The sequence below is a fragment of the Miscanthus floridulus genome, chromosome 1 (assembly GCF_019320115.1).
Source record: "Miscanthus floridulus cultivar M001 chromosome 1, ASM1932011v1, whole genome shotgun sequence".
Lineage (NCBI taxonomy): Eukaryota > Viridiplantae > Streptophyta > Magnoliopsida > Poales > Poaceae > Miscanthus > Miscanthus floridulus.
The window spans coordinates 140428747-140572925 of NC_089580.1; the positions used below are offsets into that span (position 1 = coordinate 140428747).

Consider the following 144179-nt stretch of genomic DNA (forward strand, 5'->3'; position numbering starts at 1 on the left):
CCAAGGATATGCAAGGCTATCTGGCATGTGGGTTTATTGCATTTGCAAGAAGCATTACTAAGCGTGCGTCCTTATATTTGATTTTTATTAATAGCCGCATTGGTTCATTAACTAACCATTCTATGTAAGCACCTGTACTACTTTCAAGCAGGTGGTAAGCAATCAGATTTCCTTTTCTTTCCATCTTCCATCTTTCAGTTCTTACTACGGTGCTAGACATGAAACAAGCCGTACCGGATCGCCCGGCGATTCGCAAATCAATGCCCCCAGCTAGGTACCCCAAAAACACACGCCCCGCTTGTACCCAAGGCATAAGCAAGACCAACCCATCGCTCTCCTGTCCTGGGGTCCTAGGTCCCCGTCAAAACTAGGACTCCAAGCCCCCGCCCCTGAGTCCCGGACTTAGTGCGGTGCAAGGACCTCCTCCACCAAAACAAAACCCTGACAGTCGGTCCGGAAAGAGCCAGAACCCACGACAAGAGAGCAACAAGTCTTCCAAGTGCCCATACCCAAGTATGTGCTCGGGATAATAAGTCTGTGACTTGCCTCGATGACTTATGCAACGATCGGTCCTTAATCGACACAGATAGGGAAAGCAGTGTAACCAAGCCATGCCCCGCGTCCACGGTGACACAATCTCTTACACCCACCAATACCCAAACTATATCCCTGCCCGGTCACCATTTTTCCTTTCCACCATTTTATATATTTCAAGTGATAATCTTATAGTAATATTTTTCCTATCTCTCGCGAGTGACAGGCAATCACTCGACTTCTACCGGAGTCCTGTAGCATAGCATTCTACACGATCCTGTAATACTAGTAAGACTCATAGGGTAACGATATATATATATGCAAGTGGGTTTCATTCAACTCCTTAAAACTTAATGCACAAATATAATTTAAATTATAGAAAAGTAGGAGTTAAGCACCGGGGCTTGCCTGGGTAAAATATATTAAAAAGTTAGTATTAGCATCTTCAGATCATCCACCATCATCTGAATAGAAATCCCATTGCATTATCTCCTGAAGAGAATACCATTACACAACCTTCGGATTCCCAATCATCCTTGAATTGATCCGTTGCTCCATCATCATACCTATATGATATGCATTGATACAAATGCATAGATGTAAATAATCAACGATAGCCGAAATGCCTAGAAACACGATCACGCCTCACAAGCTAACGAGCTCGCTCTAACGACATCCGTACTTAGGCTACATATCCATGTTGACGAATAAGGCGTTATTTCCCGATAATTATTTTAGTTATACAAACCAAATGTGTTTCTATATTTCATTTATTTGATTTACTATATTCGAAATAGGACATCATTGTCTATCTAGCAACTAATTACTCTGGAGCTACAAAAAATACCACAAGTACCAAATGTTGCTAAGAGCCTACTGTAAAAATTTCGGATTCAACACTATCACCGATTTATCACAATAATTCCGATAAGTTTATATTTTTATAATATTAAGTATCCCAAATTAATTATATAGCTCCTAAGAATATCATCAAACTATGTGAAAAAAATATACTAACAGGTAGATCATGATTTTAGGAGCCTAACAAAATTGGTTTTACCGTTTATGGACAACTACACAGTTTTATATTGATTTTACCAGTTTATTTCCCAAAACTATTTGAGCAGTTACTTTTCAAACTAAAGGACCAGCAACCACCCACTCCACCCACCGGCCCGCTGAACCTGGTCCCGTGGTCAAGGCGGCCTAGGCGCGGCGATCGGCCCAGGTGGGGCACAGCGACCGGCCGGCCCAGCGGGCACAGACAGGTCGCAGCCCAACAGAACCGACGCGGCCCGCGGCGTGGCGGCAACAGGCCGGACCAGCGACGGCCCAAGGCCAGGAGGCCCGCGCGTGCCATCGTTTTGTAGAAACGACCTTAGATTTCAACGAAATTAACCCATAGTCCTTTCCACTATTGCTCTATTTCTCTGACGCTTTCACCCAGCCCCCAGACTTTCTCCTTATTCAAGCGCATCAGCCCCCCGGCGACTCCACGCGCGACGGCGCGGCTCCGGCTGGCACTGCCCCGCTGCGCCGGTCAGCAGAGTGAGGCGCAGACTAGAGCAGGCCGACGAGCACCGTGGAGCCAATACGAGACCCTAGGTGCCGCTTAGGGACCGAACGGTGACTTCTAATGCTCTGACCACGCCGACGGACTACAAGCTATAGCGGCGCGACTGTTCCGGCGTCCTGTGACCTTGGAGACTGAAACGAAAGGATGGTAGAGCAGTAGGACCTTACCTCGAACATGGCTACGGTATTGACTGGAGCGGAAATGGCCCGTGCTATGATGGCCACGTGCACGGTGAAGGGCGACGACGCTCTGAGCATGGCGTGGCCGTGTCAGCTCGTCGCCGGTGAAGGTCCAGACCAAGCTGAGACGAGCACCAAATAGAGGAGGTTAAGGTGAGTTAGAAATTGCATTCGATTAAACTGCTACCGCTGCGCTGGGCCTTACCCCCAAACGTGCTCTGTAACGGCGGCGGGCAGACCGACGGCGACGACGATGCTACGCGTGCGCACTCTGGTGGACGATTTCCATCACGGTTGACTGCAGTGGCCAGCTATGGACCTGGGGCACCAGCGAGTGCAAGGAATTGGAGGAAGGCGCTTCGTGCACGAGGAATTTTGGAGGAGAGGGAGGGCGGTCATGGTGACTAGCGACGACGACACGACTTAAAAGGCGCAGAGCTGAGCGAGTCGGCAAGCTAACTGGTCGGGCGATCAGGGCATGGCATAGGGACGCACATGGCACAGCGTGGCCGGCAGGGCGTGTCGGTTAGCGCGGACAGCGCCAAGAAGATGTGCATGCGCGCGGTCAAGTGCAACAGCGGCGTGGCAGGGAACACGACGACGTCGAGAACATGGCGAGTTAGGCAGGTCGAGTAGCAAGGACGAGCTCTACAGCGATCGAAGTGACAAGAGGGCAGGGGCGCAGACCTATGCCGATGCAAGTGAGCAGCACCACGGTCGGCTACCGCATGCGCACAGCACGGAGCGGTAGCGACCCTGCCGGGCCCGGCGTGCGGCCACGGCCACAAGGTTGGCCAGCGGGGCAAGGCACGGAAGGAGGGCAACCAAGCGACCGGGGATGGTAGTGCGGCGATGGGGCTAGGCACGGCCAGACGCTCAGCCGATGGCCAGGCCACGGTGCGGCCAGACACGGTACAACGTGCTGAAACGCGTGGTGACCACGGCCAAAGGCCGATTGGCTGAAACCAGTGCCGTGCACGCTTTTTAAAACGATGCCAAAGCTGCCCAACACTGCAGTTCAAGTTCGACCAACCCCACTAATCCAAAGTCCATGGCACCAGCTAGCTAGGGAAGCACTCGGCGCGACCAGAGAGCCACTAGGGAAAAGATACGAGAAGACCAAAATGAGTTCGTCGAGCAGCGCGCCGGTTCATGAACAGAACACCGAACGTGGTTCTATGCGTGTTCTAAAGAGCTTCGAGCAAATCTTGGAATAACCCCGCTACGTCAGACCATTCTACGAACCACTCCACGCCAAAGTACTCACCAGTATGCAACTAGCGATACAAGAATATCAAGTTAGTGTTTAAGAAATTTAACTAGAATTTAAATGCTAATGCGTCATTGTCTAACGTTTCCGACCTAGAAAATTATAATTTCTAGTCTTGAACTACATTAAAAAACTACTCGACTAGTTAGTTCAATATAACTCGCCACGAGTGATACTTTTAAATATAAGTCAAATTTCCAAATCCGAGAAAATCGTTTTAGAAATTTTCTTAGGCCTAAAACGCGGTGCTAAATAAGCTCGTAACACTAGGGGTGTTACAAATTGTACGATCCATCAACGCCTTAGTAGAACTTGTGTTAATAAAACCATCTGACGAGCCCAACGCACCACTTGAAGAGCTCCTTGGCGAGGTTTCAGCAACATCTTTCGAGCCTTGCGCCAGCAAGACTCATTGGGCTAGCAAAGTGTCTTTATCCAACCTGTTGCCATGCGAACTAGAGCTGGAGCTTCCGCTCCCTGAAGAGCTAGACCTAAAGTCACATATCTATGGCCAAAGACATCTATGTGTACGAAAACATCAAAAGAAAGAACGCAGCGCAATAGAAAGCAAAAGCCACAAAAATCAGGCGAGCATTTACCTTCAGGCATGACTGCAAAACTTCGGACGAGGAAAACCCAAACATCGTGATGAAGCGAATGAACCAAATAGAGCAAAAGTGCAAATGGCAAGGGGAACGGACTATGTCCACCAACCCTAGCTATGGCCATGTTTGGATGAACTAGGACGAGTGATTAGCTGACTAGTAGTTAGTTGACTAGTGATTAGTTTAGTCTTGTTTGGATATTGTGGTAGAACCACCCAAATTATATGGCCAATGTGCATCTGTCATTGTCCTAAAGACCTCTAACTGTCGCACACGAGAGCCAGATAATCCTGGTAGTCTGTCGGGTGTCCTCGGGGAACCCCGAATCATCCACATTTTACAACTCATATAGGATCAACATGGAGTTACCACAACATTACAACATTTGATACAAAAATAACTTACATCGGAGTGTGGAAGACTTATAATATTTAGATTACAAAACATGTTGAAGTAAAACTTAACTTAGTTTCAAAAAGTGAGTAGTACTACAGAAGCCACTTAAGTAAAACACCTAAGGTAGAAGAGGTAGCCAGATCATGTCGAGCCCACTGACATGATCCCAAGTAGCAGCACAAGTCAGAACCTACAACAGGGGTTAACAAACCCTGAGTACTTGAGGATACTCAACGAGTCTTACCCGACTAAAAGAAAAGACTACAAGGGAATGCAGGCTTAAAGGAAAGTTTGAAGCAAGAGTAGCTTTTGCAGAAAAAGCTTACTAAGGGTGAGTCCTTACTTTCAACATTTTAGCTTCGTATTAGGTTATGAGTAGTATCCAGTTTGCACCTGGTCAAAATCAATTACTTCATTAAACATCTCATCGCATCTCATCTCATCTTATATCATATCCATAAGTAACCATGTTCCATTGATTAACTACGATGTATGGTCAGAGGGTCGAGTCTCCATAACCGAGGAGCACGACAATTCGAATCGATTTGGCCCAGCTGGGGTTTCCATACCACATGACATATGCAGGTCCTAGACCTACATATATCGACCTTCAATCGGATACTCCAAAACATGAATGTGTCCAATGCTACTCGAGAGCATAGTACTCCACCTCCCTGCATTGTTTACCCGAGCGCAAGGGTCGAGTCTCCACTCCCAGTGCGCAGTTGTCCTTTCTCATAATGGAATAGCTGAGGTATCAGGCTTATCGGAGTATGTGGCCAGTACTTGCAAGGTCTCAACCACACATAGGCCTACAACGAACGGTCCTTAATCGACACAGACGGGACAAGCATGACCAGGCAACCCTGTCGGCTATTCCACCATTACATGGGGAATATATGGGGGTGTGACTCCAGAGATAACCAGATTAATTAGGTTATTAAGCTAAGTTGGTCAATAAGTTAATATTTTAGTTTACCTTAGTTAATCGGAGGGTATTTGTGTCAAGGATGAGAAGCTTGTAGTGCAAAACGAGTGTGAGGTCTGCACCATTGAGCTTGTCTTGATTGTCTCTCTCCGCCGTTTCTGCTACCAGTGAACGGAAGAGAAGACCTGCAAGGCATCTTTCGGCAGGCATGGGCCGTCCTTGATACAATGGCCCTCATGTGTGCCTGCAGGCATCATTGTTTAGCAGCCGCGCCGCGTGCTTTCTTCCACGGGAAATCGGTTCCATTTCTACCTTACCGTCCGCTAGCTGGCTCTCCGTCCATCCGGCCCGCTGTATGTATGCCAGGCCCTCACACCATCCGCCAGACCATCTCGCTCCCTCCCCTCCCTTCCTCTATATACAACTAAAGGAGGCATTACCTCTCACATCTCTATTTCTCTCCCTCCTTCTCCAAGTCGGCGGAATAGCTTGTTCGTCCTGTGTACAGGACAGGATCCTCGGTCTTCCTAGTGTTCCGCGCTTCCGCAACAGGTTCGATCCATCGATCACCCTGATTTATGAGATTTGATGGATCTTTTGCTTGATTTATTTGCTTGGATCGATTTTGTGGGTGTTGCATAGGCACATGTTCATGTATTTGTGCAATATTTTCTACAGCTTACGGAATGGAAGGAACCATGGACATGACCTCCAACACCAGCAACAGCTCTGCAGCAGCATCGGCTCCCCACAACCACCAGCAGGTACCTTTCGACGACCAGCTCCTTGCTTTGATCCGCCCTTTTCTACTTGCTACTTCCCTTCCATATACAGATCGATCCATGCTTGTTAACTTTTGTTGTGTGCGCTTCTTCTTCAATCGTTGATATAAGTTTGTTTCTTGCTCTTGATATGATTGCAAGTAGTAGTAGGAGTGCATACGTGTATTATTGGTATGTATGCAAGTACTCGATCTAAAATGCACGCGTATTATCCGTGAATTGCCTACCAAGCTGTGCGTTTGGATGGCTGCCGCAGTTCGCCGTACCACGCCGCACCTTGGGCATGCGTTTGCTTCGCTGACGCAGTTGCGGCATGCCGCGGTCTCGCCACCAACCTTTAGTTCATTTCGGACGCCAAGAAGCGCCGCAACTGCGGCGGCCGATTTCAGCGCCGAACTTTTGGCACGGCCGCAGCCTCTGCGCGGCATGCGCAGGCGTCGTCCAAACGCCCCCTCCTCCAGTTTTTTTTTTCTCTCCATTCCAGTTTTGGATTTTTCAGTCTAAAACGTGCATCGTTAACAAGTTATTCAAAGAAGGTTGTCACTCGATTTTGGGGATGACGGAGAAGGTGAATAAGTCGACATTGGTGGGGATGGAAGGGATTAGGTCCCTCAGTGAACGGTTACTACTACTGAGCGTGGGACGTGATGTAGGTGAAACGCATGCGCAGACATGCACATTTTAGGGATGGGGCCTAGGCATGCATGGTGGTGTGACACTCGTGACCATAGCATATATTAGGAATTGTATTTAACTTGCTAAATCAGAAATTGGACCATAATAACTTACTAGTATATCATTATTGTCTGTTTGGCTAGCTAATAATGGCTCCCACAATTAAATGTAGTAGTATGTTGCTAATTTCTGCATGGTAATTTGTTTGGTGCAGGAGGCCGTGGTGTCACCCCCGACTGAGGCCGTGGTGCCATCCCCCAGGAACACCAAGAAGCCGCGGGCGGCGCAGCAGGCGGGCGGCAGCGTGGAGCCTAAGCCGCGGCGCTCAGCTGCCCGCGCTGCTGCTCCGATAACACCAAATTCTGCTACTACAACAACTACAACCTGAATCAGCCGCTCTACTTCTGCAAGGCATGCCGCCGCTACTGGACACAAGGTGGCAGCCTTCGCCTTGTCCCCGTCGGCGGCGGCTGCCGCAGGAACAAGCGCGCCTCCGGCTCCTCCTCGTCCTCGGCCGCCTCCGGCACCGCCGCCACCAGCGCCGAGATGGATAAGACCGTCACCACGCGGCTGATGCTGACGGCTGCCACTACCAGTACCGTGTCGATGCCCTCCCCAACGACAGGCTTGTTGTTTCCCAATGACATGCTCCCGCCATTTACGCCGACAGGCAGTAGCGGCGGCCTCGACCTCGCCATGGACGAAGACCAACAGGGTTTCCTGCCCTTCGCGCCACTGTCTTTGTCCGACGACCAGGCGCCGGAGCTGTCTCCTGGAGGGAGTGACACGGGTTTCCTGCCCTTCACGCCGCTGTCTTTGTCCGACGACCAGGCACCGGAATTGGAGCTGGCTCTTGGAGGGAGTGACACGACGCCAACTCTGCTGGACATGCTGACAGGAGGGTATTTTGATGCCGGCGGCAGCAGCAGCAGCGACGACGCTGGTCTCTCCATGAACGGTGGCAGCAATGGAATGGACATGTCGTTTCTGTTGCCTGAGAACGATGTAGCAGGTGACCTCCAGTGGCAGTCATACATCAACGACGACGGTGGTTATGCAGCAGAACCAGCCGCCGGATTGGAGCAGCAGCAGCAGGTTGCTGGTGATCCGCAGGAGGAGGATAACAACAAAGCGCGCATCGTCTGATCGATGTAAGTGCAGCAAACATCCTTCGTCAATGCAATCAAATCAAAGGTGGCCACAAGGAAGGGGAATAGGGGATGCAGCAGTTCACCATTCAGCACCAGTTCAGTTTTAGTCTTTTAGAGGATAGGATGCATATTCATGTTTGGTTTATTTGCATTGTGGTCATGATGGCAAGTCATCAGAGTTTACTTGCAGCAGTCTATCGCCGGCAGAGATTAGTTAGGTATCTATGCTTTGTTTTCATCAGTTCTGGATAATGTCTTTGTATTCCTCAGTTTCTTTGTTAACTAGTCTAAAACTTTTCATGTGTGGTACTTAGTTTGGATGGATCAATGAAGCGGGCTGTGTTAACCTGCGTTCTGGTATATCATTGGTGATAATAATTTGTTGCTGCAGATGAATGTCTTATCTTTTGGATGTTCACTTACTTTGGGCATGTTCTTCGGTGCAGCAGCTTTCGCTCATCCAGCTCTAGCAACAGTGCTGCGCTAGTGTGTTGCGGCAGCTGAGATAACCAGAACTTCAGAGCGAACAGGCCTAACTTTGAACTAGACAAACCAACGACCTGTATATAGGAGTATATCACTACACTGACAATTTTTGCAATCGCTTCATTAGGCCCCTTTCGGCTTGCTGAAACTTGGCTGAAAAACACAGTTCTGGCTGAAATTTTATGAGAGAAAAACACCGCTCCGGCTAAAAAAAAAAAAGAAGCCAAACAAGCCGGATTTAAGATAAGCCGAACGGGGCCTAAACCGCCTCTACAAACTCTGTGCTGCAGTGTAGCTTCCGAACTGCTCCTAGAATTCGATTTCCAATGATGGTTGACATCAAACTACCATTCTTAGAAATCATGCCAACCATCACTAAAATAGGTTGATTTTTAGGATACTCTGTAGAAATCAATTTTCTTTTAGGGCGGTTGACTCCTGAAAATAGCAGCTAAGTAAATGAAATCATAATATTTTAGTCAGATAAAGATATACTTTAATTTATATCACTACTAGCAAACGTGCCTGTGCACTACAACGGAACCTAATACGTCTTGAAATAGGACGCTGTTTCATCGCTAGACACGAGTTGTTTAAATTCATATGAGCATGGGTCATGAAACGCAAAGGACAAGAGGGCAATTTGGGAAGTAAAAATATTATAACAGAAGAAACTCTCCGCTCTTTAATTAATATATTATATAGATACACATATAGATATAGTATATATATATAGAAATAAATATTACTACAGATACAGATATACATATAGATAGATATATCAAGATATAAATTTTCTAGAATAATCTTAAGAGCAACTTCGAGAGTCCCTTTATACCTTATCTTATTTTACTCTAATTTTAAACCAGGAAGCGTTTCTTAGTCGGTTCTTTTTCTATTAATTTATATTCTGAATAAGTCTATCATTTATCCCAATATAAATTTGGATCCTTTTCTATCTATATGTCCACATGTTTCTTTCTACGTTTTTTTTAGAGTCAAGCGTTTTTTTCGAAGCATTTTTCTTTTTTTCGTGTGTTCGAATTTTGTCGTTTTCTTTTGCCTATCTCCGTCTGAGGTACAGTCTGATGTATGTTCTGAGTTTTTTTTATAATAAATCTATATCTCTAATCTATCTATCTATATATCTATAATTTAATATATCTACTCTATATCTATCTATAATATAATATAATATAATATAATATAATATAATATAATATAATATAATATAATATAATATAATCTATAATCTACGTATTGGTATATCACACTATTTTATTGCTAGACACGAGTTGTTTAAATTCATATGAGCATGAGTCATGAGACGCAGAGGACAAGAGGGTTGGAAAGTAAAAATATGATGATAGAAGAAAACTCTCCACTCTTTAATATTATATAGATATAGATATAGATATAAATATAAATATAAATATAGTTAAATATTGATGCATATACAAATATAGATATAAATACTGATACTGATGTAGATATAGATAAATATTAATAAAGATATAAATATTCTAGACTAGAATAATCTTAAGAGCAACTCCAAGAGTCTCTTTATATCATATCTTACTAGGTAGCGTGTCCATGCATTGCTACGGGATAAGTAACAATTTATACTAAAAACATACGGATCGCACGATAAAATAATAATACTGTAAAAATTAAATACCAACGTTAAAGTGACATTTAATCCAAAAAGCAAAGTTTATGAATTTAACACAGTCACGGAGTGCGCGGCGTCGCAGGCTCACAAACTCTACTTCATAGACCTTTCCGTGATGCGGCTAAGATAATGTTTTATATTGGCAGGAAGAAATCTCCGATATCCATTTCTTTTATTTTAATCCATTTATCTGGACAATGTTTGAGGTGAGGGCACGGTTACAGTTTTTAGTAGCTTTCCGATATTGTCCAAAGCTATGAGATGATTGATGTCTTGCAATGATCCTTCTAGAGATTGGATCGAATCCAACCTAGAGCCTCGAAACCCTGCATCTTTTCCTAGACGGGCTTTACTTCGGATGCGTCGGTAGCAATATCAACGATCTCCAATCGATGGACCAAGTCGTATGGATCCCCATACAATGGCTCAGACATGTAGATTTTGTTCTCCTTGTACTTGGATACACTTATTCCACTGAAGCTTTCATTGAAATGTTTAGACACAAAAAGTGTTTGATCACCGATGTCCCTCACTCTGGACCACTCCGGCGTATGTTCGTGGAGGTTGCACTTGTAGATCGTGCTGCTGTAGGTGAAGCTCTGTGTCTGATGGAACGTGCTCATCATGGCACCCACAATATGCAGCTCACCATTTGATTCTAGGCAGCAGCGTTGCGGTTGGAGTAGCGCCGGTGGCGTTGCTGCTGCAGACGAAGATTTCTCCAGTGCAATCGATAGCCAAGAACTTGTCTTGGCAGTGGACGATGGACCCCATGGAGAACTCCAGTTTGGTGATGAGCAGCGTCCATGCGCTATCAACTCCAACCCGGTAAAACGCGACCTTCATGGAGCACCCAAGCATGGCCATGGCCATGCACTCGCGGCCGACGGCGTCAGGCGACGCCGAGAGCACGATCTCACGGAAGAACATGTCCCTCATGTCTTCTAGCTTGATGGCTCTGCTTGCGGCATCCGCGTCCCTGTAGCCGTTGGTGGGATGGAGGACCCACCGGCCGTGGACTCTAGACACGTGTTCCGATGAGGACGTCGCCGCGACGTGTTTCGCCTGCTAGCTGGAGCTCAATGCGGGGGGCACGGGCACCGACGAATGGATTCAGCAGCGTCACGGACGCCGCCTCGTCCATGAGTGCCAGCCACCCACACGAGGAGCCGCACACCACCTTGTCGCGCACGTCGGGCAGCGTCTTGGACAAGACCTTCTCCGGAACGCAGTAGAAGCCGACGCGGTCCGAGTCGGGGTCGAACGGGAGCAGCAGGAGCGGCCCGAAGGTCGCGAACGGGACGACGGCGCGCCATGGGGAGCAAGCGGATTGGAAGGACGTCGCGTCGTGGCCTGACGCGAAACGTTGCCTGATGGACTCGAGGAGATCCTCTGGCAGGCCGGATCTCTAGTCAGGGAGAGGTAGGGACCTTCTCTTGGGATTGAAAGGTTGAGCCATGGAAGACAGATGACATCAACTATGGTTCACGCAAGAAATAGTGTCTGGTATCTACTGTCGCGATGGACCATGGATTGGGGAACGGGGATATGGGGAAAGAATTCAAAATGAACAGACCCAAGGGAAATTTCAGCAAGAAACAGCAAGCGAGGACGATGGAACACGTGAGCGTGAAACCAAATGAAAGGAAAAAAAAAGTTGTCGCTTTTGCAAATGCAAAGAGGGGAAGTAATTAAATGTAGACAGATTTGACAAGGTTCTCATAAATACAAAGAGGTTCCTTTTGTCTTAATTCTCTTTCCTTGTGTGTTAATTCTCTTTTCTTTTGCTCGTTGCCATGTATGCTGGTGCATGCAAACATGCAATATGTATATAGATAGCATAATAATTTTCTACATCATATTTTGCCGTGGTTCCTCTATCACATGGTAGGCAATATTCAATCAAGCAGCATGCGGGAGATGTTATGGGATCGCAGGCATGGGCAGACAGACGAACCAAAATAAATGTCATACCAAAAAATATCCACACTTTGTTATTTTTAGTTGTAGGAGATTTTACTTCTAATATTAAACCACGAAGAGTTTCTTAGTAGTGGTTCTTTTTTCTATTAATAATTTATATTTTGAATAAGTCTATTATTTACCCCAAGTCCCCAATATAAATCGGGATCCTTTTCTATCTATATGTCCATCCGTTCACGCTGAGTTTGCCGGTGTCCGAGTGTCCAACGTTCTATTTTTCCTGGCGTTTCATATTTCTTTTTACGTTTTTTTAGAGTCAAGCGTTTTTTCGAAGCATTTTTCTTCTTTTTTCGTGTGTTCGAATTTTTCCGTTTTCTGTTGCCTATCTCCGTCTCAGGTACCGTCTGATGTCTGTTTTGAGTTTTTTTTATAATAAATCTCTATCTCTAATTAATCTATCTATAATTTAATATATCTATCTATATCTATAATACAATATATAATAAATATATTTATAATCTATACACCTAAAAAATAAGAAAACTTATCGTCTCACCGCCCCGTCACCCCGCCCTCTCCGTAAAAAAAAAGAGAGTCCTCCGTAGAAAAAAAATGCCCGCCCTCTCCTCTGTAGAAAAAAAAACACCCGCCCTCTCCGTGAAAAAAATGCCCGAGTTCTTCTCCGTATAAAAAAAAGGCTCAAGCCCTGTTTCCGTTGAGTCCGCATTGGTAAAGAGTTATTGTCGCTTGTAAATTAATCTTCTGTCCGTCGATGTCTACGGAGTCTACGTGTTGAGACGGTACGTCGCCAACTACTATCCCGTGGCTGCGACGGGTTCGAGCGTGCCGTGTACATCGCGCGGGCTACATGGTTCTTAAATGGGTGATCGTGTCGGGCGGCGGAGCCACGTCAGGAGGTGGCAGTGCGTCGGCCTGCAGCGTCATGTCGAGAGGCAGCAGGCGATCGAAGACAAAGAGAAGCAGACATGCTACAACCTTGTAGGGACGATCCTGGTGCTGGACACGGCCACAGTGAAACGGTCTATTATCATTGCTCCATTTCTCAAAGGCTAATCCTACTATGTGGCTTATATGCGGGAGACATGACAAACTATGCATTGTTTTCAGCAATGCTTGCAGGTATGGTTCTGCAACAACATAGGTTAATGGCTGCTCATAAAAAAATATCTCTTTAGCACCATACATGTAGACAAAAACACGCAAGGGCATATATCTATAATATTAAAAAGCAAGGAGAATCTTATGTTTCATTTTTTATTTTTGAAACTGTCCTCGCATCTTGTTTCTTTTTCTCCTTCCAAACTGTCTCGCGCTCTCGATATATGTATGATCCGGACTTTGCTTATATGGCTTAGACAACTACTTGCGTCTAGCGATGATACTGAGTCCAATTTCAAGACGTGACAAACGATGATACAAAGTCTAATTCGCCAATATATATCGTCATGTTCTTCAACACTACTTCAGCAATACTTTTCAGCGGATGAACAATATTTTTCTCTCACAACAAATCAACATAAGCAACAGCACTAACTAAATTTTCAGCGAAACAAACACAATGATTAGAACAAATGACACAATTAAAGTTGGCAACGGGTAGAAAATATCCACAAACCTGCGGATATGAAACCCGATGGGCACTGATATGGGTCTAAGTATGTGCCCACGGGCATGGGCGCGGACATGGCCCTAAACCCAACGGATATTTGCTCACGGGTGTGAAAAAATGATATCCGCGCCCACAAACCCGCCAGACCCGCTCTAATACCTGACATGTGGCCCCAACCCAATACCATGTATATATACTCAGAGTCTAGGGTTTCATTTCTCCCTCTCAATCTCCCTCTACCCGTCGCACACAACACTCTCGCACCGTCGCGCCGTCGCGACTCCCCCCGTGACCCCGACCCCCATCTCCCCCGTCCCACTCCTGGGGTGGCCGAGCCACTGAGTCCCGATCCAGTCCAGTGCCAACGGTGGCCGGCCGCCGCCAGCGCCGCCCCTTCTCGCTGCTGGCCATCTCCCCCCAGCGCCGCCCCCATCTTCCCCCAGTGACGCCGCCCGCCAACGCCGCCCCCATCTTCCCCCAGTGACGCCGCCCGCCAACGCCGCCCCCATCTCCCCCTAGTGCCGCCGCCCGCCAGCGCCATCCCTTCCCGCGCCAGCCGCCGCCAAAGGACCGGATCCGTCGTCCGCAAGACCGCAACTCCGCCCGTCACCCCATCCGCCCCCCTGCAGGTATTGCTCCGTTCTTGACTTCTTGTGCATTTGCTTGAAGGCTCATGGGTCATGTAGTATGGATCAATTTTTGACTTGGAGAATGAAGCATATGTATGTTCAAAATCTGTACATCTGTATGTATGAACCAAATGGTAAAAATGGTTAGCTGAAATGGCACTGTTAAAATAGTAATGAATGAAGCAAATGTTCAATTTTGGAGCATATGTATGTTCAATTAAAATCTGTACATATGTATGTTTAAAATTGTAAAAATGGTTTTCTCTCTTGCCTGATGGTTCTTTAACATGGTGAAAAACTAGAATTGAGAGTTCTATACTTGTATTTATGTGTTGTCTGTCTGTTGTATAAATGCTATGCGGGTACATGGGCATGTTTGCGGGCATGCGCTATCCGCGGATAGCGGGCGCGGGCACGGTTTTCTGCCCGAGGCGGATAGCGGGCGCGGGCGCGGGCGTGGATTTTAGCTCGCGGATATGGATACCTGAACCTCGTATCCGCGCGGATTTTATCAGTTGCCATCTATAGACACAATCATTATATAAATTTCCAAACCATAAGTCACGTTTGAGGTGGTCGTAAAACGAGGCGTCCGCTCCTACTCTTTGATCGCCACATCGAACGTGAATGTGATTGCCCTTGGGCAATTGCCCGCCGGTGTGGTAGCCTGCGACGATGAACGCCCTTCTGCAACTGGCCGCCCCGACGTGAACGTCATCCCCTTTTTTCTTATTTTTTGAACCTGAACGAGATCGCATGCTCGGAACGTACGGTTCGTTCGTGCACAAGGTGTGCAAGTTCAACTCTAATCTACTATCATTAAGCCAGTTTGGTTTGGCCGCCAGGTTCAGCGTCCACACTGCTAGAGAACAGACTTTAGAACGACGTCTCAATTTGACATTAGCCTCGGCATTTTTTGCCCCTGGACTAAAGGATCCTTTAGTCCCGGTTGGTAATACCAATCAGGACTAAAGGTTCCTGCCCAACGGTCGTCCGCGGGGCAGGGATCTTTAGTCCCGGCTGGTATTACCAACCGGGTCCCGGTTGGTAATACCAGCCTAGACTAAAGCTTTTAGTCCCAGTTTGGGTGATGCCCCGGGAATAAATATTAATCTTTAGTCCCGGTTTGGCCTCCTAACCGGGACTAATTATCCCGGCCTATAGACCAGCTCATTTCTTCCTCCCGAGCCCGAGCCATTCCATTCAAACTCACTGCCTCTGTTCTTCAGCTTGCTGTTGTTCTTGCTCTCTCCCCCTCCATTGGTGTTGCTCTTCAATTTTGCAGGTAACAAACTTAATCCTCTTATGTTTTATCAGTAGCTTATCTCATTTTGCGATGTAGATGCATGTGTAACTTTATATGTTGGACTTTATTATGATTTTATGTCATTTTTAGCTCAAAATCACATGATGATTTGCATATGTGTTTGGATAAACAAAAGTTAAATTAGTTCATCAAAATCACGCCTCGCTCGTCCTCGCTGGAGCACGCGCCATCCTCGTCCCTGGCGGCTTACGTGATCTTAGAATTAATTTTTTCATGAAATGAAAAACTTAGAAAATAGTTAGAAAATTATAGAAAATTCGTACTAGTTGAACTTGCGGACCGTGTTCAGCTCGGCGAGCATGTTCTCTGCCGAGCGGTAACGGACGTCAAGGAGGAGTTTTGATTTTACGTGGGAGAGCGGCAACGGTCGTGGAAGACCGTGTTCCCTTCCTCGTAGAATCGGAGCTCTTCCTTGACCAAGTACGGTGCCGTCCGGTGGAGAAATGCTCGCCGAGATGATAACATAAGCAAGATTAACTTGTACGGATGGTTATTTATTGAAACATGTTTTTGAGCTATAATTTGATAGATATTTGATAACTTCAGACCTACAAATGTCATCTACAAATGTTACTATCCTCGGCAACCTAAACGTCCGCGAGCTCGCCGATATCGAGCAGGTCACTTAGAATTATTTTTTCCATGAAATGAAATACTTAGAAATCATGTCTTTTATTTTTTAGAATTAAATTTTCCATGAAATGAAAAACTTAGAAAATAGTTAGAAAATTATGGAAAATCCGTACTAGTTGAACTTGCGGACCGTGTTTATCTCGGCGAGCATGTTCTCTGCCGAGCGGTAACGGACGTCAAGGAGGAGCTTTGATTCTACGAGGGAGAGCGGCAACGGTCGTGGAAGACCGTGTTCCCTTCCTCGTAGAATCGGAGCTCTTCCTTGGCCAAGTACGGTGCCGTCCGGTGGGGAAATGCTCGCCGAGATGATCACGTAAGCAAGGTCAACTAGTACGGATGGTTATTTATTGAAACATGTTTTTGAGCTATGTGATTTCTATGTTATTTTAGCTCAAAATCACATGATGATTTACAATAGTAAAATCACTTGATAGTTTGGTATTTTTCTATTATACATAGTACATATTTTATGGTTTAGTTAGATAAATAAATAATTTTAGTTTTGTTTAAATATATTATTTTAGAAAATGTGAAATTTACACTAGTTTGCAAAAATAAGTATAGAAAGTAGATGACAACTGGTACCGGATCCTCGGCCTTTTGTTCGGTTGCGAAACGACTGAGGCCAGAACTCTCTCTCATTATCTGCGGCAAGTGTAAGCAGAAGATTGTGATGGAGTACCGAGTCAAGAGACAGGGACCCAACAAGGGTCGTGTTTTCTACAAGTGCCCGGATCGCGATGTGAGTTTCTTACGCATTTGATTATTATGACTAATTGACCTGCTTTTCTTGAATATTTTTGACTAAATATTTTTTGGCTTTAATTTCAGTGGAAGGGCAATGGATGCGATGGTTGGTACTGGGAGGAAGATTATGCTACATACTTGCAGAATTCGGGTGCGCTTGAGGTAGCGGCTGCTGATGATGAGGCAGTGAGCCAGCAGGAGAAGCTTATTGATATTCAACAGAAGAATGATTTGTCTGTTTTAGTTGCGTACGGTCATGAAATAATTATGTTACTAAAGTGCATTGTAGTTTTAGTTTATTTAGTGATAGTTGGGATTGCTTACGTTATAGCCAGGCTTAGTTAATTAATCAACCGTGTGTGTGTCATCTATATTTTGTAATAAAATACTTAATTATGTTCAAGGTTTTCATAATTTGTCGTGTAATGCAGATTATGTCACGCCATTGGATGTACAATGCCGATCGCCGCTCCTAAGACTTTATTGAGGGCATGCACTATTTCTTAGGTGTGGCCGAGGCAAATAAGCGGGATGGTTTCATGTGCTGTCCATGTGCCATATGTAAGAATTTAAAGGAATATTCAAGCTCAATGAGTCTTCATTCACATTTGCTTAAGTCAGGTTTCATGTCAAACTATATATGTTGGACTAAGCATGGAGAAAGCGGGGTCATGATGGAAGAAGGTGAAGGAGAAGATTTAGACATTGATGACATTATTGCTCAGTATGGTGCCTTTGATGATACTACAATGGGGGGAGATGAAGAAGAGGTAACGGCAGAAGATGATCTCAGTGATGCTCTTGGCGATGCCATTCGTGATGCACAACAAGAATGCGAAAGTGAAAAAGAGAAAGTAAAGTTCGAGCGCATGCTTGAGGATCATAGGAAGTTGCTATACCCGACGGACGAAGAGGGGCAAAAAAAGTTGGGTACAACACTAGAATTGTTACAGTGGAAGGCAAAGAATGGTGTATCCGACGAGGCATTTGGGAATTTATTGAACCTCATAAAGAAGATGCTTCCGAAGCAAAATGAATTGCCCACCACTACGTACGAAGCAAAAAAGGTTGTCTGCCCTTTGGGATTAAAAATCCAGAAGATACATGCATGTCCTAATGACTGCATCCTCTACCATGGCAATGAATACGAGAATTTGGATGAATGCCCGGTATGTAAAGCAGCGCGGTATAAGATCAGGCGCGATGATCCTAGTGATATCGAGGGTGAACAACGTCCTAGAAAGAAAATCCCTGCCAAGGTTATGTGGTATGCTCCTATAATACCACGCTTAAAACGTTTGTTCAGAAATAAAGACCATACAAAGTTGTTGCGGTGGCATAAAGAAGACCGTAAGGTAGACAATATGCTGAGACACCCAGCTGATGGGTCCTAGTGGAGAGCGATAGATAGGGAATTTCCAGAGTTTGCAAATGAGGCTAGAAACTTAAGGTTCGCCTTAAGTACAGATGGTATGAATCCTTTTGGGGAGCAGAGCACTAGTCATAGCACTTGGCCAGTTACTCTATGTATCTACAACCTTCCTCCATGGTTATGCATGAAGCGGAAGTTCATTATGATGCCGATCCTCATCCAAGGTCCGAGGCAACCTAGCAACGACATTGATGTCTATCTAAAGCCATTAGTTGAAGAACTTCTAGTTTTATGGAACAAACCAGGTGTACGTGTCTGGGATGAGTACAAACAAGAACACTTTGACCTACGAGCAATGTTGTTCATAACAATCAATGATTGGCCTGCTTTAAGTAATCTTTCAGGTCAGACAAACAAAGGATATAATGCATGCACACATTGTTTTGATGACCTTGATAGTATATATTTGAAAAGATGTTGAAAGGTCGTGTACATTGGCCATCGTCGATTCCTTCCTTTGAATCACCAAGTAAGAAAGAAAGGTATGCATTTTAAAGATAAGCCAGACCACCGGAAGAAGCCTCATAACTGAACCAAGGAAGATGTACTCGCAATGGTCAAGGATGTGAAAGTAGTATTTGGAAAGGGACAAGGCAGCGAATCTGTTCCCAAAGATGCTAAGGGACACACACCCATGTGGAAGAAGAAGTCCATCTTTTGGGAGGTACCCTATTGGCAAGTCCTAGAGGTCCGCAACGCAATCGACGTGATGCACCTGATAAAGAATCTTTGTGTGAACCTGTTAGGATTTATGGGTGTGTACGGGAAGCCAAAGGATTCACTTGAAGCACGCCAGGACTTGCAGGGCATGAAAGAATGAGACAACCTTCATCCAGAGAAGACAGATGATGGACGTCATTACTTAAGTCCTGCTAGCTACACGCTTAGCAAAGAAGAGAGGGACAGCATGTTCGAATGTCTAAGCAGCATCAAGGTCCGATTGGGATTCTCCTCCAATATAAAGGATATAATAAATGTGCCAGAGAAGAAATTCCTAAACTTAAAGTCCCACGACTGCCACGTGCTTATGACGCAATTGCTTCTAGTTGCTTTAAGAGGAATTCTACCTCCACATGTACGTCTAGCCACCGTGAAGCTATGTGCATTCCTCAATGCAATTTCTCAGAAGGCAATCAATCTAGTGGAACTAGCTACTCTATAGAATGATGTGGTTTAATGTCTTGTCAGCTTTGAGTTGGTGTTCCCTCCATCCTTCTTTAATATCATGACACACCTCCTAGTTCATTTGGTGAAGGAGATTAGTATTCTTGGACCTGTGTTCTTACATAACATGTTCCCCTTCGAGAGGTTTATGAGAGTCTTGAAGAAATATGTGAAAGTCCGTTCTAAGCCTGAAGGAAGCATCGCCCAGGGCTATGGAACAGAGGAGGTCATTGAGTTTTGTGTTGACTTTATTCCTGACCTTGCCCCGATTGGCGTTCCCAAATTGCGACACGAGGGGAGACTCAGTGGTAAAGGAACTTTAGGGAAGAAAACATATATTGGCATAGAAGACGACTATTTCAATAAAGCACACTACACGGTTCTTCAGAACTCGTCATTGGTGCATCCATACATCGAGATACATAAGGAGTTCTTACGATCCAAGTTTCCAGGGAAGACTGAAGCTTGGATTAGGCGTCAGCACATGGAAAGTTTTAGTGGTTGGTTACGAAAAGAATGTCAAGGCGATGACAATATTGATGAGCAACTGTATTTGTTGGCTAGGCAACCATCATGGCATATCCTCACGTACCAAGGGTACGAGATGAATGGGAATACATTTTACACAGTTGCCCAAGATAAAAGGAGCACCAATCAAAATAGTGGTGTTCGCATAGATGGCACAGATCTAAATGGGAATATACAAACATATTATGGCCGCATAGAAGATATATGGGAACTAGACTACGCACCTAATTTTAAAGTCCCTTTGTTCCAGTGCCAATGGGTGAAGCTGACTGGAGGAGGGGTAACAGTCAACAAAGAGTATGGAATGACAACAGTGGACATCAACAATATTGGGTACAAAGACGAACCATTCGTCCTTGCTGTTGATGTGAGTCAGATGTTCTATGTGAAAGACATGTCTACAAAATCAAAGAGAGGAAAAAATGAAGACATCAACTCAATGGTCAATGAGCCAAAGTGCCACATAGTTCTTTCTGGGAAAATAAATACAGTGGGAATTGAAGACAAGTCAGACATGTCAGAAGATTATGAAAGAAATGTCTGAATTCCACCCTTCATAGTGAAGAAAGATCCAAGCATCATGTTAAATGATGAAGACACTCCATGGTTACGACAAGATCATAACCAAGGGTCATACGTCAAGAAGAAATTCACTATTGTGCTCGCATGATACAACGATGTACTGTTGTGACATAGTTTTAGAAAGTCTATATGAGATTCAAGAATTTATGACTAGTGTTTGATAAAACTTTCTCAAATAGAAAAATGAGCTATGTAACAATTGTAGATCTTGCTGAGATGATCAAACTTGGTATTCAGAGTTTTTTCATCTGAGGTCATTTAGTGTCTCATTTGAGCAAGTTTGACCAAGTCAAATTTGGTCAAATGAAAAAACAACACTTTGACTCTAGTATTATGAACTCTAAATGACTTCAAATTGAAAAGTTTTGAATACCAAGTTTGTTAAAATCATCAAGATCTACAATTGTTGTTTTGGTCAACGTTCCATTTGAGATAGTTTGGATGGTTCAAATTTGTGATTTTTAAATTTTAACGCCTACAAACTAGTTTTTGGAACCCTAGATTGTCATATATTGAAAAGTTTTGAATACCAAGTTTGTTCAGCTCATCAAGATCTACAATTCTTATATAGGCCATTTTTTATTTGAGAAAATTTGAACAAAATGTAGTTCAAATTTCACAAGTGTGTGATATAGTTTTAGAAAGTCTATATGAGATTCAAGAATTTATGACTAGTGTTTAATAAAAATTTCTCAAATGGGAAAATGAGCTATGTAACAATTGTAGATCTTTCTGAGATGATCAAACTTGGTATTCAGAGTTTTTTCATCTGAGGTCATTTAGTGTCTCATTCGAGCAAGTTTGACCAAGTCAAATTTGGTCAAATGAAAAAACAACACTTTGACTCTAGTATTATGAACTCTAAATGACTTCAAATTGAAACGTTTTGAATATCAAGTTTGTTAAAATCATCAAGATCTACAATTGTTGTTTTGGTCAACTTTTCATTTGAGATAGTTTGGACAGTTCAAATTTGTGATTTTTAAATTTCTACGCCTACAAACTAGTTTTCGGAACCCTAGATTGTCTCAAATTGAAAAGTTTTGAATACCAAGTTTGTTCAGCTCATCAAGATCTACAATCCTTATATAGGCTATTTTTTCATTTGAGAAAGTTTGAACAAAATGTAGTTCAAATTTCACAAGTGTGTGACATAGTTTTAGAAAGTCTATATGAGATTCAAGAATTTATGACTAGTGTTTGATAAAACTTTCTCAAGTGGGAAAATAAGCTATGTAACAATTGTAGATCTTGCTAAGATGATCAAACTTGGTATTCAGAGATTTTTCATCTGAGGTCATTTAGTGTCTCATTTGAGCAAGTTTGACCAAGTCAAATTTGGTCAAATGAAAAAACAACACTTTGACTCTAGTATTATGAATTCTAAATGACTTCCAATTGAAAAGTTTTGAATACCAAGTTTGTTAAAATCATCAAGATCTACAATTGTTGTTTTGGTCAACTTTCCATTTGAGAAAGTTTAGACGGTTCAAATTTATGATTTTTAAATTTTGATGCCTACAAACTAGTTTTCGGAACCCTAGATTGTCTCAAATTGAAAAGTTTTGAATATTAAGTTTGTTCAACTCATCAAGATCTACAATCCTTATATAGGCCATTTTTTCATTTGAAAAAGTTGTAGAACAAAAATACTACATTTTCTTTATTTTTATAGGTTCAACAAAAATTTCCTGTCATTTTGGTCAAAAAAACCGAGAAAAATTGAAACATTGACGTTACAATAATGTGATAATAAATTTCCTATCGAATAATATTAGTTTTATTAATTTTAAGTTACAAATATATTTTTGCATTAACAAAATACTTAGTATTAGTAACATTTATATTCTATATTCAAAAAAGAAATTAAAAACTTTAGGTTACAAAATTTTCCTATTTACAATAAATAATTATTTAATCAATAGTATTTTTTAAAATAAATATTGCAAAGTATTGAAGTTGCTATAGAATTAATTAGTATTAAACAAGGGGAACAAAATCAAAATCCCAGGCCTTTCCAATTACTTTGGCGGGCTGCTAAAATTTTCAGGCCTTCAGTCTCGGCCCAGGCTAGGAACCGGGACTAAAGGGTGGGCGGAATTGTCCGCCCAAAAATATCTTTAGTCCCGGCTGGTAACACCAACCGGGACTAAAGATCCTTCAGTCCCGGCTGGTAAGCTGAGCCGGGACTAAAGGGTTGGACCTTTAGTCCCGGTTCGGCTTACCAGCCGGGACTAAAGAGTCCCGGCCTATATATATCGAACGGTTCCTCTGTTCATCTTCTACTTTTCGATCTACAACGTCGATCTCGTCTCTGCCACGCCCGGCCGCGTCGAGCTCTGCCGCGCCGCCGTCGTCGTCTACCCCCGCCCGGCCTCGTCGTCGAGCCCCGCCCGACGGCCGTCGAGATCGTCTCCGCCGTACGTCGTCCTCGCGCGGCTCAGCTCGGCCCCGTGGCCGGCCAGCACGCCCGCCATGACCATCCGCACGCCCCTAGCCTGCTAGCTATAGCTCGGCCATATTTTTTAGATAGTTTTTAGATAGTTTTTAGATAGTTTTTAGGTAGTGTTTGATATATATGTTAGATTAAAATGTATTAAAATTTAATTAGTAGTTTATTCTTAGTTTTTAGATAGTTTTTGATATATGTTAATTATATTTAAATGTATTAAAATTTAATTAGTACTTTATTTAGATAGTTTTTTTAGATAGTTTTTTATTATAGTTTTTGATATATTTAGTAATTATTATTCTATCTCTCTCTATATATGTGTTAGATTTAATTTTGATTTAGTAATTCTATCTATGTATATATGTTAGGTTTAATTAGATTTAGTAATTAATTCTATCTAGAGATTCTATATGTATACATATATATACTTAATTATTCCTATGTGTATATATACATGTACTTAATTATTTCCATGTGTTGAGAGAGAGAAAAATTGTATCTAGAGAGACATTCTATGTGTTATCACATGCATATCTAGAGATATATACATATGCACTTATTCTATGTGTTGAGAGAGAGAGAAAATTATATCATTTTATGTGTATATATACATGTACTTATTTCTATGTTTTTGGATCGAAAGTGTTTTTGATTCGATTCCAAAGCCTACCTTATTATTGTTTATCCTTATGAAATATTATGTGTTATTATATTTAATTGGATTTAGTAATTCTATATGTGTTATCACATGTACTTATGTTATGTGCTATAGTAATTCTATCTATGTCTTGAAGATACAAATGGCTGTTCTGGATGATAACTTGAATGATGACATAATGGCGGATATTATCAACGCCGGCACCAATACGGATGTAGATGACACGAGTTAGTACTTTGCTGATTATGAGGATATCCTGAATATCCCAGTGGTTGAAGATCAATAAATTGTCGCGCAAGAAAATACTGGCGAGGTATATTCGATTATCTATCATCTCTTATAGATGCATGCGTACGTATATTTGTTGTCAATCGTTGTGTTTCTACTTATGTAGCCGGTCTCTAGATCTACATCAACCACCGACAAGAGTAGGAAAGTCCGAGGGCCAAAAAAGCCATTAGAGGGCCATTTCATAATATCAGAATTTGACACCGACACCGCCAAACCATTAGGACCACATGCTCAGACATATGTCAATCAATGTGGGTTCATTGTAAGGGATAGATTCCCAGTTACTGCTTGTGAATGGAAGCAGAAGATATCCGCTCCTAATGTTAGTTTTGTATCTTATCGTGACAAGAACCTAGCTTGGAGAGATATCACTCAGCATTTCACATTACAAGTAGATGATGCTTTGAAGGAGCTAGTGAGGGATTGGACAATGAAGAAGATGACAACATTGTTCTAGAGTTGGAAGAAGACATTGTATAAAAAGTTTATCTTGAAGAATGAAATGCCGGATTTCAATACTAAGGCATTTGTCAAGTTGGAGTCCCATTGGGATGACTTCATACAATACAAGACATCTCAAGAGAGTGAGGAACGTGTGATGAGGAATCAACAGAATGCCCGATAGAAGCAATACCATCATCGCATGGGATCAGGTGGTTATAGGAGTGCTATTCCCAAGTGGCAGAACCTAGAAGCAGAGATTACTGCCAAGGGAATCATACCTGAAACAATAGAGAAGAACTAGCCTCAACGCGCGAAGAATTGGTTCTACGCTCATGGGGGAAGCCTAGACCTAGACACTGGCAAGCTAATTTTCAACCAAAAAATTGAGAGAGCAACACAGAGACTAGCTCGTGCTAGGGAAGAAGCTGATAATGGTGTTTTCAAGTCCAACAGAGAAAATGATGAATTGACATATGCCCTAGAGAATCCCGAACATGGTGGTCGAACAAGAGGCTATGGGGCGGTTCCGTGGCTACAAGCATTCCTAGAAGACAAGGATACCTACAGAAGCCGCTAGAGAAAGAAGGATGAGGAGGCAGACCGAATCCGTGTATTGGAGCAATTTGTTAATGAGTCACGACAAGCATTGCTTGAATCATGTGAACGAGAAAAATCTCTTGAGGCAAGAATGCAGGAGGAGATCAAGAGGCAAGTGCAGCTAGCAATGAGTCAAATGCAATCGCAATCAACGCCGGGAGTCACCATTAGCCCCGTTGCTTAGATAAAAAGTAGTTGTGCTTCCATGGAGCTACCAGTTATTCAAGGTGACACTAGATTGCGCTTCCCTGTTGATGACATTACCGAGCCTCTAACAACATGTGAGCTGCACATTCCAGATGGTAATAATGCATCAATCATGGTGGCTGTTGGGGTTGTATCTCCAATAGACCGAACGAAGACACCAAGAATCCATGGGTCAGTTATTCAACCTGGATATGCTAGCGTCTCGGTCGATAGAGTGCTCAAAGGTTACATCAATGTTCCTCTTGACATTGAAGGCGGTGATGGGGAGAAGACACTAGGAGAAGCAGAGAAGACATTTATTCAATGGCGCAAACGCTTCATCATCATTCCTAGGGCACCACCGCTTCCCCTACCTCACCCTAGGTACGAATGAAAGTGAATGAAATATTATTTTCCATTAATTTTATATTGGCTTCAAAAATAATTGACCCACAACTTGTTTTTGTAGCAGGGTCTCCCCCCAGCCTAGCCCAATCATTCATTCCCCATCTCATCACAGCGTCGCGGGGGGCGAGACGACTTCATCCCCATGGCGATCTCCAACTCCTACACCGGCCCCATCGCCTCCACAACGATCTCCAACTCCTACACTGGCCCCACCGCCTCCACAACGATCTCCAATGCCTCCACACCGGACTCCAACACCGGCCTCATCGCCTCCACGCCGATCTCCAACACCGCCCCCACCCCCTCCATAGCGACGCACTACAAAGACGTCTAAGGTCCTGGCGGCAAAGAAGACCCTGAAAAAAAGAGTTATTTCTCAAGAAATACTTCCTAAAAAGAGTCAAAGACTGATGAGCAAATAGCAGCTGAAGAAGACAAAAAAGTGAAAGATTTTTTTTATAGATATCCAAAAGCAGAGACAAGCAAAGCTTAAGGAGAAGCCGTACTTTTACATACCACGAGATCAGCTGAGGCAGAAGGTCGAAGCTCACAAGAAAAAGATGCTTGAAGTTCGTAAGCCTCCGCCACTATCAGACTATGATCGCTCTCTCGTGAAGTCACATGATGCACATAAGAAAAGGAAAAGAGCATCAGGGAAGGATGTCCCATAGCTTGGACAACAGAAGCAATCAATGCAAAATCTTGTTGTTGCTAATGAATATGGTTCCAACATAGAAGTCTATCGACCAGATAACTCTGGAGAAGTGTCGGTTCAAGACCTTAATGCTTTTTTTGAACTAACTGGTTTAACCTTGGATCAATTGACGGACAAAGCTCCAATCCAGAACCTAGAAGACTTATAAATTTGGCAAAAGTCTATACAACCCTGCGGCTCTGAATGAATTGGGTACGCAAATGTACTTGCTCAACAAGTGGTACATGCAGGCGTGTGGCAGGGGTGAGCAGTGGATCTTTGTCAGATTTAGAGACCATCATTACTTCCGTGGCGATGACATCTTACATATTAGTTTCGAAGAATTGCATCAACTATACCACTTGGACGCTCTGGACAAATCAATCATTAGCTCCTTTTGTTTGTAAGTGATTCTTACTTTTATTTAATAAACTCACTTCCATGCGTACGTGTATATAATTATCCTCACATGTAACTTATATTTATATACAGATTCCAGATGTCAGAGCTCCAAAGAATACAAGACACCAGTGTTGGCTTCATTGATCCTTATATCATATTCAAAACCGATATTATTGTCAAGGAGCACCGGGTATCTGAAGCACAGACGAATATCATGAGGTTCTTTGTGAAGCAGCACGACAAGACAACAATACTTTTCCCGTACAACTTTAAGTAAGTGTTAATAATAATGTAGTCTACACATTTTATGTAATATCAATACAACTTATATGCGTGTACGTGTGTGTATAAACCAATGCAGGTTTCACTGGATACTCATTGTCATTGAGTTAAACTCAAGTCGGTTAGTAATCTTGGACTCATTGAGAAAAGAGCGGGCACTATACCAAGATATGATAGACATTATCCAGGGGTAATTTCGATCTCTCGCGCACAACTATTATTGAATAGACTTTGCCATAATTTGTTAACGATCGTACATTATTGGTCGCACAGGGTTTGGAAAGAGTTTATTCGGCAACACCGCAAGGATTGCAAGGCACCACTTAATGTAGTTGAAATACCAGTAAGTTGTACTATATATACTTCCCCACGTATTTAATTACTATATCGTACTTCAATTTACGTGTGAGATGATGAGAATAATCTTATTCTCGTACAGTGGTGTTTGCGGCAGGAACCAGGTAATAACTTGTGTGGATACTATGTTTGTGAATTTATCATTGCACACATAAGAAGAACTCCTAAAGATGTCATCAGAGTACGTATATATCAATTTTTTATTTATTTTTAAATGAATATATATATATGTATTAATACTTTTCCTTTTATTTTAAATGCAAGACTGAATGGTTGAAACAAAGGGTCATGCAAAAAGACCATCTGAAAGCAGTTCAAGAGTCAATAGCAGGATTTCTTCTAGAAAAAGTGCTAAATCCCAACGGCGAGTTCAACTTTGATCCTAAGGAATAAATAATGTAAATTAAATGTTTATTGATATCGTTATTTTCGAGAACAAGATTATGAAAGTATTGTATATATACATATATATCTATAATATATATAGTTTCATACTTTATTCGAATATAATAATGCTCGAGATGAGAATTAGATGTAATTATATGCGTGCGTGTATTTATATTAGCAGCGTAGAATACGTACATAAAAACATATTATATATTAAACAAATATGTGTAACTGAACTGAAAACAAATTAAACAAAAAAAGGAACCTTTAGTCCCGGTTGGGGTTACCACCCGGGACTAAAGGGTGCGGCCACATTTGCTCGGCTGGAGGGCCTTTAGTCCCGGTTGGTAACACGAACCGGGGCTAAAGGTCCCTCTTTAGTCCCGGGATCGTTGTCCCGGTGCGGTAACCGGGACTAAAGGCCGTTACCGCATGGGACAAAAAGGCCATCATGTAGTAGTGCCACGTCACCCAAATTGTTTCCAGCCATCCGATCCTCCATCGTGTGGCCCATATTGCCTGTAGCCGCTTCCTTTAGAATCTGCTTCTTTTGCCTCCTCGTCGCTCTAGGTTGATTTTGCTAGCTTCTGTGGCTTCTCGACCGAATCTGGTGGAGCAAATATATACTCCAGCTCCTGATTCTCCTTCAAGAAACTTCTCATCCCTTCCTCTCTCTCTCTCCTGTATGCTCCCTCCCTCGCTCCCGAGTCATGACGCGACTGAGGCGACGGCGCGGGGTGACCTCGCGGTGGCCGGCCCTCCACGCAGCGGTGGCCACCCTCCTCCTCCTCTTGGCCCTCCACCACGCCCCTTCCTCCTCGCGACGCAAGGTAGCGGGTCGCAGCGGCGTGAATGGCAGCCTAGGGTTTGGCCCCTCCATCGCCGATCGTTCCCATGGGTGCACACCACCGCGGCGGCGTCGCATGCCATCCCCACAGACTCTCCCCAGTGGTGGCTCCCCAGGGACGACCGATCATGGCGCGGCGGCCCTTGGCGACGGCGGCCTACCATAGGAGCCGCGCGGCATCCTCCTCGCCTCCTCGCTAGTCGCCGCCCTCCACCTGCGCCTGGCGCACCGTACACCTCCTCGTGCCCTCGTCTTCTTCGCAGTCGGGCGCCGCGGCCGGTGCTGTCACCCCATCACTCCAGTGTTCCTCATGTCATCCGATCTCCGGTTTGGTCCCCCTCTCCCCTCCGCGCGAACTCCTGCAGGCAGTCGATACAACTCTGTAATTCTGTTTGAGCCCTCCAATTTTTTGATGGTCTATGAACAAACCCTGTGTGAGTTCTGGGTTGTTATCTCAATTTAGTGTAGCAGAATTTCATTTTCGTTGATGTTGCACGGCCATTCTGAAAAAAAGCCTGAAGATTATTTTGGATAAAGCACATAAACTATTCCCCAACGTTTACAGATACCTACCTTAGTATTACCACCTCAGAAGTTACACACACACTTCTTGAACACCTGTAACTGTAGCATGGTAGAGATCTAGCTCTAGATGTACCTGCCTTGGTATTACCACCTGAGAATTTACAAATAGGTAGCCAATACAGTGAAGTGCTAACAAATATATTTTCAGCGACAAACTGTACGTATGACTGCCATATTATTAGTACTTGACATTTTCCTAACCTGGGTTAGTATATAGATTGAGATACATTTGATTCACCAGGATAGAAACACTAATCTAGTATAACATATCAGCTTAAGCATTTCTGAGCCATGATGCATTTCTATCTTGGATTAGTAGATTGTAATACATTTTGGTTCATCATGAGTTCATAATTTGGTTAAGGTCAGGCAGAATCTTAAAAAATGTTTACCAAATTCTTTTAATCTAAATCTTCAGTGTTTGCGATAAGAATAAACGTTGCTCCTTATAGATCTTCAGGTAAGAATATGAGCGTACAGACTACGGAGTTAGGAAATTTTAATAGCTTTACATAATCTTTGTCTTGACTAGGACGTATTAGAGTTAGGAAATTAGAAGTATGCAATTGATAAACAATATGTGTGGATAATTTTGGTGTCTGTTTAGCTAAATCCCTAAAGGTACACTGTATAGTGCCTGCTTGTTTCAGGATTTAGGCATCATGTTACCTATATGAAACATGGCAATGTCCAGATTCTGGATATATAATGGTTGTACAGCGAGCTTCTATGCTTTTGTTAAAGGCTTATTTAGGTCACTGACAGTGCGCAGTCATGATTATCACTCTTTCGTGATCTTTTTATTCTTATTTGGGATGAGCCATTTGCATATATTATGATGACTGCTCTGTCTTTTATGATACTTCTATTCTGCTTTTATTGAACTATTTGGCATACTGAGTGAAATGTACCCTTACATATATATGGTCTTTTTTGGTGTTCTTAGTGAACTGAGGGCAATGGAAAATCTAGCTGACAGTTCTTGCCTTCCATTTTTCACCTTCTAATTGACAGTTCGATGCTCCATCGCGTTGGTGCTTCTATTCAGATATTTTGACATTTCTTTCATATGAGTCAATTTTCAAGTTGCCTTGCAGTTGCTATTTACCTTAGAATCATGTCTCTGCTCTCTATTTGCGCATTCAGTCCATACCTGCCTATTTATGTATGCAGTCTTTGGAAGTTCATGTTGCCTTTTTTTCCTGCTTTGAACCCTGCAGGACTATATATCTCAAACAAAAAAATCGTCGGTGTCTGCCTTAAAAAGGGCAGTTCTTTTTCTTTGGATGATATCTGCCTGACCGCATATGCTGATACTGTTGATCATCATAAAGTCACTTCTGTTGATAATTTTGGTAAGTTTTAAACTAATTATTAAATATTAAACAAAGGGTACTGAAGACGATGCAACTGTGCCAGTTCATGAATGGTGAATTGGGTATATAGTGCCATTTCTGCAATTCTTGCCTTTTCATAACTTCTTGGGTGTGAAATTTCATAGAGATGGGGAACACCAGACGACGAGGCGCTCAGGGAAAGAGACACAGAGACACCAAATGGTGCTCACTCATATTCCTATCTGCAACACCGGCACTCAAGAAGGTTACAATAAAGCACTCCTTTCTATGTTCTGTTCCTTTTTCCTTCAGCAGGCATCATGTTGATTAATAGGTCCTTCAAGTAGTATCAACATATATTCTACCTTTTTCTCATTTCATTTTTAGAAAAAAAGTGACCACATATTTCCTCTATTATAGATACTTGCTTTCTTAGATCTAGCATTTGCTGCTTGGTGAGATAGAAAGAGGCATCCCTTAGTGTAATTGTATCATCCGTTGGTATTAAGAAAGGTCCATAATTAACAATTATAGTTACAGATTCCGCGGTTGTTGCCATGCTGAATATGCCTTTACCATGTGCGTTGTCCTACCTACGGACTTTTATTCAACCTTCTCAGTTCATATATGCTGTCACTAAAGAATATGTTGCTGCCATATGTACATACAACAATGAGATGGAACCTGTAATGCATTTTCCCATATTAGATTATTACAATAACATGCAATAGGAGTTATCAACTCTTTCAATAAACAGAATATTATCTATATGATTTCTCCCATTTTTCTAAGCTTCTTTCATTTCGTTAAAATATTTGATTAATTGCATGAAATAAATACCCATAGTCAGCTCTCAATGACATGTATCATATAAGATCTTCAGTTGAATTTTGTTTTCACCACACTCCTATATATGGCTCACAAATTTGTAAATTTCATATAGGATGATGGCTAATAATGTCAAAAGTTTTAAGATTATTTCAATACTATTTAAATAATATTGTCTACTGTCATGGCATGCCTCTTATTATACACAAACTATATGTTACACACTTCCCAGTTAACTAAACCAACTATTACTATCAGAAATATATAGGTAGTGCCAAATTATTTTCAGTTTGGAGATGTTAATTTTTTTGTTCTGGCTCCGTATTTTATTATGATATGTCATTTATATTTTTTTTCGCTGCCTGTGATTGATCCTTGGCCGGATCCGTCGGCTGCCTGGTTGGATTTCTCCGCTCTCCATTCAATCTATGTAGTGAATCGGGTGCCAAAAAATCATCTTTATCTTCTTTTCTACCTTGCCGGCGCGCACAAGGGCACGCCTAATGGACTAGTAAAGTAATAATAAGAGCCACACTGCGAGGCCTATGGAACCGCGAGTACCGCTGCAAGCCTACGACTGGGCCACGCTCTTCTCAGCAAAGTGCGTTCGTCCGGTCCATTCCCCACCACTGGGAGCTCATGGCCCATTGATTTGATTCCCGTACTGCCCTGTTTGTTTGGTTGTTTAGCCAAAGTACTGTTGATTGATTTATTGTGAGAAAAAAATATTATTCGTTGGCTGAAAAAATACGACTTATAAATTATATTCAAGCGAACATGACGGTAGTGTCCTGTGCCGACTGCCGAGCAGTACAGTATGCTGCTACTATTACATCGACAGTAATCCTCTCGTGATGCCGGCATTATTGCTTACAGGGCTACGGCCTACAGCGTTATTGGCTGGCAGGTCAAGGCACCTTGGTCCACAGGAAACCATAGTTTTGCTTAGAAACCGAAAGATCCTTTTAATATACGGAGTCTGCATCTAATCTAATCCACGAGCGCAGTTTGCATAGCATCATGGGCAAACACAAGACTGTGGAATCACGCATCTTGAGCCGTCTGATCGAGCTTCGATGTCAGTTTGCACCTGCACCTTGCAGCATGGCGTGGTGTGGCGATTGACAGCCCTGGGCCCTGGCATAATAGTCGGGTGTCAGACGGTCAGGTCAAATGGGCGCTGGAGGCCTTGTTTATTCCTCGTCTTAAAATTTACTCTGTATCTCATCAAATATTTAGACCCATAAAATATTAAATATAGACTAAAAAATAACTAATTGTTTGTCGTTTCTTCCTCCATTTATTTTTGTATTGTTTCGCACAGTTGTGCCATCTGCCATGCACGATGGATCGACCGATGAGAGGTGATGGATGTCATCTGCTCCCTCCCATTCTAAATTGTAATTCGTCCAAGTTTTTTTTTATAGTTAAACATAACATAGATCTACATACTTGGCAAAATCTATGTGTCTGAAAAAAAAAAAAGAGCTAAAGTTACTTATAACTTGAAACAGAGAGAGTAGCAAGAGAGATGCTTGGAGTCTTTTGGAGAGGCTTAGGAGGAGCTGCTCCCAGATGAGTTGCTCTTAGTGAGATCGGAGGACTGGAGATATGCGCCTACGCACTAATCTCGCATGTACCACCAATAAATCTCGACACTCAGTGTGCACTGAATTTTTGGTTTACTGTCATTTCATATTATCTGACCGATGTTCTGAAACAAGCATCCACCTATCGAAATACTCCTAACATTTTGCTGTTTGTCAAAACTAAGGAATGTCTGAAAACCGAGTGTTTCTAACATCATAAACCTAATCATGCCGTTTCGCTAGGTAGAGACCGGCCGTTGGCTGTGCATTGATACTATCATAGCTTGTAGAATACGTTGGCAAATTCATCTACCTCATAAATACTTACACGGACTACTACAAAGGTGCTTTTCAGAAACGGTCAAAAGAGGCGGCTATATTAACCGTGAAAGGATTTTTAAGTCTAGAGGGATGAACAGTCTATTAAAAATTATCTATAAACTCACAACACTTGAGCAAAGTGGTTAAAATAAGATACAATCCTAATGGCCACTACTTGCCTACACAAAGCTAGCCTCCTAGCAGTTCTGCTAGTAAGGATTCTAATAAACTAGATTACACAGAGGCTATTGGAACAAGCTAGCAAATAACCGAAAAACAAAGTAGAGCAACTACTCGTGCTAAGCTACTTGGCGACAAGAACTACCACTACTCTAGGCTACATAAGCAACAACTACTACACAAGCTAAGGAACGAGAATGTAAAGCACAAGCGTATAGTTGCGGGATGCAACATGAAAAGTTAGACAAATCTCAAGTGCTCAAACTAACCAAATCCTGAGTACTAACATGAGAGAAACAATGACATAACACTTGCACCTCTTATTATTAGGGCTTGTTCTTGGCTGAGTTGGATAGCCCTCTGAATATAGTATTATAACTAGAAAAACAATATCTAGGTTTAGAAGAACAATAGTATGTTCCACAAGTAGAAAGAAAAGTGAAGATGCATAGAAGAAAATAAACAAAAATATATATTTTGGATCAAAAGAACAATATCCAACTCCAAGAGAGTAGCACGAAAATTTAATGAAACAGCAAAAAATAGGAAAGTTAAAAAAGAGGAAGGAATATTGTTCTGTGTTTGGGAGAACAATAATTTAGTTTCAAAATAATAATATTAGAGGTTCAAAAAGAGTGAAAAATAAATAAGAAAGAAAACAAAAGGAAAATAAAAAATATAGTTGAGGAGAATAGTATTTTACTACCTTTGTGCACAAAAGAATGCAACTATTGTATCTGTGTCCATAAAAGTAGTTTAAGTTTGACCAAGTTTATGGTGAATAGTATTTAACATTTTTGTCTCCAAATCAGTTTATTATGAAAATATATTTCATAATTAATTTAATGGTAATTATTTTGTATGATAAATCTTAGTATTTTTTCATATAACTTTGGTCAAACTCGAAAGCATATGACTTTTTAAAAAGCGAGAATTGCATCTTTTTTGGACGGAAGCATTAACTAGGAAAATAATATCTTGGTTTAGAAGAACAATGTTATGTTCCATGTGTAGAAAGAAAGGAGGAAAAAAGGCATATATGGAAGAAAATAAAGAAAACAGACAAAAAAAGAAAAAGAAGCGGTATTAACAAGTGTTGGCCAGTTGCTTGGAGCCGGTGGGCTAGTTGGGCGGTGGGACGCACCGTAGAGGCCCTGTTTGGTACAACTTATATGAGAAGCGCTTCTCAGATAAACTGTACAAATAGAGTAAAAGCGACGGTCAAAATAAGCTAGTCTGATCCAACTTTTGCTTTTTAGTATAAATGAGAGCTGTGGGAATAAGAGTGGCTAGAATAAACTGCTGAAAAACGTGGCATTTGGTTGTTGATTTTAGCTTATTTTGGCCATAAGCAGCTTATAAGCTGTATCAAACAGACCCAGAATAGAAATAGATTGGCATGAATACGACAAACTGTTAATGGAGCTGTTGGGCCAAAACAAACACAAGAGTAGGGCGGGACAAAATACTCGCGGCTCGCCAACTCGCTCGACTCGTGGCCGGCTCAGCTCGGCTCGACTCAGCTCGTTTTAACTTTTTTTACGAGTTGAGCTAGAAGTCTAGCTCGCTATTTTAACGAGCCAGCTCGAGCCAGCTCGTGAGCTACTCATGAGCTGAAATGAGATGAGGCATATCAACCCACGACCATGAATCCAGAAGATGGTGATGCTGACCTAGAAATGTACACCTATTCTATTGGTATGTAATTCTTATTTTTAGCTGTTTCATATGAATTTTAATTTTATAATTATTGTGGTACTTAAATGTTGATGTTATGGGTTATTTTTTAGGGAGAAGATGATGATGCTGACATTAAATCTGTGGACTTTTTCTAAGTTTGTGGTGGCAATCAACTAGTTAGTATGCTGAAACTGTATGATTATGGATGGACTAGCTATGTTGCATGATTGATACTTTTGATGAACCTGATATGTATTAATCATGTATGGTTGCATAAACATTATAAACATGTGTGTCCTATTTTTTTAGTAGCTCACGAGCTAAACAAGCCAGCTCGAGCTCGGTAACGAGTTGAGCTGAGCTACCCCTCTAACTTGTAATATTAACGAGCCGAGCCGAACTAGCTCGCTAGCCCTAACAAACCAGCTCGAGCTGAACAGAGCCGAGCTGAGCTGACTTGATACCCAGCCCCACACAAGAGCATAGGCCGCGGGATGGTCGGAGGTCAGTCCGGAAGATTGGCGCGCGGGGTCATGCGTCGGCGTTCGTCGAGGCCGTGAATTCGTGATGGACAGGGGGCCAACACCAACGACTGCAGCAACAGCTGCCAATTGGCCAGGCGCCCAGGCCCAACCCAATTGGTGCCAGCAGCGTTTGCAGGTGCGCAGCTGCGTCCATAAGGGCACGTACAACGGACGTGCTGGCCGTCGTCTCGGAATGGAAGTTTTACAAAATCCCTCAAGTTGCTACAGTAAATAGAGAGAGAGAGCGAAGCTATCGCATCATGAGACGACGGCAAAGGCTCATGCTCCTAGGCGAACTCGACAGCCAGCTTTGCGTTGTATGGTGTTGTCTTCTTGAACCGACGCCGCGCGGATCCAGCTGCGCGCGCGAGGGGAAAAATCGCGCAAAAAATCCTCACATATACTCCACATGTCTTAGCCGCGGATCCTTCGAGAGCAAGACGATGGCAGCGCCACCCGCGGCGATGGCGGCGGCCAGGGCAGCTGGGAGCAGACTTCCGCGCGAAAGCGGCTCTGCCCAACATCCAACCTAGCCGTTTTCAGCAACGGCATGGCAGCACCCTTCGTCGGCCGTGGAAGCAGCTCGTCTCCAACACCTAACCCCTCGTCTGGTACGATTCATCCTTAATCCCTGGCAGATGGCGTCGATTCTTCACCAATCCATGGTAGATGAGGCTACCCAGTCGGATTGGGCTCCATCAGTCCAAGTTCTCCTCAGTTTGGGCATCAATCAAGTTGGGATCCAACATGGTAACTCTTGATTTTCTTGAATTCGTAGTCTGCATTTCTGCTTGTTGCAGTCAATTTACTGAGAATTACTGAGTATTACTGAGTAATTTGATAAGAGTAATACTAAGTACTACTGAGAATTACTACTGCGTACTGCTAAGTATTACTGAGAATTACAAGTATAGCAAGAAATTTGATAAGAGTACTACTGAGTATTACTGAGAATTATTGAGTTCATGTATAAACTTTTGCAGGGACAACAGCACATATCCCCCTGATGGATTTATGGGTTTATTCAACAACCAACCCCATTTTTCACTTAATGATAGTGCTAATTTGATTCGGTAGGAAAATTATCAATATTGTCTGATGATTTGATTCAGTTGGAAAATATATCTCGGGATAGTCACTGATAACTTAGTGTGTACAGTCACCGATCCCTGAATTTTTTGTAGCTACTGAATGCTTCAGTTCACTAGAATTGATAACTGAATGTTATCATTTAGTCCAACTCTGAATGTTTTCACTTATAGTCAACGACACTATGCTAGTTCTGATTTTTTTTCAAGCTACAGAATGTTTTCGAAGATCATTATTTTCAGTTACTGTTTACTGATCAATATCAATGTACCTATTATTTGCGCACACAAATTGGAGATGTTGACACTATTATTTTCAGTTATTGATCAGGTTTGACAACTTGTCTGAAGAATGTGTGAGACTGAGCCTCCAGATGGCTGATCATGCGTCCCCTTTTGTGGTGTTTCAGTGCTTGGCTTGGTTGGAGTTTTAGGATCTATTTTCAGAACTTAAGTTTATGGAGAAGGCAACCCATGTGCAATCCATTATGTACCGTGGATGTTCTGCTTGGTCTGGTCATGTCTGATGTGCGTGTTCTTGCAAAATGTCAAGGCTATTTGTTCATGTCTAGTATTTGTGCATAGTGTTCATGACCTGATGGCTAAAGCCTCCCAGGTTCAGTTCTGTACTTGGCAATCTTTCCACTTAAACCTGTATGGAACCTGCTGTTTTTTGAAATGTATGGAACTTATATGGTTTATCTTGTGACCTATCTTTTTGGTTTGCTTGTGAGATGTGACCTGTATGTGAACCTATCTCCTTGTGTGAATCTGTCAAACGTCTACATGTCTCTTGTGTTTTGCATCAATTAGCAACACAACGATATACAGAAATAATATTCATGATTGATCATATGGCTACATGTAAGCATTAAATGATTTGTAGACAGCCAAACAGACAGCAACTGTCTATGGGTTGTACGAGCCTTCCATATAGCTATCTGTGTTGTAAATTTCAAAAACTTATAGACAATAGTTGTCTGTGTCGTACATGCCGTAAGTCCATTTAGCTGGACTGGCCTCTGGCCACGTGAGTTTGGCCCAAGCAACCAGCCACGTGTACGTGATCATTAATAGAACTAGGTAGCGTGTTTGTGTGTTGCTACGGGATAGCTAACATTTTGTACTAAAAACATATGGATCGCACGATAAGATAACAATACTATAAAAATTAAATATCAATGTTAAAGTGACATTTCATCCAAAAAAAACAAAGTGTGTGAAATTAACACAAGTCACGGAGAGCGCGGCGTCGTAGGCTCACAAACTCTACTTTATAGATCTTTTATGTGATGTGGCTAAAATAATGTTTTATATTGGTCGGAAGAAATCTCCGATATCTATTTCTTTCGTGCGCCAATAAATACCAATGTTGAATATCCGGACTTAGATACGGATAGATCTAAACCCTCTAAACGGATTCGGTCTCGGATACGATCGAAAAATATCCGTACCGTTTTCACCCCTACTCATAACAATGCCTAAATAAATGGATTACAAATTACATCCACCAAGGTTCATATGCAATAGACAAATTACATCCGCAAGGTCCATAGCTCCAACAAGTTAGAAAATAATAATAAAAATCCAGAATTGAAAATTGAATTGTCTTAAGAACTAAAACAAACTAAAGCAGTTTTGCTAAGCCGCTAGTGGTCATGCTTGTCTGAAATTAAACTACATGCTGATCAACAGTATTGGACGAAATGGTCTATTTAAATGGCCACATGATACACCATATGTTTGAACAAACAGTATGAGTTTGATAGCTACTGCTCTAAGGCCCTGCAAATGGTAATATGTCAAAGAAAGTTAACCTTCCAAACTAACAAATATGCATTAAGGGAGAAAATACAAATTGTCTCTGTTAAAACTGGCAAAAAAATTAATTGCGGTAGGAGCCACGAGCTCCTTCTGATTCCTAAAAAAAGTTTGAGACACATGTATATACATGCTTTAGAAACAGGTTTTCTTTCACTTTGCTGGCAAACCAGTGCAGCTAATAAAAAAATAGGTTTGCAAGGTCCCTAGCTCCAACATGTTCTGCATGGAAACAATGCAGTTATGCTAACGACACCATGTGGCAACCATGACCTGCAAGCGCATACAACCATAGGCAAACAAATTATCCGGTCTAGGGATTCAGCATGTATGAGATGCAATAATTCAAGATAAAAATTATTCTTCTTTTTTTGCACTTCAGTAAGGTTCCATGTCGGCGGCTGAAAAATATGATCATAAGAGAAAAACCATAGCTACTTATGCATGACTCTGATGGCACTTGTGCACACAGGCAATCAAGATGTTTGGTTTGTTGGGCACTGCATTGAAAACTGCGGTGGTTGATTATACAGGATAAAACATTGAACAGTGCAGGTGAATCGTTAAATGGAAAGATGACTTATTAGGACACTAAACTGACTTATTAAGACACATAACTACAAGCAATCACTTTAACCATATTTGTGTTCATAGCTCAATGACTTTGCAAACAAACCAAAACAATGGATCGGAACTCATGCTATGACATAATGGCCACCTTGTAACCCAGTATACTCAGATAGGATGCAGCTTAATATTGTCATCTGGGGCTTCGAGCACAGATGGAATTTTCTTCATTTATTTTTTGAATGAATGGGCATGACATGATTCATATGTAATATAACCTCAAATTACCAGATGGAATTAACAGATGGCATTACATAAGATTCAGAGAAGCGTTGCATCATATATGATTTATGTATAAGATAACTTCGAATTTTTGACAGGCTAAATCACACGTTTAGTCTTAGACTACTGCATAAAAAATGGTCTAGGCCACTTCACTACACTAATCAGCTATATGCTTTCAAGATCGCTATCTACTACTGAACACTGATCTCATGGGCTTGCTATTGCCTCTAAACTGTGCTACTTGCCATCATCCCTACTATTGGTTGCATGGAGCTTCAGGGTCTCTCCTTCTTTTTGTTCACCAATAAAGCTTAAACTGCACTGCACATTTACAAGGCTGCATCACCACATGAGCACCACTTTCTTGTCTGCACTAAACTACTGCATTCTTCAGGAGTTTCAGTGCATCATCACTGATTTGTTATAGCACAAAGGATAAGAAAAACTCCTGGCCTGCTATAGCACACGATGGCATCTCATGAATATTATGCTGACAGCCAATGAATCTCACTACTGTTGTTGATGATTTGCATCATGTAAATCCTACAATCTGCACATTCTTCTTTCCTCCCCTCTTTTACTGAAGCCAATTATTTTCCTGACATCAATCAGTGAAAGTGCATGCTCTCTTATTAGCTGAACATGGCATGTATATTTACCAACGCCTTGTAATCATATACCTCATGGGCCTAAAATCCTCCTCAGACAGCTGTAATCTGCTACTCTCCATCATCTTCTCCCACACATCTGCATCTTGGGATCTGACTTCTCCTTCTACATCAAACTACAGTCACAACTCTGTTGTGCACCCTCCTAAGATGTAGGGCTCTACTTGCTTGCTGTATATACTGTAGTCTATCATTTCTTCTCAACTAAATCTTCTTGGCTCTCAAACTGCGACTCAAAATCTCTCTTTTTCCGAACTCTCAAATTTACTTGCTTTCACTGAACATGCCAGTCTCACAACTGATCAGACACCACTCTACCACTTCCATTGCTCTTGAAATCTTCTTTAGAATACTATTCTATAAAGGGCTTCTTTGATGAAAGCCTCTGAATATTGATCTTGTGACAACCACCATTTGCATACCATGCTGGTCTCCAATTCTATCACTCCTTCACTCACACGTCTGCACTGCAACTACTAAGGAATTAAACACAACAACACTCTTTTCTTCAGCTGGAAACTCTTTGACTTGCATCTACCGAATTGCACTACTTGAACCACCTACACTAAATCTACCCATTTCTCCTCTCTAATGCAGTATAGTGCCTCTGCCTTCTCAGGAAATTCAGACTCTACCTACTTTCTCTAAACACACAAGTCTGCTAACATATCAAGTCCACTACTCTGTCAAACTATCACTGCTTTGATCACTTGCTGCATACGGTAAAATACAAAATAAGATAATATTTGTAAAGATAAGTAATTTTGACTAATTTATTTGTAATAAGAGGATCATGAAAAAGTAGCTTAATGATACAACATACTCCTGTAGTATAATGACGACCACAATACATGGCAATCTCGCAGGACAATTCTTGTTCTAAGTGTGATAACACAAGACGGTCAGCATTTGTTTGCTAAATATATCAAGATTGCTGAACGAATTTCATTTTTTTAAAAGATGAGAACTTTATCTAGTCCCCACTAAACCAATCTAATCATATATGTACATTCTTAGAAAACTGAACTGCTGTCAAACTATCACTGCTTTGATCACTTGCTGCATACGGTAAAATACAAAACAAGATAATATTTGTAAAGACAAGTAATTTTGACTAATTTATTTGTAATAAGAGGATCATGAAAAAGTAGCTTAATGATACAACATACTCCTGTAGTATAAGGACGACCACAATACATGGCAATCTCGCAGGACAATTCTTGTTCTAAGTGTGATAACACAAGACGGTCAGCATTTGTTTGCTAAATATATCAAGATTGCTGAATGAATTTCATTTTTTTTAAAAGATGAGAACTTTATCTAGTCCCCACTAAACCAATCTAATCATATATGTACATTCTTAGAAAACTGAACTGCTGTCAAACTATCACTGCTATGATCACTTGCTGCATACGGTAAAATACAAAATAAGATAATATTTGTTAAGACAAGTAATTTTGACTAATTTATTTGCAATAAGAGGATCATGAAAAAGTAGCTTAATGATACAACATACTTGTAACACCCAAAATTTCAGCCTTTTTGAAATAAGAAAACTCGATTTAATTATGTTATTATGTGAACATTGAAATATAGGAAAGAAATATTTTTTGTGAAAATAAAATCAAATATAAGGTTAGAAACATGTTGATGCACTCATGTTGTAGCATTGTATTTAATATGTTGAGTGGTTTTTTATTTAAACTCAAAAGGATTCAAAACTTATTTGAAAATACATTTGGAAATTTGGTTTGGAAAAAGAAAAAGGAAATTACCTTTCCTTTCCCTCCCTTCCTCAGTTTCGGCCCGCAGGCCATTTCTCCCTCCTGCTGGCCCATTTCCTCCCCGCGGCCCAGCTCGCGCGAAGCACCGCACCGGCCCAGCTCGCGCCACAACTGCCTGCGCCGCAGCCGCTACCATCCTGGCCCCGCTTGTCAGCTCCTCCCCCCACCTCCTTCCGCGCATCCCACAACCGCCCGTGCGCACGCCTGGAGCAACCGCCACCCCGCGCCCGCTCTTCTCGCGTCGTGGGCGCGTCGCCCGCTCCCCGGCCTCTTTAAAACGAAGCCGAACCCCTCCGCACGCACTCCCTGTTGCCTTCCCCGCCTCTTCTTCTCATTCACCGAGCGCAGCAGAGGCTACAACCGCCGCTCCGAAGACGCAGTGGTCCGCCGTCCGCCATCCGCGTCGTCCGTCGTCCCCGAGCCGTCTCCGACCCCGTTCTTCCCCGCTGTGAGCTTTGCCTTGTTCCCCTCTCTCTCTCGGCGCTTTCAATTTGACGAACCGCGGCCTCTAGGGATCTAACCGCGTACGCCAGTGAGCTCTTGCTCACCGGCCATGGCGACCGCCGCCTCGGCCCTCTTCTCCGGCCGCCATGTCGGCCTTAGCGAGTTCCCCTTCACCCTCTCGTTCTCCCGGTGCTCTTGGATTCGCAAACCGAGGCCCATAGGCCAAATTACCCGCTCGTCGACGAGGTCCTTGCCGCCGTCCATGGCTCGGCCGCACCGGAGCTACTGTGCCGGCCGCCGGCACCCCTTTCTCTCTCCCTCCCATCTGTTCCGAGCCATCCGTTCTTGATCCAACGGCCACCGTTGGCCGATACCCCTTCGTGGGTGGATTTGCTAAAGAGCCCCCCTGTTTTCGCTTAATTGTACCCGCAGTCCATAGCGCAAATTCCCGAGTACGCTTTCTTCTTTTGAAAACGTAAACTAAACTGTTTTAGTCCAAAGTACGTTTTCAGTATTTATAGAAATGCCATTTATACTGTTTTGCTTATAAAATCGTCGTTTTAGCTCCGAATTGATCCGTTCAAATTGCGTTAGCTTCGTAATTTCATAATCTATGTGTTAGCACCACTGTTAATCAAGTTTGCAACTTTTAAATTTCATGATTAGTTTTAATTGCATAAAGTGCTATAGAAAACACCGTTTAATTCATAACTTTCGTGTTTTAGCTCTGATTTTCGTGAACTTCGCGTTGACGTGATCGTAGCGAGACGTAGATTATTTTCATAAACATTTTATCTTGTTTTCTATACTATTGGTGTATTGTTCTAACTGTAGGATTGTTTGCTTTGCATGAATGCCTGTGGAATGTTGTATGTTGCCATGTTTGTCGTGTTCAGACGGTGAGGAGAACGTTAGAGATCAAGAGTTCTTCGACGACCTACAGGACCAGCAAGAGTTTGTGAACCAAGGCAAGTATAGCATGGGCCTACCTTGATGTCCTATTCACTTTAATCATTTACTCATGTGCATGTGTCTAATTTTGATAACCATAAGGACATTCTAGTCGTTTGATGACTTGTTCCCTTAACTCCTATGGGTTAATTGCATATGGGTAGATTGCTAGTGCTCTAACTGAACATGATCTACATGATGGTGAATGGTTCTATGGAACTAAAAGTATAACATGATTTATAACAACTAATCCATAGGGCGAAGGTGCAAATGACTTTTGATCATGTTGCTCCCGGCCCTCCATAAGGACTTATCTGTCGGCAAAAGCTAAGACTGACAGTACAACCGGGAGAGTCATATGGCTCTGACTTTAGCTCAGTAATAGGACCTTTTCTAGCTTGTTAGAGGTTACCTTTATGGCGAAAAAAGGGCTTGCCACGTTGGGTATATGGCTGCCTCTATTCCTATGTGTATAGCCGCGATGGATATGTGCCATAGGAAAGGGGGTTCCTACATCTGCCTGCCAAGGAAACCTAGCGGCCCTAACTTGTTAGAGAAACCTATAAAATGGCTTCATAGTGTACCCTTACCGCTCACCTTGACAGTAACATAGGAGTAATTAACCCGGGCATATGGGAATCACGACTCGCGGTGAATGTGCACCACCTCTACAGAGGGTTACAAACTATTATAACAGCCGTGCTCACGGTCACGAGTGGCCCAGAAAACTCACATAATAATTGGATACTCATTGTTGTTCAGTTATGATGGTTTATGATGATATGATCCAAATGATACTGATATCTGATTAAGTGGGTTTAAAAGGGAGCTTAAGCATAACTTGATAATAATTGGTAATAAAATCCTGACTTACTAAAAGTGCTAACTGCAGTAAACCAGTGTCGTCTTTTTTGAGCTACATAACCCCATGTTATCTTGTTAAGTACGGGAAGTACTTACACTTGTTTATTTCTATATTTGGATAAAAATCCCAGATGGGTAACAGATGACAATGGGTATGAGAAATTTTCTGAGGATTATTAGGCTTGTGGTCAACCAGTTGACCTTCCCTGTGATGAAGTCCCACGAGAGAGTTATCTTTCTATATTCCGCTCTGTGATGTAAGACTAAGTTATATTATGGATCTTGATGTAAAAGACACCGTGATGATACTTTATGTAATTTGTCAGCTTGTGTGTGTGATTGATCCCTGGACACACATGAGTTAGTGCATTCAATTTTATCCTTAAAATTGGGTGCGACAATACTCCTATAGTATAATGACGACCACAATACATGGCAATCTCGCAGGACAATTCTTGTTCTAAGTGTGATAACACAAGATGGTCAGCATTTGTTTGCTAAATATATCAAGATTGCTGAACGAATTTCATTTTTTAAAAAGATGAGAACTTTATCTAGTCCCCACTAAACCAATCTAATCACATATGTACATTCTCATAAAACTGAACTGCTTATTGTGCTCAATGCCATCAGTGTATTAATGCCAACCATTGACTCATCCTGTAGAGTTTACAAATGTAAGCCATGGCAATAAAATTGCAACAATTCAGGGCAAGTTTAGTTCATTACCTGCAGAAAAGTTCTTGCATTCCCTGTTTTTTCAAGGTTTAACTTCAGTGAAAAATCATCATTCTTTTCCTTGCCTGCCTATACCAGATTGTTCAAAAATAAACAAAGATCAATCCACAAACATTTTGCAGTGCAGAGATAAAAAAATACACCTTTTATGTCATGCTAAAGAAATATAGTAAACAGATTGCATCTATAAATCCAGGATACCAAATATACAAGCTAAAAAAAGGCTAACCCTCGGAAATCAGCATACGCCAAAATATCAATACAGGTTTTCTACAGGAAAATCTACCTGGCAATGCACAAGGAAAATAAAATAATAATTGGACCAATGCCCAGAATCCAACAATTCAGGTGTACATATAAGAACAAAAGATATGCCTATAAAATGTTCTGAATTTACGCTATCTAAAAAATCCTTTCTTTGTAGCTTTATCATTTGTTCGCAATCCAATTAATAAAACAACAAAGTCTTATTCCTTGTGTGTAAACTCTAGCTTTGTAGATTAAGAACACACAGTGATGGGCCTATCTACTGGTAGAGGCTATTCAATCAAACCAAAATACATTATCCAGATAGAGGATGTAGCCAAGGCCTACAGATTTGAGAGGGGAGGGAGAGGAAGACGTGCATCACCGTCACTGCCCGGAGATGGAGGAGTCAGCGTGGAACTCTTGCGGACGGCGGTAGCTTGGAGGGGACCGGGCGCCAGCGGCTTGCACGGAGCAGTCGACGGCAGCCTTCCCGGCGGCGACCGTAGTCACCGACAAGTCCATGGACTCCTATGCGCTCTCTTGGTGGGCGGCCGGGTCAAGGCGGTGCCCCAAGATCCATAGAGTGGAGGGCGGGCGACCGTGACAGCTGGTTGCGACGAGTGCTGTGGGGCGAGCATGTCAAGGCTGGCGGAGCAGGAGGAAGATGATATGGAAGGGGAGAGGAGCGAGATGCACAACTTACTAGTGGTGGTGGTGACGGCTGGCAACGGGCGCTGCAAATGCGCGGCGTACAGGAGGCTGTGATGAGAGCTAGCGGCTTCTGGCGGTGGGGATGAGGCCGTCGCGAAGCGTGCCGCCTGGCGTCGATGGTGGTGTTGACGATGGAGGCGGCCTCGCCGGTGGCGTCCAGTGACGACATCGTGTCCGAGCCTGAGAAGAAGCAGGTGAACCGAGGGTGGGGAGAGGACGACGTGGTGGCGGCGGCGCAGGCGCAGGGTCCGGCGGGCAGCAGTGTGGCGTCCAGAAATCTCTCTTCCCTTCCCTCCCCTGACGCGCGATCGCAGGCTTGGGCGGACCCACCTACGTCGCTGGATCACAGATTCACAGGCTTGGGGGTGAAGAGGCAGACCAAAACAAATGTCACAGAAAAAAGTGTCCATGCTTTGTTCTTTTTTGTTGTAGGAGGATTTAAGTAAAATAAGGAATAAGGGATGGCAATTTTAATGGCTATTGGAATATCTGAGAAGTTCATAAAGTACTACAAGTAAAAAAATGCACTAAGAATTAAGGGACAAAATAGCATCTTGACATAGAGTGCAATCAACATGGCACTGGGCCAAAGAGATCATACCAGAGGTCTGAAACTATCGCATTGCATGTGCATGTGCAAAGCAAGTAGCCTGCAAAAACTGACAGAAACTTGGCAACAATTTAGGAACTAAGCTAATATATTATGAACTACGCTAATAAAAATGGAACCACACAGATCCCTAGTTGCTAAGTAGGGTACAATATGTAGTACACAATAAGCAGTCCAATATCTGCATGCCATGGAGACTTCCATCTGTGCTCGCGGGATCGCAAGGGGGAGGGGCGGACCGACGGAGCGACTATTGTTGCACGAAACGGTGGTCTTACTTTCTTTCTTTTTAGTTGTAGGAGATGGATTAGAACTCACCACAAGCGCTCATCTTACTTGAGAGTTCTAATCTACAGCCTCTGTCCTAAAAAGAACATAATCTAGTTTGTCTTCAATCGACAATTTTCAGATTTAACCAATTTACCGGAAAAAGTGTCAACATTATTTATGATACTAAGTAGGTATATTATAAAAATATATTGTATCATGAATCTAAATAATATAAGGTTATCTTAGCTAGGTGGAGCAAAGCTGTAATATAATGTTGTACCATACTTATTACTACTTTATATTTCGTGATAGGTACCAAATGCTATATTAAGCTTGAAAAGATGTTCTCCAAAACAGTGAGGGTTGCAATAGTGACATAAATATTTTGAAGCATGCATGGCTTTATATGCTTTCATAGATGTATATATATATGCAATTTCTTCAGGAAACTTCATGGATTTGAAGTTTCAGACTTTCAGCTAGTTTTTGACGTTGCCATCATCATATAAGCACAGATAGCAGTGCATAACAGTTATTAAACAGCTATTTTTTCAAGAAAGTAAACAACTATTAAATAAACTTCACTTGGTAGTGCAAAAGTATTGCTACAGATACGGACATACTTGCAGCAACATGTACAGAACAAAAATCAAACAAATGCGTGGTTAAGTACTGACCTGCTCACTTGGTAGTGCAAAAGTATTGCTGCCTGCATATATTCCTTTGTCAAAAATAAGTGTGGCTGAAATGACAATATGAAATAAGTGTGACTGGTTTATTAATAGAGATATCTGGCAGTTGGCTGCAGCTAGAAATAATTAAGGATTGCAGTGTACAGATAATTCTCTGACTGGTTTTAATGTCTCTGTTCATTATGTGTAACATAAGCCATCTAATGACATAACTAAAGACTGCAGTAACACTTGTTGGTATACTAATAGGATAGTCATACCCTTCCAGTAGTAATCGTATAAAAAGTTCGACGCTACATGACTGGTTTTAATGGAATGCATTGAACATATATTTAGGCATCAGATTGAATTATAAAATAGAGAGTAATCACATTGCAACTATGATGCTAAAATTGGTGCAGTTCGTTTGCATGACTCGGTACCTATCTATATCAATTATATATTATACTGGAACGCAGGCTATATTGTCTTTGTTTGGTTATCATAATATGACTAAAATAGAAAAGGAATGTATTCACTTACTAAAGAATGCATACAGCCCTGTAAGGTCAATTATTTATCACAAGAAGCAAAACCTAAAATCCAATATGCATGTATAGCTTATTTTGCCTTGATTAACAAAAAAATTTGTATATGAAATCCAAATTAGAACTCATATCCAAGATAGGAAGGAAAAGGGAGAGAAATGAAACAAACCTGTGGCTGCAGGGTTGCCGTAAACTTGCTGCTGATTTGTGGACTTCGCCACCCCAAGATTAAGCAAGTTACAGAAGGGGCGAAGGAGTATCAAATTTCTTTGTTCTGGCCTGTCAAATAGTCATGCAAGATTGTGTAATGGAAAAAAAATTAGAACATGCTTTTTAGGTTTGTATCCCTATATTGTGGCGATTATGAGCAGTGAGCATTGTTCTTTAGTTTTACTCATTATGAATTCAATCTAATTTACACAAGAACATAGTACTTTTTTCCTGAAAAAAACAGAGTATTTTTTTTGAAACTTCAAGAACATAATACTGTAACACCAGAATCATATTAACTTGCAAGTCATGCAGGCTAAACACTATCAGTAATTTCTGTATAAATATTTAGGTGATGCAGCACCTATTCAACTTTTTTTACAAGTATAGTACTTCAGATTGAGAACAGATGAACTCAACCTAATTTGCATACAAGAACAGAGACCTGTGATTCCTTGTTTTCAAGATCTATCTAATCTTCTATGCTGTTAAAGGCATGAAAATACCACACAAGAACAGAGCCTAAATTTGCACAAGGAAACTTGCATGTTGCTTCGTCTGGAACATGGTGTCGTAGGCTCGTAGCTGGAGAGGAAGCGCTCAAGCAGCTGCCATCGCCGGCCAGATTCGTGCTTTGGTCCTCTGCCTCTGCCCTCATCCTCCTCAGAACCTGAAGCTAAGTCGCCATCAGTAGCAGACATCGGCCCCGGCCAAGTTGCAGCAACAGCAGCCATGGTCGTCGTGCCGTCGTGGACGCTCAGATCTAGAGATGTCGGGCTCAAGTAATAAGATAAGGGAGGAATCAATCACCTGAGATGCAGATGGCGGTACCTCGAGGAAGAAGATGGCATCAGGGCCGCAGATCTTCATGCCCTCGTCTACCATGAGGAAGACGGCGGGTACGGCAACCCCGACGAGCGCGTAGCGGAGACAACCTCCACGTATTGCTGCGTCTCGCTGTCCTAGAAGATGAGCAGAAGGCGGCGCGGTGCATGAGGGCCGAGGGCAGGGAGGGAGAGGCGGCGTCGGCGAGTTGCTCCCTGCCCACGGCGATGAGCCTGGTGATGTCCTTGCCCTCCATGAGGGCGAAGAGTAGGTCGGGGTGGTCCTCCACCACGGCACCGACGGGGCCCAGGATGCGGCGCACGTCCTCCTCGGTCGGGAGCACCCCGTCGTGGCCTCACGTCACCCGGCGGTGCCCCGTCCGCCGTGGCCTCCCGACGCCTGGAGGCGGCGCGCCTGCAGTGGCCTCGCATCAACCGGCAGCGGCTAGGGTTACACAAAGGCCGAGGAGTCACATGGGGGGCGATTGCGGGCGAGGGCACCAGGAGGGGGGCGCGCGCTGGAGAGGCGTTGGGGCGAGGGTTGGGGGACTCGTGGGATCGCAAGCTTGGAGGAGGTCCCATTTGTCGGCACCGCGGGATCGCAGGTGTGGGTAGATGGACGAACCAAAATAAATATCGCATCAAAAAATGTTCACACTTTGTTCTTTTTAGTTGTAGGAGATATCATTCAATTTTGAGCTTCAAAATAGGAATGGCAGATATAGATTGTTCCGATTGTTTCCTAAACCTCTTGGTCATGGTGCACTCAAATTTTTGGTATTCAAAATCCATTGTTCCGCAAGTATCTCGTTTGAAATTTATTTCATGTCTCGTTTGCGCTTAGTAACTACAATACACCCCTGCCGTCTACACAGGCAGCCTAACTTGAACCACTTGAAGGAGTGTTGTCCTATAAAATTATTTTCTATAGTAAAATCAGATATACTTCTTTCATTTTAAATCGTAAGTTGTTCTGGCTTATCTAGATACACATATTTTTGCTTTGCACCTAGAAATCCATTATATCTAGATGCATAGTAAAAACTATAGGGGCTTAAGCGTTTATGCCCCAGTTTCGAAGCGAAATGGTGGTTTTGCTCTCATAACTTAGTGATTTTACCCCCTATGATTTCAAAACGATGGGAGACTTTACCCCTATACTGTGAAGTCCACCTAACGGTGTTAATTTTTGGACAAAATAACTAGTTTGTCCATGTGATTTTACCCCCTATTTTATTTTGCTATTTGTGTTTTACCCCTATTTTTATATCAATAGTTTGGCAATTTTGATATAGATTAGACAATTCAATTAGTGTAAAATTCAACAATATTTAGAAAAAAATCAACAACAGTTTAGCTAACAATCCATATAAACACAAAATAATATCACACATATCACATTAATGACAAATTGACAATACACCGGGTCAATTTAGTATGTCTAGATGGCATACCAACATATCAGTGTAAAATGCCATCATATGGTACTATATTACATGCAAACATATAGGTCTAAGTGATATATCAAACAAAAGTAGGAACACGCCAACATATAGGTCCAAGTCACATTAACTAGTAGAAGCTACCTAGCAAGCCTAAGAAACTAGTGTTGAGTTCACTAGGCAACTAGTAGTGAGCTACATATCAAGCATTGAAACCTAACACAATAGCAAGCCTCCCATAAGTTCCTCCTCCTCCTCTCCTTCCTGTTCCCCTACCTGAAGCACTTGCACTTACAATTTATATGAAAAGGCAGAATTATGTTAATAAAGTTAGAATTTGTGAAAGGGGATTACCAAAATATGTAGCAACACTAATATTTGCAGAAAAAATAGTAATGGACAGAATGCATGGATCACATACATTGGCTCATTGTTGTCCTCTCCTGAACCCCTTCCCCTTCCCTTTCCTCTTCCCCTTCTCCTTCCAGTTGCAGTACTACTTGTACTAGCGCTTTCACTTAATGTTTGTTGAAAAAAGTGTTAGTACAAGTATATATTAGTAATTGGGCTAAATAAATGGAATTGGGCAGCAATGCATGTATGACTCAGATTGGATCATTGATTCCTTGTCCTGATCCATCCTGTCGTGTTGACTGCCTCCTCTTTTGACTAGCTGTAGGACCTCCTTGGCAAGTCTTGGTTGTATGGCCTAGTTCACTTCATTCAGAACACACCTTTCTTTTCTTACTAGTGCCAACTTCGTCATATGGCTTGATCCTAGATTTTCTTGGCCTCCCAAGTTTCCTTCTCAATTTGGGTTTCTTGATTTTGCAGCCTAAATCAACATGAGAACATTGATTTTTGGATGCCTAGACTAAGTTTACTTGCATATGCCTTTATGAACCTATTAACAGAGAAGTATCCATCTGTACCTCACTAGTGATCTTTGCAATGAAAGCTAAAGCATGGCTACAAGGTTTTCTAGTCACTTGCCAAGCCAGACAGCTACAAGTCTTTTCCTCCAAGTTGACTGACCCACGTATTAAAACCCCCATGGTCTTTGATACTCTTTGTTTTAGCATGCAAATCATTGGTAATAGCTAGGATTATAATGCCTGGCATATTACTACTAATCTTGGACCTTGAAACAAACTTCAAATAATCATTTGTCCAATATGGTCATGCATTTCAACAATATGAAAAGTCCTTTGTTTTTTACATCCAACTATTAAAACATTCAGAGAGGTTTTATTGATATAATCTAACTTGCAGTCTTCATTGAATTTGCTTCTACTCCACACATATGGATGGTTTTCATCCAACCATTTAATGGTTTTAGGATCCTTCTCCTCTATTTTCCCCATGAAGTAGTTAAATTTTGAAATTATGAAGCTTTTGGTAGCACAACACATATTATTGCCATAAAGAGTACAATTGTAACTTTTCTTCATGTTCTTCCACAAGTGCCTCATACATTCTCTATGTCCTACTATAGGATACACATCTTCAACTGCCAATCCTATTCCCTTTCCTGCATCTGTGCTAATGACCAAGCTTGTATGAACATTTTGCTCTATGTCAGAATATTAGAAACTTGAAACTTAGAAAATAGAGTTTAAAATAGGGAATGTATATACATGGAGGTGTACTAGTAGCCTTCTTTACATTATTGACAAACTAAGTCCACTTTCCTTAGACTCGGTCTCAATCACTCCATATGCCACTAGGAACAACCAAATATGACCATCCACTGCAACAGCTGATGACCTCTCGACCTCTTTGTCAAGTGTGTTGCATCCATGGCAATGTATGGTCTACACCCTTGCAAGAAGCCATCTAGAACTTCATAAAACACACATCACAATTGTGCTCTTCAGTCTCTAGCTCCACAACACTACCAGGTGCTGATCTCAGAAGCTCAATTTGATAAGTAGGCAACAAATCATAACTATCATCCCATTTCCCATATATCATGTGGTCGGTGCAGAAAGTGACCAACTAGTGAATATTTGTAGTTTTACTGTACGTTGTGATCGAAGGTGGCCTAGCACTCAATGACACAGGATTTATACTGGTTCGAGCAACGTGCCCTACGTCCAGTCGGGGTAGGTCGGTGACTTTATTCCTGAGCCTAGGTGCTCGAAGTTTGCAGTTGGGTTACAAACAAGAAGGAGAAAGATAGGGTGTGCAAGAGGTCCAGTCGGAAGGGCCAAGAGTGACAAGAACTTCGCTATGAGCTAAGTGTTCAAGAGGGTGCTTGAGGTCCGAACCTAGCGGTTCTGTGGTTGTGAGCTATCGATCTAAGGCACTCTGATCAACTGGGATTGGTCCCTCGTCTATTGGAGGAAGCGCACCCCCTTTTATAGAGGAAGGGGACGATTTACAAGTGAGAGGGAAAGGGTGTGTATGCTACCGAGCCTTGTTGTCCACGCCTACCGAGCCTTGTTGCCCACATCGGCGGGTACCAGATAATGGTAGGCGCCTACAACACTGTTGATGAATGTTAGATGCATACGGGAGGTCGTGCTGCCTTTTTCAGGGATGGTGGATGTCGGTACCTGCAAATACTGTTCGATGCCTACAGGCATGTGAGGAGTCTCGATATATTCACTCGGTACGGTAAATCCTGGCGCCCATACCTCTATTGATGCCCAGAGGCACGTGGAGGGACGCGGGGTCGGAGTCGGAAGTAGCACTTTGGGCCAGGCCTTCCAATTGGAGAGAGCGTTCGGAGGCACCTGGGGGACGAAGCGAGTGCTCCGATTGGAGTGGTGGGCCGAAGGGGTCGACGAGCGGGCGCCGCTCCTTTTGGTCCAGACCTTCTGGTCGATGACTAGGCCATCCTTCCGGCCTGTTGTATTTAGACTCTTGGGCCGAGCCCTGGCGCGGAAGCCGGTCCCCGAGGGACCCCGGGTTTATGAACCCGACACATGTCTAGTGCTCTCAACTTCCCTCTAGCAACTCTGTCATATAGAACATCCGTCGAGTATTTGTTCTTCAGCCTGTCCCTCAACTCAACCAATCCCACTTCAGAGTCATCCCTTAATAAGTCTTTCGCTCTGTTAGCCACCCATTTATTAGAGGTCGTTGTCTAACCACACTTATTGAATGAACCGCAAGTATGCTTTGGTCCATTTGTCTTAACCTACATCAAGAAAATGTACAAAAACAAACCATCAATGTTATGTGAATACAATAGGTCCACTTGCAAAAAGATGAACTCAATAGTCGTCATTTACCTTGCATCCAACCTATTTCTTGCTTGCAGATGCAAAAATGTCCAATTGCAACCTTGTTCAGCTCTCTTGCATATGGCCCTAAATCTTTTCTTGTCTTTTTCACAATATGAAAACCATGATCATGCAAGATAGGATGATGTGTGACTGTTGACTTGCACTGATCCACATCTGGGAACAACATATTTACATCAATACATGGATCATCAGCATCAAATAAAAACATGGGAAGATACTCATCTTCCTCATCAACATTTTCACCATCAGAATCAAAGTCAGGGTCAAAGCAATCATCATCAGAGTCAGATGATGCAGCCAAACCCGTGACATAGCTTCTATCACTTAGTGCTGCAAGTGAATCCGTATCAGAGTACGTCCCCTTCGCATTAGCCACAGTCTCATTCATAGAAGCACCTTTTTTTGTGGCAGCTCTTTTTTTAAGATGTGGCTATGGCTGTTTTCATTTGTGGTTCTCATTTGTGTCTCTCTTAGTGGTTGCTCTCTCATTTGTGGCACTCTCACTAGTGCCTTCCTCAATCATGAGCACACCGGTCCACACAGTAGGATGAAACCTTCGCTTTGTTGGAGAAAATTACAATTATTTATCTGAGTATTGATGCATACTAATCCTTTCTCTACATTGATTAGAAACCGCTCTAACAAATTTGCATCAAATTTATCTCCATAGAGTAATTCTCCAAATCACGCCACAAAGTTATGTATCGTTTAGAACCCCACAAGCAGTGCTCAGCAATGAAATCAAATAACTTCAACAACCCAAAGCTATGCGTGTCAACAACATTGGTTGGCAAAAGTTCTACCTTGCCACCATGACTTTGGACCACCATCTCGCAAGCTAAAAAACAACCGAACTCTAACAACAACAAGTTTTTAGTTCTATGTGATTTGGCCTAGCAGCGAACATGCATGTTAACAAATCTAGACATTGCTATTATTTCGAGCAAATTCCTTCATTGCCACTGAAACATATAACACTCCCTTCACTGCCATTGAAAATTATATGTTCCCTTCACTGCCATCCATTCTCAATTTCAAATCCCTTCACTGCCATTGCAGTCCAACACATAGACTTCGTTCCCTTGATTGCCATTCATACAGATATTTTTTCCCTCCATTGCCACTAAGATAACGAAACAGCGTTAAAAGACTATCCCTACGTAAGTGCTATACCAATTTTACCCTCTTCCTGAGGATGAAAACAGAAACCACGAGTGGTCTGCTCCCTCATCCCAAATCTTCTCAAGCTAGAACCCTAGATCCCCTCCGACCCTGCCCGATGCGATGCCCGCCTCTGACACTGCCCGACGCGGCGGCCCTGTCCGTGACGGGTGAGGCTCTGGGTGCCAGGCGGCGGCCGCTCTAGCTTCTAGGTCTGCCGTCCCCACCGTAGCGGGTGCCGACTTCCGGGTGGGCGCCCTGGGCGCGCCATTCATCGTGCAGCACGTAGGCGCTGGCCACCAGGCCGCCTGGGGCGCGGCGCTCCTGCCTCCACGGGCCACGCGTCCACCTCCATGGACCTCGTTTCCCTCCGCTAGCAGGCGGTGCGCCAGTGCTACATCACCACCTACTTCCTCGGGCTCAGGCGCACCTACCGCCTCATCCCGCCCAACCACCCCAGGATCCGGGACTTCATTTACAGGTATCGCCTTCCCTTTCCCCCATTCGCCTCACCGAGCTGCCCTGCTGCCGTGCGCTTGCAGGAAATTGATTTCGATTCGATTCGTGTTTGGGGGTTGAGACCACCTCGATTCGATGCAAAATAGTACAACCTAGGGGAGATGAAGGGGAGGTAGAGAGTTGATCCCGTGCTTCCAAAAACCAGGCCTATCTGCATTGATTCAGGATCAATCCTCGCGGCCTGCTTATCGGCACGAACATTTGCCGCTGCCCGCCCTCGCTACCGGTGCCAATGCGGGTGCCGCCATACAATCGCTTAGGCAACATCATTTTGCCTTTACCTTAGCATAGCAGCTTTGGTTTTAGGCAACATCATTTACCTTAGCACAAGCTGCTATATTGGTGACTTGGTGTTATGCGTTCCTAATTGCATAATTAAGCGGTGTCTATAGGAAGGGATTGCTGGAAGCGTTCATGCCCTTCACATTCACTTCCCCTTGTTTCTGAATAGTATATGATATACACCAAGCTCATTTTGTTGGGGGTTTGCTGGTATCCTGGTACATTGTATATTGGGACGTTTGAGCTTCACTTCATCTAGAAATTCAAATGTTTGGTTGTACTGGCATTTAACTGTGTACACATTACATTTTGACAGCTAGGAGTACTCATTACTCAATCAACCTATCCAATAAGCAGCACGCAGCGCGGCAGCAGGCAGGAACATAGAAGGCCGACGTCGTGCGCTACTCCTAGGTCCTAGGCTCCTCCCCTTCTTCACCGAGCAGTACCAGTTAGGCCAACAAGCACGGCTAACGGTCAGTACATAGTATTCAGATTTCCTAGTTCAAACTAAACTACTAAAGTGTGTGTCGATTTGTTCCCTAATTAGAAGTTGCAACTCAAATGCCTGCTGGTCCTTTGTAGATATAGCATTGATGTCAAATTACAATGTCAGCCCTTCTATTTTACTTGTTTTTCACATAGCTGAGGAGACAAGAGGGACGCATGGGAACGCCAGGGCAAGTCCCCGACACATCTTGGCTTCCTATAGGGTAAGTGCTTCATATATTGTTCTTAGTTCTTCACATTTAAGTACATACGACTACACTTTATTGTGTTTGCATAATTTTGCATTCACAGGATGGACCCTAAGTCCACTTACCTACTGAAAATCAGACTCACTGGAAATCCTAAAAAGCGTAGGAAAGAATTTTCATGCTTTCATATCACCAAGGTTGTCGATTCTGATCTATGCAACTTTAAGGATCTTGTGGAAACAATTGTGGATGCATACCCTCATGGCTATAATGAAATAGTATCTGTTTTTTTACTATGATGAGGTCCAAAAGAATTTCCCACAAGTCACAACAGATCAGGAGCTTCTTGCAATGTTCAACAAACATGTTGATAGCAAGGAAGTTCGCATGACGATTACTTACAGTGAGCCCACGGATGTTGTTTCTATCCCTGAGAGTTATACTCAACAAAATGCAGAGGTGCTTGATATCCCAAGCACTCCATCTGTGGCTTGTCCAATTCTAACTGTAGCAAGCCAGTCCACCATGCCTACAACAAGCAGTCCTATTGAGCCCACAACAAGCCAGCCCACTATGCCTACAACAAGCAATCCCACTGAGCCCACAACAAGCCAGCCTAGCACAAATGAGCCTACTGATGATGATGATTACCTAGCAAATCCAAAACCACATAATGAACATGTGGGTGTTGATGAGGAAGGTTTGTACCTAACCTGTGGGAAATCTAGAGCTGCTCTTAGCGATAGCAGTGACTCCGACTCTGAATCTGATGAGGAGTACTAGGAAGAGGATGGGCTAGTTGGGCAAGATCCTCTGCCACCTATACCAGTTGTAGCTTATGACAAAGAAGATCCTCCAATGGGTGTAGGCAGCATATATCCCAACATGCGTGAGTTTAGGATTGCACTATCTCAGCATGCTATCAAGCATGAATTTGAGTTTAACATTGAAAAGAGTGACCCAGGGAGAGTGAGGGCATATTGTTCAAGGAAGAAAGATGAAGGGTGTAGATGGAGATTACATGCTTCTACAATGAAGGACAACGTAACAATAAAGGTAACATTTGAACTGTTGTACACATTTTTTTGCTCTTTATTTTCCAACATTTGATAATCTTGTTTAAATGTATGTAGGTGAGGAGAAACCCACGTCGTCATGACTGTTCTAGTGCAAGAAGGAGCAAGGAAGTTAGGAATGTAAGCAAATTCTGGATATGCGAACAAGTAAAGGATTGGCTTATGGAAGATGAAAGTGTAGGAGCTAAAGAATTGCAGAGGCGAATAAAGGACAAGCACAAGGTATATATCAACTACAAGAGAGTGTATGCTGGTAAGGAGCTAGCCCGAACACAACTATTTGGTAGTTGGGACAGCAGCTTCAATAACTTGTATAGGTTTAAGGCAGAGGTGGAAAGGTGCCGCCCTAGCAGTTTTGTAGTAATAGATCATCACAAAATTGCTGAGAAGGTCAGATTTCATAGGATGTTTTTTGCTATGAAACCATGTATCGATGGTTTTCTCAATGGATGTAGACCATACTTGGCCATAGATAGCACATTTCTGACAGGAAAGTTTAGGGGCCAGCTAGCATGCGCAATAGCTGTAGATGGGCATAACTGGATGTATCCAGTTGCTGTTGGAGTGATAGACTCAGAAACTAATGAAAATTGGATATGGTTTTTACAAAGGCTTAGAGATGCCATTGGAGCACCTACAGGCTTAGCTATATGTACAGATGCTGGTCAAGGAGTAATGGCAGGAGTGAAAGAGGTGTTCCCAGATGCAGAACATAGAGAGTGCATGCTGCATTTGGTGATGAATTTCAAGAAAAGATACAGCGGGAAAATATTCGATGATCATCTTTGGCCTACAGCATATTCGTGGAGCCCATACTATTTTGAGAAGCATTGGAAAGCAATGGAGGAAGCTAAACCATCAGCAATGACGTATATAAGGCAGTGGCATACTAGGATATGGACAAGAAGTCAATTTGGGACCCATTGCAAGGTTGACTATGTCACAAACAATTTGGTAGAGTGCTTCAACAACTGGATAAAATAGTTCAAAGGGCTGAATTTGGATGACCTTATGGACAAGATCAGGCAACTTATTATGGATAAGTGGGATGTTAGAAGAATAGTATCAAGAAAGATTGAAGGACTTATTCTGCCACACATCATCAATAATTTGAAAGAGCAAAGCAGGAACTTGGATATGGATGTACAGAGAAGTGGGGATATTCTAGCTGAGGTGTCTGTCAAGGGTGGCAGTGGGTTCAAATGTGTTGTCAACCTAGATGAAAGAACCTGTCATTGTAGAAAATGGCAAGTCTCGGGAATTCCTTGCAAACATGCAATTGCATTCATAACATCTCTTCGGGAACCTTTGGAGAAATATGTTGACATGTATTATTCAGTTCAAAAATTTAGAGCAGCATATGAGATTCTTATCCCTGCTATGCCTGACAAATCCCAATGGCCACAATCTAACCATGGTTACTTTATGCATCCACCACTTATAAAATCTACATCTGGTAGAAGGCAGAACAAGAGAGCCAAAGGATGTACAGAGGCTAATGGCAGCACAACAAAGAAGAAAGGGTCACATCAATGCCCCATTTGCAAGGATTATGGACACCGCTGGTATAACTGCAAGGATGGTGACCCTGAGGATATAGCAGCTATGCTAGCTGAGAAGTAAGCATTCTAATCTTTACTTAGTTTGACTTGTTATTGATTTCATATTGCTTCCTTTTGAGATCTCATTGATGTTTATGTTCATGCAGGGGGCCACCAAAAAGAAGGAAGAAAACAACTGAATGTGAGAGTAGTATTGTCCCAGCTGACCCAGGGCCCAAAACAATGCATTTTCCTCCTAGGTATGCCTCCATATACTTAGAGATTTGAAATTTAAATTCTGATTATTTTTCTAAAAAATGCATTTCATTTTTTGTATTACAACCAAAATGCCTCGCTTATCTTAGATTCTGGAAACTCTCTCAAGTATGTGCCCAATATCCATTGTCATTTGTTCTTAATTATAGCATTCTCAATATTATTCTCTAAAAGTGTAAAACTCACTCACATGCAGGTCTGGTAGTGGCTCAAACCAACCTGAGACACTTTCCATTGAGTACCCTTTGTTCACTTTAGGTGAAACCACACCACCAGCTGCCACATCCATGCCTATAGTAGAGAAAAAGGGTAAAAGGAAGGCAAAGGCACAAGGGAAAAAGAAGAAGCAGCAAGTTACAGCATCAACAGATAGTCCAGCAATGGGGACTAGAAGCAAGAACCCTCTAAGGCAAAGCCCTGCTGCACACACTAGAAGCAAGAGAAAACTTCCAGATTTAAATTTGTAGTTCAAGCAACTCATTTGTATGGTCTGTAATGTCGTGCAACCCTCTTATTTTGCTTGATATATAAACTTATGGCTGCTTATTTTGCTTAGCAAGTATGAGCCTAGTTGAGAATTAAATGGACAACAATGGCTGCTTGAACCTGTTATTTTGTTTGATCTGTAATCCAATGAATTGCTAGTTTGGTTGGTAAACATTTGAACTAATGAATATCAATATATTATATGGATGTTGTGAACCATATTAAGTATTCTATGAATATAATATTGTTGTCATATTTCTATGCATGTGTTGAAATGTTATTATTTTTGTCACTGTATATTGCTGGCAGGTCTCCAATTGATCTCATTGATGTTCTAAAGTTCAATGGCAACCAAGGGATTGTTATAAAGAAAATTTTTAAGGGTAAGATTGTCTTTCACATGCTCATCTAACAGCAATCTCCCTGTATTGGACGGCAATGACAGTGAAGGGATTTGAAATTTAAAATGGATGGCAGCGAAGGGAACATATAATTTTGAATGGAAGTGAAGGAATGTTATATGTTTAAGTGGCAATGAAGGAATTTGCTCTGCTATTTCACACTGCGCTGAAACACCCATCTTAGAGATTGAAGAAAGTACCTGGAATCTTCCATGGTGGCTGCCGTGGATGTCGTGGAGCTGACCAGGTGGTGCTTTGAGGTAGCCAACATGCCCACTTGGTGCTGTCGCATGCCCCCTAGTGCTGCCAAGGTGGCTAGGGGTGGGGAGTCACCGGCCAAGGAGAGGTCACCAGGCCGGTAGCGCAGCCTCCAACCGTGTGCGCCTAGGGCCAGTTACTGACTGGGGCCGGGAGCGCAGCCTCTGCCCGCGCGGAGGCCGAGCCGCCGGGACCAAGAGCCGACTTCGTTGGTAGTCGCGGCGTCCAAGGTCGTCGGCCAAGGAAAACGTAGCGTCCAATTGTGTAAGGATGCGGTCGAGCGAAAAGTGAGAGAGAATGCGACTGGAGGAAAGTTTTTGCTGATGGTATTGTTGCCTTTTCGTGTAGGTATCTTTTCTTTCTTTTTGTCATTTATTCGTTTTAAAATAAAGAGAGCAAAATCACAAAGTTAAAAAGTGGGAATAAAGTCACCATTGAAGTCTGAAGTAGAGGCACGAACATCAAATTTCCGAAACTACTCCCTCTGTTATTCCTAAATAACTATCGTTTTCGCTTTCCGATAAACAACTTTGGCTAAATATATTAAAAAATATTAATATTTATGATATAAAATTAATATCATTTGATAGATCGTTGAATCTATTTTTATAATAACTTTATTTGGAGATATAAATGTTGCACGTATTTTTCTACAAATGCAGTCCAACTTATGGTATGAAACCAAAAACGACAGTTATTTAGGGACTGATAGAGTATTATATAAAAAAAAGCCAAATACGACTTAAGATTCAAATGTTTGCCCTGAGGACTGAGGTGTTACTATTGACGAGTTCGGGAACGGAGTTGCTGGGCCGTCGGACGTCCTCAGGTGTGGCCGTGTGGGTGTGGTGCGGTACAGGAATTGCACGGCCCACGTGCTCCCCTGCCTCCTCGTCTCGTCACAAGTCACAGCTCAAAAGCCGCAACGTGACTGACAGGTGGGCCGGCGCAGCCACGCTCGCGTACCCTCCCAGTGCCTTGTTGTGAGTAGTAGTAATATGAGTAGGAGTACAGCTGGAGGGGCGCGTTGGTTGGGGTTGGGGCGCGTGTGCGTTTCCATTTCACCGTTCGAGGAAAAGGCAGAATCCTGGCCTTTCCAACTCCAAGGGGGAGTTGCTGTTGCTGCTGCCGTTGCCATTCCTGTCATCCTGTGGGGGTGGGCGGGTTTGGGGGGAGAGAGAGGGCGAAGGAAGGGGAGGCTTCTTCCGGCAGGGCAGGGGCTCCTTCCGCTCTCGATTCTTTGCAAGATTGAGTTCAATCATCGCCGCCATCATCACCGAGCAAGCATGGGTATGTATGTCAAAACCAAGAGCCGCCCATCTCCCTTCTTTTCTTGGTGTCGCTCAGGTCGGCCTGCTCCCGTGCGGCGGGGAGTGCTTTCCTTTTATGGCGGCGGCGTGGTCACTCTTTCCCTTCTTTGCCGTTTTGATTCTGTTTCTCTCTGGGGAAATTGTTCCCGCTTCGGTTTTCCCTTCTTTACCTTCTTTGATGAATTGATTGAAGGATTCCATCGGATTCTTCCGGTCTCTGTTTCATCGTGTTCTTGGAAAACATCGACGAGCTCTTTATTTTTTTTCTTTTCTGATGATGAGTTGATGAATTCGGTTGTTTGATTCTCGGGAAATAAAAAGGCCCATTTTAGCTGTTCTCGCCCCTATAGCCGCAATCACCGTGGACGTGGCCATACTTCTTTTTTTTCTCTTGTATTCCCGGTTTACAGCTGCGGTTTGATTGAATCTTGACTGGGCGTTTTTTTTTCATGAAGCAGCATTAGCAGATGGAGAGGCGGCTTATTCTTCTAGGGATAGTGACGATGAGTACCAGAAATTCATTCAAAAGATGAACCCTCCAAGGTAGTAATAACCAATTCTTCAACAATTTCCTTGTTTCAGAAAATCAATTCCTTCCTTAACCTCTGTCAGTCTTAGCAGTGTGCAGAGTTTTTTTCATGGTTATATACTACATGTTGATTCATATTCTTTTCTGAGTTCAGGGTCACTATTGACAACACCTCATGTCCAAATGCTACAGTTATTCATGTGAGTCCCTAAAAAATCAAGTGCTTCTCATTGGTGTGTTTTTCTTGTTTGTGGCTGAAGCTGACATAGTTTTTATTTGAACCATATAGGTGGACAGCGCCAACAAGTATGGGGTACTATTGGAGGTAGTGCAGGTCCTCACCGACCTCAAACTCATAGTCAAGAAAGCATACATATCCTCAGACGGAGGTTGGTTCATGGATGGTAGGACAAAATTAAAATTGGTTCCTTTCTATTCCTTTTCGTCAAAATGGTGTAACAATTTCTAAGCTGTTTGGTTTTCACTGTCAGTCTTCAATGTGACGAACCAAAGTGGGCACAAGATAATGGACGAATCTGTACTACAATGTATAAAAGATTACATTTACAAGGTAATGTTTGCCATCATTGTTTATTCATATTCTTGTTCCCGTTCAATTTGTTGAATCTGTCAATCTGTTCCTGTGCAGTCTATCGGGCCTGATTCTTGCTTTCTTCCCTCGCGGAGGAGAGCCATTGGAGTGGAGCCTTCCTCCGACTACACCTTGATAGAGCTAACTGGGACTGACAGGCCCGGTCTTCTCTCCGAAGTGAGCGCTGTGCTCACAAATCTGGAGTGCAATGTGGTGAATGCGGAGCTGTGGACACATAATGAAAGAGCAGCTGCCGTCATGCAGGTTACTGATAGGAAGTCTGGGCTGGCAATTTCGGATGCAGAACGGCTTAGCAGAATCAAAGAGCGGCTTTGCAATGTGTTCAAAGGGAGGAGTCGAGATGCCAAGACAACGGTCGCAATGGGCATAACCCACACAGAGCGGAGGCTGCACCAAATGATGCTTGAGGATCGAGACTACGAAAGGCATGATAAGGATAGGGCAAGTGCCAGCCCCACTTCAATGGTTTCAGTCGTTAACTGGCTTCAGAAAGACTATTCTGTGGTGACAATTCGGTGCAAGGATCGGCCAAAGCTTCTATTCGACACGGTTTGCACCCTAACAGATATGCAATATGTGGTTTTCCATGGGAGCGTGGATACCGAGGGACCCGACGCTTACCAGGTATCTCACCACGACATTTCACCTTCAAATTCCTATCTCTGGACATAGACATGCAACCTTTTGTTTCCTTTAACTTTAACACCATGGTTCGACAGGACTATTACATTAGGCACATTGACGGCTCGCCTGTCAATTCAGAAGCCGAGAGAAAGAGAATCATCCAATGTCTTGAAGCAGCTATAGAACGGAGAGTATCTGAGGTAATTCTGCAATAGCAGCACCTATGTGATTATTTTCCTTTTGCTTGTCACTGTTTGTTTTGCTTTTCTAAGGCCGCAGATGATACTTCTGTATTCATTTAATTGTTGAGATAGGGACTTGAATGGTGTGATTCATTGCTGTAGGAGGTAAATTGTTGTTGGAGAGTTGGGCATTTTGCATTGCCTGGCACACTTTATTGATGAGTCACTCGATGCTTTGGGTCCTTTTCCTCTTGATGAGGCGCGTGCTGTTTTTCTTCAATGTTCGCAATCAACTCATCGCTGCTTACAGTTATTTTCCTACTGTTGTGTGTTTTAATGTAAGTATACACTAATGAATGAAGTTTGGTGTCAGATCACATGATGAACTACGAACCAGAATTTTTTTTTCAGCAGTGCTTTTTAGTACAAAATTTATCATCAACTGTACACATCTCTTGCAGGGCCTGAAGTTAGAACTGTCAACAGGCGACAGAGTGGGTCTGTTATCGGACGTAACACGCATCTTCCGTGAGAACGGCTTGACAGTCACAAGAGCAGAAGTTTCAACCAAGGGCGACAAGGCTATCAATACTTTCTATGTCCGTGACGCGGCAGGGAGCTCGGTGGAGCTGAAGACACTCGAGGCCATACGCCAGGAGATAGGCCAGACCGTGCTTCAAGTGAAAGGGCACCCTGATCAGCCAAAGTCACTAACGCAGGACTCGCCTACTAGGTTCCTCTTCAGCAGCCTCTTTAGACCAAGATCACTCTGCAATCTTGGGTTGACTGGGTCCTGAGTTTCAGCCAGCTCATGTATCTGGTGAGTCCACTACTACTCCGCAAGCATAGTGGCAAAGAAATTGGCCATAGTGGTGACACCGTGGCAGCCACAGCATGTTCATGAAGCACGCAAGGTGCTGGTGTACCAAGTTCCACAATGCAATTAGGAGTATTCATGCATCAGATGACCAGTCATATAAAGCAACCCGACCAACCGGCATGTACACCATCAACAGTTGGTGCATACAGTAGGTTCTTTAGCACCATCCACCATTGTACATACTTCATTTGCCCCATTTAGTGTAGAGCTGTAAGTACCATCGACATGGTGGTGCCCATTGCAAGTAGTGCCTAGTAAGTATGATTCAAACTGTTGTAAATATTGGCCTTGGCCATCTGTAGCAGCTGTCTAAATCCTGCGGGTGTCATTGTTGGATGCTGATTCATATATATAGGAGAGACGAAGCCATGCTGAATTGCTGATGCTGCCATCAGAAGGGGGTTTGCCTCTTGGGGATATTCAGAGGGTGGGTGAAAGTGGCATCGATGGCATACTTGTCCAAGGAATCGGGCCGATGGCGACGACGATGGCGACCCGGTTGTCATTTGTGCCGGGCGCACATGTCGAAAATGGCCGCCAGCTCTGCCCGGGGCCCTACCGTGGCTGCAAGCTGGTGCTTGGAGTTTTGGATGTGGAGTCCCCTCTCACTCTGCACTTCCTGACGGGATGCAGTGCAGGAGGCCAAGAGCCAATGAATGAGCCATGGCCGGCTGGCCTGCCTCTCTCATCTCATAGGCAGGCAGGCAGGCAGAGGCGTACGGAGTACGTCTAGTAGGTGTCTCTCTCGTCTTGTCCTTGTGGCGCCAATGCATGCAACAACTCATGTTTTTGGTCTCGCTCATGTTTCCTCGTTTTCTGTCATGCTGTCTCTTTGCCTACTGCTCAGTCTCACTCATGTTACCTTGTGATTGATTTGTTAAAATCTCAAGATCTCAGTCCCACAAGACATTGCCTACTGTTTGTGTTTCTGAGAGAACGAATTTCGTGATTTTATCCTACTTCATCGTGCACTCAGCGCCAACTCTACCACATGCAAATTTTTTAAGACGTGAAATATACAAACTCTATGGTTGGAAACAAAGTAATAAGCGGCAAATATTCGCATATGGTTCATGGTGTTTCATATTCTTGGACATGTTGCTGCATGACATAACTGCTCTCTAAAAAGTATACTACTGGAATGGGATATGTTTCTGAATACTTATTTGTATCATTAGAATGTTTGCAAGGCCTGTGAAAGACCTTGTGCCGTACCCGTACTGCAATCAGAATCTCTCATAAAAACACAGAGGCCCTACAGGCAGGGCCGCCGGGGCCATTTTTTTTTTCCTCTCGTCTGGGTACAACTGTAGCATCTGGGACCATCTATTACTACGTGTTGTGTTGTTACCTGCAAATATTTCTGGCGCCTGGTAAATACTACTAACGTTCTTGCTGCCCTGGTGTATATATATGGTTTTACAGTAGAGTACTTTGAGGAGCAGAGCATAGTTTCACAATCATGTCACGTGCATGTCAGTGTTTAATCATTCACAGCGCTTAAAGTAAGTACATCTGACCCAACTAATCGCCATCACCCACAACCCCAGTCGCCTCTGAAAGCGTGAGCTGTGCTCATCTGCAGCCTTGCAGCAACTTTTCAGTCAGATCTTGCCACTGCCATCGCTGGTAGCTGGAACAGATCTGGTCAGTTGCTCCGTACCCTACCACAGGTTGCATTGGAGCTGGACGACAGGAGGAGGATGATCTTCAGTTCTTCACTCTTCAATAAGATCTGTGTATATGTGCAGATGCAGATACAACTGATTCTTCTCAGTACTCACCCTTTTTTTAGAAGAAGAAAATTCTTCCGTTTCAATGCATGCAATATTTGAGGCCACCTATTTTTTGTTGGTCTTGGATCTTCGGAACGGGTGAGCCGACTACTCACCAGCGTCGCCAACCACACACTATGGCTAGAGGTAGAAGAAGGGAGAGAGAACAGAGCGCGCACACACAGCACAAGCATCAACGTTGGCCAGAGCTCTGCAGAGGAGATGGCAAAACTGAACTCGCTCTCTTTACTGAGTTGCAGTAGGAAACTATATATATAACTCTACCTATCTAATCCTAGTACACAGACATATCAGGCTGTCATGCTGCTACAGTGACTAGATGTGATAGCAGGGCTGACTTTGGCGTCTGTCCTTGCTGTGGCTACAGTGCGGCAGGTGAGAGTTTCGGCGCCTGCCCCTGCAGCGGCTACAATGCAGCAGCAGGGAGCCATTTCGGCGCCTGCCCCTGCCGCGCGTTCACACAGAGGAGCAGCAGATTACTTAATAATTCTTCCCCTAATCCTGCTGCTAACCCTAGAAGCCCCTCCATGCCGATCATCTTCTTCAGCTCCGTGAACCGAAGACGGCCGAGCGGGTTGGTGAGGACGTCCGCGAGTTGCCGACCAGTTTCGACGAACTCGATGACGATCTGCCCTCCATCGATATAGTCCCTAAGGAAGTGGAACTTGACGTCGATGTGCTTGCTCCGATCGTGGAGAATCGGATTCTTCGCGAGGGCGATGGCGGGCTGGTTGTCCACCATCAGTGCTGGTGGGTGAGCTTCCACACCGGTCAACTCGCAAGAGCCGGCGCAGCCATACAGCTTGGCACGCCGCTGTGGCTGCCGCCACGTACTCTGCCTCGCATGTGGACAGCGTCACCACCTTCTGTTTTAGCGACAGCTATGAGATTGGAGCCGACCCGAGAAAGACGAGCACGCCAGAGGTGCTCCGTCGTCCATCGATGTCCCCCGCCATGTCTGCATTGCTGAACACAGTGAGCTGCAGCCCACTTCCGCCGGTCTTGGGGAAGACGATCCCATGATCCACAGTCCCCTTGACGTAGCGCAACAGCCGCTTCACTGCAGCCCAGTGATTCTCTCGGGGACCCTCCATGAAGCGTTTGACGTAGCCCACGGCGAACGCAATGTCCGCCCTCGTGTGGACTAGGTAGCGCAGACTACCGACGATGCTCCGGTAGAGTGTTGCATCTACCTTCGCCGCGGTACTGGCTTTCGTCAGCTTCAGTCGCTCCTCCATCGGAGTCGCGCACGGCTTGCACTCAGCCATGCCGCTCCGCTTCGACAGCTTCGAGGCGTACGCGCTCTGACCGAGCGTGAGCGCCTCCTTCCCCTGTCTCACCTCGATGCCAAGATAGTAGGAGAGCGCGTCGAGATCGCTCATTCGAAAACGAGTCGCCATCTCGCGCTTGAAACTGTCGATGTCCTCCGCACGCGCGCCGGTGATGATGAAGTCATCCACATATACGCCGCCGACGAGCTCCTCCTTTCCCCGTCGCCGCGTGTACAGCGCGTGCTCGGTTGCGCACCGCGTAAACCCAAGCTCGCCCAGCATGGTGTCAAGCTTGGTGTTCCACGCTCGCGGGGCCTACTACAGCCCGTAGAGCGCCTTGCGCAGTCGAAGCACCCTGTGCTCTGCTCCCTTGATGGTGAAACCCAGAGGTTGCCTGACGAAGACCATCTCCGCCAGCTCGCCGTTGAGGAAGGCCGATTTTACGTCCAGATGATAGACGCGTCAGTCCTTCGCTGCTGCCAAAGCTAGAAGCAGTTGGACAGACTCCATGCGCGCTACCGGCGCAAAGACTTCCTCGAAGTCGATGCCCTCGCGCTGGATAAAGCCTCGGGCGACGAGGCGCGCCTTGTGCTTGACAATGACGCCGCGCTCGTCGTGCTTGACCTTGTACACCCACTTCAGGCCGATCGGACGGCATCCTGGAGGTAGATCAACGAGCTCCCAAATCTCATTTTTCTCGATCGCCTTCATCTCCTCCAGGATCGCCCGTCGTAAATTTGCATCGCGAGCGGCTAGCGCGAACGTGGGTGGTTCTCTGCACTGACGAGAAGCAGCTCTGGGTCATTGAGCAGCCGACCCGCTAGGCCTAAGGGCCATGTGCCTCCGATGATGTCGTCCAGCCTGTAGAACCGCACATTCTCACCGTCGTGGAAGGCATCCACGAACTCTGTGATGTCGCTTGGAGGTGAGGCGAACTCGATTGGCATCGATGGAGTCCCCTGTTCCGTCAGAGTCAGCACACCTGGAGTGCTCGGCACCCCCGTTGCAGTGCTCGACACTACTCCTGGACCGCTCGTCACCACTCCTTGGCCCCTGGATCTTCGGAACGGGTGAGCCGACCACTCACCAGCGTTGCCGACCACACACTATGGCTAGAGGGAGAACAGAACACACACAACACAAGCACCGGCGTTGGTCGAAGCTCTGCAGATGAGATGGCAAAATTGAACTCCCTCTCTTTACTGAGTTGCAGTGGGAAACTATATATATACAACTCTACCCATCTAATCCTAGTACACAGACATGTTATGCTGTCATGCTGCTACAGTTACTAGACGTGACAGTAAGGCTGACTTTGGCGCCTGCCCCTTCTGTGGCTACAGTGGGCAGGGGAGCCTTTCGGCATCCGCCCCTGCAGCGGCTATAGTGCAGCAGCAGGGGCCCTTTCGGCCTCTGCCACGCGTTCGCCTTTCCGAAATATATGTAGTCTGCCATGTATGTTCATTCATTCAGTCTAAAGGTTATACATCATGTCACGTGACATCTTTTTTCTTCTGCCATGCATGCAAGGGAAGAGCCGGTCTTTTCATGCCGTGGGGAAGTCTAGTGAGCGGAGGAGCTTAACCAGAAAGGGATTGGTGGGCATGCATCCATCTCTAGGGACGGCAGCAGCTGCTGAAACCATGTGGATTCCAACCCAACAGGTTGGAGTTGGAGCCTACTCCTATCTATCTATCTATCTATCTATCAATCAGGTTCAGGGTTCAGGGGGCAGCAATATGTGTCTCCCATAACTCCTGTACCACTGCACTTATTGACTTATGTAAGATGATCACAGCTTCACAGTGTCCATCTCTTTTGCCACAATGCAAGCCCACCAATAATCCCTTTCTGTTGGGACTAGCTAGGCACATGTGGCACAGTCATAGGGCTATGCATGCTCCCCCACACCACATATATAGCTGTGTTTCTAGATATGTGGTATTGAAAATTTGGAATCCATACCTTTACTCTTCAGTATACTATCTCCTCATCTCCTCCTAGTATAGACTACCAGTTTGGCATTGGCACCATTGTGGGCTTGTGGCCACCTTTTTTTATGAAAAAAGTTTGTTCCATCCATCGGCTAAATGGTTGGATGCTAACACACTAAAAGGAGCATGATTAGAACGCAAAAGTTTCCTATTAATTGGGCACCAAGTAGTGGCGACGATAATTGAGCATCCACGTGGAAGTGGAAGAAGCATTTTACGAACCTTTTCAGGCCATGCATGCCTTTAGTTACCAATGGTGGAAGAGGCATTTTATGAACCTGTTTCTAGCATTTCCTGGAAAAAGGCACAATCATCAACTATAGAGCTACTACTACGACGCGCGGATGCTTGCTGACATTTACTAAAAAATAGTGATACTTCTCATGGCAGTAGCAGGAAACTCCTCTCCGGCGACGCCGCCAATGGCAAGAATGAGCGAGGATCTGTCTCTTGTTTAAAGTTAAGTGACTTCTAGCTAGGTTCAGTTTGCTTAGGTTCTACCGACAAAATCATTAGCTCACTATTTGTAATATAGTAAATTTGGCAATGACCATTATATGTCACCGTTGCACACGTCAATTTCATTGCTGGCAGGAGATCAGTATGTGCAAAAGGAAGGATGCTCCTGGACATTCTCCCAGCAGCGAAACTATTTGTTTTCTGAACCCAGTTTTTGTCCGGGCGTCTCTAACTCTCTAGCCAGCGGCAAATCAGAACTTCTTGTCTCGTTGGGAATCTATTGTTTACTGGGGAATTACATTGCCCAAACACTAATTTTGTCCATTTGAAACCATCCCCATCAACATCCAAAAAGAAGTACAGCTTGCAGAGCTAGAGTAGCTAGGCCATGAAGCAGTGCTGTGCTTAAGAGGGTGTTTGGTTCCTGCAGGAAAATTTTAGTCCATGTCCCATCAGATGTTCGACACATGCATGAAGTATTAAATATAGACGAAAAAAATAACTAATTGCACAGATTGTGGCTAATTTGCGAGACGAATTTTTTAAGCCTAATTAGTCCATGATTTGACAATGTTGTGCTACAGTAAATATATGCTAATAGCGGATTAATTAGGCTTAATAAATTCGTCTCGTAAATTAGTCTCCATCTGTGTAATTAGTTTTATAATTAACTCATATTTAGTTCTCCTAAATAGCATCCAAACGTTCGATGTGACATGGACTAAAATTTAGTCCAGGAAACCAAACACCACCTAACTCATCCCTAGTTGGCAGCATTTCATGGAATAATAATGCCAGTGGTCGTCCAAGGATCCGCTATCTAGCTAGGCGACCTAGGGTATTGAAACAATGGCGTGTGTATGTATATTGCATTGGACATGGACAGGAAACAGATGCTGAATTCCATGGATGCAACCAACACGAGGCTGCTGGTGTTGAATCGGACTTCATTGTCCACGTGGGGATAAACAAAAAAAGGAGGAGAAGGCGGCTGCTATCATCTGAGAACGACGTCTCAACAAAAATTCGGATCATCAACTCTGAGAATAATTTTAAGAATAAGTGCAGTGAAGTTAGTCAGGGTGAAAACATTTTTGAGGAGGAAAAAACACTAGAGATGATATTGTGGATAAAAAAAAATTCACAAAATAAATGGAATATCTTCTCTTCTCAACAAAACAGTGTAGAAGCACGTAGAATAACATAAAAAAATGTACTCCATTCGTTCTAAATTATGAGACGTTTTGACTTTTCTAGATATATAGCTTTTGCTATATATTTAGATATATATTATGTCTACATATATTAAAAATAATATATTTAGAAAAGACAAACCATCTTATAATTTAGAACAGATGGAGTAGTAAAAAAGTGTACGAGATTTATGTAAATAATAAAGACTAGTGAAAGGAGAAATTGTCCCCCTGGCATTTGAATCCCTGCGAAAGTCGTCGACCCATTTTCGACAGTTTTTCTCGCCACCTCTGTTACGTGCATATTTTGCTGTCTCTATGTTCCTACTATGTAGCTCAGTGACATGTTTGTTGGCAACTGTGTAAGCCACGGTTGAGATGCACTTGTCGACAGACAGCAGCCTTGAATTGTGCCAGTAATACCCCCACACCTAACTCTAACTGCAATCGTTGCAACTGGTGGTTCGTAACAGCAGAGGCGCCGATAGCGATGAAACAAGGCTATACAGATACATCTTGTGGCTTGTGACTCATTGGAAGCTTCCTGGTTCTTCTATCCAACCTCTCTACTATATACTATTATGTCTATATGCATGCATCACTAGTAGAGAACAGACCTTTGATCCTCGGTCAAAATGGACTCTAGTCCCGGAATTTTTTGCCCCCGGGACTAGAAATACCTTTAGTCCTGGTTGGTGGATCCAACCGGGACTAAAGGTCCCTGCCCAACGGATACTGCGCCAGACAGAGGTGGCAGGGACCTTTAGTCCCGGTTGGAGCCACCAACCGGGACTAAAGGTATACTTTTACTCCCGGTTGGTGGCTCCAACCGGGAGTAAAGGTATACTCCCGGGCCGTGGCTGCGCCCGGGGTTGGAAAGTTACCTTTAGTCCCGGTTGGATCTATCAACCGGGACTAAATGTTCTCCCTTTATAAATCGGCCGTCTCCTCCTTCCTCCCCGAGCCCGAGCTCAGCACATTTTGAAGCTCACTGCAGTAGTGTTCTTGCTTCCTCCCTCCCTCCATTGTTCCTCCATCCATTCTTCGATTCCTCCGTCGATTCTTCAGTTGTAAAGGTTACCAATCTCATACTCTCATTTTTTACCATTTTCTTATGCCATTTTATTCACTATATATATTTATGGTTCTTTATTGTGGTTTTTTTTTTCATTTGTAAGCAATTTGAGCTCAAAATCACTTTAAGCTTGCATATTTACATGAAAGAAGGTTAAAGTATATATAAATATAAAGTTAGAAAATAGTTAGAAAATTATAGCAAATCCTTACTAGTTGAACTTGCGGACCGTGTTCAGGTCGGCGAGGATGTTCTCTGCCGAGCGGTAACGGACGTCAAGGAGGAGCTTTGATTCTACGAGGGAGAGCGATAACGGTCGTGGAAGACCGTGTTCCCTTCCTCGTAGAATCGGAGCTCTTCCTTGACCAAGTACGGTGCCGTCCGGTGGAGAAATCCTCGCCGAGCTGATCACGTAAGCAAGGTCAACTAGTACGGATGGTTATTTATTCACATGTTCCGATATCGTCGTAGTAGTCTGTCAATCACCGTACCTAAACGTAGTATATATAAATAAAAACTTAGAAAATAGTTAGAAAATTATAGAAAATCCGTACTAGTTGAACTTGCGGACCGTGTTCAGCTCGGCAAGCATGTTCTCTGTCGAGCGGTAACGGACATCAAGGAGGAGCTTTGATTCTACGAGGGAGAGCGACAACGGTCGTGGGAGACCGTGTTCCCTTCCTCATAGAATCGGAGCTCTTCCTTGACCAAGTACGGTGCTGTCCGGTGGAGAAATGCTCGCCGAGATAATCACGTAAGCAAGGTCAACTAGTACGGATGGTTATTTATTCACACGTCCCGATATCGTCGTAGTAGTCTGTTATGTGTGTACATTCCCATTCTTCTGTTAATTTGCGGAAATATCATATGAATTACTTACCTGCCGCAGTAAAAGACGAGAACACAATGACCATTAAAAATATCATTGTTTAGAGATCTAGATAATTTTATAGTTTGTTAATTTTATTTGTTTATAAAAGAAGAAATTTATAGTGTATTAAAAAATGAGTATAGAGAGTAGATGGCAACTGCTTCCGGGTCCTCGGCCTCTCATGGGTTTCCAAAACGACTTAGGCCGGGCCTTCCTCTCATTCCATGCGGCAAGTGTCGTGATGAGACGAAGATTGTGATGGAGTACCGAGTGAAGAAGGAGGGTCCCAACAAGGATCGTATCTTCTACAAGTGTCCGGATCGCAATGTGAGTTATTTTATCGTATTTAATGATTATGGTTAGTTTATACCTATTTTCATGATGGTTGTGATTAAAGTTCTAATTTTTTGTTTTAATTTCAGTGGGATGGCAGTGGACGATGTTCAGGCTTCTACTGGGAGGAAGAGTATGTTGAACTCGTGCAAAAATATCTTGCACAACAGGCAGATACGGCGGCTAATGAGGCAGTGATCCAGCCGAAGAAGCCCAAAGATGTTGCACAATCGGGGGATCTGTCTGTTTTAGTTGAGATTGGTCGTGAAATCCTTGTGCTCCTGAAATGTATTTTAGCTTTAGTTCTTTTAGTGGTAGTTGGGATTGTCTACATTGTAGCGATGTTTTCATAAATTTGTATCTTTTGTGGTGGCACGCATGTTGTATAAATAATTAATTATGATCTAGGTTTTAATATGATATTTATGTCATGTAATGCAGATGAGCCGTCATTGGATGTATAATGCTGATCGCCGCTCACAAGAGTTCATTGACGGCGTGCATTCTTTATTACGTGCGGCCGAGACAAACAAACGCGACGGTTTCATGTGCTGCCCATGTGCCATATGTAAGAATACGGTGGAATATCCTTGCTCAAGGACTCTTCATTCACACTTGTTCAAGTCGGGTTTCATGCCAAACTATATTTGTTGGACAAAGCACGGAGAAACCGGTGTTGTAATGGAAGAAGATGAAGAAGAACAATGGGACGACAATGATATTATTCCTGATGGTGCGTGCTTCAATGATACTGCAATGGGAGAAGCTGAAGAAGAGGTAGCCGCAGAAGATGAGCCGGCTGATGATCTTTGTCAGGTCATTCGTGATGCACAAAGAGAATGTGAAAGTGAAAAGGAGAAGATCAAGTTCGAGCGGATGCTAGAAGATCACAAGAAATTGTTGTACCCAACTTGTGATGCAGGGCAGAAAAAGTTGGGAACCACACTAGAATTGCTGCAATGGAAGACAAAGAATGGTGTATCTGACAAGGGATTTGGAGAGTTACTAAAAATCCAAAAGAAGATGCTTCCGAAGTACAATGAATTGCCCACCACTACCTACGAAGCAAAACAAGTTGTCTGTCCTATGGGGCTAGAAATAGAGAAGATACATGCATGTCCTAATGACTGCATCCTATACCATGGCAAAGAGTACGAGAAATTGGATGCATGCCCGGTATGCCATGCGTCGCGGTATAAGATCAGGCGAGATGACCCTGGTGATGTTGAGGGCGAACGTCCACGTAAGAAAATCCCTGCCAAGGTTATGTGGTATGCTCCTATAATACCACGCTTGAAACGTCTGTTCAGAAACAAAGAACATGCAAAATTGTTACGATGGCACAAAGAAGACCGTAAGGTAGACAATATGTTGAGACACCCTGCTGATGGGTCCCAGTGGAGAGCAATCGACAGAGAATTCCCGGAGTTTGCGAATGACGCAAGAAACTTAAGGTTTGCTTTAAGTACAGATGGTATCAATCCTTTTGGAGAGCAGAATAGTAGTCATAGCACTTGGCCTGTTACTCTAAGTATCTACAACATTCCTCCTTGGTTATGCATGAAGCGGAAGTTCATTATGATGCCTGTGCTAATCCAAGGCCCGAAGCAACCTGGCAATGACATCGATGTGTACCTGAGACCACTTATTGATGAACTTCTCATTTTGTGGAATAAAGAAGGTGTACGTGTGTGGGATGAGTACAAACAGGAACACTTTGATCTGCGAGCATTGTTGTTCGTAACAATCAATGATTGGCCTGCTCTAAGTAATCTTTCAGGACAGTCAAACAAGGGATATAATGCATGCACACACTGCTTCGGTGATATTAGAGGTGTATTCTTGAAAAAATGTCGAAAGGTCGTGTACCTTGGCCATCGTCGATTTCTTCCTGCAAATCACCCCGTAAGAAAGAAAGGTAAGCATTTTAAAGGGAAAACAGACCACCTGACCAAGCCTCGCAACCGAACCGGTGAGGATGTACTCGATATGGTCAATGATGTGAAAGTCGTCTTTGGAAAAGGACATGGAAGCCAACCTATTCCGAAAGACGCTAACGGTCACGCACCCATGTGGAAGAAAAAGTCCATATTTTGGGACCTACCCTATTGGCAAGTCCTGGAGGTCCGTAGCTCGATCGACGTGATGCACCTGACGAAGAATCTTTGTGTGAACCTGCTAGGCTTTATGGGTGTGTATGGAAAGCCTAAGGACACATTTGAAGCACGACAGGACCTGCGTTGTTTGAGAGAAAGAGACAACCTGCATCCAGAGAAGATAGATGATGGACGCCATTACTTATGTCCTGCTAGCTACACTCTAAGCAAAGAGGAGAAGGAAATCATGTTTGAATGCTTAAACAACATCAAGGTACCATCTGGATTCTCCTCGAATATAAAGGGTATTATAAATGTGCCAGAGAAGAAATTCTGTAACTTAAAGTCCCATGACTGTCACGTTCTCATGACGCAATTACTTCCAGTTGCATTAAGAGGAAATCAAAAGGCAAGTGCAAATAGCAGTGAGTGCAAGCAAGCAGGCATCAGAGCCAGGAATCAACATTAGCCAATCTGTTCAGTTGAAAAGCAGCTGCGCTTCCACGGAGATACCAAATCAAGGGGACACAGGACTGCGCTTCCCTGTGGATGACGTCACTGAACCTTGTACAACGTGTGAGCTACACATTCCGAAGGAGAATTCCACAATCAAGGTGGCTATCGGTCTTGTTAATCCTATCGACCGAACCAAGACACCAAGGATTCATGGGAATATAATCCAAGAAGGATATGCCACCATCTCGGTAGATAAAGCTGAAAAAGGTTTTAGTGATTTGCCTCTTGACATTCCTGGAGGTGATGGCGAGAAGACTCTAGGAGAAGCGGAGAAGACATTCATTCTATGGCGCAAGCGCTACATCATCATTCCAGGGATGTCGGCTCCACCTCCTCCTAAACTACCTCACCATAGGTACGTGCGGATAAAAACACTACATCATTAATTTGTATTGGCTTAAATAATTAACAATCTGCTCATAATAATATGTTATTCCTTTTTTTGTAGCAGATCCTCCCCCAACCTAAATCTAATTGTTCAATCGCCAGATCATCATAGTGCTCTGTACGATGACATTGTGTTGGAAGACGAGGCTGCATCCACACCCTCTCCAAGGAGGTCTCCAACGCCGCAGCCGCCACCTCCAAGGAGGTCTCCAACGCCGCTGCCAACACCTCCAAGGAGGTCTCCAACGCCTCCCCCGCCCCCGCCTACCAAGAAGCCTAGCAAGAGGCCAGCCCCTCAAACGAAGAACCAGTCCCCGCCTGCAAAGAAAGCCACCGTGAAACCAAGGGCTATTCCCAAAATAATATCTGAAGAGAAGGAAGAAGGAACTGATGCATATAAAAAAGACATGTCTAGATTCTATGACAAACTTAAAATGAATCAAGAAGCAAGGAGAAACCCAGAGAAACCGTACTTCTTCGTAGCTCCGGATATTTTAAGAAAAAAGGTGACTTCTTACCAGCATCAACAGCGGGAATCTCGTAAGCCGTCCAAATCAACGTTATCAGACTATGACCGCACTCTCACCAAGTCAATTGAGGCGGCACAGAAAAAGAAGCGGGCAGGGAAAGGAGTTGCCCAACTCGGACAACAAGCGCACCAATCAATCCCCCCGCTAGTTGTTGGTAATGAATATGGTTCGAATTTAGGATTAATGCATCAGGCAAACATACCTCCGGATGTCGATTTGGATCACCTTGGTGAATTTCTTGATGAGACTGGTCTCGACCTTTACCAGATGTTTGGTGATGGAAACATTGAGAGTGCGGCGGAGGTTGATATTTGGAAGAAAAAATTTGTACTAGGCCAGAGTCTATACAACCCTCAAGCCTTATCTGATCTGGGGACGCAAATGTACCTGCTAAACAAGTGGTATATGCAGGCGTCTACCAGTGGAGACTTCTGCGTTGGTGTCAGAATTAGAGACGAACATTGGTTCCGTGGCGATGATGTTATGTATGTTGACTTTGCAGAATTTCATCAACTATGCCACCTGACCTCTCTGGACAAAGTTATCATTAGCTGCTATTGCCTGTAAGTAATAATTCTTTCGATCTATTATTAAACTCATCATATGTGTGTATATGCATATAAATTATCCTAACAAGTACTATATATATGCAGATTTACAATGACAGAGCTCAGAAAGGAAGGCTGCAATGAAATTGGTTTTGTTGATCCCCATATAGTATTCAAAGACCCAATTACTCCAATGACTAATTGGAAGTCTGAGTCAGAGAGTAACCTCATGAACTTCTTAGTGAACCAACGCCACAAGAAGGATATACTCTTTCCCTATAACTTCAAGTGAGTGTTAATCATGTCGATCATAGCCTTAATGGCTCATATGTTGATTCTAGTTAATTAATGAGTGTTATGCGTTATATCCTATAAACACATGCAGCAATCACTGGATATTGATGGACATCGATCTGGTGAAAAGTCACTTGATAATCTATGACTCGATGAGAAAACCACAACAAGACTACCAAGATATGATAGATATTATCCAGAGGTAATTTTTGGATCTCTAGCAACTATATATACACACAAACATGATGATTAACTATATCTGATGACGTGGCAAATTTTTTATTGGGCAGTGTTTGGAAAACCTTTATTGAGAAGCAACACATGGAAAAATGCAAAGCGCCACTGAATGTAATCCCATTGAAAGTAAGTCCCCTGAATCGCATCATCTTTATTAATTAAACATATAGCTTTCACCGGATCACCAGATTGGATGACAAATCTTTTTCTCGTAAAGTGGTGTCTGAGGCAGGAACAGGGGAACAATTACTGTGGTTACTATGTTTGCAAGTTTATCAAGGTGCTCTCCCAAAGAACTCCTACAGAGAGACTCAAAGTACGTTAAAAATACACTATATATTCATTTAATTATTATTATTGATTGTGTTACTATATCTTTATATATATATATATATATGTACATATATTAATTTATTTTCCTTTAATTCAAACATGTAGACTCGATGGTTGGAGGAAAAGGTCATACGGCAAGACCAAATCAAAGCAATTCAAGAGTCTATAGCCGGATTTTTTAATGAGCAGGTCATCGATTCCAAGGGCGAGTTCTACTTCGACCCAACACTGCCATTGAAGCCAAGCTAGAGGATGAGAAGAAACTTGTTATGTCACAACAACTATAATGCAATCTTTTGTAATATATGCACATGAAATAATATAATGTAAAATACACATATGCATGCATGCATGTAAATATATATATGATGCATGCATGCATATATATATATATATATATATATATATATATATATATATATATATATATATATATATATATATATATATATATATATATATATATATATATTTCTATGCTTGAATTGTGTGATTTAATACGTTCATTGTGCTTGAACCGAAACATACTATATGCGCGTATAAATGTATAATTAGCAGCGTACAATACGACTTCGAAAACCTATTTTGAAAAGAAAACAAAAAAATGAAAAGAAAAGAAAAAAGAAAAAAACCTTTAGTCCCGGTTCGTATTACCAACCGGGACTAAAGGTGCCGGCCATCGTGGCATGTCAGGAGGCACCTTTAGTCCCGGTTGGTGTTACCCACCGGGACTAAAGGTCCTCCTTTAGTCCCGGTTCCTGACCCGGGACTAAAGGACCCCCCCTTTAGTCCCGGATGCTTGCTCCCGGGTGGGGAACCGGGACTAGAGGGGGTTCCCCACCGGGAGTAAAGCTCGGTTCTGTACCAGTGCATGTTTCCTTTGTAGAGAGAGAGAGAGAGAGAGAGAGAGAGAGAGAGAGTTGAAATGCAAATATGCTTCCATATAACACGGCCGGTCAGCATATTATTTCTGATTGCTGCTATGTAGCTAGTAATGGTCAACATGATGTAAAGTGAGCCACAATATGGTGATTGGTGAGTGGTGACTAAGATAGCTTTTAGCAGCAAGACTGCAAGAGGCAGGCAGTGCCAACCTCTTGACTAACCATTGACCCGAATTTAGATTCCTTATTATTGTTAAGTCCTTTTCCAGTTGGTAATCTATTGGATAGCCAGGACGTACGGACTAGTGGTTGTCCAATAGCTGGCCTTGTTCAAGCAAAGCTAGCAGCAGTTGGACTTGGGCAAACACCAAGGACAACCTTCATGTTGCATATGTATAGTGTTTGAGTACAATCAGGTAGTAGCAGCATTATATATGTAGTTTGAATGTCCATTGCTTTGCATTGGTTCAGTAGTTCGGAATCGGATATCTGTGATGGCAAACATGATTTCTAATTTCTAACCAGATATTATTATGTTGAAAATGCTTATGATACAAGAATGGTGATGGCCAGTATATATATATATATATATATATATATATATATATATATATATATATATATATAATCTCTTGACTACCCCTTCCCTTTATCATCATTACGATTCCTAGAGCCGTTTTCCAAACCGTAATCCATTCGACATGTCAGGATTTGTGCTGTACTGGTTATTAAGGATGCCAGGTTCAACACGAAACCTCCTATTAGTCAGAAAATATGATAGGGTTTCGGAAGTTCATAAAAAAATGGCCCGTTGAACGGGCTTGGAGACAGACAATACCGTTCATGGCAGTTGCATGGCAACAAACATGGAGACACATTTAGCCGTTCCCAGGTACGGAGATGCAATCCTGTGTTGCGGAAACACATGAGACGTCTTGATCATGAAGCACGCAAGCATTGCAGACGGCACATGAAAAGTGAAGCCTTTTTCAACTAGTACTCGCTCGCTTTAAGCTGCCGACCAGATCTGGATCTACCTACATGCACTTCCCCTGACCAATCTTTCATTTCATGACTCTGCATGCATCGGTGCCTGTCGCTGGTATCAACATCCTCACCCAAATTCATACCCAAATCCAAGTAGCTGATTTCATACCCAATCTTTCATTTCAGCTGTGGATTTGGGCATCAGCTATGGGTGTACTGGAACATATAGGACCGAACATAGAAGATGATAAGTTCTCAAGAGACAAGAGCGGGCTGAGGAATCAAAAAGGAATAGGCCAACAAACGCTCAAAGAAAAAGGTGAAATCAAGATGGCTTGAGGACAAACTAAAATAATAGGCCAGAAGTGCGCCCCCCCCCCCCCCCCCCCCCCCCCCCCCCCCCACCCCCCCCCCCCCCCCCCCCCCCCCCCCCCCCCCCCCCCCCCCCCCCCCCCCCCCCCCCCCCCTGGAATCATGAAATGGGACCTCATTGAAAAGGCTGTTAAATCCATCATCCTATCTTCCCAGCCAGAATTGCCGTTCCCAATTTCTAGCTCTATATAAACCAGGAAGAAAGAACTCAAGCTGAAAAAGGAAGCTATCAGTATTCAGTACATGTTTATAGAGCTGACTCCCCAGACCACACAGATTAAGCTCATTCCTCTCCAGCCTCCACGGTTCGCTTCTGTTGAACTCGAATTACATGCCTAGATGAAAGACATTCACCACGATAATCCCCAGGCCGTTTCAACTTAAGGCCCAGATTATGAATCGAACTTTCCATAAACAACAAATGAAACAAAATGTTGCACTTGCAGCGGTCAGGACGGAAAGGAAGCAATTCAGGGTTTCAAACATGAAAGCTAGTTTGGCTTAGTGCCCTAGTGAAATTAAAACAGCTACCAGTGTCAGCGATACATTATCAGCAACTCGACTTAAGCACATCAAATATGATTTCAGAATCCTTTCTCAGGTTCAACTGAGTTCATACTGTACGAACGAGCACAAATTAAAACAGCTACTTATACAAGGAGGGAGGCAGAACCTTCTTCGCCAGTATAAAACAAGATACTACCAAAAGAATGCAACACCGCTGACCCTGCACAGTTGAGCTCACAATTTGCATTTCCTAAATCTCAAAAAAAAAATTGCCCATTGATCCAACTGTATCTCTTTTACAATATCTATCCAGATGTATCTGGTTAGACTGCTAAAATTTCCAGTCCAAATTGTATGTAAACTCTGCAAAGGAATTATTTTCATCCCAAAATGAATCTTCCCCCAACCCAAAAAGAAAACTTAACAGTTGGACTTCTTTGATGCTGTCCCTTGAGTATATATTCTACCTCTGAAACTTTCCCTCACATAAGGTGCTCAATAGCAGCCTCGTGTGAAGAAACTGAAGCATACAGCTTCAATGCCATGCAAGAACATACAGAGATTTGCAGACTTTCTAATGCAACATACACTCTCTAACATACGGGTGTGAGATATTCACATACCGCTCCCATATATACTTGTAACGGCGAATTGCCAGCTTCAGCCAGGGTTTCATGTTCCCATTATAATGCACAACAGCAGCACTCTCAATCAAACGATCATCTATGTCTACATCATACCCAAGACCCAAAACATGCCATCTGCGGTCTAGGGGCTCCATCAGGCCGTAAAATGTCAAAAGACCTGCAGGAAGAGTTCCTGTTCTCCAGAGCAATAGATCAGAATTTTGCTCTTGCCAATAATGATACATTGATGTTGCGTTTGCCTTCCTCCAAGCTATCAAGTCAAAAATGTTCATTCCAAAAGCCCATCCACAAGTATGTGGATCAATCTTGGAGCTGATGGTAGGGTGCGAAAAATTTAGATACTTGTGATACCGATGAAACGACTCTAAACAAGTTTCCACAGCTCCAATGACATTGCCATGCAACTCTATGGAGAACAGATGAGTCAGATCCTTTTGCACCACAACATCATCATCAAGAAACACCACCTTCTCCAAGTTGGGAAGTATCTGAGGAATGTAGAACCGTAAATGGTTCAGTAGAGAAACAAACTTCGGATTATGGAATTTTATTTCTCTTTCAGGATTCTTGGAACCAGCTGAGTAATAGTAACCCTGAGTTTCCACCTCAGAGAGCTGCCTGACAAGAGGAGATGAAGAAGAATTCAACCACGAGAACTCATCTATGCAGCGGACTTCAACAGTACAACCTTTGAAGTCATTTATGAGGAACCAAGTTGACATTGCACCAAAATGGATTCTGTCAGTGACCACATGAAACACAAGCTGTTGAGGATGATTTGCATTGGAGACTGTAGAATTGACAACAACTGAAGTGGCCAGCACATTATCAGAGAATATACAGAAATGATACAGATTATTATCCACCAATCGTGTGGAATTCCGGCTCTCCTCTGAGCGACTCCTAAGCTTCGGGTTCCGAAGCCACTCTTCTGTCAGTTTCACAGTTAAACAGTGCAGATTTTTGGGGAAGGATTCTGCTGCTAACTGGCCAAACTCGGCACTCTGAACAATTGCTGCCTTTGCACGCTCTTCTAATGCCTGGACATGGTTCTTCAATGTCACTATTGTTGTGCTGATATCATAGTGAGAGTCCTGAGCCTTGTATATTAACCGTGCTAGCCGGCTTATTATAGGATGGGCTTCATCTTTAGTGATTGCTCTTCCACTAACTGCCCCTTCAGATAGCAATCTTTGACAATTCCTTATCTGCGAACTAAGCTCCCATGCAAGCTGAAGATTACCATGCTCTTTTGCAAGGATGACATATGCCTTTGCTAGAGTCATCTGATTCGCTAATTGGCGAGCAAATGATGTGCTGCTCAAAAGCTCTTCTGAGAAATTCACCTTCTCGCGAGGGACTTCCTCGATCACTGAACCATCATCCTGAAATAAATCAAAAGAAAAACATGAGAACATGCACAGGGGCAATTTTTTCATAAATGGAACAGTTACTTTTGCTTACAGCAGAAGCAGCCAATCAAGATTGTATACAAGAAGAGAAAATGAAGGAAAAAACCTCACTCTTTGAACTACAGTCCATTAGATGTGAAAACCTTAACATTTTTAATTTTACAGTGGTCCATTCTAATAGCATCAGTACTATACTTCTTAAAGCAAGTGAACCGGTCAACCCAACTGTTGAGGTTATTATTTTAAAATGATATTTCCTCCAACATCACAGCATCACTTTCCAGTGAAGAAAAGTCTAACTTCATGTGATGCTGCCATTTCTGAAGTAGAATATAAATTAATCCAAAATTAACCATATATAGGCTTGCAAACCTTTGACAACAATCAAGTGCTGGGTGTTTTCTTCTATTGAACTATTCAAGTAATTGTAAGGAAAAGCTTCCAATAATAATAAAAAAGGGCAGCCCCAGTGCACGTAGCTCCCGCTTGCGCAGGGTCAGGGGAAGGGTCCGACCACTTGGGTCTTTTGTACGCAGCCCCTTTCCCTGCACTTCTGCAAGAGGCTGTTTCCAGGACTTGAACCCGTGACCTCATGGTCACAAGGCAGCAGCTTTACCACTGCGCCAAGGCACAAGGAAAAGCTCCCAATAGCACCCGCAAAAATTTCTGGTCTTCGTTTCATTTACAGTGAGTGTGAACCACCTGAGGAACTACTGTTTGAAAATATGGCTTATATATATGGATACGCAGAGCTTGTTTGCTTGTGAACTATGATATGGCCAATTCTGGACATTCCATCAGATATGGTGTTAAAACCTCACCTTTGAATGCAAAAATATTTTTCTATAAACAGAATAATAGGAATTGATATTATCTCCTTTTTTCATATGATGACAACATGTAGTTCTAAAGATAATAACATAAACAGGCAGATGTTAAAAGAAATAAATGATTGGAACTTCTAGTAGATTGGTTCATAACATCAATCTAGAGAAATTCAAGATTCAAACTGGCATAGGATTTATATCAGTATGTCTCTTTCAGGGCCACAATCCTCAATACCCCTTCAGATGATGAGATGATTAGATCTACCATGGGATGGTCCTAAAGTGATTGATGAAGCTATCTAAGCTAATTCTTTATTGCCAATAGCACAGACCATTCACGACACTTCCCATTTATCCATGTGCCACTGCAGAGGATACAGTACCCTTTCCTACAATAAAGTCATAGAATGACCAGCACATTCATGCCCAGGATTCAATTTTCTCTTCGTGTGTCATAAAAAAACTGATTTCTAAGTTATGATTATCATGCATCAAGTCATAATAAGAGGCTAAACATAAAAATCTTCCTTACAACGATCACCTTACAATACCCCCTGGATAGTCAAGTTACCACTAGACATTTTGGCAGTGCAATAGAATTTAAAATTTCGTTGAAGCTAAAAATAACTACAGACTCGATAGCTATAACAACAAATGAATTTTCTTGGTTTCCAGTAGCACTTAATCGTTCTGCCATGGGAATCCATATTCTGATTATCAATTTAATTATATAAAACATAACACAAAGCCTTTACCAGAAAGAAAGCCTATACCATAAGCTAAAATCAACAATGGTCTCATATACCTCGGCAGTATTCTATTCTATTAATGATTTCATCTGATCTCTCTTTGGCATCTTCAATCTCAATTGTGCAGTTCCAAAAAGCTCATTAAGCAGGTATCACAGGTAGGACTTATTGCTATCATACGAAATTCACCGAAGCGATTCAAATTCGTGCAATTCAAATATTACAAGTTAGGATACTGGAAGATGCTTGATGCCAAAGGAAAAATAAAAAGAAAATTATGAATGATGAGTTCATGACTGCCAAATGCCATACTTTTGGGAGTGTTCAGATACAACAAGAAGGCCCTGAATAATCACTTGAAATTATCAAAGTACGACATCACACATAGTACTGAATATTGACGTATAAAACGGATTAGATCTTCTCCATTACATGTCCACCCTAGATGAGAAGAAAGCACTCATCTTCCTAGTATGTGGATAGTATTTGTTATGAACAGGGAGGATGTGAAACCACCTTGTGAGAACGACACCCTACCTAAGTACTTGAACAGATCACCAAAAAAAGTACAGGGACAGACTATCTATCATGCCACACCAACTCCTAAAATCACATACCATGTTTGCCATTTGTAACAACCAATCATGATTAACCAAAAACACTTTCTACCATCAACGAAATAGTATGTGGCAACTAAGATTTCCATAAAATGGCAGAGTGCATGACTCGACATACTAACCTTCAAAGGATCCAATACTGAAATATGGCAATAAAGATCTAGGGCCAAAATTGTACTCTGAAACTCAAGAGCCTACCACCCAGCCATACTCGCACACTAATGTCGAAACTTCGTTCTCTACAAACATAGATAACATTCAGTTCGTGTAAATACACGTCTACAACATGAAAACATGAGCATTATCGCGTACACTTAAAAGATCACAAATTGTTGAGCTAATCGAGACCCACGTAACAGAAGTAGGTGACAAAAGCATAAAGACACTTAATTTGTCCACAATTCTTCAGCAACAACAGTAAAGCGTTGATCTTTCGGAAGATCTCGCAGAATTAAGCAATCTGAAAGCTACACAAGACCAGGTTTGCGGCACTCACCACGACGGGCGGCCGGAACTGCTCCTTCTGGTTGTGGTGCAGGACGAAGAGCATGAGCCCAACGAGGAGGAAGATCCCGAGAAGCCACCAGATCCACCCTGGCAGCCGCCGCCGCGACGAGCGCAGTGCCCGCCTCCGCGCATCGCCGCCCCCGTGCCCCGCCCCACGAAGCATCTCCGGACTAGTCCAACGCAATAACTAAACCAGAGCCCTGCCTCACCGCCGACGCGCCAAACCCTCCTGCATGGGCGCGGAGAACCCACAAAGGCGGTGCCTTTGTGGCGGATCCGGGGGTCCGGATGGATCAGGAGGCGATAACCATCCGGCGAACCCACCCCCCGGAGGCGGCGGGGGTCGAGTCCAGCCACGGGTGACCCAGCAGCAGCTTCCAGGACAGCGGACGAGGTGAGGCAAGAACGACGGCGACGAAGGAGCTGTCAGATCCGCGAGGGGGAGCGGTGGAATGCGAGGACGGCGAGGTGGGCAGGATTCAGAGAGAGGAAGGGAAGGAGGGAGGGGGAGGGAGGGAGAGATCTGAGAATGATGAGAGAGGGGGGCGGGGGAGAAGGGAAGGAGGAAGTAGTTCTTCGCTCGCTGACGTAAAAGGAAAGACACAGCAAAAGCCACCCTTTCCAGTCATGCGTCTCCATTCATTTTCACCATCCGGGTTTCAGCGTGCTGAGCAGCAGCTCAACTATCTCAAATTTGTTCAGCGCAATGCCCTAAATTATCGTAACATGAAACCATTGAATATGAATATTTTTCATGTTCAGAACGCGGATGTCGATTTCTCGTAATATAAAATATTATGCTGAAAAATATGTCACCGGATCAAATAAAAACATTCCACAAATAATCTGATCTTTCTCTGACTTCAGAGAAACGAGACATGATAACTAAGTTAATGGCATTAGTTTTGCATGCTTGGTTTTGCAACCAACTTTGCCTATCATTGTTTTGCTAAAAGATTATCCTTATATGTGTATTTTTTCTATGATATGAAAATGAACTAGTTCCTATGAAATTCATATATGATTTTTTTATTCCTATTCACAGCCGCTTTTGAATTCCTATGAAATCATTAGTAGACGAGTTATTAGAGAGCAGCTAAAATCTCATAAATTTCGAAGAACTTTAAGAATATCTTTAGAGTTAAATTCATCAATAGGTCCATTAATTTGTGAGAATGTTTCAGTTAGGTCCATCAACTTTCAAAGTGACTTTTTGGGTCATCAACTTTGTATGTCGTATCACTGAGGTCCATATCCATCCACGTGGGCTTCTCGTGCTGACGCGGTCCGTTGACTTGTCTATCTAAAGCAACTATTGACCATTCATTTCGTCAAACACCTTGTGGGTGCGCGAGCAGGCGCCGACACCGCGGCCACACGGGTGCGCGACCAGGGGCTGCCGCCGCCAGTGTGGGCAGCCACGCGGATCTCCGTCCGCAGCCACTGTGCCGAGCCGGGCAAAGGCGTGCCCACCGTCTCGCGGCTCACGAGGCTCACCAGGGAGATGGCACCGCTGGGCTTGGCATCGTCGCACAGGCACAGGAGCCCGTTTCAGGTGCTGACCATCATCGGCCGAGCACCTTTCGACGGCCCGTGCAGCGTGCCAGGTGCACTTGGGACCGTGGCCGTGGCGGGCCTGCTCACGCTCCCACAGCGGCGGCGGCCTGCTCAATGTGCCTGCGTAGCCGCGGCGGGTCTACTTGCGCGCCCGTGTGACTGTGGCGGCGCCTGCTCGCGCGCCCGCGTGGCCTCGCGGAGGATCTAAGTGATACGGCATACAAAGTTGATGGACCCAAAAAGGTACTTTGAAAGATGATGACTGAAACATCATCACAAGTTACTGGACCTACGATACATTTAACTTATATATTTATAAGAAAATAATGGTCAAAGAAATGTATTAAAGACTATGTAAAATCAAATGTAACAAGTATTTTCTACCACGAGGAGTATATCTACTAGCCTAGGCTCTTCTCAGCCAAAACGTAATAAACCCTGGAAAGATGCAGAGAGCGTCGGTTGCAACTGCTGCAGTTGTACGGTTGATCATTCATCATATCAGAGACTATTTTGATGAATTATAGGTTAACAGCTTAGTTCGTTAGTTGGCTTGGATATCATAATCACATATACTATAAAGGAGAGGTATATGTTAAAAGTTGCTACTGGCCTGTTGCTCATTGATTGGTTTAATTTATTCATGCTCTATTAGCTGCTAGTCATACACTCATATTGATTTTTCGAACTCATAACACTGATGGGAAGAGAAAATTGCATTCATTAACTTAAATAAGGATGGGGATTCCACTCACTCTATTGCTTAGTGATAAATAAAAAGTGAGATTGGGGAGAGATCTAGTGCATTTGCTTAGTGAGGACACTAGTTCATCGATTGGCTGTGGATTTTTTTACTCTTGGTGGTTGCTGCCACCTAGATGGCTTCGAGCAGCGAAGATCGTTGTCTTGTTGGTGATTGTTGGGAGGCTCTGATCGGTTAATTTGTGAGGGGGGTTATGTTTAACCCGTGGGAGATCGTGAAGAGCAACTCTAGTGGAATGCTCAAGGCTAGTTGGAGTGCTCTTTGTTGATTGGATTCTAGTGTCCAAGTTAAGGGTCAAGCTTGAGAGGCTTGTTAGCACGCGAATCAATCATCTAGAGAGTCGGCCTTACAAGGACGTAGGTTGTCGGCAAGCAATCGAACCTCGGGGATAAATATTTGTCTCTCACTTGCCCGGGTGGTTTGCAAATTCTACACTTGTGCATTACTTTCATATACTTGATTTGTGTAGTTGTTGCTTGTGGTAGTAGCCCTCTAGTTGTATTTGTAGCTCTTGTTGGTAGAAGTAGCTAGTTTAGTTGCTTCACTAGTTTAGCTTAAATAGAGTAGTTCCATGGGTGAATAGGAGCCCAGCATTGGCAACTACCTTTTTTATTATCATTTTAATCTATTTTAGCGACGGGTATCTTAACGTACCCACACCTGTAAATAGTAGTTGCACAGGCAGACTCTCTATCACGCCTCTTCTGAAAACATTGATTTCACAGAGGTTAAATAAAGTATAGGCGGGCCTCCTGTCCCCTCTACAAATGTCTTCTTTACTAACCGTGAAAACTGTAAGAGCAAACCCAATAATAGAGTTAAGTGCTTGTTATAAATCAAGTTGTAAGAGACAAGTATAAAAATTATCTCTAGCTTCTGGGGCTGGGACTGCTATGAGAGCCACACTCTCTTCTCTCTCCTCCAATATCTCTTCCACAATAGCAGAAATACTCATTAGCTTGGCTGTAAGACCATTATTGGACCTGCTTTGAGAGGACATGCTTGTTTCAGAGTCTCTTTTGTTCAACCATGAGTTATGGAAAAGTTGTGAGCTATGTACTATGAAAAGAGTAAGTTGTTTGGTTGAAACGATTATGAAACCTACCCTCTGTCTCTATCTCCCTTGAAACAACTGTGAAACATCTCTCTATTTTCATTTATTTCGAAAAGCCAAATGTTGAAAGCAGGGTCCAAGGTGGTGCGAAAATTGCACTATGTGCAAGCAGTTGATTCTGGAAAAGCCGCTTTGTTTCTACCCATTTGGTTGATGTTCTGCTTTTTGGCACCTGAAGCACTTTCCACAAGTTGATCCAAACACAACCTCAGCTTCTTAGTGGCTTCTACATGTTAGAAGCTTGAGCTGGCTTTTGAAAAGCTAGAAAGCTAGCTTATGAGGAAATGCACTAAAGGATGAAAAGCATGTTTTGAGGAGCTTTTCTAGCTTTTGATGTGCTGAGAAGCTAAAAATTATTATAAATGTCAATAGCAAAAAGCCAATAGCAAAAAGCCAAAAGCTAGAAAGACAACTTTTGAGCAGTAGTCCAAAAACTTTAGCTCAACAAATCCTAAGAGCGTCTCCAATGGTCTAGCTTAAAGCTAGTTGAATCAAACTTTTAATCATTGAATAATGCAAAAAGTAAGAGACTAGCGTTGAGTCAAGAGATAGTCTCGCATATTTCACGATATATCTCCCTCTCACACCACGATGTTTAGGGTTGTCTGTTGTAGCCTCTGTCTCCTTCATCTTTATTAGCTTAGAGCTAATAATGTAGCTCATATTGTTGATGTTGGAGACGCCTTTAGACCAGTCTTAGTGTGGTCTCATGGGTATTAAATAAGTTAATATGACATGTATAGATGAAGAGAGAGTTGATGAAAGTTGTGTGGGATGAAATAAATTTCATAGAGATAAAACTTATCTATATTGTTACTAACAGTCTTCGAAACTGAGACATAATACTCCCATGAGACTGATCTAAGTGTAGTAGTGGTGCAGACTCCATGGCGCACGTGCAAAACACACACACATGATCAGGTATTGACGGCTGTCGCTGAGCAGAACACGCATATATATTGTAATAATAATATATACTCCGGCCTGTTTGCTGTTTGTTGTCCTCTTGCCTCCTGTCGCGTTTTGAGTCTTCACCAAGGAACAATCACATGCATGCTCCATCGGCGTGTAATAACTAACAAGTCCATCGGTTACTAATAGCTATTAGAGTTGCTTGTTAACCCAGCGAGGGTTCTCTACTTGTCCCAGTTGTGTGGCACTTCTGAAGCAGCCATCAAGAGTTTTGTTGCCCCCGTTCTGATCTGTTTTTTTTAATTTGGATTCTCACGGTTATATATGGTCTATGTGTTTTTTCTTCCATATTGTTGTAGATTTTTCTTGGTCACGGCCCAATTGTTTTTTCCACGTTTCAGGTAATAATAAACGAAAATAGAAATAAAAAAATAAAAAATAACAATATAAATGTCAAAAACAAAAAATAAAAGCAACATTACGAGCGTTTGAACTCTTAACCCTTTTATCTAATTCTAATCCTAATCCTAAGAAACCAAGGTTTCCACTACCAAGTTGTTGGCATAGTTTTACTTAGGAATAAAATTTGTTATAATGGAATCTAGTTCAGCAATGGTTCAACTAATCAAACCATGGACTAAGATCTTAAACAGTTTATTGCTCAGTTCGGTCTAAATAAATGTGTCTTTAGGGTGTACGCATGTACCAGTGTGATCCCTTATGAGGACTGCCACATGAAAAATCGAGAGACATCTTCCTTCACAATCATCGGTAGACAGACCAGTCCCTAACACGTTGGCAACTAACTCCTTGCCAACTTGATTTTTATGGATTTTCAAAAAAAGCCACATAGCTTGATATTCAAGGTTCATGGATAGTGTGAAAAGTAAAGTTATGAAATGTTTATTCCATGCTTTGTAATGGGAGAGAAAATCTATCAACATTGTATTTTAATTTGATACATATTTAATAGTACATTGTCAATATTATTGCCTTAAATCATAGATGTTAAAGTCATCATAAAATAAATTACAGTTCTTAAATTTCATAGAAAGGGAAAAACACAAATAGATATGTAGCATTCAACTTGTTCGGTTTCCTTGTCGTTTGATAGTTTTTTTTCCCTTCTAGTGTAACGCATGGGCATGTTTTCTAGTAATATTAAAGACATAAATGATTCTTCTATCTGTATTTTTTTTAATTACTATAATATCGTAACGCCCCTCGTTGTCTCATTACTCACAACCTGTGCTCATACGAGTTAAAAAACACATGCGTATGCACTTCTAGAGACGACAAGAAGTTCGATTCCAAGACGTGTTGGAACAAACGATGTTATCGCTAAATAAATCTACAAGTCGTAAATTGCAGTTGTAACAATGACATGTTTGCTACGGAGCAGACATATATACATATTTCATGGTGACATTGCCACCTCTCAGGTACGGTTAAGCTAAGCGCGAACAAAACTATATGAACTGTTACAATCTGTCGGTAGGACTAGGATCTGCTTGCACGATTCTACCCACCGAACACTTGGCATATATATAGTACCATATATACTGCTACACACTACACATGTCTAGGGCCCAGACAAATGAGCGAGTTGGTTATCCATCGAAATGCCCAATAATGCGTGCAGATGGAGCTAGATTCCTGTGGTGGACCAATCAGGTCGTCTTCTTCAGCTAGTCACCTTTCGTTAGGCTTTCTCAATCACAGCACAAAGCAGGGCAAACGATGCTGTTAAGCGAGGTATTAATTCTGTGTAGCATTTTCCAGGCCATCCTTGTCGCCACGGACCCGGAATAGTTACGCGCGTTACAGAATAGAGGTGGACCTTGAACTAAAGCAGCCTAATTATGTTGAAAGTTCTGCTAGAGGAGAACGAAACTGGAGGTGCTAGCTGAATCCTTCTAAATACTACTATTCTTAGCACATGTAGGATTTGTCTTCAAGACATGGACTGATGGACTCCAGAAGATAGAAGACTGAAAAGAGCAGATTTCCTGATTACATGTCGGTCATAAAAAGTTCGGCACAACAAACTCGCACACACAGTTACTCCTACATGGGAAGAATCGGGACATGACAGGTTAGATGCTGAATTTTATGTAGTGTTGGCCAAAAGTCTCCTCATCGGGTTTATTTCTAGCACTAGGTACATAGGCAGTTTGGGAGTGGCAAAGGATCAGAGCCAATGAGACTAGGAGCGTGTTTAGTTCCCAGATTTGGGAGTGGCCAAATAATTAATGCGTTACTGTAGTGTTTCGTTTGTATTTGTGAATTATTGTCCAAACATTGACTAATGAGGCTTAAAAGATTCGACTCGTAAAGTACAACCAAACTGTGCAATTAGTTTTTGATTTCGTCTACATTTAGTACTCCATGCATGTACCGCAAGTTGGATGTGACGGGAAATCTTCTTTTTGCATAGTGTATTTTTCAGGAGTTTGGTGGGAACTAAACATGGCCTAGCAGATCTCCTGATCAACCAATTAGCTAGCTACAAGGGTCAGAGTCAATTTGTGCTGAAGCAGAGATTAGAGATCTACAAACATGGAGGAGAAGCGTATGTCAGTTTCTGTTTCAGAGTGCATGTGTGTGTGAAAGTGACATGCCCGCACATGATGCAAAAGCATGCAAAACTGGGATTGGGGTTGGTGAGCCATGCTGGGGGACACGGCTCCACATGCATGTGCCATGGTGTCTTAGAATTTTTTTATAGCATGTGGTTATATAAAGCTGAATATCAGAACAACCACGATGATGGTTGTGGAGTTCCTTTTTTGTTAGGTTGGGTGTTTGCTTCAAGATTAAGGCCCATGAGAAAAGGCAGGAAAAAGACTTGATTAATATAAATGAGCCAATGGATCGAAAATATTATTTGCATCTTTTTACCAAATGAATATCCTCCTTGATATTGAAGGGTATTTCTAGTTTCATTATTGGATTTTAATCTTTTGGTTTCTCTTTCCGCGGAACAACCAAAGTGCTGGGGTGGAGGTTAGTTGAGATTAACGGTGGCCAATGCATGCCAGGGTAATACTTAGTTTCACGTCTTTCTATCTAGTACCAACAGCAGGGCAAACTTTAGCTCCGCCAGACCGCCACTACTTAGGCCATGTTTTCCTATCAAACTCCTGAAAAATGCACTATGCAAAAAGAAGATTTCCCGTCACATCAAACTTGCGGTACATGTATAGAGTACTAAATATAGACGAAATCAAAAACTAATTGCACAGTTTAGTTGTACTTTACAAGTCGAATCTTTTGAGCCTAATTAGTCAATGTTTGGACAATAATTCATAAATACAAACGAAACGCTATAGTAACGCATTAATTATTTGGCCACTCCCAAATCCGGGAACTAAACAAGCTCTTAGGTATCTGTTGACTTGTAGTGTGTGACCACTGGCCACAGCCACAAGAAAGCTGAAAGCTCATGCCCTTCCGTGCAACTTGTATTATTCTGTCCATGTCAAGACTTTTAACACCCAATCATAATGATATATAAAAAAAAACATTATGTTCATCCGATCACTAAAAATGGTCTTCATCGACACAACTTCTAAATATCGCCTTCTATTAGTTCTGTTTACATAAAATTGACATACAGAGTTTAAGAATTAACATAAAATTTTCTTTGTCTAATAAATAAATAAGTGCCTTCCGTTCTGAAATATAATAGATTTTCATTAGTCCTAAGTCCGACCATATTAAGTTTGACCAAGTTCTAGAAAAGAGCAAGAATAATATACATGATATCAAATGAGTGTCACTGATACATTATGAAATTTATGATATCAAATGAGGTTTGATATGGTAGGTGTTCTATAAATATGGTTAAACTTAGAATTATTTAACTTAGGACAACTGAAAATCCATAATATTTGAGTACCGAGGGTATATGCAAATATATCACAAGATATATTCAAAATTAAATATTATTGTTGTGTTTTCCTGAAGAGATTTTATGGCGTACATGCTTTCCAAAGACGTCATAAATCACGCTATATGCATTTTTGAACGTAGAAATTTCACAGAAATCAACTAAGAATTTCACAAGAATTAATTCATTTTGGAAAACACAGGATTCAGGGAAAAAATAACTTCCTGAATTCAAAGGGGGGCTAACCCATTGATTCCTTTGGGTCTGTCATGACTTGTATTACTGACAAGTTATGCACAAGTAACTTATTGCACGATTAACTCAGAAGATGATTGTGCTCATAATTATACTGCCATGGATGGCATATTACCCTTTTTTCATTTTATCTAGTTTCACTTGTACGTATTCATCACAATCCATATTATTAGGATGAAAAATTAACAAATATTCAGCCAAATCCATTCCAAAGCCAAACAGGCCTTGAGAATACGACATCTCGATTATATTTTAGGAATATGAAGCTCGACATTTTTATACGGTTGGGCCAAAACATCCCGATGTTATCATGCTGCTGCAACCTGCGCTCCATGGTGTTTTAAGATGGACTGGGCCATGTCGGGAAGGCTGCTACAACGGTCCGTTGTGCCCAATGCAAGCCCCCTTAAATTTATAAGAATAAGATTGCAAGCCCAATTAACAAACACCAGCTAGGTGCAATTTCTGAGATGCACGTCAGGGTGAGAACGCAAATAGGAAAATACCAAATGAACACTAAAGTTATAGTTTTCTGGGGGCAAGGGATCTGGAAGAGCCTTAACTTATAAGATCAGCCCTAAGATGTAATGTATTTTCTTAAGTTATCTAAAGTCAAATCATCTTAAGTTTGACTAAATTTATAGAAAATTGTAATATCACATCAAAGAGGAAAATTATGAAAAATACATTCATAATATATATAATGAAATCATCATTTTCTTTGTGCATCAACCGATTCTTCGTTCCGATTTCTGATTTTGTTCCTTCCGTTCCGGCGCTGATTCTTCATTCTAAGAGTTGAGTTCCGTTCCGTTTCTAGTGCCAATTCCTCGTCAGAGTTGCATTCCAGCGCCGATTCTCAGTTGTTAGTAACAGCACTCCTTAGCTTAAGTATCCATCAAATGCCCAAGTCTTTGTGATGGGGTTTTTGGATATACTGATTCCCATAACTGCTGATTACTATTATTATCCTACTATATATAGGGACTAGCCGCATTGAGACGGCAGAATACAAAGTTTAATTCACAACAGTGTTTATGAAAGTGTAAATTTTATCGCAATGATGCAAAGCAATGAGCTGGCAAATAAGTAGCAAAGACACTAGAGTTTGGATTACAACATTTATGTGCTGCAAAATATCGTTCAAAACAATGAAGATGCTTGGGATGCTGAACTGATTAATGATACTTTTGGGGAGAATGACGCTGTGACAATTCTTTCTCTACCGATTTTTGAAGGCCGGGATAATTTGCTGGCTTGGCACTTCGATAAGAAAGGATTGTTTAGCGTTAAGAGTGCTTACAAGGTTTGCCGTGATGATTTTCTCCGGAACTTGTCTCGTGGTGGTATGCAGGGCGGGAGCACATTGGATGCTAATCCGTTGTGGGATCAAATTTGGGATTTGAATTGTCCAAATAAAACTAAACACTTCATTTGGAGATTCACCCATAACAGTCACCCGCTTAGACGAAACTTCGCGAGACGAGGTATGAAGTTAGATACTGTTTGCCCGGTGTGTGGAAGACAAGAGGAGGATGGTGCGCATCTGTTTTTTAAGTGCAAAACAGCGAAGCCGGTGTGGCAGCTCATGTCGATGGAAAGGGGAGCGGGTATTTCTTGCTAACTTGCCAACTCCTGGTGAGGCTATTGAGTTCATTATGAAATCAAAGGAGGAGATCCGATTAAAAATGGTCATTCTCCTATGGTTCCTTTGGTCTGAGAGAAATATCATTCGAGAGGAAGGAAGACGAAGAAGTGCTGAAGTACTAGGTAGAAGCATCAGGATATATTCAGATGAGATTATGAAGACGCGGTCTGAAAAAGAGAGAAGGAAGACAAAGGCGAAGAATAGTTGGAGCAAACCTCCGGAAGGGGTGCTAAAACTGAACTGCGATGCGTCATTTGCTGCTAATTCCCAGTCAGGTAGCTGGGGGTTTCTTATTCTAGACAGTGAAGGAGAAGTCGCCCTGTCAGGAAGAGGGAAAGTTAATCATCTTATGAGTGCTTTTCATGCTGAACTTATCTCGTGTATGCATGGAGTACAAGCAGCCATTGACCTTGGCATTGGAAACTTAATCTTGGAGACCGATGCCCTTTTGGTGCAGCAGGAGATCATATCAAGAACTGTTTGCGCAAGACCTGAAGGCGGACTGGTGGAGGAACTTAAGTGTTTAGTTTCTTTGAATTTCTTAAATTTTGAATGTGTGTTTAAGAGCAGAGATTGTAATAAAGCTGCCCATGCTCTGGCAGCTCTAGGAAGTGAGTGTGTTTAGGGGATGAGTTCATCTCTACCTCCATTCCGAGTGATATCTGTCGTAAAACATACAGACTCTGTTACGAAAGAAAAGGAGAATGAGGAATCCTAATCCTAATCTGTTTGTATGTGGGCTTTTACCAAACTCTTAAGCCTTGGCAGGACTATATATACGTGGGAGCTCTATGTTGCAATTACCAATATTTAGAGAAATAAAGAATAGTCTCTCTATCTTGTGTCTATTTATTCATCTACTTTTATCTACTGTGTTGATTATGAGAGACGAAGAGGAAAATGTCCTAACCGCTGGCAATATGTTTTATAACACGTTATCAGCATGACAAGCTCTTCGTCGACATCGTCGTTGAAGCCAACGCCGATCTACGATGTCGACGCTGGTACCGTCGACATTTGGCCGCGACTACTTCAACGACGTCGAACCCGACGTTGTTAGTGGAACGGATCTCCTACCTCTACCTGCAACTAATCTGCACTACATCGACATACACCGTTGTCAACAAGCAGGCAGTTCTACAACAATATCAAACGCCCTATGCGGTATGTATCTACTAACCACTGCCCTACGCAACATGTGTGGTAGATCACATTGACATTCTATACGATTCGAGGTATGAAAGAATCGCATCCCATTGCACGTTTGTCCTGACCATCGAGTCGATCGGGATAGTATTCTGTGCACGTACTAGCTACATAGAAGTTTGTACTTGCAGTGCATGTATGATCAGAAGGCTTCACCATGTTCCTATCTTGCACGCCAGTTTATTTCTTGCCGCATGCACTCCAGTATGAGTGTGCGAGCGCTGATCTAGCCATTGAGCCGGCTAATGTTTTGATCTGATTAATTGTACGTGTAGTAGAAAAACGTACTAGTAGTACATAATGCACACGTCCAAAGAACAGTATGTATATGCACATGCACAAACACTACTAGAGAACAGACTTTAGAACGATGTCTCAATTTGGCATTAGCCTCGGCATTTTTTATTCCCGGGACTAAAGGTTCCTGCCCAACGGTCGTCCGCGGGGCAGGGATCTTTAGTCCCGGCTGGTATTCACTACTACAGAAATGAGATCTAGTCCCGGTAAATGTGTTGTTCTTTAGTCCCGGTTTGCCACAACCGGGACTAAAGATCCTTCCAGCTTTAAAAAAAATAATGCATCCCACCGCTGCGCCCCGTGAGATTCGAACCCAAGACCTCATGCACTGCCTCGCGCGTAGCTTACCACCCCACCTACACAACACATCTAACAATGGATGTGATGCTTTCCTTTTGAACTAACCCATCTAGGGACCTTTAGTCCGGGTTGGTGACTAAAGGGTCTACCTTTAGTATGGATTGGTATTACCAACCGGGAGTAAAGGTTGGAGGACTTTTAGTCCCGGTTGGTGGCTCCAACCGGGAGTAAAAGTCCACCTTTAGTCCCGGTTGGTGTCTCCAATCGGGACTAAAGGTCCTCTGCCACTGTGCCGAGCGTAGTAGCCGTTGGACAGGGACCTTTAGTCCCAGTTGGAGACACCAACCGGGACTAAAGGCCTCTCTAGTCCTAGGGGCAAAAAATGCCGAGGCTAATGCCAAATTGGGACATCGTTCTAAAGTCTGTTCTCTAGTAGTGATTACCAACTAGGATTAAAGGTACTTGCTCAACAAGTGGTACATGCAGGCGTGTGGCAGGGGTGAGGAGTGGATCTTTGTCAGATTTAGAGACCATCATTACTTCCGTGGCAATGACATCTTACATATTGGTTTCGAAGAATTGCATCAACTATACCACATGGACGCTCTGGACAAATCAATCATTAGCTGCTTTTGTTTGTAAGTGATTCTTACTTTTATTTAATAAACTCACTTCTATGCGTACGTGTATATAATTATCCTCACATGTAACTTATATTTATATATAAATTCCAGATGTTAGAGCTCCAAAGAATACAAGACACCAGTGTTGGCTTCATTGATCCTTATATCGTATTCAAAACCGATATTATTGTCAAGGAGCAGTGGGTATCTGAAGCACAGAAGAATATCATGAGGTTCTTCGTGAAGCAGCACGACAAGACAACAATACTTTTCCCGTACAACTTTGAGTAAGTGTTAATAATAATGTAGTCTACACATTTTATGTAATATCAATACAACTTATATGCAAACTTATATGCATGTACGTGTGTGTATAAACCAATACAGATTTCACTGGATACTCATTGTCATTGAGTTAAACTTAAGTCGGTTAGTAATCTTGGACTCGTTGAGAAAAGAGCGGGCACTATACCAAGATATGATAGACATTATCCAGAGGTAATTTCGATCTCTCGCGCACAACTATTATTGAATAGACTTTGCCATAATTTATTAACGATAGTACATTATTGGTTGCACAGGGTTTGGAAAGAGTTTATTCAGCAACACCGCAAGGATTGCAAGGCATCACTTAATGTAGTTGAAATACCAGTAAGTTGTACTATATATACTTCCCCACGTGTTTAATTACTATATCGTACTTCAATTTACGTGTGAGATGATGCGAATAATCTTCTTCTCGTACAGTGGTGTTTGCGGCAGCAACCAGGTAATAACTTGTGTGGATACTACGTTTGTGAATTTATCACTGCACACATAAGAAGAACACCTGAAGATGTCCTTAGAGTACATATATATCAATTTTTTATTTATTTTTAAATGAATATATATATATATGTATGTATTAACACTTTTTCTTTTATTTCAAATGCAAGACTGAATGGTTGAAACAAAGGGTCATGCAAAAAGATCATCTGAAAGCAGTTCAAGAGTCAATAGCAGAATTTCTTCTAGAAAAAGAGCTAAATCCCAACGGCAAGTTCTACTTTGATCCTAAGGAATAAATGATGTAAATTAAATATTTATTGATATCATTATTTTCGAGAACAAGATTATGAAAGTGTTGTATATATACATATATATCTATAATATATATAGTTTCATACTTTATTCGAATATAATAATGCTCGAGATGAGAATTAGATGTAATTATATGCGTGCGTGTATTTATATTAGCAACGCAGAATACGTACATAAAAACATATTATATATTAAACAAATATGTGTAACTGAACTGAAAACAAATTAAACAAAAAAAAAAGAAAATGAACCTTTAGTCTCGGTTGGGGTTACCAACTGGGACTAAAGGGTGCGGCCACGTTTGCTCGGCTGGAGGGCCTTTAGTCCCGGTTGATAACATCAACCGGGACTAAAGGTCCCTATTTAGTCCCGGCTCGATGACCCAGGACTGAAGGTTCCACCTTTAGTCCCGGAATCGTTGTTACGACGTGGTAATCGGGACTAAAGGCCTTTACCGCCCAGGACAACAAGGCCCTCCTGTAGCAGTGACCTGGCTTCCACACGGCAATCTATGAATGTCGTCGATCGTTGACATGAAGTTAAGTCCCCGTAGGAAATAGCCATATCATCAGACATGGGTGTAACATGAAGTTACAGCGAGCTTGGTTCATTCTATTGGTCATGCCTGGATTAGCAATGCATGTTCCCAGTACTTGCACGCATTAGCGGAGCCAAGATGAGCACCTCGGGAGGCTAATCAATAGAGATTTAGAACAAATATCGAAGATTAACGGTGAAATCACGTTTTTTCTACAGTAAATACAAAGGAAAATCACTCTCACAGGGGGCTGCTGCCCCCTAGCCCCCCGTGGATCCGCCACTGCTTGCACGGCCAAGAAGCAAGTCTCTGTTATATATGCTCGTTCGAAGCAAGCTCCAGTGAGAGCCTGTGTAATCTTGTTGCACGAACGTAACAGGCCTGCCTTGCGGATTGCCCGAACCATGCATGAACAACACTAGTTGTCTTGTTAATTTCTCCTCAAGACCGGATCGTGTCCAAGTCACACACGGCTTTGAATCCGAGCTGCCGCATCAGCTCCATATATGCACGGTCTATGCTGAAGCGTCGGTCCGTGGCAGAACACTGCTGGCGGACAGTATCCGTTTTTGGACCGATTGGATTCCGAATCAATCCACAAACATGCTTGTAGCCATGAGCCATCGCAATATGCTTACGCCAGGATGCGTCGCACTGTCACGAACCGACTAATCACACTTCGTCACGAAGATGATGTTAACGCAGGACCATAGATCATGCATGCATCATGCTCGCAGCTTGGGAAGCATGGGTTTTTCTAGCAGAAATTTTTGATTTGGCACTATTACAGTAAAATCCTTCAGGTTTAGGGCATGTAGTCCCTCTCATCTTAAAAAGATGCATCGGTCTTGGGATTTCTAGAAGAAAAATATGTTTCTATCTTGACAGTAAATTCTATACGTTTACAATATTTATTTTCTGTTTATGTATAACGTATGTGTGCTGATATTTTTATGCTATCTTGAATGTATTTATTTATCACACATTATGAATATACCGTGTAATAACAAGAGTAATTAAAACATTGAATGATTACACTAGAAACATGCTATAAGGTATATGGCCTCTCTAAATCCTGCAAACCTTAGACTTGTCACCATTGAGAGGCTCATATTTGTTTTTTCTAGCATAATGAATTTTTGGGATGAACGAATGTTAATTCTGAAAATTTGTATATACCATAATCCTGAAAAATGCTAGAATGTTCTAAGAATATTTTGTATAACCATCCACTATCTTTTTACACCTTGCTACTTGTTTACACACAGTAAACTTATACGCACATGATGATTCCAGTTATAATGATATATATGCATACCATCATGAAGAATGAATATCCTGGACTTGCCCTGGAAGATAGAATTATATAGCATGGTCATTATTAAATCGTAGTAGGATATTCTATTTCCACTGAAGTGAAGTAGACTCAGGCACTATAGTTCCTGGTATTACTCCCAAGAATGAGTATGTGACCATAATAAATTTCGAAGGTCTTATAGGACTCAATGAACGAGAAATTCTAGAAGACATCCTATATTATGATTGCATAATGTTAGAAATATTGAAAATTGAATTTTCAAGCTTATATGACCATATGGGATATAAATTCTACTCTATAAAATACAATTAGCTTCAAGCTTTGTGTTAAAAGTCATAGAAGATGAGATGATAAAGAAGACTTTGTCTAATTCTCCAGAAGAAATGTTTCTTGAAATAGAAGATCAAGAGCATTGAAGTACTAGAAGTATCCAATATCATCTAGAATTACTCAATATCAAGTAGAAATTGAGTCAGAGTTTTTCGATAGATCTATGAATCAAAATATGTGACTTGCATATATTATACTCCTAGAAGGATCGAGCAAGCATAAAGCTGCTAAATGTCAAGCATTGAAGCTAAACATGTAAGAATGAATAGAGATTAGAACATTTAAAGTTTCTTTTAAAAAGAACTTAAATCATGTGCTTATAGATTTGTTTTTTTTGAAATTTATATCCTGAAGTATTGATATAACGGTGGTAGTGCTTTATGTTTTAATTTCTGTTGAATTAAATGGATTACGTAAACTCGTAGAAGAGTTAATGGTTACTTTATTAGCTTGAAGACTAATATTAAGCACTTAATGTTCTTAGTTGCAATTTTTACTTGCAGTAATATATGTTAATCTTGCATGGAATGAATTATGTTTTACGTATAAACAATTGTCTATTGTCTATCCAAATAAATTTTGCATTAATTTTATCCACAAAGAAGCCTCAATTAACCATGAAGATTATAGTTCTTTGTGCACTACTACCATGTAGGTAGAAGGAAAACTGAATTTCTAGAAGCACATGAATAGTGGAACTATACTGGCATATTAACTGATCTTAGAAGGATCAATTTAGCCAAAAAATAGTATAATCCTAAAACTAAGTATTGAATACTTTAGCCCGAAAAACTAGAAGTTTATGTCCTACCCTGAATATGTTGTTGTACACTAAATAGTACACTAGATATGTGAATTTCATACCAGCACTAAGTACTAATGAATACTAGAAGTATGATTAAAATCTATAGAATATTAGAAATGATTATTCATAGATGATGCATGTAGCATATTACTACTTGAAGTAATTATGGCATAAAAAGGGAAGGAATTTTGGGTAAAAGGCACAAGAAAATATGGGTAATATATATTTAATAGGTATAGCCTTCCTAGATCTATTTTAAGTGCATGTATCAGGATTTGAAGTCCCAGCCGCGTCCCTTTCGGCCGTTCTCTACATTGCACTAATTGCATGCAAGCTTGTAGCTTTGCATTTTGTTGTTATCTATTACGTTGGATTGAATACCAACATTCCATATTACACATGAATGCGTATTACTATATTGTGCTCTCAATGAGCTGCAACTACCTCTACTCATGTATTAATATTAGCATAAGCAACTATATTTGAAGCTAGTAGCTGCCTTTGCACTTCCCTCAATTAAATTGGCTAGCTAGCACGCTATGTCTATATAGTTCTCGTTGAACTCAGGAATATTTTGCTTTCAATGCATTGCATGCATAAGCAATAGATTGGTCTAGGGCCAAATAGCCTAAGATTAGGGGGAGTGAGTTAATATGAAATTAGCTCAATAGAGACTAACCCAATTAATGGGATGGATAATTATAGAATTAAGATGGTGGATAACACACTTATAATGATTTGGGTTTTAAGAAGAAAAGGCATTTGCGGAATTTTGCATTAATGGTAGTTAGAAAGTCTAAAAGAAATTCTATGTGAGTTTGAATGTTGTGTATTCTATATTTTTGAAGTATATAGTCTATTTTTATGTATGAGTACTTGGATCAATTATTTTGGCTAAACAATAAAGAAGCTAGACAATGAAATAGTTTTCTAACCTATGATATGTGCAAATTAAAGGAGAACATCCCTGACTTTGTAGGAATGCTAAACATTCTTAAGTGCACTTTATGTATTCTAGCTCGCTGCATTAATGGATAACAACCCCTGTGTCTAATTATGTGCGTTAATATTTCCCATAAATCTCTATCATAGCATATATGGATGGGCCTCCACTTGTAGTTGGAGATACATGAATTTGATTTTTTTAGCCCATGAGAGGGGATATCTTTTGAAGTATGCTATTAAAGATCTAATAATATTGGCATTAGGGAGAGAGAAAACCTATTTTTGAATGCCAAATATTATTTCCACGAAAGAAAAATGATCTTAAGAGAAAAATATTCATTGAAGCTTGAAGCAGGAATAGTATCACACACTAAGTCAAAGAATAGTTTGACTAATGCTCTTGTGAAGCATGAAGCGGAGCATATGCTAGATATTTTCAAAAAACGAGAGAAGTAACTTGAAGTTATAAACCAGAAGTTGTGTTTACTAGTAGTAAACTAAATGTTGTATACTATCAAACTAAAATCTACGAGGACACTTGTGAGTTCTAGTTTAGTGTATACTTGTTAAATAAAATAAGAATAAACTCCTCTATTCTTATGAAGAGTACACCTCATGAAGAACATTAAGCACCTCATGAAGAGGGTGATCAAGAAGATGAAAACCAACACACTATGCGCGCACATCATTAGTGTTGGGTATGTTGAACAACAAATTATCTCTTGTTTGGGAAATGACAAAGAGATAGAATAATCTCACATTGTGAGAATATTGGGAGAAAATAATAGTTGTCGACAACACTACCTCTATAATTGCAAAAAATTCTCTTATGAGAACCCAGATCCAGAAAACAAAGTCCATGGCAAAGTCGCTTGTAGCGATTATATCAGGTCAATGAAGAAAACAATTTAGGTTGAATCTCCTACTAAGAAGAAATAAATGTTCTGCTATATCTCTGGCAAATAAAATAAATGAATATGAAATATGCAGTTAGTAAGTGGATTATGAAAATCCATATAGTTCCTGAAGAATAGAAATTGCAACATATGAAAATTAAATCTCATACTAAGTATTAAGAAATCTAAGGTAGAATATATATTACTGTATGAATATTGAAGTCTCAAGAAGAGCATGTCCTAGAAAAAAAGTCATCGAATGACTTTGTAGTGAATACCACTCTCATTGTGTATATCACATAATAATCTCTCATGTAGTAGAGAATATATCTCATAGTAGAGAAATATTATTCACTAAGACTGAGAACATCCTTGAAGGATTTAATCCATGAAGGATTTACTAGTCGATTTTTGAAAAAAAACACCATTAATCCTTGAAGTGAATGCAGACCCGAGAGAAAGAAAATAAGGAATCATACAAACACTCAGAAAGTGTATGTTGTAAAGCTAGCAATGAAGTGTTGATATCCTCTAAATACCATAGAAGGTATATGATAATGGTGACTTTGGCAATTGAATTATCCTCTAAATGTCAAATGCAAGACTTGATTTATTATTTAGTGGTATAATCAAAATCTTGAAGATTTGTAGAACATATAATTTGAAAATCCACTAAGAAAGAATTATCAGTATTGAAACTCTAGTATAAGTTTGATACACTATCTATAAGATATTAAACATTAACTTATTTATCCTCATAATCTTCTGAAAGGATTTATTACCCTGGAGAATAAAATTTATTTATTTTACACAACTAATAAGTGGTTATTATGCATGAAGCATATTGCTCTTGTTTATACTTGTAACGCCCCAGAGTCCAAACGACTCAGATCCACTCTGCACGCTGAGCGAACCACACCTACCACCATCCCACTTACGCTTTTGTCCTCGCTCCGCGTAAAAGGATTAACCCAGGGATGGTGGGATAGACTCTAGAAGCTTTATATGTTGATCTATCCCACATTTAATAGCCAAGGTGGGACTAAACTCTCCACAACATCTCATTAACATGCACATAGGCCAAATTCCAAACTTGACCACATGTCTTATACCCATATAATTCATAGAAGAATTATGAGCCAACTTTTTGAAAGATATAGTATTAGGTGCTGCATACCATTAATTAAGCACATATTTATGAAAAGTGTGGTTTGAACAATAAAGTTCAAATTCTGACTTTATGAGGGGGAGCATATTTTTATTGAATCTACCTTGAAGGTAAACCACTAGAATTACAAAGATCAAGTAGATCATATTTGTAAAACACCAAAGTTTATGCATAGATCAGGAAGATCAATATCTATTCATAAAGAATAGAATGCCCTGAAGAATACATGACCAAGAAGGTTAAATGTTGTACTCTTTTTTCCTACGTGAGTTTTTACTTGAAGGTTGCTCACACAAGGTTTTTAATGAGACAACATGTGCAATGAAATTAACGAATGCGGTGTACTTTTTTCTCCGAGAACCGTTTTCCCGTTGTGTTTTCGGATGGAGTTTTTAACGAGGCATATGCATATCATGGTAATCGCCCAAGTGGGAGTGTTGTAAAATATACGGACTCTATCCTAGAAGGAAAGGAGAAGGAGGAATCCTAATCCTAGTCCGTTTGTATGTGAGCTCTTACCAAACTCTTAGGCCTTGACAAGACTATATATATGTGGGAGCTTTATGTTGTAATTACCAATATTCAGAGAAATAAAGAATAACCTTCCTATCTTGTGTCTATTTGTTTATCTACTGTGCTGATCATGAGAGATAAAGAGGGAAAAGTCCTAACCGCTGGTAACATGTTTTATGACAATATCCTTGTAATTGTTGCTGCCGATTTGTGTGCAGCCGAGTAATGCAATTTACAGGTTCAAAAAAAGTAGTGTCTGCCTTTTTGCCATGTGGAGGCCGATTCGTTGGGGTGTTGTCGTGGGCACGTGACATTTGACCTGCCACGGTTGTGGTAGTTTGCATTGTGCCTAGGGCCTAGGGGTGGTAATTGGCCATGGCTCTATAGCCTTTCACAACCCAACTTAAAGGGTGTTTGGATCTTGGACTAGAAATTAGTCCATCCTGTGACAATAGGCTAGTTATAGGCTAACAAGAGCTAATGGGCTCTAACTATTAATTATTAGCCCTAATAAGCTCTTATTAGTTTATAACTAGCCCATGTTTACCTCTCCTATTTGGCATCCAAAATCTAATGCTAATGGTTAGCCTACGAGATCCAAACACCCTTTTAGGGCCTGTTTTGTTGTTATCCTGACGAGGCAACAAATTTTGGCCACTAGTCTCTCAAAATCAGCGGTCTGGATTATTGTCTAACCAGACAAACTTACCTGGGCAAGAAATCACTCAAAAAAAAAAAGAAATCGCCCTTAGTCGTTAGCTCATAAATCTGTACAAAAATGGCCCCAGTCATTTTTGAGCCTGATCCTCAGATTTTGTAGGCCAAATTTTAAGGCCCTTTATCCATTTTGTGCCTTTTTAAAAAAATATTTAAAAAAAATCTTCGCCTGTTAAATTTATGGTAATAAAACTCATCCTTTTTCAAACTTTGGGGAAAAAAAGTTGTAGCGCTTGGCCCTTATGATGGGCTTCATCAATGACTAGTAGAGAGTACTCTAAAACTTTGGGAAAAAAAGTTGTAGCGCCTGAGCTTATGTGTTCAATACCTCATATATATTATGTACAGAAAACAGCAACTGTTGTATTATTCGTGGTGTTGATCTTGTAATCATATATTTCTGGGGTTGATTGATTATATAATGAGTGGGATGTGGTTGAGTCCGTGTTCAGAAGGAGCGCCGTGGACGTGGGCGATCCGAACGTGGCCGTATCTTGGGCAGGCTGCGAGCCGGCCGGGGCAGGGCGTCTGTCGAGCGAGACGTGAAGTCCATTCGGGTCTCGTTTCCGAGCAGAGTATCGTCGCTAGTTAAACTCTGGAGATTATTAGGAGCGGGGCAGGCAGGCGATAACCATAGGAATTTTTTAGGTGTTGAGAAGAAGAGAAGAGAAGAGATTAGTTAGCTTGATATATTTAACTTCTCCAGAGAATTGTCATATGATGTAAAGCTCGACGGTGATAGAGAGAGTACCACGTAGAAAAACTGTAGCGTACATCTAGGCAGAAATTATGTTTTTATATTTTTATGTAATCAAGTCAAGCAGTTTTTATGAGCCTAGTTCAACCCTTAGAGTCTGTTTGGTTAGTCTCAGACAGTTTCCCTTGGCACAGGGAGCTCCCCTGGGCGTTCAAAAATCAGGAATTCTCAGCCACGGCCGCCCGTCACGTCCGGATTCGGCTCCCACGCCTGCGCACGGACCGGCCCCATCTCTCTAAAAAAAAAAAAATCTCCACTCCCACATAACAGCCACCCACAGCTCCGCTTCCCATCCATCGCCGCCAACGGCAACCACCTCCGCTTACTTCCCTCGGGGCCTGCCTGCTCCCGCCCTCATCGCCGGTGCCGGCACCGGCATCCTCACCTCCTTCTGCGAGCAGAGACGGCAAGGGCGTCACGGCCGTGCCGTACTTCACGGCCGCCTTGAGGCTCCTCATGCCCCGGTGCCCCAGCTGAAGAAGCTCACGACAGCCGTGGTGCTCTTCGCTCTGCTGCCTCCCAGCCAATTTGCCCATCGAGGCGGTTATTGAGTTCCTCAATGCTCCTGATATGGTGGTCGCTGCGCAGTGTCGCGTCTGACATGTTGTAAGCGTATGTTTCCAGTGTTTCAGATGTTTCAAAGGTATGTTGCAAGTGTTTCATATGGATGTTGCAAAAGTAGATCGGGATGTTACATATGTTGCAATGGCTATACGCGTATGTTGCATGTGTCTGTTCCAAATGTTTCATCTGTTTTTCAGACGTATGTTGCAACTTGCAAGTGTGTTTATTTGGATGTTGCATATGTTTTACACATATGTTGAAAGCGTTTTATCTGGATGTTGCATATGTTTTGCAATGGTTTTTCGAGTTTTTTTTGGTGTTTTTGTAAGTGTTCAGACACATATTTCAATTGTTTAATCTGTCTTCAGACGTATGCTGCAAATGTTTCATATGAATGTTTCAAAGTAGATCGGGTGTTGCACATGTTGTAATGGTGCCGTTGACTGACGGATGGGGGCGCGACAGGTCTTGGTGCGGACCTCGACGGAGGAGCAGCCGTCCAGGGACGCGAAGAAGGCAGCGTGGCGGGGGATGGGGCGCGGTGCTGCACGGCGTGGCAAGGGCCCGCGGAGGGGGCTCGGCAGGGGTGCACCTGAAATGGCAACGCAGTGGCGGATGGGGATAGGCGGATGGGGGACGCGGGCGCGACAACTTCTGTTCGTCGAGTCGGATGACCCTGATTTGCGTCCGGACGCGTCCTTTGGGCCGGACGTCCGGGCGCTAGTGTTGCCCTTCAAAAATTCAGGCATCCTTGCTCAGGTCGCTGCCTAGGTCCCTAGGAGCTCCCCAAATTGTATGCATGTAGGCAGGGTCCGTGTTAGAGAAGGTGATGCAGCGATGGCTGCTGAAGAGCTGCTGTAATGAAGCTCTAACTTTCTGATAAGATAGTTTTGCAAAATACTCAGATTCTGTGTGGTAAATAAACTGAAAAGTTTTGGGACTGGGACAATAGACATGTATATAGTTTACCTCTAATTTTCTGATTTTTTTTATATTAAAATAGTTTTTGGTGAAAAATGAACTTTGTCATCAGAAGCTATCATTGGCATTAACTTTTCAGTTGCACTCGACAACGGCGACAGTGGCCAGGACGGCAATCCAGATCACCACCACTTCCAGTGCGGCTCCAGGGATACCGGTGACAGAGGGGCGTCGTCGACGGCGAGGTTGGGACCCGCAAGAGCGGCGGCGGCGGCGTTGGTGCCATGAAGGCACCGCATGTTGCAAGAAGGTGCCCAGGGGACAACGTCACCCGGCAACTCCACGCCTGCCAACATTCTGAGTATGCCTGCGCAAAGCAAAAGCAAAAGCAAAAGCCGAAGCCGCAGCAGGATGCAGGCGAATCCAGCTTTTGCGACCAGACCGTTCCCAGGCGGGAGAACGACCTGCCGGAGCCTTCCACGACACCTGAACTAGGGGCCCCGCTCCCATTCGAATTTGGCCACATGCTAAATGACGGCCAATGCACTGGAGTCGAGTCGGCCTCGGATCCAATGATCCTCGAGGCAGGATTCCTCAGTGACCCCACAATGCCAACAGTCATGCAAGTCGACAACCCAGCGAGCGTCGAAGAGGCAGGCACCGCTGAAGTGACCAACCCTCACGCCGTCCCTACGGACAACGCAGGTGGTGACCATGTGGCGGCCAATGTGCGTGGTTGCAACCTGTGAGCCCCTAGGCCACACAGCAGCTGCCGGGACCGGGCGCCTGTCACCCCGCCGACCGCCACACCGCCGGCAGTTTCGCCATCGGCAACATAACCCATGTTAACGTCAGACAATACCTCTGCTCCAGACGCCATCGCCACAAACGTGTGCGCCACGGCGAGCGAAGCCACCCCATCGTCGAATGAAGCTGCTCGACGGCTGGCATGCTTCGCTGATGAGGTGATACAAAACACCAGATCACCACTGCTCAACACTCCGCCAGCCCAGCAAGCCCCGATGAAAAAGAGGGCCATGCCGTTACGTAGCAGTCGAATCGCCTCGCAGCAGCTGGCGCACATCCCAGCATCCAAGCGTGGGGAAGTGCTTCTCATGAGGAAAATGGGGATTCTGCAGAACACGGCGCCACCATCACCAGGGGCCAAGCGGGCCTATGATGCCATTCTATCAGGGAACCTCACAACTTCACAAGTAGCTGCCCTGGACGGACTATTCCTAGCAACAAAAACACGAGCTGGTCGAGTAGTCCGCGGGGCCACGGTCCTGGCCAACTAGGCCTTGATCACCGTCTGCCGGACGTCGTATACATCAATGGATAACATCTCCATTTTATCGTGGAACGTATGGGGTATGAACTCCAGAGCGCGCCAAGACAACGTGCGGACGCTCGTGCTGACATTAGGCCGGCGATCGTGACGCCAGGAGGATAGAACACGGCGATAAACCGTGTCCGCAGATAGTTCTTAACGCCTATGTAATCCCCTTTAAGCTTCTGTTGCCGGGCCGGCGTAGGCCATTTGTAATTTAAACTATCTTCCTTCTTAATACAAATGATACGCAATGCTATTGTGTATTCGAGAAAAAACAAATCACACAATCTTAGTTCTCCAATGTATCCTCAACTGTGAGTTGCATTTGTATATCTCCGAGTTAAGAGCGGGCAAAAAAAAAAAAAAAAACACTTGAAATTCAATTGCAGCTAGCCATCAACGTGATTTGCAGGCATGCAGCATGCTCCATAGAGATACTAACTCCTAACAGGCAGTACCATTTGTGGTTCTACGATCCGGACACCTAGCGTAACACATTAGTAGAGCATCTTTGCAGCTAGGTAGGCCACGAACGCAACGAGAAGCCCGGCCAGAAGCAGCTTGCAACCAGCCCCACCGGCACGGCGCTGCGCCTTCCGCGCGGTCCGCACGGTGGCGTAGTAGCGCTTGGGGTTGGCCTCGAACACGGCGCGGGGCACGCGCGCTCCGCCGAGCCCGGGCCCCTTCATGGAGCGGCAGGTGAGCGCCCACACGGCGCCCCCGAGGAAGGCGACGGCCAGGAGCGCGAGCGCGAGCGTCGCGGTCCGCGACGCCGCCGCGGCCGTGCACGAGCCACGCCGCCGCGTCGCCCAGCAGCTTCTCGGCGGCGACGTCCGGGAGCTTCTGGACCACCGCGGCGGCCAGCCAGCCGTAGAGGCCGCTGAAGAGCTTGGCCGCCGTTTGGACGCAGGGCCCCGAAGCGTCGGCCGCGGAGAGTGCCGCCGCCGCGGCGCCCGCCGGGAGGTTGTCGACGGCGACGGCCCTCGCCACGGCCAGCCAGGCCCAGAGGTGGCTCGTGAGCCAGGCCACCGAGGCTCTCGACGCCTTGACGACGGTGTCCCTCGTCACGGCCGCCGGGAGCATCTCGGTGGCGACGGCCTTGGCCGCTTCGAGCGCGCCCGTGACGACGGCCGAGAGGTTGGCAATGTGGATGGCCATGGCTAGTGACTGGCTCGCTTGCTTTGGCGTCTGCTCTGGTTTGCTCTCTCTGGCCTCTGCGTTCCAAATGGCTAGTGAGTGGAGCTTAAAGTCGAACGTGCCACGGAGGAGGCGGTAAAAGGAAAACCATGCTAGCAAAAGTCACAAAAGGGAACCAAAGCGGCGCCCACTTGATGGCGATGCCAATGTAACATGACCAAAAGCCGCTTGCTTAGCCATGTTGTGTTGCGAATGTGATTGAAGTGCACACTTATGCTACCTGCTTTCACCGGACGCTTTCTGTAGGATAAACGGCCACTTTATTATCTACTAAATCCAGCATCCAGATCTACAAAGTTCCGAATATGCCTAGGTGTCTGAATTCCTGTGGTTCTATTGACCCAAATATCGGTCCCAACCCAAAGCCTTAGAACACGCGGGGTCGCAAACGAATCGAACAACACAACGGATACGGTAATGATATTGTGCGGGCGTCCGTCCCGTACGAGTGCCGCGCGCTTGGGCCTGCGGCCCAATAGAGCACCGCTCATGCCGAACAAAAGGAGGACGCCCGCATCGATTCCTCCGACCTTGCGGTTTCCACACCGCTGCTCCCCATCCGCCACCGCGTGCCCTCGGCCGCTCGCTGCCATCCCGCCCACCGACGCTCCCTCCCTCCCTCCCTCCATCCCTTCCTCCCTCCCTCCCTCCCCCTCCGCGACCTCCATTGCACCCCCAACGACCCAGCGCCTGCTCCCCCCACCGGAGACGAAGACAACGGCGGCGGCTCCGACGAGTAGGTCAGTCATTCTTTGGATCTGAGCCCTCGTCCTCTTCCTCCTCCTCTGGATCTGAGGCCTCGTCCTCCTCCTCCTCTGGATCCGAGGGACGCGGCGGTGGCTAGGGTTTCGGCGAACTCTGGGGGTCCTATTCCCTCCTCCCTCCGACGAGCTCGAAGGTGATGGGCCAGGGCTGGAGCAGCCTGCACCTCGAACCCATCCCTTTGCTGTGTTGTACGTCCTTGCTGTTTCTCTGTGTTGCAATGGGTTTTTTTTGGATGTTGTAACAAATGATTTTCGAATGTTTCAATGAGATTTTTGGGTTATTGCAACAGATGATTTTGGAATGTTCCCATTTTCATGTTTCATGGGTTGATTTTGCGATGTTGCAGTACTACTTTTGAGATGTTGCAATACATATTTTTCGATGTTGCAGTACATAAATTTTGTTGTTGCAGTACATATTTTTTGATGTTGCGGTACATGTTTTTCGATGCTGCACTACATATTTTTGCGATATTATAGTATTTATATTCGAATGTTGCACTACATAGTTTTCCATATGTTTGTGATGTTGCACTTGAAGTGTTTCGTGCTCTTTGGGACAAGGGCGCGGTGGGGGAACGGGGTGCGTTGGGGAACGGGGACATGGGTGCGGTGGGGGAATAGAGGACAGGGGCGCGATGGACGCAATTCCATTCCATTCTATTCCGATCCAATTCTGCGGGGGGCGAGCGGGTTTGGGAAGGGGAGCGGCATCCAGACGCAGCGCTCGTGCTGGACATCCGGGCGCTAGGATGCCCGCAACGGATAACCAACAAATTTTCACAGTGAAGAGCGACAAACTTTACGAGCAAACAAGCAAAGATAGCTACCGGGCTAACGCGATGAAAACAACTAATTTTAAGGAAATGAGCCATCGAATGTCTTGCTTGGGTGGACCCTGTCGGGGTGAGGATGTTGGTCGGTTGCCCTAAGTTGACTAGCATGTTTAGAGCGCCATCCTTAGTAATCGAATCAAGAGATGAATAATATGGAGGTTGAAAGAGACCAGAGTAAAAGAGAGGTAAAAAGTAGATTGGTTTATGGTTTGTGTGATTGTACTTTGCTCAATCAGACGTGACGCTTTATAGGTACAGGGTGGGGTGGACTTATCTTGTGTGTGGTCAGAATCACCTGTAAATCATGTCAAATACAATCCAAATCCGAACTGGATAACAAAAATCGGCTCGGGCCAATTTTACGGTCCAGAAATCGACTTGGGCCAGTTTTGATAGCAAAAACTCTTTGGCCGATTTGAACAATACTTTTTTTTGCAAGGGGAACGCAATGGCGTTGTCAATTTTGTATATGGACAAAAATAGAAGCAGGTTTAGAAACCTGCGGACAAGTCTTAGATCGCCTCCTTTTTGACAGCAAGTAGTCATGCACGTGCGTCGCACGTGTCTCCATAAAAAGGTTCATCATAAGCGAGGACTTGGCCCAGTTTTGATAGCAAAAACTCTTTGGCCGATTTGAACAATACTTTTTTGCAAGGGGAACGTAATGGTGCTGTCAATTTTGTATATGGACAAAAATAGAAGCAGGTTTAGAAACCTGCGGACAAGTCTTAGATCGCCTCTTTTTTTACAACAGTAGTCATGCACGTGCGGCACGCACGTGTCTCCATAAAAAGGTTCATCATAAGTGAGAAATTACAGTGAAAATTTCAAGAAATAATAATACATATTTGAGAGAATTCATATAATAGATAACAAGAATTCAGGTAGAAATAATAATCTGTATTTGTCGCGGGAGTTGGCTGCTCAATTCATATAATGAATGGATGACAAAAATTCAGATAGAAATAAACTGTGTATTTACAACAAGAGTTGGTTGCTAAGCACCAACACCATATTTACATTACCTTATCGTATCCTTCAAAATTTCAAATGACTGCATTATCAATTATAAAAGGCCTATGAAGCAAACTGCATAACACATTGGATCACGAGTAGGCTAAAGAATTTTGTGAAATACTCAGATGTTCCACCCACTACTGGATTCAGGCGGCACTCGGCAAAGCTTTGAATACACTCGGCAAAGGCTTTGCCGAGTGCCGCACTCGGCAAAGAGCAGTCGACAAAGAACCCGTCGGCAAAGGTTTCTTTGCCAAGTGCCACATATCGGGCACTCGGTAAAGCCTTTGCCGAGTGTCACCTCAGCACTCGGCAAAAAAAATCCGACGTCAACTCTGACGGCCTCTTTGCCGAGTGCCACCTCAGCGGCACTCGGCAAAGAATTTTTTCCTTTTTTTGAAAATTCTTTGCGGAGTGCCATACTCTTGCACTCGACAAAGAATTTTTTCTTAAAAAAAAAAAATCTTTGCTGAGTGCCATGGCTCTGGCACTCGGCAAAGCTAGGAAATTGGGTCTCTGCTTCCCAGCTTTGCCGAGTGCCATGGTCACGGCACTCGGCAAAGCCCTCTTTGCCGAGTGTGGCACTCGACAAAGAGGGAAAAATGCTTTTTTTTGGTTTTTTGCTTTCCATCAGCACAAACAAAGAAATCACATATATCAACACACAACACAGGATATATCACATACACATCCATATTCCATCACATACACATCCATAACCCATCACATACACATCCACCATCCATAATACATCACATACAAATCCATTGTCCATAATCCATCACATACATTCGCATCATCCATGACAATATCCATCACAATATATATATGTCTCTAGTAGTAGTCTAATATAAGACTAAGTCTAACACAAGTCCATGCAACATGAAAAGAAACAAATAAACGGTACCTACTGTCAGCCTCCTCACCCGGAGTGTGAACTACCACCTTGAGGAGGGCCAGTTGTCCACCCAGCCTGTGGAGAAGGGCCACCTTGAGGAGTCCGGTTCGAACCCGCCGACTGTTGCTGCACAAAGGAGAAGCGAATTCATGAGTATCTACAGGAGGACCGCACAAGCTAAAGGAATAAACAACCATATATACTCACCGGAGTCCCTACAGGAGGAGGAGGAGCCACAACTGGAGCGAGCAGCGACTGGGGCACGACCACACCTGGCAAGGCCTGAAGGCTCGCCATGAAGCTGAATATGTCCTGCAGCCTCTGCGCCTCGGCCGCCCTCTGGGCTTGTACAGCCTCCATCTCCAGCCGATGGGCCTCCGCCTGGGCGCCTGCTGGGCCTCCAACCTCCGCAAGTCGTCCTGCAACATTCCACCTGCAATGTTTAAACAATGCAAAGGCAAGGTAGATGTGTAAAAGCAATGAACGACGAATAAAACAGTACTAACCTAGAGTTCTGCCATTTGCTGCTATGAGCTCTACTGCCGAGAGCGTATGGGGAGGGAGGAGCTCGTGCTCCTTACTCGAATCTCGGCGAGGTTGGGAACAGAGGCGGAGTCGACTGTGCTGTCTGCCATCTAGTACCGGCCATGCTGCTTCCCTCCTCCCATCCTCATTAGGAGGTCTGTGTCTAGGGGCTGGGTGGCCGAATCGAAGTCCTCCCCATGGCGCCCGCGGGCCGCCGAGGTGTACTCGCTAAGCTTGCTGTGGACGCTCGTGTTGGTGTACGCCTTGGGCCCGTCCGCCGGGTTGTAGGTGACTTCCGGGGCCGTCGCCTTGCCCTTGTGTGCCAGGGCGTACGCCATGAACTCGTTGCATTCCTGGCCTTGGTGCGCCTGGGACTACGAGGAAAACACAAAGATGATTACAAGTAATGAGAATTGAGCGTTAGAATAAATAAATAAAGATGAAAACACAAAGAAGATTACCCATGTCTAGGCGTACGCGCTGAGGCTCTGGTTGCCTTGATGGTGTGGCGCCCCACCCATCTGCAGGCGGCAGTCCCGACGGATGTTGTGCTTCTCTGCCCACTCCTCCAAGAGCCACCTGTCCACAATGGCCTCCCAGCAGAGGCGGTGCCTGGCGCACTAATCAGGACATTGTTGCATGCCATCAAGTTATTGCTATGTCAGAAGATGAAATGAAGCCTACCTATTCTTCATGGAAGGAGTCAGTATTAATGTTTCATACTTACCGAGAGGTAGTGCTCCTTGGTGAGCGTCCTAGTCCTGGCATTGGCCTTCCTCACCACCTAACCAAGGACGTCGGCGCTATAGTTGATGATGCACTGGAGCCGCGTCTCGTTGTACAGGTCCGAGAGTCGGGACCTACAGACCTTGTCCTACACTCACGCCGCCCGGTCCTCAAACCCTTCGTCGCACCTGAAGAAGTCTTGCATACAAACATCATGTATCGTTTCATTATTTCAAGAACGACCAATGAATGCGTAGTATTGACCAATTTAGTGCAATGAAGACTCACCCAGAACTCGGCCTTGATCCGCACCGCAACGGTGCCGAACTCGCTGTCCTCGGCGGCGTAGAAGTGGTCCCATGTCTAGGGCGGCGAAGTCACCGAGGCGTAGGTGACCATGCCAGGGTAGTGCTGCCAAATCAGAAGGCCTAGGGTGCCATTGATGTGCCGGCCCGTTCTGGACACAACTTCCCAGTTGCTGCAAGAGTCATTAAGAAGAATTGTTAGTCTCCAGTTTGATTTTCAACATGTCATATGAAATAGTAGTGAAATAATACTTACTTGTCGCCGCTGGGTCAAATCACCGGGCGCCGGTGAAGTGGGATCGGCCGCACCGAGAGTTGCGAGGGCCCGCGCAAGTAGACTCCCAACGAGGTAGAGTTAGAGGCAGTGCAAGTGGAACCCCCTTCTGTCGCTATCGCTGCCTCCCCATGGTTCGATGAGTCAGAGGAAGTGCCACCCCCTCCTATGTGCAGGCCCATCGCCTAGTCGTCCTCGTCCATCGATAGGGTGGCAGCCAGCTGCACCCTCGTCCTCGGACGGCCGCGGGGGCGGCCACTCCTCGTCCTCCTCGTCGGTGGCTCTGGCAAGGGGTCCTCCTCAGCATGGGGTGGTGAGCGCTCCCTCATGTAGAGGGAGTTGACCCCCCGACGGGCCTGCCTTCTGCCCGGCATTTTGTCGAGTGCCTGCAATTTCAAAGAGTAAACCAATTAGCACAGTTAAATTACAAGTACTTATAAAGAGATGCAAAATGAATGAAACATAATTGCAATAATGATGATAATAATAATAATAATAATATAGTATTACATGAATTAGAAATATTCTTCACGATCGGCAGTGGCTGGATCATAGGTGTCGTCATCACTATCAATATTGTCGAGTAAATCGGGCTCATGTCCATCGTTGTCATCATTGTCATCGCCTAACTGTAATCGCTCAAGCATTTGTAAGTCCTTAGCATTTTGCACCTCTTCTCCATCGTTCTCATCTCCATCGTCCTGATCAATGTCATTGTCTACTTCCATGCGCATCAGCGAAAACATGTCTATGCCAAACCTCCCTTCTAGCCCCTCTGGTTGATAGAACTCCCGTGTGTTTGGGTCAACGTTGTAATCCTCATCGTTCGGGACAGGCAGTTTACCGTGCGGCGATACCAACTGCACAAGGTACCAACCGATAAGATTGGGGTCTTTTTGGCACGCCCATGGGAGATAATAAACTTGCGTGGCCTGTTGAGCCACAATATAGACATCCTCTCCTTGATAGACAGAATCCTGTCAAATTTTGACTTGTCCAATCTCAGGGGCTGTTCTCGTGACATTAGGATCAAACCAATGGCATTTGAATACGACTTGATTAGGAGCTTTGCGACACTCAAAATTGAGCTCGTATATTTCTTCTACTATGCCATAGTAGTCGCGCTCATCGGTGCCGGGCGTACGAACTCCGGTATTCATGGTTTTCCGATTGGGTCGACTCCGCTCGTAGTTTCTTGTGTGAAAGCGATAGCCATTCACATCATAAACGGTGAATGACTTGACCTTGTAGGCGAAGCCTTTGGCGAGCCCTTTCAATTCAGCATCCATTTCCGCATCCTTGTGGGCCTGCAAGGTGAGGCCAGATAGATCGTTACATTACTCGTTCGTAGGAGCAAAGTGGGATGTCAAAGATTGAACGAGGTAAATTGGACGGTACCTTCGTATTGAACCATGATATGAAATCGGGCACACCATCTTTGAGAAGACTGTCTTCTTCTTGAGGGGAAGGAGCCCTATTCCCTCTCCAGTATTTATTCAGAAATTCCCTGAAAAACAAGAGATAAGGGGGTTCGATAGATGGAGGATAGTGACAAGGGCGTATGTAACAAGCTCATTGAGAACTTACTGCACATAAGGCTTCACTTCATCAAGGTTCAACAACACATACAACATGATAGTGCGCCACTCATCATGCCGCAAGGTCTTGGTGCCCGTTGCGCTTGCCTTTCTGAGTTGCCCTTTGAAAAGGCTGAGGTTCGATGAACTCTCGTCTGCGTTGTAACGAGGGGGACGATTGTGCACGCTGGGAAGGCCATCCTTATAGTATGCTGTTGTGAAGTTTGACACCTCTTCTAGAATGAATGCCTCTGCCACAGAAGCCTCAATTTTGGCTTTATTTCTACACTTTTTTCGAAGAATCTTTAGACATCTCTTAGTTGTATAGCACCAACGGGCCTGCACGGGCCCCCCATTCGTGCCTCGTACGGTAGGTGCAAAATTAGATGCTGCATCGCCAGGAAGAAGCCGGGTGGGAAGATCTTCTCCAACTTGCAGAGCAACACAGGTGCCACTTTCTCTAAGTCATCAATCACGTCCCGAGATAACTCCTTGGCACAAAGCTAGCGGAAGAAATAGCTCAACTCTGCCAGCACACGCCACACATGCTCAGGGATGTATCCCCGGGTCGTCGCAGGAAGGAGCCGCTCAATCCATATGTGGTAGTCATGACTCTTCATCCCTAAGACTCGCATAGTGGACAAGTTCACTCCCCTACTCAAATTCGCCGCATGCCCATCAGGGAACATTAACGTTTGGATCCACTGCAGTACTTCCTTCCTTTGGTCCTTTTTCAAGACGAAATCGACCGGAGTCCTTCTCCATTTCTTGCCGGGCGCGGGAGGCTTCATCACTTGCTTTGGCCTATCACACATCATTGCCAGGTCTAGTCTAGCCTTAATGTTGTCCTTTGACTTATCAGGAATGTCCATGAGTGTTGCAAAAAGCACCTCAGCGATATTCTTTTCTGTGTGCATTACATCAATGTTGTGTGGAAGAAGAAGGTCATTGAAATAGGGGAGCCTAGTCAAGCCTGATTTATGAGTCCACTGGTGTTCCTCACCATATCCAATAAAACCACCTTTCTCTTTATCATCTTTGAGAGCCTCTATCTCAGCATGGACCTCGGCATCGGTCATCATCTGAGGTGCAGGGTCGGTGACTTGAACCCCTTTCCTGAAGTTCTTGACGTCTTGTCTGAATGGATGGTCAAGAGGGAGGAATTGACGATGTTGGTCAAACAAAGAAAACTTGCCACCCCTCTTCAGCCAAGTGAACCTCACAGCTGTCTTGCATATTGGGCATGGGAACTTCCTATGAACACACCACGCGCAGAATATGCCATACGTCAGGAAGTCATGCAGGGAGTAGTGGTACCACACATGCATTGTGAAGTTCTTTTTTGTAGCTCGGTCGTATGTCAGTACCCCCTTTTCCCAAGCAAGGATCAATTCATCAATGAGAGGCTCCATGAACAAACCCATCTTGTTCCCCGGGTGTTTAGGAATTATCAGTGACAAGAATACGTTCTTGGGTTGAAACATGACGCCGGGGGGGGGGGGGGGGGGGAGATTGAGGGGGATCATGAACATGGGCCAGCAATCCATAGGGGTTGAACCCATCTGTTGCCAGCGCTACATGTACATTCCGAGCCTCCTCAGCTTTACCATGATGTGTGCCATCGAAATGGGTCCATGCATCGCCATCCGATGGGTGTACCATCTTGTCAGCATTGTATCTTTTGCCATGTTTGTGCCATGTCATCTATTTCGTGGACTCCTCTGTCATGTACAGCCGTTGGATCCTCGATATGACAGGAAGGTACTGTAGGACCTTCGTGGGGATACCTAGCTGTTCCTTCTTGCCATCACTAGTGTCGACCTCCAGATACCTAGAGGATTTGCACTTTGGACAGTGCGTTGCTTTCTCGTGATCTTTCCTAAATAGGACGCAACCATTCGGACAAGCATGGATGTACTCATACGGCATCTTAAGGGCACGAAGAAGTTTCTATGACTCGTACAAGTTCTTTGGCAGAATGTGACCCTCCGGAAGTAGGGATCCAACAACTGCCAACATACCATCGAAGTTGTCTCGACTCATGCTACACTACGACTTGAACGCCATTAGGCGTCCAATGGCATCCAGTTGCGAAACCATTGTCTTTTCGTGAAGGGGCTTCTGTGCCGAAGACAGCATATCGTAGTACGCCTTTGCGGATTCCTCTGGCTCGTCCTCTAATCCTTCACCGAACCGTGCCTCCTAAAAGTCATCCATCCAGTCTGCTACCCCCGCATCTCCATCAAAAGCCTCGAGGCGTGGTCTCACCACCTCCTCTCTAATACGATCGGCTTCACCATGGTGGATCCAGCAGGTATAGTTTGGCGTGAATCCATACTTGCAAAGATCTTCCCCCACGTTCTTCCTATTGTTTCTTACACGGTTGTCACACTTGCTGCAGGGACATGGCATCCGACTCGACCCTCTAGCAGCCTCGCCAAATGAATGCTCCAAGAAAGCATTAGTCTTAGTCATCCATTCTGGGGTCATACTTGCGTGGCCCATGTACATCCAATCACGGTTCTCCATCCTCTAGCATATACATATGTAAGCGAGTAATATAACCAGCAATTGCATCTGCACGGCATTCCTACCATCTAATAGGTGAGGATAGGTCCTAATCCCACCCGCGGATGCGTAGATGAGGTCAGTTTCAATGCTCCGCTCCTATCCGAGATAGAATTTCGGTAGCACCTCCCCGCTGTTCTCCCGATACACATCCTGCAAGGGAGAGTGTGTATCCAGAGAACAACAGGGAGGTGATGCTGAAAGTTTGTCTCGGACCAGAGCAAACCATGGAAACTAACCTCATCTACGCATCCGCGGGCTATCCAAAATACGTGGACAATCCGAAAGAGATACGGTCGTAGATATGCAAAGATCTGCATACCTCCGACCGTATCTCTTTCGAACGGGAGACGCCTAACTAGGCTACGTGACCATATAAAACATGCATGCAAAGGAGGAGGGGGTTATACCTAGGGTGGCAGTGGAGTCAGGCTAGCGGGCCAGTGGCGTGTCGGTGCAGTGGCGAGGCGATGCGGTGCAGGCAGACCAGCAGTGCCGACGAAGATGATCGGGGTCGCCGAGTCCATCCCACGGGTCCTTCTCCTACATAAAAAGGCAATAGGTTAGAATCCATTGAAAATTTTGGCAGCACCTCCCTTGCACGAGGAGGTTTCCAAAGCCTGCAAGAAACATAGGCGCGATGGCCAACAACCACATATATACCAAACATAGGCACGAAGGCCAACAAACATATATATACCAAGACGAGCCATGTACTTTAGTTCTCTTTCCATGCAGATGAAAGTATTGAAGTAGTACAACAACAAGTACTACTACCACTATAACTACTACTAACACTACTACTATCACTACATACTACTAACAATACTACTAACACTACTAACTACTACTACTTACTAACTACTACTAACACTACTAAGTACTACTACTAACTACTACAGGTGTAGGGCATACCTTCGCGACGAGAATGGCAACAACGAGGGTCGGCGACGATGGCGGGGACGACCGCAGCGGCGTGAGGGTCGACGGGCCTAGGCCGGCACCTTCCTTCTCCTCTCCTTCTCCTCCTCTCTTCTCCCCTCCTCCTCTCTTCTCCCCTTCTCCTCTCTTCTCCCCTGCCTCCTCCTCCTCTCTTCTGCAGTGGCGCGGTGGCCAGGGCGGGGAGGCGCGGTGGCCAAGGCAGAGGCCGTGGGGGCCCGCGTGGGGAGGCGCGGTGGCCCGGGCGGAGGCCGCGGGGGCCCGCGTGGGGAGGCGCGGTGGCCGGGGCGAGGAGGCACAGTGGCTGGGACGAGCGCCGCGGTGCGGCGGCGGTGGCTGAGGGAGAGAGAGGTGAGAGGGAGAGAGAAATGAGAGAAAGAGAGAGAGAGAGCGCGCCGGCCGGGCGCGGGTGAAGGGAAAGGGCGGCTTTGCCGAGTGCTAGATCGGCGGCACTCGACAAAGTCAATTTTCTTCGCCGAGTGTCGTGATCTGGCACTCGGCGAAGTTTTAAAAAAAATTCAGCAGCTCTTTGCCGAGTGCCAGCTGGGCGGCACTCGGCAAAGTTATTACTTTGCCGAGTGCCAACCCTAGGCACTCGGCAAAATAAATTTTTTTGGTTTTTTGCCACCAATTTTTTTTGAAGCTTTAGTACACTACCACAAACATGTTTAAATTTGGGACATTTTCATTGCCTTTTGGCATATTTCTATAGTTTTTTTTTGTTTTGTTGAATTTTTCCAGAAAATATAAGTTTGAACTGTAGGTGCATCGAATAATGGATTACATTTGTTCAAAAAATGTTATCCTTGTTTCTTAGTGTAAATTTAGGCTAAATTCAGGAACTGTCTCGAAATTTCGATCAACGTGCTCACGGGGCAACGCCGCCAACTTGCGTGGGAGTGGTTTTTTAATTGTATAAAATACGAATGAATTCTGAAAATCATGAAACTTGTCGAGTTGTCGCCGTATCGTATGCGTATGCCATGGAAAAATTTTGAAAAAGTTTCGAGCACATTGTCACGTACGATGCTCACAAACCAGGACATGGTTTGTGAGCATTGTACGTGACAACATGCTCGAAACTTTTTCAAAATTTTTCCGCGGCATACGCATACGATACGGCGACAACTCGACAAGTTTCATGATTTTCGGAATTCGTTCGCATTTTATACAATTAAAAAACCACTCCCACGCAAGTTGGCGGCGTTGCCCCGTGAGCACGTTGATCGAAATTTCGAGACAGTTCCTGGATTTAGCCTAAATTTACACTAAGAAACAAGGATAACATTTTTTGAACGAATGTAATCCATTATTCGATGCACCGGCAGTTCAAACTTATATTTTCTGAAAAAATTCAACAAAACAAAATAAACTATAGAAATATGCCAAAAGGCAATGAAAATGTCCCAAATTTAAACATGTTGTTTGTGGTAGTGTACTAAAGCTTCAAAAAATTGGTGGCAAAAAACAAATTTTTTTTTTGCCAAGTGCCAAGTTTTGGCACTCGGCAAAATAAATTCTTTGCCGAGTGCCAAACGGGGGGCACTTGGCAAAGAGGACGCCGCTGGATGCCGTTAAACCCCTACCAATCTTTGCCGAGTGTAGGTCTTTGCCGAGTGCCAGGCACTCGGCAAAGGCCTTTTTGCCGAGTGTCATATTTTGCCGAGTGCGGCGCTCGGCAAAGCAGGTCTTTGCCGAGTGCCCGAAATTTGGCACTCGGCAAAGATTTTTGCACTCGGCAAATCACGTGTTTCCCGTAGTGACCATAATAATGGTTCTGCAACATGGCCTGCTCTTCTCTTGCCACACGCATCAGCTCCAAGATGTAACCCCATTAATTAGAACAATCCATATGAGCCAGTACAAGTGAAATTATAAGCTTATTTTTGCATCTTTATTCTGTTGCCATAGGACTGAATGGTCTTGCCATTGCCTTGGCAGTCAAGGTGAACTCAAGAGCTTGTTGTAAAATGGTTGGCAATGGTGCTGGAGATACCTGTAAGCGCACAACCACCATGTATTATTGAAGACAAAAAAAAAAAAAAATAAACACCGAAATGCATCCAAATACCTTGGCACCATTGGTGAGAGGAAGCTTGCAAATGGCTACCTGGGCATAGCCTACTGTTAGAGTCATATCTGGTTTCCGCTGCCCCCAGCTCTCCAATTCTTTCATCTGCCGTTTTATCCACCTTCTTGTCATCAGAAAAAATAATTATTGAGCGCAGTCTTTATATTTTCTATATACAATTTTGCAAACTTAAAATTGTATCTAAACCTAAAAGAGAGCACGGTATTCACGTGTCTATTATTTCATATAAAATATAAGAATACAAAATCAAACATCAAGCCGTAATGCTGTTAACAGATATTCTAGGAATACATAATTGTAATCAAACATACAAACCCTGAGAACAAGAACATGGTAGGTTTGAAAGCACATCATCTAAAATTCTACTGTTTGTACTGACTGATTCTACATTCTAGTTCCCAAATTCTGTATGAAAGCACGTAGACAGTGATGGATTAATAGGATGATATTTGACTGGTTGATTCCATGGCAGAGGTATATATCAACCGCTAACAACTTGTATAACACTATCAATGTATCTATAGACTAAATATTATTGTGTTTTATTCAATGCTGCCCGGCTCCATTGCTTCACATTTGAAAGATCTTCATGGAGACCAACCAACAAAAAAGCAAGCTCCTATGAATCATGTTGATTAAAGCCAGGGAACCGAGGAGAACAGGCAAGTTTTCCCGTGAAATGATAAGGGGCAACTGGTTTCTATTAGAGAGGTCCATAAGCCCCTCAATAATTCTCCAAATGCAAGGCATATTCACCCTAGTTAACAGAAAAGTCAACAAACAATTATGTGATTATTGGTTGTTTTCATACTTGGTTTCTGAAGTAAAAGTGATTGGTTGCACCTTAACTATATGGAGATCATGTTAGAATTGATCTCATCCGTCTTGACCCAACGATCGAGACAGACCCCTTGACAGCACCCTGATCGGGGACGCCCAGCCATCTAGTGGCTGGTGGGCCCCCGTCGCACAGTGCCTATATAGAGGAGGTGGGGCAAACGGCTCGCGATACGAGGTTCACTGCCGCCACCACAACCCCACCGTCTAACCCTAGTCCGACCGAGAGGGAGGCACTGCCAGCGGCGGGAATCGCCATTGCCTTTGCCACCACCAACCTCTTCACCGACACCCTTTCATCACCTACACCGACCGTCGCTGCACATGCGCAGAGCTTCACCGACGAACCAGCGATGGCAGGGAGCTCCTCCAACCCCTCCGATGGTCAGATGCTCCTACATCTCCCTCTCTCTCTGTCTCCTTCTCCCGAAGCAAGCTCTAGGTATATTTGATTCAATTGGTAAAGATATCACCCTCTGATCTACACCTAGATGATCTAAAGACCCTAACAATGGTATCAGAGCCAGGTTTTCCTAGGCGTGGATCTTGTCAGGGGCAAGAAACTGATTAGAAAAGAAATAGACTAGATCCGTTCGGATCTAGACAGAGAAGGGGTCAGCCAAACCCTAACCCTACGAAGAAGCGCGTGGGGAAGAAGAACAGTCTCTAACCCTAACTGGGTGAAGACGGAAGGGGCTCGGCTTCAAGACCGCTTGATCCGAACCCTAAACCCACGACCAGATCTCGGGGAAAGAAATAGAAAGAAAAAGAGAGAAGAAGGTGATTCAAATCGATTCAAAATTTCACCAAACCCTAACCCTAGAAGGGGAAGAAGAGGAACAAGACGGACAAGGGGGGCTCACCTGTCACCGCTGTCAGTAACACCACTGCGCCGTCGCGCGGGAAGAACCACCCAGGCCGCCGGCTGGCGAGTCCACGCCATCGCGCGGGGCAGCGCCTAGGGCTCGGGGTCATGGGCACCGTCGCAAGGCCCCTCGACGGCGGCGTGCTCAGCCTTGGGCGAGCGTGCGTGCCGATGAGGAGCTCCGCGGCGGTGCCGCCACTGTTTTTTCTCCAGCCGTCGTGGGTGGCCATCACTGCTCACGGCGCCGCTAAGAGAGAGAAGGAAAAGAACAGAATTGTGACCTAGGGTTTGGAGGGGTGCGGCCGGGGCGGGGGTTTTAGCCTCCCGAAAATGGTGCTCGACCGTTGGATTCAGATTGACGGCGAGCGTTGCTCCAGGCCGAATAGAGCCCAGGCGGGCAAGAGGAATCCCGGCCCAGGCCTAGGTTGTGGCCTAGGCGCGGGGGAGGCGCCGCGAGCGCTACGCGCTGTGCTGCTGGGCCGCGCAGCTTGAGCGTGGGCTGCTGAGCACGCGGGGACTTGCTGGGCCACGAGCACGCGTAGTGGTTGGCCGCACGCTGCTGTTGCTTGTGGGCCGCGTGTTGCTACTGCTTGCGGGCCACTCGCTCCACGCGCACTGCTGCTACTGGGCTCCGGGCTACACAGTGCTGGACCGGGCCAAAATGCACAGTTGTTCACAGTTTAAAGTTTATTTTTCAGAAGCAGTTTTTTTATGTTTTGCTATGTTTTTATATTTCATCTCTGTCAAAATTTGAACCAACGGAATAATTTTGACAGAGAGTAGAAAAGTACAGTAAAATGCTTCTGAAAAGTAGATAAAGAAATTTTGTCAAGTTTCCGCTGCAAAGTTAATGATGACTGTCTTCTTATTAAATTCGAACCAATGGGAGAATTTAATTTGAAGAGTAGTTATAGTTATTCAGTAAATGATGAAAAGTTGATCCTCCAGTTAAAATTGGAACCAACTAAAAAAATTAATTGGAGGAATAGTCGGTTGATAGTTAAAGTTAAATTATGGTATTATTATTTTCTGACTAACGTTGGAGGAACCAACGTTTGCATGATGTAATCATGTGGATGAAGTAAGTAATCAAAGTTTCCTCATTCACAAGAGTTCTGAATGTTTTGAAATTGTGGTAGAAAAGTTCATACCACATTTCGAGGAGGAGAAATGTAAGATTAATTAAGAAAGACGATTAAGAAAGATAATTCCCCATACTTCAGATAATGCAATGCATACTATGCATTAAAGGTAAAAGTGATCTATAAAAGATGAATGTGATCGTTGAGGGAGTAAGACGGTCATAATAACGATACCCCTAAAGTAAAGAAATAGCTAAATTTCTGGACCTTTTACAGTTCTGATAGGAAGATAGCATAGTCGGCTAGTATTCATACTGGACGAGTTCAGAGTTATCAAGGCGGTGCTAAACGCGCCATATGAGTTTTTAGAAGATTAAACCCAAAATTAGAAATTTGAAGATACACCATCTTTATAGAAGATGGAGTAATCTGAGGGAGCATGGTATGTAGATACCTAAGGCTTGAATAGAAGTGGGATTATATATCCACTACAGTGTTTTAGAGCAACAAATTGCTTAATACATGTTGATGTTGTATGACATATACAACACCTGATGTTAGCTCTTAAAGAAGATGAATAAGTAAATAAGGATCTTGTGATACAGGAGGCTATAGAACAATTGCCTTTTGGCAATGAAGAGTAAAAATAGCCCCATATGAAAGAAGTGCCACGAGGCCCCAAAAGGTCTTAAAGAATAAGAAAATCAGATAAATTCAAATGGAGGGTAATTCCACCTCATTTGAAAAAGCCATGTGAGGCGTTCACTCGTCTAAATGGCAAGAAGCAAAGGAAGATGAAATGAAATCGATAAATACCAACGATGTTTGGGACTTAGAAGAAATTGCTAATGGAGCCAAAACAGTAGGTTGTAATGGGTCTGCAAGACAAATGTGACTCCAAAGGAAATATGTGAAGCTATAAAGCGCCACTTGTGGCGAAATGATTTACACAAAGAGAAGAAATAGATTATAATGAGAATATAAGGATTCTTTTAGAATCATAATGGCGTTAGTGGCACATTATGATTTAGAGTTATATTAGAAGGATGTAAAGACACATTCCTCAACAGGGATTTGTGTGGAAAAGTTTACATGACACAACTCAAAAGGTTTTGTCGTGGAAGGAAAAGAATATAAGGGATGTTGCCTGAAGAAATCCATTTATGGATTAAAGCAAGCTTCAAGATATTGGTACTTGAAGTTTGACAGTACAATAAGAAAGTTTGGATTTTAAAGAGAATGTAGAGGACAATTGCATTTATGCGAAGTTTAAACATGGGAAATTTATTTTCCTAATCCTGCATGTGGGTAGCACCTTACTCGCTAGTAGTTGTGTTAATCTACTGTTGGAGAAGAAACAGTTCTTGTCCTCAAGTTTCAATGAGAATGATCTTGGTAAAGCGTCATTCGTTCTAGAAATTGGAACTTACCGAGACAAAAGGAAAAGGGGTATTAGAACTATCTCAAGTGTATACTTAGAGAAGATTCTAAAGAAATAAAGTATATATGTGAGTAAACTTGCGCCTGTTCCTATAGTAAAGGGTAATAGTTTTGGGAACTTCCAGTGTTCCAAGAACCAATGTGAGATCGATCAAAAGGACGTCCTATATGCTTCAGCTGTTGGAAGCTTAATGAATGCTTATAAGTAAGAACTTACCCTGACATAGTTCATGTATCCGGGATGTTTTGGCAGAAGTCCAGTCCAGATATAGATCACTGGAATGGAGTTGAGAATGTTTTGCAATTGTGCAAAGATTTATAGGCCTCATGATGATTAAGAAAGAATAAGTACTCTCAAATAGTTGTGGGTACAAATGTTAAATTTTGGCGAGATGTTTAGTGAAACCCACATAGTAGCTAACACTCGCAGTTGGAGTTTTATTGTGGAAAAGCTCCAAAGAAACAGTTGTGGTGTCATCAATGATGCATACCTATAGTATAGCTTGTCATGAGGCTTAAAGGACAGGCGAAATGGTTAAAAGAACTTACATCCAGAATTGATAATGGTATACAATAGCAATAACCATTTAAGTAGTTCGCTCCTATAACAACGGGTCAAGTGTGCTGCCAAACACATTGACGTTAAAGTTATACGTTGTGAAGGAGAAAGTCCGGAATCATACTAAAAGTATTGAACATAAAAGTAACAAGCAAGTGCTTGCGGATCCGCGTACAAAAGGCTTACCACCCAGTGTGTTTAGAGAACACACAGTCGACATGGGTTTATGGTATAGCCTATGATTTTCGGACAATAAAGGGCCCAAAGTTAAAGAATCTGTTTCAGAACAGAGACGTGTATTGTAGCTGTTAAGTCTATTGGCGATTGACCGTGACGATGAAGCATGCTCTATGCACTAATCTGTGATGGAACAAATAAAAGTGACAGGGATTAAAGTCAAAGTTTAAAGTTAAAGTATGAGTTGAGATCAAGGGGGAGAATGTTAGAATTGATCTCATCCGTCTTGACCCAACGGTCGAGACGGACCCCTTGACCGCGTCCTGATCGGGGACGCCCAGCCATCTAGTGGCTGCTGGGCCCCCGTCGCACAGTGCCTATATAGAGGAGGTGGGGCAAATGGCTCGCGATACGAGGTTCACTGCCGCCGCCACAACCCCACCGTCTAACCCTAGTCCGATCGAGAGGGAGGCACTGCCAGCGGCGGGAAGCGCCACTGCCTTTGCCACCACCAACCTCTTCACCGACACCCTTTCGTCACCTACACCGACCGTCGCTGCGCATGCGCAGAGCTTCACCAACGAACCAGCGATGGCAGGGAGCTCCTCCAACCCCTCCGACGGTCAGATGCTCCTACATCTCCCTCTCTCTCTGTCTCCTTCTCCCGAAGCAAGCTCTAGGTATATTTGATTCAATTGGTAAAGATATCACCCTCTGATCTACACCTAGATGATCTAAAGACCCTAACAGATCATAGTTGATGCAATCATCACCTTCTTTCTAGTTGAAATCAGCTTCATGGTATTTCTAGAGAGGAATGGCCCCTGAATTTTTTGAAAAATCCAAACATTTGGAAGGAGGAATTGCTGAGAGTGAGATGAAGATGAGCAGATACTAAGAAACATAATAACTCAGCTAACAAAAAGCACAATAGCTCTAACAATGATATGAAGTTCTTTCCAAATATGTGTGTTCTATTTAGTTGGGCAACACCAAATCTTTTTCAATCAGCGCTAAACTGGCACCAGAGGCTATCATCATACTCTACCAATTATTTACTTCCTTCCCTTACCTATACCATATGTAACATCAATCATCAATAAAAAATAAGGAAGAGGGAGGAGAAGGAACTAAGCTGCTCGGCTACGAGGCAGGAACTCACTATATATATCATCTATTTAAAGAGCAAAAATGATCACTTTGAACCCTCGGGTAACTAAATAAGGTTGTCAAACCAGGTTGTTAACCAGCTAAGCTTGACCAACAAGGCTGCAAACAATTTCTTCCTATAACAACCACATGGGGCCAACTTTTTTCAGAACATTGGACCCCTAATTTCTTCTAACCATAAACTGCACTCCCACCATAAACATTGGACCCCTAATTTCTTCCCTAGAAATACAGTTACCATTTTGAATTTTAAATACAAGGGAAATAAAAAGACAACATCCTTAGTAAAACACCAGTCTTAAAAAGGTGAAGAAAATCATGTATGACAGGATGATATATACCAAGATATAATTTTAAGTAGTGTATACTGGTATTGTTTGCTTATATGAAATAAGAAACGTACAAAAGAGAAAACAGTACCTTTAAGATCTAGTGGCTTTATTCTAAACCAAGAATAACAAAAGGAACCACCGAAATTGACTCTCAGAAAGCAACACGCTAGTTCAGATATTATATGACCTGATGAGAAGTAACATAATTTTTTATCCTGTTCATAGAAATTGACAGTATAGTTTTGCAAAAATAAGCTCACTAATAAAAATTGAGTTCCATTCTTTTAATGGTCATAAAGAAAAGATGACTTGTAGTATCATTTGACTACTGGAGTTGGAGTTGAATAACACACCCCGGTTGTGAACAAAAAAATTAAATTCTAATGGCTAAAGTGATCAAGGCTAGGACACATTTGTTTAATCCTATGTAGAAATGACAGTGCCAGGACAAAACACAGACCATGGCACCTCTCTGGAGTCTGGAAGTACCCATGTATATCAAAACTCAAGGGTTCAGAGATTAGATAAAAAATCAGGAACTATGTAATACTTAAATGACTACAGAGTTAACATATACGAATATGTCTTTCACTGGATATCTAGGTGCGTTGAAAACTTGAAGAAGTGAATGAACTGACTACATAACAGCAAAAAGAATTGACCTTTTCTTAAGTTTTCTATTTAGCTACTGCAACAAGAAAACTCTTTACTACAGAAAGTTATTCCTATAAACTCTATTCTTAAGCCACTAAAAGATATTAAATTAGATGTGGTGCACATATCTAATAGAAAAAACATAAATAAAAAAGACAACGAAAATAGATAGACTCACACGAACAACTGCACTTATAACAAAAATCGATAACCCTGCTTTGATATCAGCGTTAAGGCAAATGAACTCAGTCAACCAGGTCTCCAGTCGTCCAATACACCAAATTGGTACTACGGGTGGTTAACTTGCATTATACTATCTTTATATATACTATAAAGGAGTATAAGAAGACAAATTGAAAAGATCAATCATCTCCCTCAAGGCTCAGTTACCCCCCAAAAGAACCTTATTCTATGGCTTCCTTCGCTGTTCGGCTACAACTCAACAATTTGAACAGAGAATCAAATCACAGGAAAACACTGGATCGCAACTAAACTAACTCCAATAGCCCAATCTTCTCAAATCACAAGCATCACGGCAGGGTAGAGTCATCACTGTACCTTTGCCTCGAATTTTTTATATCTCTACCTGGTACCTGCAACGTAGGCATGAATCCTTCATCATGCCGCCACCGTGCACCGGGGCATCGAGGAATGGGTAGGGGCAGCGGGCTCCAAAGGGCAGGACGTCCGCGTGCGTGGCCCACCTCGGCACCGTCGTTGGCTACCCGAGGAGCCCAGCCACTACACGTCGTGCCGCCGGCATGACCAAGAGATGCATCCGCCGTTCTTCCATCACCGAGTGACTGGAGCGTGTCCGCCTTCTTGGTCGTCGGCCACGTTGAGTCGTTCGTGGACTAATCTCGAGGGGAGGAGGAGGCGTGCCATGGAGAGGAGAGGAGGATTGGCGGCACCGGGGAAAGAAGGAGAGGGAGCCACGAGGCGCAGATGCATGCAGATCGTTGGAAAGGAAACCGCCCCTTGGGTACACGCCCGCCGTGGAAAGGAAACCGCCCTTGGGTACATGCTGGCGGGTATACCGTGCATGGGTGAAAAAAAAACTGGCGGATGCGTGCCGCGGAAGAGACAAAAATGCTGTCTATGTAAAGAGTTTCTGATGTCTTCGGCCTGGGACCGCTTGTCAGATCAAGGACGGAGATTTAGGTGCGTTGGATCTGGGTTCACTAGTAGAGAAACGACCTTTGATCCACTTCGAAATTTGGCTGTAGTCCCGGTATTTTTCGCGCCCGGGACTAGAGAAACCTTTAGTCCCGGTTGGTAGCTCCAACCGGGACTAAAGGTCCCTGCCCAACGGCTACTGCGCCAGGCTTTTGCTGGAGGGGACCTTTAGTTCCGGTTGGAGCTACCAACCGGGAGTAAAAGTCTACTCCCGGCTGGAGGCTCCGTCCGGGACTAGAAATGGACCTTTAGTCCCGGTTTCTGTCTACAACCGGGACTAAAGGTCCCCTCCTATATACCCCTTGTTCCTCCCCGAGCCCGAGCCACTTCGAGCTCAGTGTTCTTGCTTCATCGCCGGCCTCTCTTCTTCCTCATCACCGGTGATCACAAGATTTCTTCCATTCCTCCATCGATTCTTTGGTTCTAAAGGTTACCAACTTTATACTCTCATGTTTCATCAGTAGCTTATTTCATTTTGTGGACTAGATATATGTGGTTTTTTTATGGTAGATTTTTTTTATTTGTAAGCCATTTAAGCTCAAAATCACTTTAAAGTTTGCATATTTGGATGAAGGAAGGTTAAAGTAGTTATTCAAAACTAGTATTGAGCTTTCATTTCTAGCATGCATAGCACACTTCATGCTTTAGAGATATAGAGAATTTTAGAGTTTTTTTAATTTTATTTATCTATAAAATGAGAAATTTATATTATATTAAAAATGAGTATAGAGAGTAGATGGCAACTGCTTCCGGGTCCTCGGCCTCTCATCGGGTTACAAAGCGACTGAGGCCAGACCTCCCTCTCATTGTATGCGGCAAGTGTGAGGATAAGATTGTGATGGAGTACCGGGTGAGGAAGAAGTGTCCCAACAAGGGCCGTATCTTCTACAAGTGTCTGGATCGCAATGTGAGTTATTTTATCGCATTTGATGATTATGGTTAATTTATACTTATTTTCATGATGATTGTGATTAAAGTTCTAATTTTTTGTTTTAATTTCAGTGGGATGGCACTGGATGTTTAGGCTGGTACTGGGAGAAAGAGTATGTTGAACACATGCAAAACTCTCTTGCATAGGCGGTTACGACGGCTGATGAGGCAGTGATCTTGCGGAAGAAGCCCATAGATGTTGAACAAACGCATGATCTGTCTGTTTTAGTTGGGATTGGTCGCAAAATCCTTATGCTGCTGAAGTGTATTTTAGCTTTAGTTTTTTTAGTGGTAGTTGGGATTGTCTACATTATAGCGAGACTTTCATAAATTAATACCTTGTGTGGTGGCATGCATGTCGTATAATTAACTAATTATGTTCTAGGTTTTAATATGGTATATATGTCATGTAATGCAGATGAGACGACATTGGATGTACAATGCTGATCGCCACTCCCAAGAGTTCATTGAGGGCGTGCATTCTTTCTTACGTGTGGCCGAGGCAAACAAACGCGATGGTTTCATGTGCTGCCCATGTGCCATATGTAAGAATTTGAAGGAATATGCTAGCTCAAGGAGTCTTCATTCACACTTGTTGAAGTCGGGTTTTATGCCAAACTATATTTGTTGGATGAAGCACGGAGAAACCAGGGTTGTAATGGAAGAAGGTGAAGAACAATGGGACGATGATGACATTATTGCTGAATATGGGGCCTTTAATGATACTACAATGGGGGAAGCTGAAGAAGAGGTAGGGGCAGAAGATGAGCCCGCTGATGATCATGGTCAGGCCATTCGTGACGCACAAAGAGAATGCGAAAGTGAAAAGGGGAAGATCAATTTCGAGCGCATGCTAGAGGATCACAAGAAATTGCTATACCCAACTTGTGATGCGGGGCAGAAAAAGTTGGTACCACACTAGAATTGCTGCAATGGAAGGCAAAGAATTGTGTATCTGACAAGGGATTTGGGGAGTTACTGAAAATCCAAAAGAAGATGCTTCTGAAGGATAACGAATTGTCTGCCACTACGTACGAAGCAAAACAGGTAGTCTGCCCTTTGGGATTAGAAATCCAGAAGATACATGCATGTCCTAATGACTGCATCCTCTACCATGGCGAGGAGTACGAGAAGTTAGATGCATGCCCAGTATGTCATGCATCGCGGTATAAGATCAGGCGAGATGACCCTGGTGATGTTGAGGGTGAACGTCCCATGAAGAAAATTCCTGCCAAGATTATGTGGTATGCTCCTATAATACCACGCTTGAAACGTCTATTCAGAAACAAAGACCATGCAAAGTTGTTGCGATGGCACAAAGAAGACCGTAAGGTAGACAATATGTTGAGACACCCTGCTGATGGGTCCCAGTGGAGAGCAATCGATAGAGAATTCCCAGAGTTTGCAAATGACGCAAGAAACTTAAGGTTTGCTTTAAGTACGGATGGTATGAATCCTTTTGGGGAGCAGAGCAGTAGTCATAGCACTTGGCCTGTTACTCTATGTATCTACAACCTTCCTCCCTGGTTATGCATGAAGCGTAAGTTTATTATGATGCCAGTGCTCATCCAAGGCCCAAGGCAACCTGGCAACGACATCGATGTGTACCTGAGGCCACTAGTTGAAGAACTTCTACTTTTGTGGAACGGACCAGGTGTACGTGTGTGGGATGAGCACAAACAGGAGCACTTTGACCTGCGAGCATTGTTGTTTGTAACAATCAATGATTGGCCTGCTCTAAGTAATCTTTCAGGACAATCAAACAAGGGATATAATGCATGCACGCACTGTTTCGATGACATTAAAGGTATATTCTTGAAAAAATGTCGAAAGGTCGTGTACCTTGGCCATTATCGATTTCTTCCTGCGAATCACCCCTTAAGAAAGAAAGGCAAGCATTTTAAAGGTAAGGCAGACCACCAGACCAAGCCGGGCAACCGAACTAGTGAGGATGTACTCAATATGGTCAAGGATGTGAAAGTGGTATTTGGAAAGGCACATGGCAGCGAACCTGTTCCGAATGACGCCGACGGTCACGCACCCATGTGGAAGAAGTCCATATTTTGGGAGCTACCCTATTGGCAAGTCCTAGAGGTCCATAGCGCGATCGACGTGATGCACCTGACGAAGAATCTTTGTGTGAACCTGCTAGGCTTCATGGGTGTGTATGGGAAGCCTAAGGACACACTTGAAGCACGATAGGACCTACGGTGTTGGAAAGAACGAGACAACCCGCATCCAGAGAAGACAGATGATGGACGCCATTACTTAAGGCCTGCCAGCTACACTCTTAGCAAAGAAGAGAAGGAAAGCATGTTTGAATGCCTAGCAAGCATCAAGGTACCATCTGGATCCTCCTCGAATATAAAGGGTATAATAAATGTGTCAGAGAAGAAATTCCTAAACTTAAAGTCCCATGACTGCCACGTGCTCATGACACAATTGCTTCCTGTTGCATTAAGAGGAATTCTACCTCCAAATGTACATCTAGCCACCGTGAAGCTATGTGCATTCCTCAATGCAATTTCTCAGAAGGCAATCGATCCAATGGATCTAGCTAAACTACAGAATGATGTGGTTCAATGTCTTGTCAGCTTTGAGTTGGTGTTCCCTCCTTCCTTCTTTAATATCATGACACACCTCCTAGTTCACCTGGTCAAGGAGATTAGCATTCTCGGTCCTGTGTTCCTGCACAACATGTTCCCCTTTGAGAGGGTCATGGGAGTCCTAAAGAAATATGATCACAACCGTGCTCGACCAGAAGGAAGCATCGCCAAGGGCTATGGAACAAAGGAAGCTTCCGCGTTTTGCTCTGATGCAAATGAGCTTTATTACTTGTACTCATGCTTATTTCATATCTTTTGAGTACGCCATGTTGGCTTGGGTCATATAAGCTTGCCTAACACTTTTGTTCTTATTGCCGAAAGCTTATATGAACCAAGCATGTTAAAAACCTCATCTCTTTCACATACTCGAGGTAGTATTGTCATCAATCACCAAAAAGGGGGAGATTGAAAGCATCTAGGCCCCTAGTTGGGTTTCGGTGATTAATGACAATACGTGATTACTGTGACTAATGTGTGTTTTGCAGAGGCAATTAAGTTAGGTCATGGTAATGGAGATCGATTGGGCAATCATGGTGGTCATGCCCCTATGATGAAAATCGTTTCGGTTTTCAAAGGATTGACGAAAAGGTTAAGGATGGACTAGTTTTAAGTGTCGATTGGAGTTGGAGTGACACTTAGAGTAGTTTAGGACTTTGTTTTTTCCTTTAGCCATACAATTAAGGGGTGTACAGATGGGTAGCTTGACCTAGGTGAGTCTAGTGGGTTTGGTGTGGTGCACACTTGCTAAAACTAGCGCTAGGTAGCTCCAAAATAGCCCTTAGATCCATTGGAGCAAACTTCATTCACATATGATTGAGAGTTGGAAGTGAATGGAGGGTCAAATACTGACCGGACGCTGGCTTCGGTGTGACCAAACGCTGGCTCAGAGTCCGGTCAGTTCATTTGATCAAGGTGAAGTCGTCTAGAAGTGACCGGACGCTGAGAGGTGAAGTGACCGGACGCTGAGGTCCAGCATCCGATCAACATTAGTAAGGTTCCAATGAGGGTAAGTTGCGACCGGACGCGTCCGGTCACACTGTAAACACTGGAGTTCGGGGTAAACTGACCGGCGTGTCCGGTCAACATGACCGGAGCATCCGGTCACCCCGTAGTGGCACATAACGGTTTATTTTTCAACCCATGTTATAAATACCACCTCTATTCGTGTGTGGGGGTACTTTTACTCATTCCAACAGCTGAGAAACACGTTTGAGAGTGCCAAGAAGAGTAAGGTCCTAGTGAGGTGATTGAGATTTGAGAATCCCAAAGAGAGCCCTCATTAGTGAAGCAAGAGTAGCAAAGTGTGCATCCACCCTTCTCATTAGGCTTGTCGTGGTCAAGTGAGAGTTCGTGCTTGTTACTCTTGGTGATCGCCATCACCTAGATGGCTTGGTGGTGATTGGGAGTTTGGTGATCATCTGACGGAGCTTGTGGGTGATCATCCGATTGGTGTTCCTGAATCGCGACACGAGGGGAGACTAAGTGGAAAGGGGACACTAGGGAGGAAACCATATATTAGTATGCAGGACAATTATTTTAATAAAGCACACTACATAGTTCTGCAAAACTCCTCTTTGGTGGATCCGTATATCGAGACACATAAAGAGTTGCTCCGATCCGAGTTTCAAGGGAAGTCTGAAGCTTGGATTACGCGTCAGCACATGGAAACTTTCAGTGACTGGTTGCGAAAAGAATGTCAGGGTGATGAGAGTATTGATGAGCAACTTTATTTGTTGGCTAGGTAGCCATCGTGGCATATCCTCACATACAAAGGGTACGAGATAAATGGGAATACATTTTACACACTAGCCCAAGATAAAAGGAGCACCAACCAAAACAGTGGTGTCCGCATAGATGCCACCGACCCTAATGGAAATAAGCAAACATATTATGGCCGCATAGAGGAGATATGGGAACTAAACTATGCACCTACTTTTAAGGTACCTTTGTTCAAGTGCCAATGGGTAAAGGCGACTAGAGGCGGGGTAGCAGTCGACAACCAGTATGGAATGACAACCATGGACCTCAACAATATTGGGTACAAAGACGAACCGTTCGTCCTTGCCAAGGATGTGAATTAGGTGTTCTATGTCAAGGACATGTCTACAAAATTGAAGAGAGGGAAAAACAACAATGACCCAATCAATGAGCCAAAGCGCCACATAGTTCTTTTAGGGAGAAGAAACATCGTCGGAATTGAAGACAAGTCAGACATATAAGAAGATTATGAAAAGGATGACCGAATTCCACCCTTCACAGTGAACAAAGACCTAAGCATCCAGCTAAATGATGAGGACACTCCATGGTTACGGCGCGATCATAACCAAGGGATATATGTTAAGAAGAAGTTCACTACTGTGCCCGCTTGATATATATAGTGATGTATTAGACCTATTATGTAATAATTGTGACATCAGATTTTTTTGTCGTGTTTTCATATTTTCTACGGTTTAAATGAATTTTCTGCTAGACGGTGGATTTCCCGTGGAGAATGTGTGATGAAAAACCAAATGATGAACGTTAATAAGATGTGAAAACTAATTTCCTGTCGAAAACAATAGTTTTAATGATTTTAATTAAGTAGTATATTTTTGCATGGTGTAAATTGTAATTATTATTTACACTATTTCAAATATTTATACAGTAAAACAAAAGAGTTTAGTTTACAAATTTTTGTTGTGTATAATAATGCAAAACCAAGTCCAAGAATTTTTTTATAATTTTTTTGGATAATATTTTATTTATTAGGCAATTAATAACCCTCTGCATATTTATATAAAAGAAATATATAAAAAAGGAAAAAACTTATGGTAATTGGAGAAAGTCAACTGCAGCTCCCCTTTTACTCTCGGGTGGATCAACCACCCGGGACTAAAGGTGGAGCTTTAGTCCCGGGTGTAGCCACGACCCGGGACAGCTCCCCCTTTACTCTCGGGTGGATCAACCACCCGGGACTGAAGGTGGAGCCTGCAGTTTTCACGGCCCGCCCAAATGCCCTTTACTCCCAGGTCATGGGTACACCCGGGACTAAAGCTTAGACCTTTAGTCCTGGTTCTAACCATAGCCCAGGACGAAAGAGTCTTTAGCCCCGGTTGGTAGCTTCAACTGGGACTAAAGGTCTCCCTTTATAAACCACGCCCTAGTTCTCTGTCTCCGCCACGCCGTCGCCTCATCTTCTCCACCAGATCGATCCAGCAGCGCCGCCGCTCCCAGGCGACCACCCTAGCCTCGCCTCATCACGCGCGCATGCTGTCACCGGCCCCACGCGCACGTGCGCTTCTTCTCCGGCCGGCCAGCGCGCCTCGCTCGTCCTCGCTAGAGTGCGCGCCGTCCTCGTCCCCGGCCCCCACCTTGCTCGTGCTCATCGGAGCGCGCCGAGCCTTCCCCGTGCTTCCTCACCGGAGCTCGCCCGAGCCTTCCCCGCGCGCGCTGCCTCACCGGAGCTCGCCCGAGCCTTCCCCGCGCACGCTGCCTCACCGGAGCATGGCCGAGCCTTCTCTTGTATGTGCTTCCTTCGTTCGGACGTGCTGCATACCGAACCAAGGAAAGATTTTATGTTGTAATTAGTTTCTCTTGTATGTGCCTGTCAGTAGCATTTATGTTTGAGTTTCTATAACACTTGAAAACGCGACGTGCGGGATGGCGGAGAACTCGTGCTGCCGACTCCACGTGGCCGTGGTGCGGCTCGTTTCCATCAGGAGCGCCAGGCAGGCGTCAGTCGTCGTTCAGCTCGACTCTGTGCACGTCCATTTGGAATTCTGCTCTGCCTGTCATGGTTTTGCGGTTGCGTTGCTGTCTTGTGCACTTCGCTCATAGAATCGGAGCCCGAATAGCCGTCCTGACAGATTTCGTTACGTTGCTGCGGTTTCGTTCTCTTTTGATGATACGCCCGAACAGCCGGCCTGACAGATTTGGTGGTTACGGGTCCATCGGCCGTTGCCGTGCGACTGTACGACAAAGAATGACATCGATCGACCATAGTATTTTATTGTCCGGAGTCCGGTCCGGGGTGCAATGCAATGCAATGACAATTGACAATGCGTTGCTAGGTCAAAATATGGTCGTTTCTATGGACTCCGCGACTAAACATTTTATTTTAACTTTTTATGAAATGAAAAACTTAGAAAATAGTTAGAAAATTGTAGAAAATCCGTACTAGTTGAACTTGCGGACCGTGTTCAGCTCGGCGAGCATGTTCTCTGCCGAGCGGTAACGGACGTCAAGGAGGAGCTTTGATTCTACGAGGGAGAGCGACAACGGTCGTGGAAGACCGTGTTCCCTTCCTCGTAGAATCGGAGCTCTTCCTTGGCCAAGTACGGTGTCGTCCGGTGGAAAAATGCTCGCCGAGATGATCACGTAAGCAAGGTCAACTAGTATGGATGGTTATTTATTGAAACATGTTTTTCAGCTATAATTTGATGGATATTTGATAACTTTAGACCTACAAATGTCATCTACAAATGTTACTATCCTTGGCAACCTAATCGCCCGCGAGCTCACCGATATCGAGCAGGTCACTTAGAATTATTTTTTCCATGAAATGAAATACTTAGAAATCATGCCTTTTATTTTTTAGAATTAATTTTTCCATGAAATGAAAAACTTAGAAAATAGTTAGAAAATTATAGAAAATCCATACTAGTTGAACTTGCGGACCGTGTTCATCTCGGCGAGCATGTTCTCTGTCGAGCGGTAACGGACGTCAAGGAGGAGCTTTGATTCTATGAGGGAGAGCGACAACGGTCGTGGAAGACCGTGTTCCCTTGTAGAATCGGAGCTCTTCCTTGGCCAAGTACGGTGCCGTCCGGTGGAGAAATGCTCGCTGAGATGATCATGTAAGCAAGGTCAACTAGTACCGATGGTTATTTATTGAAACATGTTTTTGAGCTATAATTTGATGGATATTTGATAACTTTAGACCTACAAATGTCATCTACAAATGTTACTATCCTCGGCAACCTAAACGCCTGCGAGCTCGCCGATATCGAGCAGGTCACTTAGAATTATTTTTTCCATGAAATGAAATACTTAGAAATCATGCCTTTTATTTTTTAGAATTAATTTTTCCATGAAATGAAAACTTAGAAAATAGTTAGAAAATTATAGAAAATCCGTATTAGTTGAATTTGCGGGCCGTGTTCATCTTGGCAAGCATGTTCTCTGCCGAGCGGTAACGGACGTCAAGGAGGAGCTTTGATTCTACGAGGGAGAGCGGCAACGGTCGTGGAAGACCGTGTTCCCTTCCTCGTAGAATCGGAGCTCTTCCTTGGCCAAGTACGGTGCCGTCCAGTGGAGAAATGCTCGCCGAGATGATCACGTAAGCAAGGTCAACTAGTACTTATGGTTATTTATTGAAACATGTTTTATTTTTTATAGATATATCTAGTGGAGTAAAAGCTAGATGGCTGCCCCGAGAGACAACATGGATGAAGAAATGATGAATATTATCAACACCGGCACTCAATTTGCCGATGGTGACCAGCAGGATGTAGATGACGGGAGTCAATACCTGGCTCTTGAAGATAACCAAGAAAATATTGTGCAAGAAAATACTGGCGAGGTATATATATCTATATATATATTTGAATATTGTATATATATATATATTTGAATATCTATCATCTACTATGTGTACACATGATATTTATTTATTCTTTTTTTATACGTAGCCCTCTGGATCGATGACCACAACGGCGAAAAGCAAAAATATTCGAGGCCCGAAAAAGCCATTGGAGGGGCGCTACATAATATCGGAATTCAATATCGAGACAGGCGAACCACTTGGTCCACATGCAAGGAAATTCGTGCAACACTGTGGATACCTTGTAAGGGACAGACTTTTGATCAGTGCCCGTGAATGGAAGCGAAAGATCAACGAGCCTCGTGTTAGTTTTGTCTTTGATCTTGATAAGAATTTAATTTGGGATGATATCCTTCAACATTTCACGTTGCAAGTGGATGATTATGATGATATCAACGATGATGAATTGAAGGAGCTAGTTCGAAAGTGGGCTATAAAGAAGATGGCCACACAATTCCAGACTTGGAAGAAATCCCTATACACGAAATACGTCAAGAAGAACCTAACGCCCAATTTCAATACTAGGGGCCCGCTCGCGAAGTTGAGGCCCTACTAGAATGATTTTGTACAGTACAAGACATCGGAAGAGGGAGAGGAACGGGTGAGAAGGAACCAAAAGAATGCCCGACAGAAGGTATACCACCATGGCATGGGATCTGGTGACTACGCGACTGCCATTCCCAAGTGGGAAAAAATGGAAGCGTACATTCTTGCCAAGGGTATCACACCAGAATCACTCAATTGGCCCAAATGTGCGAAGAATTAGTTTTTCGCTCATGGGGGAAGACTGGACCTAGAGACCAGGAAGCTGGTTCATGGCCCAAAACTTGAAAGAGCAACACAAATATTATCTTATGCTCTACAAGCTAAAGCTATTGGTGCGTTCAGGCCCAATAGAGAGAAGGATGAACTGACGTATGCCATCGGGACTGCTGAACACAGTGGCCGAACGAGAGGTTTAGGATGGAACATTTCTTGGGAGCATGGTTTCCCTAACGACAGAGATACCTACAGAAGCCGGCAGAGAAGGAAGGATGAGAAAGCAGCGTGGATCAGCAGGTTGGAGGAATATGTTCGTGAGTCACAGGAGACGTTGCTTCAAGCACAAGAGCGCAAAAAAACATGCAAGCTAGAATGCAGGACAAAATCATAAAGCAAGTGCAAATAGCAATGAGTGCCCAAAGGCAGGCATCAGATCCAGGAATTAACATTAATATTAGCCCCCCTGATCAGTTGAAAAGCAGCTGCGCTTCCACGGAGTTGCCAAATCAAGATGACGTAATGCTACGTTTCCCTGTGGATGACATCACTGCACCGTTTACATCATGTGAGCTACATATTCCAAAAGAGAATGCCACAATCATGGTGGCTCTCGGTGTTTTTTCTCCTCCAGATCCTACCAAGACACCAAGAATCCATGGGGCAATAGTACCACCTGGATATGTTAGCGTCTCAGTGGATAGAGTTAACAAAGGTTTTAGTGATCTGGCTCTTGACATTCCAGGAGGTGATGGGGAGAAGACATTCATACTATGGCGCAAGCGCTACATCATTATTCCCGGAGTCTCTAGTCCACCGCCGCTTCCTCAATTGCTAGACAACAGGTGCGGATAAAAGTGAACAAAATTTTTTCACTAATTTTCTATTGACATGCATGATTAAAAATAACAATTTCTTATACCTAATTATTCTTTTTTGTACTCACACAGCAGGGTCTTCGCCAACCTAAGTCCAATTATCCAATCTCCAGATCATCATAGTGCTCTAGGAAATCAGGTGGCAACGCCACCACCGCCGCCACCTCCAAGGAGGTCTCCAACGCCTCCAAGGAGGTCTCCAACGGCTTCCCCACCTCCCTTGATGACTAAGAAGAAGCCAGCTCCTAAGAGGTCCGCCCCGCAAACGAAGTCGTTCGCCCACCAGCCGGCAAAGAAGAAAGCCTCATCTAATCCAGTTATTCCCCAAAAACTGTCTTATGAGAAAAGTGAAAAGGAATTAAATGCTGCAGTACAAAAAGATGTGGACAGTTTCTTTGAAAAAGTGAAAAAAGCAACAAGAAGCGAGGGAGAACCCGGAGAAACCGTACTTCTACCTACCTCTAGATCTTCTAAGAAAGAAGGTGGACCAGAAAAAGCGGGAATCTCAAAAGACCCTGCCAAAATCGGACTACGACCGCTCTCTCACCAAGTCATTTGAGGCGGCGTAGAAAAAGACTAGACTAGGGAAAGGTATTGCACAACTCGGACAACAATCGCAACAATCAGTCCCCCTCTTGTCGTTCGTAATGAATATGGTTCGAACTTAGACTTAGACGTCAATTTTGAGGAGCTGGCTCGGTTTTACGAGGAAACTGGTTTGGACCTTGCCCAAGTGCTCGCTGAAGGACCATCTGCTCCGAAAGTGGATCCTTGGAAGAAATTTGAAC

At 43.5% G+C, this 144179-nt stretch overlaps 4 protein-coding genes, 1 long non-coding RNA gene and 3 pseudogenes across 25 annotated transcripts; 3 read left to right on the top strand and 5 right to left on the bottom strand.

Moving 5' to 3' along the window:
* Positions 1-6186: 6186 nt before the first annotated feature.
* Positions 6187-8091, top strand: LOC136464257 (dof zinc finger protein PBF-like; annotated as a pseudogene).
* Positions 8092-44451: 36360 nt separating this feature from the next.
* On the bottom strand, positions 44452-49338 carry LOC136542451 (uncharacterized). Of its 19 annotated transcripts, none has more exons than XR_010780697.1 (7): positions 49209-49338; positions 48924-49140; positions 48337-48446; positions 47626-47690; positions 45731-46406; positions 45100-45173; positions 44475-45030 (listed from the first exon to the last, which is right to left on the bottom strand). XR_010780697.1 is itself a non-coding variant. In XM_066534931.1 (6 exons), the coding sequence occupies exons 2-6, from the start codon at positions 49109-49111 to the stop codon at positions 44965-44967; spliced, it is 474 nt and encodes a 157-aa protein (XP_066391028.1). In that variant the 5' UTR covers positions 49112-49140; positions 49209-49338; the 3' UTR covers positions 44452-44964. The 19 variants fall into 19 exon arrangements, 6 of the variants coding, with proteins under 6 accessions (XP_066391028.1, XP_066391044.1, XP_066391020.1 ...); XR_010780696.1 differs by having other exon boundaries at positions 44476-45030; positions 45740-46406; XR_010780695.1 differs by having other exon boundaries at positions 44477-45030; positions 45100-45177; positions 45740-46406.
* Positions 49339-57442: 8104 nt separating this feature from the next.
* Positions 57443-60348, top strand: LOC136464267 (uncharacterized; annotated as a pseudogene).
* A 1414-nt stretch (positions 60349-61762) lies between these two features.
* On the top strand, positions 61763-65635 carry LOC136495635 (ACT domain-containing protein ACR4-like). Of its 3 annotated transcripts, XR_010769016.1 has the most exons (9): positions 61763-61885; positions 62361-62448; positions 62589-62634; positions 62724-62838; positions 62926-63005; positions 63084-63671; positions 63767-63871; positions 64016-64191; positions 64315-64445. XR_010769016.1 is itself a non-coding variant. In XM_066491521.1 (8 exons), exons 1-8 carry the CDS (start codon positions 61882-61884, stop codon positions 64648-64650), a joined length of 1347 nt encoding a protein of 448 aa, XP_066347618.1. In that variant the 5' UTR covers positions 61763-61881; the 3' UTR covers positions 64651-65635. The 3 variants fall into 3 exon arrangements, 2 of the variants coding, with proteins under 2 accessions (XP_066347618.1, XP_066347614.1); XM_066491521.1 differs by lacking the exon at positions 64016-64191 and having other exon boundaries at positions 62724-62823; positions 64315-65635; XM_066491517.1 differs by lacking the exon at positions 64016-64191 and having other exon boundaries at positions 61764-61885; positions 64315-65634.
* A 2627-nt stretch (positions 65636-68262) lies between these two features.
* Positions 68263-68747, bottom strand: LOC136464275 (uncharacterized mitochondrial protein AtMg00820-like). The gene is made up of 2 exons (XM_066463243.1): positions 68671-68747; positions 68263-68575 (listed from the first exon to the last, which is right to left on the bottom strand). Exons 1-2 carry the CDS (start codon positions 68745-68747, stop codon positions 68263-68265), a joined length of 390 nt encoding a protein of 129 aa, XP_066319340.1.
* A 12749-nt stretch (positions 68748-81496) lies between these two features.
* LOC136495651 (hexosyltransferase GAUT11-like) lies at positions 81497-86695 on the bottom strand. Its single transcript, XM_066491530.1, has 2 exons — positions 86165-86695; positions 81497-83448 (listed from the first exon to the last, which is right to left on the bottom strand). The coding sequence occupies exons 1-2, from the start codon at positions 86336-86338 to the stop codon at positions 81991-81993; spliced, it is 1632 nt and encodes a 543-aa protein (XP_066347627.1). The 5' UTR covers positions 86339-86695; the 3' UTR covers positions 81497-81990.
* A 24301-nt stretch (positions 86696-110996) lies between these two features.
* LOC136495661 (uncharacterized) lies at positions 110997-111840 on the bottom strand (annotated as a pseudogene).
* Positions 111841-124112: 12272 nt separating this feature from the next.
* On the bottom strand, positions 124113-131115 carry LOC136495674 (uncharacterized). Its single transcript, XR_010769017.1, has 3 exons — positions 130896-131115; positions 124325-124445; positions 124113-124249 (listed from the first exon to the last, which is right to left on the bottom strand). It is a non-coding gene; the product is annotated as an uncharacterized lncRNA (long non-coding RNA).
* Between the last annotated feature and the right edge of the window lie 13064 nt (positions 131116-144179).

What these genes read in the sequence shown, in the direction of transcription:
- LOC136542451 (XM_066534881.1), bottom strand. Translation starts at nt 49,111, where the DNA reads ATGGCTGCTGTTGCTGCAACTTGGCCGGGGCCGATGTCTGCTACTGAT. An exon ending in TGTTCCAGACGAAGCAACAT is followed by an intron (nt 48,447 to 48,923) that starts GCAAGTTTCCTT and finishes ACTATTTGACAG; the next exon opens with GCCAGAACAAAGAAATTTGA. An exon ending in CGGCAACCCTGCAGCCACAG is followed by an intron (nt 47,691 to 48,336) that starts GTTTGTTTCATT and finishes TTGTCATTTCAG; the next exon opens with CCACACTTATTTTTGACAAA.
- LOC136495635 (XM_066491517.1), top strand. An exon ending in CGGAGGTTGGTTCATGGATG is followed by an intron (nt 62,839 to 62,925) that starts GTAGGACAAAAT and finishes TTTCACTGTCAG; the next exon opens with TCTTCAATGTGACGAACCAA. An exon ending in TAGAACGGAGAGTATCTGAG is followed by an intron (nt 63,872 to 64,314) that starts GTAATTCTGCAA and finishes CATCTCTTGCAG; the next exon opens with GGCCTGAAGTTAGAACTGTC.
- LOC136464275 (XM_066463243.1), bottom strand. Translation starts at nt 68,747, where the DNA reads ATGCCAATCGAGTTCGCCTCACCTCCAAGCGACATCACAGAGTTCGTG. An exon ending in CACGACGGTGAGAATGTGCG is followed by an intron (nt 68,576 to 68,670) that starts GTTCTACAGGCT and finishes TCGTCAGTGCAG; the next exon opens with AGAACCACCCACGTTCGCGC.
- LOC136495651 (XM_066491530.1), bottom strand. Translation starts at nt 86,338, where the DNA reads ATGCTTCGTGGGGCGGGGCACGGGGGCGGCGATGCGCGGAGGCGGGCA. An exon ending in AGTTCCGGCCGCCCGTCGTG is followed by an intron (nt 83,449 to 86,164) that starts GTGAGTGCCGCA and finishes GATTTATTTCAG; the next exon opens with GATGATGGTTCAGTGATCGA.